At 38.0% G+C, this 144,179-nt stretch overlaps 3 protein-coding genes, 2 long non-coding RNA genes and 1 pseudogene across 14 annotated transcripts; 2 read left to right on the forward strand and 4 right to left on the reverse strand.

The window, feature by feature from the left end:
• Positions 1 to 6,585: 6,585 nt before the first annotated feature.
• Positions 6,586 to 9,079, forward strand: LOC310726910. The gene is made up of 5 exons (XR_014533858.1): positions 6,586 to 6,792; positions 6,934 to 7,215; positions 7,875 to 8,132; positions 8,260 to 8,396; positions 8,509 to 9,079. It is a non-coding gene; the product is annotated as an uncharacterized lncRNA (long non-coding RNA).
• Positions 9,080 to 16,056: 6,977 nt separating this feature from the next.
• Positions 16,057 to 58,799, reverse strand: LOC310726813 (Fc receptor-like protein 5). Its single transcript, XM_083542758.1, has 15 exons — positions 58,697 to 58,799; positions 57,693 to 57,770; positions 42,895 to 42,984; positions 41,456 to 41,491; positions 41,091 to 41,339; positions 40,676 to 40,948; positions 40,230 to 40,502; positions 20,739 to 20,999; positions 20,261 to 20,521; positions 19,944 to 20,054; positions 19,338 to 19,433; positions 19,191 to 19,232; positions 18,307 to 18,399; positions 18,095 to 18,156; positions 16,057 to 16,857 (listed from the first exon to the last, which is right to left on the reverse strand). The coding sequence occupies exons 3-14, from the start codon at positions 42,923 to 42,925 to the stop codon at positions 18,095 to 18,097; spliced, it is 1,788 nt and encodes a 595-aa protein (XP_083398884.1). The 5' UTR covers positions 42,926 to 42,984; positions 57,693 to 57,770; positions 58,697 to 58,799; the 3' UTR covers positions 16,057 to 16,857.
• LOC310726610 (low affinity immunoglobulin gamma Fc region receptor II-like) lies at positions 22,000 to 30,597 on the reverse strand (the record flags this gene model as incomplete). Its single annotated transcript, XM_083542360.1, has 7 exons — positions 30,044 to 30,597; positions 26,638 to 26,769; positions 24,083 to 24,118; positions 23,705 to 23,953; positions 23,300 to 23,584; positions 22,618 to 22,761; positions 22,000 to 22,346 (listed from the first exon to the last, which is right to left on the reverse strand). Exons 2-7 carry the CDS (start codon positions 26,666 to 26,668, stop codon positions 22,000 to 22,002), a joined length of 1,092 nt encoding a protein of 363 aa, XP_083398486.1. The 5' UTR covers positions 26,669 to 26,769; positions 30,044 to 30,597.
• On the reverse strand, positions 31,594 to 31,880 carry LOC310726935. The gene is made up of 3 exons (XR_014533885.1): positions 31,867 to 31,880; positions 31,717 to 31,758; positions 31,594 to 31,613 (listed from the first exon to the last, which is right to left on the reverse strand). It is a non-coding gene; the product is annotated as an uncharacterized lncRNA (long non-coding RNA).
• LOC310726834 lies at positions 45,634 to 56,742 on the forward strand (annotated as a pseudogene). Its single transcript, XR_014538360.1, has 7 exons — positions 45,634 to 45,653; positions 49,956 to 50,154; positions 51,536 to 52,294; positions 53,231 to 53,467; positions 53,959 to 54,028; positions 54,534 to 54,699; positions 56,381 to 56,742. The product of XR_014538360.1 is annotated as an uncharacterized misc_RNA (transcript).
• A 7,176-nt stretch (positions 58,800 to 65,975) lies between the features above and the next one.
• Positions 65,976 to 76,522, reverse strand: LOC310726790 (Fc receptor-like protein 5). 9 transcript variants are annotated; one of them, XM_083542698.1, is made up of 16 exons: positions 76,324 to 76,511; positions 74,947 to 75,036; positions 74,608 to 74,856; positions 74,073 to 74,345; positions 73,571 to 73,843; positions 73,006 to 73,275; positions 72,596 to 72,913; positions 70,462 to 70,722; positions 69,959 to 70,213; positions 69,029 to 69,148; positions 68,460 to 68,516; positions 68,271 to 68,312; positions 68,075 to 68,149; positions 67,899 to 67,979; positions 67,707 to 67,762; positions 65,976 to 66,146 (listed from the first exon to the last, which is right to left on the reverse strand). In XM_083542698.1, the coding sequence occupies exons 1-15, from the start codon at positions 76,400 to 76,402 to the stop codon at positions 67,707 to 67,709; spliced, it is 2,499 nt and encodes an 832-aa protein (XP_083398824.1). In that variant the 5' UTR covers positions 76,403 to 76,511; the 3' UTR covers positions 65,976 to 66,146. The 9 variants fall into 9 exon arrangements, with proteins under 9 accessions (XP_083398824.1, XP_083398825.1, XP_083398826.1 ...); XM_083542699.1 differs by having other exon boundaries at positions 65,976 to 66,496; XM_083542700.1 differs by having other exon boundaries at positions 75,001 to 75,036; positions 76,324 to 76,508.
• Between the last annotated feature and the right edge of the window lie 67,657 nt (positions 76,523 to 144,179).

Consider the following 144,179-nt stretch of genomic DNA (forward strand, 5'->3'; position numbering starts at 1 on the left):
AAGCTAGCTAGCTTCGGGATTGGTTGATCTCTTCTCACGATGTCTAGCATTTCTTGAAATTAGATTTTTTTAAATGTCTGGGACCAAATCAATTTCACTTCCTCCGTCAGCCATTGTGGGCATAAAAATGTCTAACTTAGTTGTATTACAGTTTTTCTCAGTTGCTTTAGAGCATTTCTTGAATTATCCTTAAGATTTGCAAATCAGTAAGTGCATTCTCAAAACAATGTGTACAAACAGCACAATACATTGGATTTCTTGCAAAAGCCTGTTTTTTGCTCAAAATCCTTAGTACTTCTCTTAAAAGTAAGTATTTGTGTCAATGAACATATCATTGCTATCAAAATAACAAGTCCTTTTATCATTGTTTACGAATAGTCAAAATGTTTAGTCATTTTTTCAATATGACAATGCTTTATTTTAGTATTTCCTGATGTAAGCTATGTTTTGCATTACAAGTATTGAAAATACACGAGGCTGAATTGACAACTATGAATTTCAACAGCACAAATTTACACATTACTGTATGTGGGATCTTGACTGTAAGAGACTGGACAGGATTCACACTTTTTTATTTTTATTTACTAGTAGACTGACTAAAAATGCACAATTCATTAATTCAAGACACATTTACCAAAAAGTGTAATAGAACTGTGAAGAAGAAAAGCTTGACACATTTTGACAACTGGTTTAAACATTTGGCACTTAATGACTTATGCAATGAACTGATGCCTAAATGTTTTGGGGGTTAAAACCATTTAGGTGAAACCAGTATAATACATTTTGATCAACATGACATAAACAACTGAAAATGTAGGAAAAAGCAGACACTTGTACACAATCAATTAAATGATGTACCAAAGCATTCGCAATTTGATCAAAGCAACGAGAAATGTTCTTATGTTGAGCACAAATGACTAAATGATGTGGAGTTTAAACAAGTAGTTTTGAGAATTTCATTTCTGATCTGAGAAACTCTCCAAAGCGACTGACAAAAACTGTAATATGTGCAGATCGCTACATGTGTGTTTTGCTAGTTGAATTTGGCTGTAACAGTTTTCCTCTGAATCAGAACCAACCAATCAGAAGAAGGAAAAATGCTGACGCTATTCTGGGCCAGCTGGATGACCCTGTGAGGTAAATTTGCAATCTGATTGGTTAAAGAAACAGACTCATCGCTAATATAGTCTAAGGTACAACAGCCACCACTACTGATTTTGGAAGGCCCTGGGAAGATTAGATTGACATGGCAACACATAGAGGCTGAAATCTCATTGAACAAAAAAATCTAACGTCTACATACATGTACTGGAATAACTTTTGGCAATAAATTAATACAATTTCATGGAACAAATATTAGAAATTAGGTTGTAAATGTAGATGCTTCTGATAGTGTTAAGCCCATCAGAGAAGTGCCCACCACTGCATTAAGCATACTTAAAAAAAAATCTCCAATAAACTGTGTAACTTTGTCAATGTCCAGAAATTTATTTTATATTTGTTATTGCTTCTTTGTTTTACTTCTTTGTACCGTATTTTCCGGACCATAAGCTGCTAGTTTTTTCCCACTCTTTGAACCCCGTGGCTTGAACAATGAAGCGGCTAATTTATGAATTTTTCCTGGGTTTTTCCCGGTTTCACAAGCTTCAAGCCAAAAAACTGAGCCCCATAACATAAGACCAATGAAATTGCCGAACGGGTTCAGGTGAACCAATTAAATTCTTTATATTAAATAGGATGCGTTCCCACTAAATCGGGCCGCACCACATCATTTGACCTGCCGCTCACTCGGACTGTCTACAGGAAATGCGAATCATTTATCATGCTGAAAACAACCGGGCATGAAAAAACGCACTTCACTTGTGTTCTGAGCTGCACGGCATCGGGAGAAAATTGTTGTGAAAGGAAGGAGGAAGACAGTGAACAATGACTTTCTTGGTAGGCTACTGTTTTGATACAAGCCGTGTAACAGACACTGTCTTTCGTTAAAGCCTGGGTAAAGTTTATTAGTTTCAGTGTAGACTTATAGACAGGTGCGGCTTATTTATGTTCAAAATAAAAATCTTTTGTCCAATACAGTCGGTACGCTTATATTTGGGTGCTCTTAATAGTCCGGAAATTACGGTAGTCATTATCATTTTGACTGGACACTTAATTAGGTTTAAACAAAGCTTGATAACAACATTTATAAAAAATAATAATTGAATCTTATGCAATAGGACTCCTTCTGCTGGTGTGAGACTAAATTGCAGCTGAGCTCGACTCAACTTTTACTCTCTATAAATACAATAGGTGAGACTCTCATCCCTGAGCACATACACTTCCAATATTCAATAAACAACTACCGCATAACTAACTATTGCAGTTTACTGATTAAGCATCCTGTAATACAATATGTATTAATGCGAGTTGGATATTGAATGTAAATCAAATTGTTGCCTTAGTCATAATTTATAGGAGGAACAACAATAGTTTTTGTAATGCACAGATTATAAAGGATATCTCAACATAATTCATAGAAAAGGCCAGTGTTAATAAAGCAAAAGATCAATAAATAAATGTAGTAATATTCAACAAACAAAATAAATTATATAAAAAGATTTAGATTAATACACAATTTTAAAAAGTGTATGCAGCTAAAAAGCACTCTGACATATTCTTGGAAGATCTTCATAAATGAATTTCATAAGATATACTGCACTGTACAGAGCATTAACCTGGTGCTGCTTTTTATACAATATACAGTGACAATAAAAAGTCAGCATAACCTGTAAAAATCTTTAGTGAGGGAAATAATTATTTGAACCCCTGTTGATTTTGAAAGTGTACCCTCTTACAAAGAAATGAACAGTCTAGAATGTTTATGGTAGGTTTCTTTTAACAGTATAAAAAGAATAGTTATAAATTATTTTGTATTGATCAAGTGAAATAAGTATTTGATCCCGTACCAAATTAGCAAGAATTCTGACTCCCCCAGACCCACATTAGTCCTGTCCTTTTAGAAAAGTACTTCTAATACCAACTTACTGTATTATGTCAATAAAAGACACCTGTCACAAAATCGACCTCTTCCATTCAAACCTCTCCACCACCATTGGAAAGACCAAAGAGCCATTAAAGGACATCAAGGAAAAGATTGTAGACCTGCACAAGGTTGGAATGGGCTACAATACCATTAGTTAAGTTGAAATGAGTTGGAAGTGCAAAACCTTGCCAGGTGTGTGTTATTTCCCTATTGTATTTTGTACAAGTAAAAAAAGTCTACAGTTAATTTCAAGAGAATTTGGGAACCTTGTGTTAATAACTTTGAATATTATGTCAAAAACAGGTGTCAAATTGAGTCATTATGAAGCTGAAAACCCCCAATAACCCACCAGATAGGCAGCAAAAACATTAGGTCTGAGAGTAAAACTGCTAAAATTAGTTCCCAGTTCACTTATTATATCATGAATCAGGATGTATAATTGTATTTGACGTCTTTGTTTATATGTTATTAACATAGGTGTGATCCAGAATGGACATTTGGGGAGATGTGGAGTGGTTCATTAGGAAAAAAGTTTGTTTGGCTGATACATCGACCTGCAGAAGCATATAGGTACAAAGTGGTCTATCTATCTATCTATCTATCTATCTATCTATCTATCTATCTATCTATCTATCTATCTATCTATCTATCTATCTATCTATCTATCTATCTATCTATCTATCTGTCTATCTGTCTGTCTGTCTGTCTGTCTGTCTGTCTGTCTGTCTGTAAATATATACTGTATATATGTGACAGCTGTTATGATGTAATATTTAAAGTTGGCAGAAAAAGATTTCCGAAATGCTTTTGAAATAAATGTATGCTTTCTTGCGGCTAACATGGGGGGCCCACATAATGCTGTGGTTTCTACACAGGTCTTATATTATAGCTGCAAATCTGTGTGTGTATGTGTAAGTGAGTGCAACAATTAAAATGCAAAAATTAAGAATCCATTGGTGACATTTATAAGTGACCTGTCAGGAAACCAAAGTAAAAAAAGAAAGTGAAAGTAAAAAATTGTTTGGGGGCTGGAAATGTTGCAGGCTATTACGATAAAACAGAGATATAGCAGAGGCAAGATGTTTTTTTTAAGGCTACAATGTGTATTAGGGGCATTTGACACAGGGACCCATTAGTAAATCTGTCACTGTATGTGGTTTTGCTGTGAGTTAAAGCCAAGGTGAATGTGTGATTTATTTTATTTTGAACCTTTGTTTATTTGAAGTATTTTGACTTTTCTTAAATTTCATTTTAATCAAACCAGTTTTTTGTTACTCATTCAAGAGTTTAATTTTTTATTTGTATCATTGCATTTGTCCAGAAAAGTCTTGTGTTTGGTTAATTAAGCACTTGTGAGTATAGCATGTAGTTCCAGCTCTCCTGTTGTGTTCCAGAATTTTCTCTCTAAAAATAAAGTGCAAGAAATTTCATACATTTTTCATGAGGTCCATGTGTTTTTTATGGAACGTATATACCCCAGTTGTGTTCTCTGTTAAAAATAAAGTCATAGGATAATAGTCTGTAATATAATTACATTTCTACACTCCTTTACCTCACCTCAATATGCAGTTGTCTTTGATCAGACGCACACACATACACACATCTTAGACTCCTTTTTGGTTTCCTTAGCAACCCCCACAGAAACCTTTTAACAGTATAATGTTTACCCCACAGGAACTACACCTGTTGAAACACAAAATGAAGAAATCATACAACTTTCCCACAGCTCTGTTATATAATGTTTTAAAGGCCTTGCTCACAGTTCAGTCTGTGGCAGCGCAATGGCCAAGCGATATGCTGCACGTGAAGCTCTGGATTCATATTTGGCCATGACGGTAATCAGGAAGAGAGAAACCAGGTTGACAGTGGGGAGGTTTTAGTGGAGGAAGTGTCAGGTGTTGAGGGTGACACAAAGTACAACCCAGAGGAAGAAGAAGACTCTGACACTAATGAGGAAGAAGCTGAACCCAGCCGAAGTTTAATTAAATGCAATTAAACAATATCTTTTTATTTGTATGGCAAATTTAACAATGGATATTGCCTAAAAGCAGCTTCACACAGATAATGTGGTATGAAAGAATAAATAAGATTGTCCTTTATAAGTGTAATTTTGTCCCTAAAAATTCAAAGAAAAACTCCCTGAGATGGCATAAGGAAGAAACCTTGAAAAAAAACAGACTCAAAAGGGGAACCCATCCTCATCTGGGTGGCACCAAATGTACATTTATTAAAGCTAAATGATGTTGAGGGGTGCAGTGATGGTGATCAGATACAAACTGTAATTCTAAGTCAGTGTAGCAGACTGTTGACATTAAGTACATTTACATTTACATTTGCTGCATTTAGCAGACACCCTTGTCCACAGTGACATACAAAAGTGTTTTGAGGTAGGTCTTCACCCTTCGCATAAAGATAGCCAGGGACTCTGCTGTTAAGACATCTAGGGGAAGTTCATTCCACCACCTAGTGCCAGAACAGAAAAGAGCCTTGACGTATACATACCTTTCATTTTGAGAGAAGGTGGTACCAGTCGAGCAGTGCTGAAGGATCTCAGACAGCGTGGTGCAGTGCGAGATGTGATGAGGTCTCTGAGGTAGGAAAGTGCTGGTCCATTTTTGGCTTTGTAGGCGAGCATCAGTGTTTTTAATCTGCAGTGAGGTGGTGTGGGAGAACTTGGGCAGATTGAACGCAAGCCGTGCCTGGGTTTTGGATCATTTGTGGTGGACAAATAGCGTTCAGAGGAAGACCTGCCAGCAATGTTGCTGTCCAGTCTTGAAATGACAAGAGACTGAACAAGCACCTGGGCAGTCTGTGTGGACAAAAGACAGTTGATTGTCCACAGTTACCCCAAGGTTGTGAGCAGTGGCTGAAGGGGAGAGCAAAGAGTTATGAAGACTTATTCAGAGATTTTGACCTAAAGATGAATCACCTTGGATAACCAGCAGTTTTGTTTGCTTGGAAGGAGGTAGACCTGGTGAATATTAAAGCCTAGGTGGGTGTGTTGATTTTGAGTGGTGTCTGCAGATCCTGGAACTAATCAAATGTTCAAATGTTTTCCCAGAGCTGAATTTGAAAAAGAGATCTAATACAACATTGGGCGGTATGTATTATTATAAATTTATAATGGAATAAAATGATCAGAAGGACTAAATAATGTTGTGACTTGAACATTTTCTTAGGTATTCATTGACCATCCATTTAAAGCATGTGAAAATGCATGTTTGGATGGCTGCTAGGGGCCTTCACAATCTGGCAAATTGGTTTAGGCAACAGCTTCATGCAACATAGAGTTTATGCAAAAAAAGTCTGCAGGTGCTGACAGTGTAGCCTAATGGTGTATACCTTTGACCGCTGCAACACTTTGTTACAGATTCAAATAAATTCAAAAGAAAGTGAAATAAAGTATAAATCCTAATAATTAATGTCAACTAATATCATACTGAAATCTTGTTTGACTTGTTCACAATCTTTGAAGATATTTATTAGGTTTATCAGAGGCCTCAAATGCTTTCATGAGATACTTAGTTCATGCCACCAGAGGGCATGCGCTCATGAAATCTAAGGGACTTATATCCTGTCTATAGACAACACTGGGCCAACTCGCTTACAGTCTGACATTAGCACATTCTCTGTCTGTTGCATGTTTTTTTTTGTCCTGAGTTATGATTCATAAATCAATTTTGCAGGACACTTTTTTGATTTCTGCTTCTTTGTCATGATGTGGAGCTATCTACACATCACCTTCATCATCCTGAGTTTCCCTGCAGGTTTGTAGTTCATTAATAATTAAATAAATGTTAATGATTTTGATATGAGTCGGACCCTCTGCAAGATAAACTATTTTAACAAAACATTCATTGAACCTTTGTGTTACATACATTAATATTGTCTGTCATTCCCACCCGCAGGCAGTGCTCGGGTCCATGTGGTTTACAAACTAATAGGAGATAAAGCTCATCTCACGCTAAAAGAACACTGGAATATAACAGTCAAATGGAGGAAGGATTATAGTCTGATTGCAGTTGTAGAAAACAGAAAGCCATCTATAAAGCAACCAGAAAAATTTCATTTACGTGTTTCTGACAACTCCTTGTTTATCCACAATTTGACGGTGAGCGACTCTGGAGATTATCAAGCTCAGATTGGACAATGGGAAGAAGAAAAAATCCGATATAAACTGATAGTACAGGGTAAGATCTGATCGTCACATTGATGTATATGCTGTTTGACATGGTGGTCTGTTTAAGCATGGCAGGAAGTGGAGTTACTGTTACCACTCATTAAGCAATTTGCAAACTTCTTGAACTTAATGTAGTTACACTGAACGCTGTGGAACGATTGTAATATGTTCATCACATTACCGCAGGTATGACAGTTGATTCTTTACCAGGCTTTGTCTACTTTACTATTAATATTTATAAGTATCTTCACATCTGCTGCAGAGAAATTCTTCAGTTGTTATTGAGTCATTTTCTGCTCTCGGCTATGTGAGTTTTGTGGTTGTAACTAAATTTAAATCAGTTGTAATTCTTGTAAACGTTTGCTCACACATTTTATTTAGACCTGTGTATAGGTTTGGTTGTGCTAGTTACAGTCATGTGGCAAAGAAAGTACCCTCTCTTAATTCTAGGTTTAATGTATCGGGATGTAATAAGAAACATCTGGTGCTTATCAGGCCTTACAATGAGGTAAATACTACCTCGGATAAACAACATAGCACCAAGATATTATTTCTTTTTCATAAAACAAAAAAATCCATCAGGTGTTAATTTATGTTGGTTTATGAGACTGTTCATACAGCACCAGATTATTGACTGAAGTTGAGAAATTATTTTTGTTGTTGTCCCAGAGGCTGTCTCCAAACCAGTGATCAATACCAGTCTTGATCGCCAGTCAAACTCTTCATCTGTTTGCCAGATCTTGGTAAAATGTTCAACTGATGAAGACTCAGTGACTTACAACTGTGATCACCAGCACTGCATTCGGACAAATGCCACATTTACCAGGGAGAACATTACTGTCAACTATAGAGACACTGGGGTGTTGGAATGCACAGCCAGCAACCATGTGAGCATGAAACGGACATCAATATCCATGAGTAATCCATGTAAGTACATATGAAACAGACATTGTTTATAAAAATAGACAGGACATAATGGCTTGTGTTTCATATGTACTTACATGTATTACTACCTGTTTATTTCATGAATATTTATCATTTCTTTGTCTCACAGGTTCACAGAAAGAACTAGGACTCGCCATAACAATTGATTATATTATGCTTTTAATCATAATGTTTTGCACAATGGTGCTTGTTGTCTTAGTGATCTGTACAATTAAACATTTTTGCAGAAAGAGAAAGAAAAAACAGGTAAATTCTGCAGTACTAGCACATGTACAAGCCAAACTACACTAAAGAGCATTATTTTCCATGATCAAATCTGTTTCCTTTATGTATCTCTCTCTGTTTTTTCTGTGGTTAGACTGAAGGAAAATATCAAGAAAATAAAGGTGTGAACTCTGTCTACGCTGAGGTGGGGAAACCGCTGAGAGCTGAGACTTTAGCAAATAGGAGCACTGCACAAAATGCAACAACAATTTACACATTTCCTTTAAATTGCAAGATGTAATTGTATTTCTTTTTCAAAAAGATATACAACATTATATTTATGCATCATATTTTCCTTGAGTTCATTTTTAGGACATATTGCCCTATACAAGAAAAGAGACTGGTAAGAGACTGAACTTCAGCTGAGCTCCACTTACTGCCTCTCTGCCCTGAGTGCTAATTCTAATGCAATCTAAATACACACACATACTGAATGTCACCCCCATAATACATACCGAGATTCATGTTACATTAAATGTCCAACCTCTTAAATGTTTGCCAGTTGCCAGATTGTGAAAGAATACATTGTGTATTGTATGTATTGTATTGTGTGTATTAATGTAAGTCAGGACAATGAAGGTTCATTTTAATTGAACAGTCTCAAATTCACTTTCGATAATGTGCAGATTTTAAGTAAAGCATAAAAGAAAAAAAAGGGAAAAAAAGTATAATATCCATATAATGTTGAAAAAAAAAAGTTTAATGTACATCTTAAAATGAAGGAAATTGAATATTTAGTTTAAACTGAATAAAGATTTGTACTTTTTTTTAAATATATAAACATGCATTATACCCAGGAGATTGCTGTTGTAAGCTTTTTTTTAACTGCACTGAAACTGAGCAGTAAAGTTTAAAAAATAAAAATAACATTTGTAATTTTAAGCATGTTAGCATCATCATCGTGGAACAATATTAGTATGATTATGATTGGACATTCAGTGCCACCCAGATGAGGATGGGTTCACATACCATCTCAGGTAATTAGCGCTTAATCTTAACTGTGTGTTTTGATTGAGCTCTGAGTAAACGGTATCAGATTCTACACTGACCTTACATGGAAGCAAGAAACCCTGCTTTAATGTCAATCATCTACAACCCATCCAAATAGACAAACCAGAGAATTAATTATAATAATAACAATAATAATAACAACAACAACAACTTAATGATTGGGAAAACATTAAATGGTATTGGTGATGGCAGAAGTTAGGGGATTTCAGTTAGTTTTTTTTTTTTTCCATTTTCCCCCACCAGCTGTCACCATTTACTTTTAGCATCTTTAATCAGATTTTATTGTTTCCACCAGAGTCTTGTTAGATTGGGTGTATTTTAAGTTCCTCTTTTGTGCTTAAATTGGCTAGATGCTGGTGTTCTAGCAGTCTGCGACAGGAGGGTGTGGGAGCCATCTGCAGTGACAGTAAACAGAACAAACAAGCAGACTTTGTTAAATCTATCTATCTATCTATCTATCTATCTATCTATCTATCTATCTATCTATCTATCTATCTATCTATCTATCTATCTATCTATCTATCTATCTATCTATCTCTGTCTGTCTGTCTGTCTGTCTGTCTGTCTGTCTGTCTGTCTGTCTGTCTGTCTGTCTGTCTGTCTGTCTGTCTGTATTTATGTAAGTATCCTACAAGAGTGAACCACCACTGCATCCCATTCTAATGGAGGAAATGGTATTGTGTATCATGTAATTTAATGTATGGGAGAATGTAGATTAAAAACAAATGCAGATAAAATCCAAATCGCAATCCAAACTCTTGAACAAAATACAGGTGTGTGTGTGTCTGCCCAATAAAATTAGTGCAAAACAAGATAAAGAAGTCAGACTTGAGGCTCTGTACAAACAACAACACTTATGACACTGGGAATATGGTTGTATTTAAATACAAACTAATCATAGGTAAAACCCAAAACGTTTACATCTGATTTTCAGCATGTATGTGTGAGTGTTAAGAAAATCAGTGACGATAAAATTCTCTTTATACTGTAGAAGTACTGCTTATATTCGAAGCAATTTAGTGAAAATGTCAGCCAGTCGCACGAACACTTCCGCGGTTGCTACGTCCGCTTCCAGGTCGGCGCCATCTTGCGCTTGCCACCAGATTGTCTCATTTAGCTCCGTGCTTTGTTTGAGACCTTCCAGCCTTTCTTTTTGTTTCATTTTTTCCGTTTTTTTGGACTTTCGCCTTCCCTCGACCTCGGCTTGTCTTTTGCTTTAAACCAATCGTTCATAAGTATTCGGACAGATTATCTTACTGAACTAGTGTTGTGCTAACAGCACCAGAGCAGGATCAGTATAAGGACAATACAATACAGCCACAACTACATTATTATTATTATTATTATTATTATTTAAAAAAAAATAATAATAATTATTCGATCCAGAACCTGAAATACAAAAAGAAAGGGAAAAAACACACACAAATAAAAGAGCTGCTCTCAATAAACTTCACAAAGTTCACATTTGTATTGTTATTTTTTAACACATTCATAGACAGTTTGGTAATAGTAGCGATCAATACAAAATATGTTTTTGTTTTAAAAGCAATCAGATGTATGTGTGTGTGTATGTGTGTGTGATGTACTTGTTCCTTTTTTAAGGGGCCTGGGAAGTGTGTGTGTGTGTGTGTGTGTGTGTGTGTGTGTGTGTGTGTGTGTGTGTGTGTGTGTGTGTGTTATTTAAGATTAACTTTTCATTTTCAGATAAGTGCCAGTTTACACATACACAAATATTCTGCAAAAATTTAGTAAAAAAAATAAATTACATTATTGGGTTTAAATTGAGGCTTACAAATAGAATGGAAATGTCTGTTACAAAATATTATTTCAGCATGAACCTTGAACTAAATACCATACACTTAATGTTGCACGGCTCATAATATACTTTATACACATTGTAATACTAAAGATTGTACTATGAAAACCATTGCATATGTTCCACACACTGTATATAATTAATTAAATTTTTCAATGTATAATTGTATATTAACAAATTAACTGCATATATTTACTGAGACGTATAGTCAATCAAATGTTTGGAGATAAATTCACTCAGTTCATATACTGGTATGTCTATTTATTACACTGTTGTTACCTCCATACAAAACCTGTTCTATATTGCATTGACTGCTGATATTTATTTACAGACTTTCTATACAATGCATGAAAAGAGCTGACTACAGACCAGTAAATTCTACTGTTTTTTGAACATATTCAGAACTTGACTTGACTTGATTTGAAATATACTGGCCGGAAATGTCAAATTCCACATGTTGTGGTAATACTGATGTATTACTGATGTAAGCGTCCAGGCTATGACCATTAGTTTCCATAGTAGATAATCTCCCAGGGTAATTTTTCACACCCCAAGAGATATTTGCATTTTGCACCTATTGCCTAAACTTTTTTTATAAACTTGACTTGACTATATTGGTTCCACCTCTTTTAGACCCTCCCAAAATCTTAACAGCTATTGGGCCAGGATGTGCATTTGCTTTTATTTTATTGGGTGCGCTTTAAGTTAAACCCACCCACAGAAATGTAGACCTGCTCATATAGCTTACAGGACTTAAATATTGCTTGCAATATAAATGCTTAGACTTTAGATATCTTCTATTAATAAAATAAAATACATGAAAAAAGTAAAAAGTGAAATATACAAATTCTAAATATAAAAAATATAAAAATAATACCAAAAATTAAAACATCAGACATCAGAACTTAGAACAATATAGGTATACGAAATTACAGTTAAATAAATAAACGCTTGTCTGACTCTGTCAGCCATGTCACCCTGTGCCATCACACGGAAGTGATGGGTTGCAACATAGTGTAGGTCCGGTTCCAGGCTGTAGATCCTGGCACAGAGCTGACAGTTGTGGGCTTCTGTGCAGTGGCAGTTTAACCACCCATAATGGCCTCCCTTCAATAATGCCATCTTCTTTATCAAACATTAAATCAAGAGTTGCTGAGTTCCTACGTTTGGTTGATATTGTGAAAGTTCCAGAGAGAGGTCTTTTTACATCAGTCTGGAGGACCTTACACCTGGACTCTAGCAACTGCAAGACATAACAGAAACTGCCAACCACTAAAAATAACTAATAGCATTTTGAAATATTAATAGCATTTGGAAAATTGTAAAAAGCAACAGCTGTTAGGCTTCAGCACAGATTTTGGCACTCACAGCTGAAATGCTCTACCTAACTTTAAATGTTAACAGCTCCTGCTAAAAGTGGGCTACATACACAATATATTTGGAAAGAAGACACTGAGCTTTACTGTCAATCATCAAAGTTGATATTGCTCAAAAAGATATTAAGTTATAGATGATGAAGTGCCATAGATATACATTTCCTGCTTTGAACATTATTTTTATTTCATTTATAAATACTTAAAATCAGTCCTGGAGCAATCCAGAAAAGTATTGGGTTGAAAGCCTCATGTTTAATTCTCCTTCTTAGTCCCTGCCACAGGCTCCTAAAGCCTCCATGTGTAAACTGTGACTCTAGTTTCTAGTTTGAGCGGATCACTTATGTTTACATTTTTAATACTTTATTAGATTAAATTTTTATGCACCAAAAGGTCATCCATCCATCCATCCATCCATCCATCCATCCATCCATCCATCCATCCATCCATCCATCCATCCATCCATCCATCCATCCACTTCCCTAGCACCGTTTGGCTTTCTTCAACGCTCTATGCACACTTTAAGATACAGCCTTGTACTTGTCCATGTTCCCAGTGGCGCCTCGCTTTATAGGCCTGAACAAATAGGCGCCAGACAATATCCCAGTCTGCGTCATCTAAAGCGTCCAGCAGAGCGGCCACTGATTAACTTTCTGTTGCAATCTTTGTATACGTGAGGAAGATGGCGATGTGATCCATCATTTTCATCATTTTTTTCATCTTCTCCCGCTTATCCGTAATTCGGGTCGCGGGGGCAGCAGTCTAAGCAGATTTCCCAGACACTTCTCTGTGTCCAGGGATCGGGCTGTCAAGGCCTTCGACTGCTGCCCGATCCTCTCAGCACCGGTCCCTTACGGTCCCTCCTGCAGGTGGTGAGCCCACGGGAAGGCGGCCCCACGTCGCTCCGACGTCACAATCCTTGATTTATTTTTCTCTTAAGGGTCTGGCGACGTGATCCGATTTCCCAAATGGTCAACGTTAATGTGCCTTGTAGCTCTTCTTGAACGTTGTGCAGCAGTGTACAAGCTCTGTCCCTCTGTTTGTTGTTTTTCAAGTGTTCTGATCCAGAAACCTATATTGTAGTACAGCTGTTTGATACCTCAACCAGTTTTTCTCTTACAATGAGAAGTTATCTACCCATTGACAGCTTCTTCATCCTGAGATTCACTGCAGGTCTGTAGGTTAATGATAATTCATTTTATGTTTAATAGTTGTGCTATTACTAGACCATATCTCCCAGTGAAACTTTAATGGTTTTAAAAAAATGTGTTGCTGAACATTAATAACATCTATAATTCTCAGCTATGTGAGTTTTGTGGTCATATATAAATTCAAAAAATTTTGTACACGTTTGCTCACAGGCACTTTATTTAGTCGGTTTGTTTTCTTGTAATTACATTCATGTGAAAAAGAAATTACCCCCTCTTTGAATTCTATGGTTTTTATGTATCAGGACGTAATAAAATGCATTCGCTGCATATCAGGTCTTAGAATGAGGTAAATACAGCCTCAGAGGAACAGCACCACATTACATATTACACAATGTCATTATTTATTTTTCCAAAAGAAAAAAAAGGCATGTTTTGTAGTTTTCTCCAATAGGTGTTAATTTATGTTTTAAGAAGGACCTCAGACCCTGAGGGAATGTTGTTACATTTTGTTACAGTGTGTTCAGTGTATTTTGTGAAATGACATTAAACATCAGAAACGCTCATTTTGGCATACACAGACATTTACACACAACTAAATTATTGATAAATCAGGGCCCATTGTAAGCTAGTAAATGTGAAAATGGGGGACATGTCAAGTCAAGTCAAGTCAAGAGGCTTTAATTGTCTTTTCTACTATACACAGTGGTACACAGTACACAGTAAAAACGAAACAACGTTCCTCTGGAACCCTGGTGCTACACTAAACAACAACAAACAAAACAACATAGAGCTACAACACAAGCTACATAAAGTGCATCGAGTGCAACCTAGTGCAAACAGATAGTGCAGACAAACGACAAGACACAAAACCCAATATAGTGCCGACCAGTAAACCTACTGTATCTTTCTTTCGGCTTCTCCCGTTAGGGGGCGCCACAGCGGATCCTTAGCATGTTTGATTTGGCACATGTTTTTATGCTGGATGCCCTTCCTAACGCAACCCTCCCCAATTTATCCGGGCTTGGGACCGGCACTAAGAGTGGCTGGGGGTTGGTTCCCTGACCGGGAATCGAACCCGGGCCGCAGCGGTGAGAGCGCCGCATCCTAACCACTAGACCACCAGGGAACCTAGTAAACCTACTCAACACGGGAACAATGGTCGTTGTTTTGAGGCACGTGGGAACAGCGTTGCTGCTAAGGGAGATGTTGATGTCACCAAATTATAAAGGAGACATACAAAGCAAGATACTGTAGTAGATAAATTCTTTACATTTTAATATGTTGTCTTTATGGTGTTGTCCCAGAGGACGTCTTAAAACCAGTGATCAATACCAGATTTTTTCACCAGTCAAACTCCTAATCTGTTTGCAAGATCTTGGTAAAATGTTTAGCTGATGGAGACTCAGTGACTTATGACTGTGATCACCAGCACTGTGATCAGACAAATGCCACAATTACCAGGGTGAACATTACTGTCAACTATAGAGACAACCGGGTGTTGAAATGCACAGCCAGCAACCATGTGAGCATGAAACAGACATCAATATCCATGAGTAATCCATGTAAGTACATGACAGAGAGATGTTGTTAAAAAAAAATTACATGATTGCATTTGCCTAATTTACATGTTTTTTTAACAAATATTTATAATTTCTTTGTTTAACAGGTTCAGAAAAAGAACCCGTACTGACCTCAACAATTGATTATATTATGTTTTTGATCATAATGTTTTGCACAGTGGTGCTTGTTAAAGGTATTTGGTATTTTATTTTAAAATACATTTAGATTTATCTTCACCCAACCCTAGTATATTGTATGTATTGTATTGTGTATATTAATGAGTTGATTCACAGGAATGTCAACAGTAATCAGGACAATAAAGGTAAATATATGAGAATATTTTATTTAAGCAACAGGTCTAGATGCACTTTGATAATGTGTAGAATTTAAGTGAAGCATAACAATAAATGAAACAGCATAATATGCATATAGAATAAAAGTGAACATACAGAAAAACACTGAATTGAATATTTAGATAACAGAACTGAATAGAATAGATTTTTTAGTAAACATGAATTTACTCATGAAATACTCAGAAGATGGCGCTATTGTAAGCTTGATTTGTGTATAAAATAAATTTTTTTCTAAATTTCTATATTTTACAGTAGCTAAACTGATCTCGGCACACTGTTATAAAATGTGGGCATCTGCTGCAGATGCAAGAACGATGCATAATGAAATATTGTAATATAAGTTACGAGTTACAAATTACAGCTGCAGTGAATATATACATTTTTAATGCAGGGTATTATTTGTGTATGTAAAAATATAGTATATTAGTATATAGTGCGTATATACACAAGTACTGCTTATGTCTACAGGAGTGGAGATGAGTTCAGACATTTGATGCAGATAAAACTGTACACTGTATGCACAGGACTCACACAGGCTTTTTACAGAACAATAAAATGCATTAAAATTATTATTGATGTCAAACAATTACAGACGTAAAATTAAAGTCATTTAATTCAGTTGTGTGGAAATATTTAGGATATTTTAAATATGTGACTGCAAAACTATAATACTTTTCCCCAGCAGCATTGTACTATCTGAACTTTTCACCATCTGGTTTGTTGTGGAATAGAAAATGTCCACAGACTAACATTTCTGTATTACAAACTTAAAAAATAAATATATAAATATATTTTGCTTTGCAATGCAATTAAATTGTATAATCCATCCTGTTGTGATCTTTGATGTGTTTATAAAATAATTTCTCAATAAAGTTATACAGTGAAATTATATTTGTAATGATGAAATTGTCTGTATTATTGTAACCAGGCTGGAGATTTGGAAGATGCAACACTATTTTTTTTCTCTGTATGTGGTCTACTGCAGGAAGCTGTGAAATCAGCTGTGAAATCAGCTAGTGAAGCCCCATGTGTGTGCTTTAAATAAACGTTATTGGTATCTTAGTCCACACATATGATTAAGTGCAAAGACCGTGTATTCTATCACACATAAACTGATGAACTGCATTGATCTCTTCAGCTCACATTTTTCATTTCGCTTCCAGATTCAGATGTTGTTATCTGAAATATTTAAACGTTGGTATAAGTGAGGAACATAAAAGAAAAGGCTTTGCAGATGTTATTCTTTAATGCATTCATTCTTATATATAAAGCATTAAATAATGATGGATCATATAAAGGAAAATTATCTGGGTTTTTACACTGCAATATACAGTATATTGCACTTTATTGTGACCTTTCTCTTAACTGCACTCAGACTATAGGACTCAGCAATGAACATGCAAGAATGTCATTATAAACTACTTTAAAGCAATGTAACTTGGGTGTACTAGTATACTTCTATGGCAAGCTAGTGGTAGGAGGCATTATGTACAAACATTACATTCTTCTTTCTTCTTTTGGCTGCTCCCATTAGGGGTCGTCACAGCGGATTATCCGTCTCCATACTCCCCCTGTCCTCTACATCTGCCTCTTTCAAACCAACTACCTGCATGTCTTCCTTCACCACATCCATAATCCTCCTCCTTGGCCTTCCTCTTTTCCTCCTTTCTGGTGGCTCCTCAGCATTCTCCCACCGATATACCCCATGTCCTTCCTCTGCACATGTCCAATTCATCTGAATCGAGCTTCTCTCACTTTGTCTGTTTGTGCTGCCCCTCTAATAAACTAATTTCTAATCCTGCCATCCTCATCACTCCCAATGAAAATCTCAATGTAAAAACATTACATATTAAAACAAAAAAAAAAAGTGTATTAAATTATTTAAATGTATTTATTATATTGAATGTTATAGATTTAGCAGTGGGTTCTGGTTGAATGTTTTTCTTAGACCTGGTTTTATTAGTTTTTTGTGAATTGGTTCAGAATTTGAGCAATGAGCTATAAAAATAAAGCGTTTAAGATGTGTTAATTGAAAACACCAGAATGCTATCTCTATTTTCTGCGAATGATTGCTACAGAGGATCACTGCAGTGTGATTACATAATGACACCCAGCAGCTATGAGGCTTGCAGCAACAGGAAGTTTTGTCACTCGACCTGCTTTTCTATATAGACCCTATTTATATTTATACCTCTGACTAAAATTTGATGCAGCAAAATATTCACTTTTTAAGCTGCTTCATGTGTAGTGATAGAGAAAAGTTCTTACACTAATAATTAGAAACAGCTCCTACTCCTCTCTTTTGTAGCAAGACACAACCCTTGAACTACTGTTTCTATACAATTCTACAAAAAAGATTTCTTTATTTATTATTCACTCAATGTTTTTGTGATATGTAAATAGAGTGTTATATTACCTATGTGTTATGCTTCAGCTCTGAGTAAACAGTATCAGATTCTATATTGGCATTGGTCTTCACTAGGTGGAAACAAAAACAAAAAACATGCATTAATCTCTGAAATAAGCTGCAACCCATACAATAAAGAATAAATCATTAATAATAATAATAGCATAAATAATAGCAGCTTAATGATTCAGAAAGCTTTGTTTACAGATTTTTCTTTATACTTTTTTGTGCTGAACCTTGATTTTTCTTTGCTTTTGTCTGTGGCTTGTGTTGAAGCTCAATGTAAGTCACATCATTAGGTCCCGCATCATCATCTGCAGAAACAGTCAACAAAATAAACAAAGTTAGGGGTTGTCGAATAAAAACTAAATAATTAACTACCCAACCAACTAACTAACCAAATAAATACATTAATTAATGAATTAATGAATTAATAAAAATAACAAAATAAATCAATAAGTGAATAAATAAATAAAACTTGTGAATAATTACACATGCATGATATCTTTTAAAAATGGTGCTGATGGTCAGTTTAAATTATAATGGTTTTAAACGGTTTAGCATTTTTCTCCATAAGGCACACATCAGATTTGTTTCTGATGTGCACATTAACCAAAGCATTAATTAAAACCTTTATGTAGTGCACTGCTCTACATGAGGTCTCTCTCTGTCTCTGAACTGACAGAAAGGGTGAAAATAGCAGGAAAACACATGTTAGTTGGTTTATATACCAGCAGTTATATCTAGAATCTTCTAATCTTTTGGCTCATTATTCATATTGACATGTACAGCATATCATTTAAATGGGATGGATGGTTATAATAGTATTGTACAGTATAAGGCATTTAACTAATTTATAATAGTATATATATATATATATATATATATATATAAATACACACACTTCGCCTTCATTTTTGCATAGCTTGTTTTTCTTTATGACCTGTGAATTAACAGCCCCACTGGATTTAGTTGCAGCATCATCTAATCACATAGTACAATGTTTTTTAGACAGGGTTTGTTCTGTATTTACTGTATAGTGTTTATTCGAAATGTATTCCTTCAAGTGTAAATCTAATATCTTAAATGTAAAATAAATTCTCACTTTTATCTGTATTCTCCACAGAGGCATAAATTTGTACATTTCCTACAAACACAAGAAAGATAAAGAATAAAGCAAGAACATACAACAATTACTGTAAACATGAGGAAAGGAAAGTATTTATTTATTTATTTATTTATTTAGTCTAACCAAACTGAAGTGGTGTGTATCCTGACTGAGAGGCCTCGGCTCCTGGGTTCTGGCCTGGTGTCAGATTGCTGTTCTGCTGTATGTCTCCATCCTTTCCTGTACGTAAAGATAGAAGGATCATTTATACACCAGATCTCAGAGCTCTTATATACATTAATGCATACATAATTAAAATGTACCAGATAGTAAAAGGAGCTCATTGATTAAACCGGAAGCCTTTAAACAAATTAAAAAAATAATCTTTTTTGTATTAATATACAAGAGTGAATTAGCGAGATGAATGTGAACCACTGCATACTATTAAAGAAGGTCAAGTTAGTGTGTCATACAAAATGCAAATAAAGTCCTAATCATAATCCAAAATAGTGAACAAAATAAAGCTGTGGTTCTACCAACTGGCAAACAATGTAATTAGGGCATAAGAAGGACATGATGACAAGATGAAATAAAGAAATTAAACTTGTCACATGACTCGTTATAAACAGACCATTAAAAACACTGAACAATACTTTTGGGTGGATTAAAAGACAAACTAATAAAAGGTTAAACCCAAACAGTTTATTTAAAATTAAAACAATTTAGTAAAAATAATGATAATGATCAGACCTTTGCTGGATTTGTGCCAACAGCACCAGAGCAGGATCAGTAAAAGGATAATGAACAGCAAAGCTGAACTCACTCCTACAGCCACAACTACTCTATTATTGTATCCAGATCCTGCGAGAGAAAAGAAAGAAATAAGACACAAAGCTGCTATCAGAACAGTTCTCAAACCTATTAGTACTCTAAGACTTTTAAGTTATTTTTCTTATTACATTTATAGCCAGTGTGAGTGTTAGATTTATTATTATTATCAGTAATAGTAGTAGCAGCAACAATCACTACACAATTTACAAGTTATTGATATAAAGGGTATCAGATACTTTGATAGCTGACGGAAATCCAGCTTTTCGGTGACTCTTCTCTCTCTGGGTGTTTACAGTAGTAGAAACCTTCATCTGACTTTGAGACACTGCTGATGGTCATCTCTCCTGTAGTTTTGCTCTGAACGATCAAATTATCCTTATAGAAATTAACACCAGTGTCTGATATCTTTGTATTGCGATATTTATATAAACAGCGTAAAGTCAGAGGATGTCCCTCAATCACAGGTTGGACAGGACTGTCTAGGATCACACCACCAACTGTAGGAAAGAGAAAGAAGACATTGAAAACAGAAAGACAATACTGAAAACATATCAATGCTAGATATTGGCGAAGGGCAGCACAATGAGTTACATGTAAAATATACTCAAATATCATGTATGATTGTTTCTTTACAGCAAATTAAATAGCGTTCAAAAGTATCATCTCTAGTTCTGTATATTGTGTCTATTACTGATGATAACATTTAAGACTCACGGTGTACTGTGATGTTGACAGGATTACTGCGTCCTCCAGATTCAGACTGACACCAGTAAACTCCAGTGTGTGTGGTATAAAGTGAGCTGATGTTACATCCTGAAACTGATGAACAATCAAACCATGTCATATAGTAATTGTATTTTTCCACTCTCCATCCAGTAGAGTCTCTCTGGTTCTCACAGCTCAGTGACAGAGAGTCAATAGTAAAATGTTGGGTTCTGCTGGGATTAATGATCAGAGACATTGGAGGAGATTCACCTGAAATGCACATAATTTAGATTTTATTATGATTCAAAGGTTTATTTTGTTATAATGATCTTTTCTATGTAAAGTTTATTAATACAGGTAGCTCAGTGGTTAAGGCATTGGGCTTTGGATCAGAAGATCACAGGTTCAAATCCTGCTGCCACTGCTGGGCCCTTGAGCAAAAAGCCCTAAAACCCGCCCCTGCTCAGTTGTAAGTCGCTCTGGATAAGACTGATTTACGTCTGCCAAATGCAAACGTAAATAAACATATAATATTTTACAATTATATTGTATAATTGATCAATTTGAGAAGACATGCATTATGTTCACATTCACTTATACAGTTCTGGCTGGGACTCGTACAGCAGATGATCCAAATAATTTAAGATGATAATACACAAAAGTGTGTTGTTTAACGGCGTAATAAATTGAATAAAGAGAGAGAGAGAGATCAGATCATGAGTGTGTGTCTCAGACATTTACAGCATTAAATCTGTCCAGGTTTGTTACTGAAAATTTTATGGCCTTAAAAGCTGCTGCTTCTTAGTTTTAGTTATGTAATGTGAGATATGTTGGCATAATCATTGGGCAGTAGTGTAAGGAGTCATATTAGTTTGATTTTAACACGTGGAACAAATAAAGCATTTGAGCTTTATATACATCAATATACTGAAATAAATCACATGACCTTACTAAACCTGATTAATTAGCATTTATTTCATTATATTCTTTTTCAGTTTTTCAGTGTTTCTTTTTTTTTTACCACTTAATTATAATAATTATAATAATAATTATAAATATTTATTGATCAAGTATTTGTGATTTGATCTCAGTTAGCTATTCTTTTTCGACTACAAGGGTGACTGGATGCTACATGCTTCATTTCAAATATGGTTATACAGTATTAAATAATATAGCCCATGAATACCCCTAAATGTGTTATTCTTTATATAATTTTTTTTTTTTTTTTTATTAATACATCCATTTACACATTTATTTACTTCAATACAACTCAACACTGCTGATTTATTTTCTCACCAGTAATCCACAGTGGCTGTTGTTTGCTGTACTGGGAGTAAAAGTCTTGTTCTCCTCTCACTGCTCTGCACATATAAACTCCTGTGTGGTTCAGAGTAACAGGACTGAGTGTGTAGGAGCCTCCAGATCCTCTGCTGCTGTCTGAGAGAAGCTCTGGTCTGTACATGTAGGAACCCTGACTGTCTCTGTAGAGAACATCTGTGTACCAGCTGAATGTCCAGCCTGTAGAGGAGGATTTATTAATCTCACATCTTAGGGTCACTGAGTCTCCTTCATTCAGCCAGATCTGTGGAGACACACTCACGACTGCCTCTGCTGTTTCTGATGGACAACAAAAAGGAAAAAAAATAGATTCATACAGGGAGCTAATCTTGTTCCAGTGGAACCCGGTTATGTCGCCGGCCTAAGGGACGCCAAAAAGTGTCGAGATAACCGATGATCGGGATAAACTGTCAGGAATCCACCTGCCACGCCCCCTTTCAGTGGCTGTCATTGCTTCCGCGTGCTCCCAAGCGCTCAGCTCAAATCACGCACACCGCGAGCTTGTTATTCATTCTCCCCAAGCTCCTATATAAACTGCTCACTCACCCACGCGCCCCGTCCGTTATTGCATGTTCATCCCCGTCCGCGTGTGTGCCGGTGTGTTCGCGGATGAGCAGTTTCGCTACGTGCCGTTTGACTCGGACTCTGTTTTCCGGATTATCCCTGCTCACGCAGGTATTTGTGTTGGCACTGCCTTTTGGTTTAAATAAACAAAACTTTCTTTGCTTTCACTTTGGCTTCCGCCTCCGTTCCCGCCTGACATAAACGAAAACCAATATGGCGGCAATATATTAACGTGCTTGAAATTTCTTTATGTACATGATGTGCGTTATTAAATGAGAATGTGCATGCACGTGTTTTTGGAGGGTTTTTTTTTACACAACAGCGTTTGTTTGATTGGTCATGCGGAAGATGATTTTTGGGGATAAACTCATTAAAGTCACATTAAATAGCATGTATGTGAAATATCAGAAGTGTCATTGAAAACAATAGCAAAAATAAAGCAGTTCATCCTTCCCGTGGGCTCACCACCTGCAGGAGGGACCGTAAGGGACGGTGCTGTGAGGATTGGGCAGCAGTCGAAGGCGGGGGCCTGCTTAGACTGCTGCCCCCCGCGACCCGAATTACGGATAAGCGGGAGAAAATGAAATGAAAATTAAAAAAAAGCAGTTCATACACATTTATACACTCAGACAATCCTATATACCACACACACACACACACACACACACACACACACACACCTGACACAGTGAGTGTAACTGCATCGCTGGTCTCTGAGGTCTGAGAGTCACGTTGCGTCTGTCCGCTGCAGTTATATTGACCGATATCAGACTCTCTAGCAGTAAATGAATATTCCCTGTTTTCAATGTAAGACAGAATCTGGACATCATCTTTATACCAGTTGTATGTCCACTCAGTGTCTACATGTTCTCGTATTTCACATGTGAAAACGATTTTCTCTCCACTGAATATTTGTCCATCAGGCTGCAGAGTCACAACAGCTTTTGGTCTCTCTGTACAGTTACAACAAAAACACCACATCAGTCACACCCTTCTCTGTACATCTGATATTGAATCAGTGTGATTTGTAATGATTATGTGCATGTTAAAGGAGTGTAAGATCAGACAGATACCTATCACTGAAAGAGTCACTTCATTACTCACTGGTGATGACAGTCCAGTATTAGACCCATAACATTTGTATTTTTGACTCTGATCTATGTTTATAATGTAGACATAATGATCAGATGTGTGAACATAAACATTATCGCTGTACCAGTGGTACAGTTCACTTCCTCCTGGAATAGTACATGTGAGTGTAACTGTCTCTCCTCTGAATATTTGGGGTGAATTCGGCTGCACAGACAGAACAGGTTTATTGGCTGTAAAAGTAAAAAAACAAAAACACAATGTAAATATCTGAAATTCTGCAGGGAAATCTACAAACACAACCTTCTCCACCTTAATACAAATCCAACATGTACACAACATAGGTAACATAAATACATCACCTTGAGCTTGTCCAACTCGGATCAGTAAAATAAGCACTAAAAGGGAAGAGGAACAGGGAATATGATTTAACACACATTATTTTGTATGACAAAAAACAGCTATAAAAACTGTATTATAGCTACCTGTTTTATTAATGAATTGTGTTTAGGGAAATATATTTTGATGTAAAGACGTCAAGAGTGAATGCAGGGGCAGTTTGTTTAAAGTGAAGCCATACAAACATAAAGAAAAGCCCAAACGCAAAACACAAATATCAGGACACTAAAACAAGATAATCATAACCCAGAGAATAAACAGCAACAGATAACAAAAATCCTGGAAAAACAAACACAAAACAATGAGTAAGCTGTAAGGTAAGATTTATATACTGGTGCTCATTAACAGCAGAAATTATGATACAGGTGTAAAGCAGTCATGTGATATAATCCAGTAAAGTGCAGTGGCTTATCCGAAATGTAGTCAGATTTTTTAATAATCATAAAATATAAGCATCTATTCTGCTTATTACTCTTTGCTTCAGTTCATAGTGAAAATGATCTATTTCTTTACATGTAGAGGTGAATTAACAAATAAGGTCTGTGCAATGTGTTGAAATATGTCTGTTACAGAAATGTCTTTAAAATGACTGTCAAGTGTTTCATGGAAAATATACTGTATATTACTTTCTGGAAAAAAAACCCCCACAAAACCACTTGTTTGATTTGCTCTCAGGAAACGGCTGTGTATAAGGATATTAAATACCTGGGGGATCAGCAAAAACCGACCATGATTCTAAATAAAATAGTACTTTCAGTATAATCTGTGTAGTTAGTGACAGTTCAGCTTAAACAAACTAGTTGCAGCTCAAACAAAACACATTTTAATAATAATTTGGGATTAGATACACTGAAGCAGCCTTTTTATTTTGGGATAAAGACATTACAATCACATTGTGGCAGCGGGGGCGTGGCCGAGCGCCGGGTTGTAAATGGAGGGCGAGGCGGGGAGCAGGTAGACACAGGAATGCCTCACCTGAAGGGAATAATGACTAATGAGTGCTCGCTCTCTTTCAGTGATAGAAGGGGGCATATAAGGAGGAGCGCGCGCGCGTGTGTGTGTCAGTGTCAGTCAGTCAGTCAGTGTGTCAGAGAAGTGTGACTGAGGCACTGAGCACCAGAAAATAAAGGAAAAATTCTCAATAAAGAAACTTTATTGACTCAGACACTGTCCTGTCATGGCGTTCCTTTTCATCGAGCCATACGCTCTCCCACACACATTAAATAGCATGTATGTTAAATAGTAGAAGTGCCACTGAGAACAATAGCAAAAATAAAGCAGTTCATGCACTCATTCATACACTCCAACAATCATATAATTAATCATTATTAATTAATGCCATCATGTTGATTCACATTTGGATTTGTCATGGAAACAACTGATTTTACATTAGAATAAAGCTAAAGTATGGACTGTTTTGCATCATCCTGACCAGATATTAAGAAATAATTAATAACGTTACCATTTAATACATACTAACACACAAAAATACACCTGACATAGTGAGTGTAACAGCATTGCTGGTTTCTAAGGTCTGAGAGTCGCCTTTAAACTGAATTCTATTAAATTGTAGGTAGTGAAATTTAACAGTGATTTGAAATCGCGGGAAATAAGAGTCTGTGTGGGAGTTGTAAGAGTATAGAGCGAGAGATGATATTTGCCTGTTTAATTCGCTATGGCTAATGTTCTAGTTTCATCTCTCAATGTTTATCAGTAAAATAAGTGTTGTGATCTCGAGAGCTTCTTGTCGGTGTCCTAACTGCACTAGTGATAAACCTATTAGTAGAACAAAACTAACTCGCGTACGGTAGGAAGAGTGAAGCTAGCGTGTAACACCACACACTTTACAAAATTACAAAAGTATTTCATATGTTTTGAAATGTGTGCGGTAGCTAACCGGAAACGTCCAAGTACCAAAGACAACACTTTCTTTAGTGAATGAATGGCCATTGAAATTGTTTATATGGTAGTTAGCATAATGTTAGCTATCTTACTAATTAAACACTGCTAGTTTGCTCAATACGATAGATAAAGTCAGAGATTAAATTCTATTTATTATTTGTTTATTTATATATTTCATTATATATTTGTGTGTTTAAGGAAAATTAGCTTGTTGTGTTTTGCTATCTTTTGGGTATGAAAATAATAAAAGACATAAATAAATAATGAAATAAAACACAATAAAATATCCATAATTGTAATGTCTAATTTCACACACACACACACACACACACACACACACACACACACACACACACACACACACACACACACACACACACACACACACACACACAATTTCTTGTAAGGGTCTTTTACTGATAGAATTAATAATGCAGGAAATTAACACTATTCGAGATATAACTCTTATTTGTCATATAACCCTTACAGTTAACCTTAGTAACCAAAATAAAATAAATTTGTGACACAGTTGAATGTAAATGAAATTAGACTTCATTTAATCCTTTGCCTGTCCCACCATTACTCTAATACAAACATAAAGAAAACATTTACTCACAGATCATTACACCAAGTGGATGATGCTCCATCCTTCCACACTGATGAACGACTGACTGATCAGTGGCCTGTGTTTAAACCACTTCACTTCCTGTGTTCACGTTTGTTGCAAGTAGATGTGCTATTTCACAAACTATACTCCTTAGAAATGAACAACAACAAAAAGTAATTTACAGAACATAACTTTATTCTATCACGGACCTTTTACATTTTCTCTGTTACTTCACTCAGTATCATACCTGCTCTCAATAAGACATCCAGTGAACCTTTCTAGAAAGTTTTGTAAACGTAGTTTAATTTAATATGATGCAGTTTGATCTAGTTTATAAAATATAAATATATACAAATTTGAACCTCCTGTAAAGGTGCGACATCACAAAATGGGGTATTTATATAGTGGTTTCTATTAATATAGAGGCCACTGGAATAAAAATGAAACAACTCAATGAACAGATTATTTGTAAAATCTTAGAAAAGACCCAATGTGTGTGTGTGTGTGTGTGTCTGTGTGTGTGGGTGTGTGTGTGTGTTATATGAAGTTTGTATTAGCAGGTAAGTGCAGCAAGTTTAATGTTCATGATAACTCTTTCCTGCAAAGACCACAATAGTCACAAAAAGAGAACTATGGATGTGGAGTATAATTTAAGCTTCCAGGAAAAAACAAAAACTAAAATTTGTATTTATTTATATTTTATAAACTATATCAAACTGCATCATATTAAATTAAACTTTGTTTACAAAACTTTAGACACACTTTTTTTCTGGTCTCTTCATGCCTGATATATGATTGTAGTAACTGCTCAACAGTTTCATTGTGAAAATGAATTATGAATTTTTTTTTTTTTTTTTAACATACAAAATTAAAAATAAATTTACACACTAGATCTTATTTAAAAAAAAAAAAAAAAAAAAAAAAAAAAAAAAAAAAAGATCAACTTGAGAATGATGGGAAAAGATTATAGAGAATAACAAGAAGTGCTCATTATTTGAAGCATGTTATCGTACAATGTAGTTGTTTATAGCTGTTAGAATTGGGTCTTTCAACTAAAATGTAAAAGTAAATACTATTAAATGAACCATTAAATAAAATTATAAATCGGCTTCGCAGTTTATCGGGTATAAACAAAGCTCAATGACAACAAATTCTTTTGTAGCAGGACTGACTCCTCCTGCTGGTCAGAGACTGAACTGCACCTGAGCAGTCTTACAGCTGCTTCACAGATAGAGACATTCAATTCTTAGTGTATTGCTTGATTTTTTAGAATCAAGCAAACAAACAAACTGACAACAACAACAACAATTCTACTACTTATACTACTACCATTACAGTGGAACCCATTTATGTCGCCGACCTAAAAATCGTCAAGAAAATCGATAATCGAGACAAACGAAAACCAATATGGCGGCAATATATTAACGTGCTTGAAATTTCTTTATGTACATGATGTGCGTTATTAAATGAGAATGTGCATGCACGTGTTTTTGGAGGGTTTTTACACAACAGCATTGCCGCGATTTGTTTGATTAGTCATGCGGATCGAGATAACCTGTAATGCGGATAAGGAGGTGGAAGCCAAAGTAAATGCAAACAAAGTTTATTGAGAATACTCAGGATATAATCCACCAATACTTGTAGCGAAGCAGTAATATTCAGTGGTGCGCTCCGGGAGCGCGGTCCACGAAGTTCTGTGAAAGCAGAGACAGTTCGTGTAAAGAATCCACGGATCCGTGCTATGGAGACCGCAGCGCTGGGCAGCAACGGATAAACGTGGTACAGACAGCGTGAATAGGGAAAACAGCAGGATCGGGGGAATCCGGGGTGCCGTTGAGAGAATGCGGAGTCGGAGAAGAAGGGTACTTAGCGGGATACGTATACGATATTACACAGACCGCCATGAACCAACACATACGATCATGCACAAACAATAACGGACCGTGAGTGTGTGGAGGTGAGGGGCTTAAATAGAAGATGGGATGAGTGAGTGAATGAGAGTCAGGTGTGTGTGATCAGCATGACTGCGAGGAGCTCCGTGCGGGAGAAGAAGCAGGGTGCTTCGGGAAATGCCGCCGCCGAAGGGGGCGTGTCAGGGGGATTCCTGACATAACTGACGTTAAGTGGCAAATTTGCCCCCCCTTGTGCTCGAGATATTAGGGTTCGGCAACATAAAAAATCGACATAACCGATTAAAAAATGCTATGACAAAGTGAGAATTTGGCGGTTCCACTTCAAAAACGTCGACTTAATAGGGTTGGCGAGTTAACCGAGGTCGAGATAAGTGGGTTCGACTGCACTACTAATAATAACTATAATTATTAACTGCAAAAACATCCTGTAATTTAGAATGTATTAATGTGAGCTGGTTCACAGGATTTTAAATTGATGACATAGTCAAATTTGGGAACAGTTCCAGGTATAAAATTTGTAATGCACAGATTTATTTACATCAAGTGAATTCTGAGCCAACATTTAATTCAGGTTTATTATTATTTATTATAATGTAGAATCTTAGGGTGAAGGGGATAACCCCTGGTGGTCTAGTAGTTAAGATGCAGCGCTCTCACCGCTGTGACCCGGGTTCGATCCCCGGTCAGGGAACCATCCCCAGCCACTCTCAGTGCCGGTCCCAAGCCCGGATAAATTGGGGAGGGTTGCGTTAGGAAGGGCATCCAGTGTAAAACGTGCCAAATCAAACGTGCGGAGGATCCGCTGTGGCGACCCCTAACGGGAGAAGCCGAAAGAAAGTTTTAGGGTGAAGGGGATAAAGTTTTGTAACTATTGGCCAGATGGGAACAAGTAGTATATAACAGCTTTTGAAAGGGATATTTGTTATGTTAGAGACCTATAAATATATTAATCATTAAGGATCATCTTTTTAAAAAATAATAACTATATAAAAAAAAAAGTATTGATCCTCAGTAAAATCACTGTTTGACCTGGTATTATGGGATTAGAGCCTAGTGATGCTAACGATGCTGTAGAAATATATGCCTGGGAAACAAAGGAAAAAAATGGTCTGTCTTCTCTTGGTAGGTTAGATGGCAAACACTCTTGCTACCCTTTCAGTCTTGAGATGAGTGTCTTTAATATTTTTTTTCCTTTATATTAAACTGTTTTACCTTATTTAACAATCACACAACCTTGTATATTGGATATCGTGTGTTTGACTGTTGTGGCTGATCGAGATCAGTGTCTCTGCAGCAAAAGCGAAGGTGAAGTTTCCTGCAATGTAGTTTGGTACAATTCTCTCTAATACAGCGGAGCTCTACTCATAGTCGCTCAGCCCCAGGACCAGCTAATTACCTCAGGCTTGGATGAGGGCCTCCATAACCCTAACAAGCCTATACACTAGTTCACCAATCAAGATGGGAAGCATAAGACAAGGCTTTTGTTCATGAATATAAACAACTGTCACTCACCTGAAGTGGAACCAGTTAATATCATCAATTTATTCACCATTCATGTGAGTTCCAACCATCTAAATGCATTTAAGTGGCCCCAAAACACATGCATCCCTCAGAGGTTGCTAAACAGAACACAAAGATATGCAATGCAGCTATGTGAGCTGTCATCATGTATTTTTGATTATGAATTATTATTATAATAGTCTTATTCTGCTGATTCGCATCTGCACCATTTCAAGATGGATTATTATTTGCAGCTGGTTTATTCTGAGTTACAAACAGCGTGAACTCCATGACGACGTACAAAAATGCTAAGAAAAAGTATACATTTGTAAATAAAAACATCAGTCGGTGATGCTCAATAAAAATGGCATTATACCCTAATTTTTACTGTACAGAGCAGGCAAAAATTTCCTTATTTCAAATAGTGAGTCATTGTGTTACTGTAAATAAATTACTAAGCAAATTAATAATTGTCCTGGGTGATTTATTCAGTGTGTCTATTTAAGTTATTTATGATGAAATTATAATCTTAAACCTACTCGATTTAGTATTTTAAAGTAATAAGAACAATCAGAACAAATTATTATGTCATGGCCAAGAAAGAAGCAGAAGCTGGTTCAGATGACCTTTCATACATTTTTTTTTTTTATAAAAGTACTGATAAGTTATTTTTGTTTTGTTTTTTTTATGAATAAAAAAGGTTAGAGATTATATTTGTTTCAAGTGCTTTTTATTGATTCTGGAAGGTAGAAGGATGGAGGTCAGGGGTCTCCAATTCAAAGTTTGCCTAGGGCCTCCAAATGTCCAGAAACAGCCCTGTTCAGCCCCAAGCACCTTCTGTTCTCTGATGGAATCTAAATACAAACACAACAAACTTAAAATCACCTACAAAATACATATGTATAGTTAAACATAAGTCTGGTAAATTAAATTTCTATTGTTAAAATCTATAAGTGAAACTGATTTCCATAATACATGCTATACATTCAGCTGTGGGTTCTGGTTGCCTGTGAAAGTAACCAGAACGTATGATAGGTAACTTTATCTTACCTATGAGTTTTCCTTCAGCTCTGAGTAAACAGTATCAGATTCTACATTGGTCTTCACTGGATACAAACAAGAAACACTGAATTAATGTCCACAGTCAACTGAAACTCATCCAAATAGACATATATTAAATATATAAAATGTATAAGATCTTAATATATTAATGTATAAGAAAATATTATTGGCTATGTGCATCAAAATGTTTCACTATTGTACCTTGATTTTCCCTCGCTTTATTCTGCGGCTTGTGTTCAAGCTCAATGTAAGTGACATCACCGGGTCCAGCATCTTCATCTGCAGAGAGACAGAACAGAACAAAATGATCACAGCTAAAGATTTGACAAAAAAAATAAAATAAATGGGAATTATAGCCATTTAAATGTTAATTGTCAAATGTAACGAGTGTTATTCATACATACATATTTGATGTAAAGTTTTAACATACTCCACCTTTATTGTTGTATGGCTTATTTTTCTTCAAGACCTGTGCATAAACGGCCCCACTGGGTTCAGCTATGGCATTACCTAATCACACAGAACAATATGTTAATAAATATACGAAATCTACTATTTCTTCTATTGCTTGTGAAAATACTTCCAACAAAATGAAAAAAAAAAAAAATCTCACTTTTAACTGCATTCTCCACAGTGGCATAAATGTGTAAATTTTCTGTAGAAACAGGAATGAAAAATTATGAAAACAACAGAGATTTACTGTTAATAAGAAAATACTCTTATATTGAATTACTGTACACATAGGGAAAGTTCATTCTCTGACCAGACTGAAGTGATTTTTGTGACCTTTTGCCACATTTCAGGCTTCAAACATAAAGATATAAAACTGTAATTTTTTGTGAAGAATCAACAACAAGTGGGACACAATCATGAAGTGGAACGAAATTTATTGGATATTTCAAACTTTTTTAACAAATAAAAAAACTGAAAAATTGGGCGTGCAAAATTATTCAGCACCCTTAAGTTAATACTTTGTAGCGCCACCTTTTGCTGCGATTACAGCTGTAAGTCACTTGGGGTATGTCTCTATCAGTTTTTCACATCGAGAGACTGAAATCTTTGCCTATTCCTCCTTGCAAAACAGCTCGAGCTCAGTGAGGTTGGATGGAGAGCATTTGTGAACAGCAGTTTTCAGTTCTTTCCACAGATTCTCGATTGGATTCAGGTCTGGACTTTGACTTGGCCATTCTAACACCTGGATATGTTTATTTGTGAACCATTCCATTGTAGATTTTGCTTTATGTTTTGGATCTTTGTCTTGTTGGAAGACAAATCTCCATCCCAGTCTCAGGTCTTTTGCAGACTCCATCAGGTTTTCTTCCAGAATGGTTCTGTTTTTGGCTCCATCCATCTTCCCATCAATTTGAACCATCTTCCCTGTCCCTGCTGAAGAAAAGCAGGCCCAAACCATGATGCTGCCACCACCATGTTTGACAGTGGGGATGGTGTGTTCAGGGTGATGAGCTGTGTTGCTTTTACGCCAAACATAACGTTTTGCATTGTTGCCAAAAAGTTCCATTTTGGTTTCATCTGACCAGAGCACCTTCTTCCAAATGTTAGGTGTGTCTCCCAGGTGGCTTGTGGCAAACTTTAAACGACACTTTTTATGGAGATCTTTAAGTAATGGCTTTCTTCTTGCCACTCTTCCATAAAGGCCAGATTTGTGCAGTATACGACTGATTGTTGTCCTATGGACAGAGTCTCCCACCTCAGCTGTAGATCTCTGCAGTTAATCCAGAGTGATCATGGGCCTCTTGGCTGCATCTCTGATCAGTCTTCTCCTTGTATGAGCTGAAAGTTTAGAGGGACGGCCAGGTCTTGGTAGATTTGCAGTGGTCTGATACTCCTTCCATTTCAATATTATCGCTTGCACAGTGCTCCTTGGGATGTGTAAAGCTTGGAAAATCTTTTTGTATCCAAATCTGGCTTTAAACTTCTCCACAACAGTATCTCGGACCTGCCTGGTGTGTTCCTTGTTCTTCATGATGCTCTCTGCGCTTTAAACGGACCTCTGAGACTATCACAGTGCAGGTGCATTTATACGGAGACTTGATTACATACAGGTGGATTCTATTTATCATCTTTAGTCATTTAGGTCAACATTGGATCATTCAGAGATCCTCACTGAACTTCTGGAGAGAGTTTGCTGCACTGAAAGTAAAGGGGCTGAATAATTTTGCATGCCCAATTTTTCAGTTTTTTATATGTTAAAGTTTGAAATATACAATAAATTTCGTTCCACTTCATGATTGTGTCCCACTTGTTGTTGATTCTTCACAAAAAATTACAGTTTTATATTTTTATGTTTGAAGCCTGAAATGTGGCAAAAGGTCGCAAAGTTCAAGGGGGCCGAAGACTTTCACAAGGCACTGTATCTCTCTCTCTCTCTCTCTCTCTCTCTCTCTCTCTCTCTCTATATATATATATATATATATATATATATATGAAATGTGTATTACACTTCTCTCAAAAGTCTATACTCTTTATCTCATAATCACATGTTGCTGGGGTCAAAGGAATTTGCATTTAGCAATTTACCTTGAATTTTGAGGGCACCCTGTATCTTACAATCCATTTTGCTCAAAACTGTTGCTTTTCCCAACTACATTGTGAGTTGATGGCACTGGGACCAGCTAGCAGGCGCACAGTATTGTCTGTATTTTCACATCCTTTGATTCGATGTTCACAGAGTGCACTAGTCAGAGCTGACTGTATGTATCAAACTGTACAAGCTCAAATATATTCATGTGGATTTAATAGCTGTTTTTTAATCCTCAATGACTGAAAGAGAAGTTGATTTGGTCGCTATATTTACAAGAACAATTATAACACGGATTTTAAAAAAAAACCTGGACATTGTGAGGAAAGGTCGGCCACAACAGTTCAATAGAGTTGTTAAGATTTTTGTTTTAATTTCAAATCCCAGTAAATTTGGAATGCACAGAGGGTATTTTATTTTCTAGAGATGATGTATGCGGGCAGCTCAGCTGTGGTTGCAGTGAAAGTAGAATTGTTGAATTGTGGTCATTGAATTTCTTGGTTTAATAATGCCATTTATTCTCATTATATGAGAAAACTGTTTATGATGAAGCACTCTGTTATACTGGGTTTCTGTTTAATATTGATGATTTTTATAGATGTTACATAAAAATGATGGTATTAAGAGTTGAATTGATTCAGGTAGGACACCACTGAAGGCCTAGGTGTAAATTGCATGGCCCACCATTGATTTACACAATACACCTTCTACACCAGTCTAAACTTTATCAAACTGGATATGAACAAATGTCTTTGTAAATCATTTTCTGGAGACTTTACTCACATTATTTGTACCTCATGAAAGTCAAGTTAGTAATAAAATCTGAATAACATTCATAAAATTTGCACAATTACAATCATTTGGGTATTGAAAATAATGGTATTAGTTTTGTGTTTGCTATTGAATATAAGTCTGCTCTTTCAGGAATGCACTTGATGAAGTTAACAGCTGATTAGAAGCATGTGGATGAAGATCAGCAGTTTCGAAACTTGTATATTGGTGCTTATTGAGTATAATTAAGCCTACAATCTTGAATTTGATAAAGATTAATAAATGAATTGTGTAACAGTAATTAGAGTGTCTTAAATATTGCAAAATAATTGAGCTGCAAAGTAATTGACCTGCAATTGCTGCAATTGATCACCAATGACTGAATATTTTATACAAGCTCTGATTATAGCAAAAAACAAAAGGCTCAGACCTTTCCTGGATTTGTGCCAACACCACCACAGCAGGATCAGTAAGAGGATGATGAACAGCAAGGCCGAACTCACTCCTACAGCCACAACTACTTTATCAATTTTGGGTTCAGGAACTATGAGTGAGGAAAGAAAAAGACACAAATGAACAAAAAAAGCTGCTGTCAGGTAGTTCATATGTGCTTTAGATCATAACTTGCTGCCACACAAGTCCCTCAAATGTCAGGCTCTAAACCCCTACTTTTCAATAGGTGTATATGCAGCCAATAACCCAAAACATTCAAAAACATATTAGCTCCAGTCTTAAGCAGAAAACACTCAGATTTATCACATCATGAGGATGATATTAATATTGCTTTTAAAGCTTCTGTTTAAAAAACTGTTTATAATCTAGTTATAATTTTTAGATTTGAAACTCTGTGTTAGGACACTGACAACAACTCTGATTTTAAAAACTTTGCATGCTTAAGTTGAAAGATAGTGAAATACTGCTTCTTGATTTCATCATTTAAGTAAAAATTCAAGAAGCTTTTATTGTCATTTCAACCCTATATAGGGGATTTAGTTCACAGTGAAATGAGACAACGTTCCTCCAAAACCCTTGTGCTCCTTAAACAACATAAAACAACATAAAGCTACATAACAGAAAAACAAAGTGCTAAGGACTAGTAAGTGTCCTCGAAAAATAAAGTGCATCGTGTGCAAGCTGGTGCAAACAGTGCAAGACAAGACAGTGCAGTTCTCTGATGGAATCTAAATACAAGCACAACAAACTGAAAACCACCTACAAAATACATATTTCAATGTATAGTTAAACATAAGTCCACAACACAAGACAGTGTAGGACAAATACACAAAACACAAAATAGCACTGTCAGTAAACCTACTGTATATTATACAGTACAGTGTGAAAGAGAGAACTGAGCACAGGAGTGTACTTGTAAATAAACACAAAATGTAATGACAAAAGGTGTGCAAAACAGCAATAGTAGCAGTGAAATGGATGTGCAAAAAACAGCATGTAAACATTTATTTCATAATAAAATAATATAATATGGGTGGTGTTGAAGACCTGGATGTGTGAAATGAGTATGAGTGTGTGTTTGAGCTCAGATTTGTAGCAGCTCAGTACACACACTGTAGTGAGTGTATGCGAGTTTCAGTTTAGTTCTGTATGTTGAGGAGCCTGATGGCTTAATTTGCATTAAGTTCTTTTCATTTCTGGTAAAACACATCATAGCATCTACATGTTAAAAAATACATTCGCTGTAGCTTTACTTACACCAGGCACGCATTAAATCTGTACTTAATTTTTTCTACCATTAACACCGGTTCCCATATTATAAATATATTTAAAAAAAAAAAATAAAAAAAAAAGAAAACTCTTACTTCTAACATATGAAGCAATGCATGGTCACACTCTAAAACTACATCATGGCTTGTTTTAGGACCACCAAATCTAATCTGCTAATGGTTAAATGCTGACAAAAATAAGCTGGAGATGTTGTGCCACAAATACCAAATACATTTAACTGCATTTACTTCAACTTAAAACCATCTGTTATACACATTTTAATTTTTCGCTTCCTGCAACTCTTTTTTGTAGTATTAGGCACTGCATGCTAATTGGAAAATTTTCTACATGTACATCTCCTTTTTCTTCTTCTTAGTAGTACTGCAACTCTCTTCAATCTTTGTGTTTACAGAGGCAGATTTTAACTGACTAAAATAGTACGTATTCGACATTCTTCTTCTAGTCTTGTTCTGGATCATCCAACCATTTTAAGTAAAAATCATTACCATGGCTGTTTCTGAACATGTGGGGTCCTATGCTACTACCTCAATGAATAGTTTCATAAACAATAATATAAAAGCAAATAAACAATATGCTAAGTTTAGATAATATGTTTCAGGCTTTATTTCGGCCAACTCAGCAATTTCTAAAAGAAGAGCTAAAATAAAAAACTACAATAACTATGATTATTATTATTTATACCTATTAGATCATTAAATCATATAGTGTATATTGTAATACATGTTCAGAGATTAAAAATTTCATTGTATACTGTAGATTTTTAAAAACCCAGCCATTTGGGGGGCACAAGCCAGTGTACTCTTAGTGCCGGTCCCAAGCCCGGGTAAATGGGGAGGGTTGCGTTAGGAAGGGCATCCAGCGTAAAACATGTGCCAAATCAAATATGCGGATCACAAATGAGAATTTCATACCGGATCGGTCGAGGCCCGGGTTAACAACGACCGCCACAGGTATCGTTAGCCGACAGGGTACCGGTGGAAATTGGGCTACTGTTGGCCGAAGGAGGAGAAGGAGAGGAGGAAGGCGTCTACAGAGACGGCAGGAAAAGGAGCAGTGTAGGAGAGTAGAGGTTCGGGTTGGTACTTTAAATGTTGGTACTATGACGGGTAAAGGGAGAGAGATAGCTGATATGATGGAGAGGAGAAAGGTAGATGTGTTGTGTGTTCAGGAGACCAAGTGGAAAGGGAGTAAGGCCAGGAACATTGGAGGTGGGTTTAAACTGTTTTATCATGGTGTGGATGGGAAGAGAAATGGTGTAGGGGTGATTCTGAAGGAAGCGTACAGTAAGAGTGTAGTGGAGGTGAAGAGAGTTTCTGATAGGGTGATGATCGTGAAGGTGGAAGTTGAAGGGATGATGATAAATGTCATCAGTGCCTATGCTCCACAAGTTGGCTGTGAGATGGAGGAGAAAGAAAGATTCTGGAGTGAATTAGATGAAGTGGTAGATGGTGTACCTAGGAAAGAACGATTGGTGATTGGGGCAGACTTTAATGGGCATGTAGGTGAAGGGAACAGAGGTGATGAGGAGGTGATGGGTAGGTATGGTTTTAAGGAGAGGAATGTGGAAGGGCAGATGGTGGTAGATTTTGCTAAAAGGATGGAAATGGCAGTGGTGAACACGTATTTTAAGAAGAAGGAGGATCATAGGGTGACGTATAAGAGTGGAGGAAGGTGCACACAGGTGGATTATCTTCTGTGTAGGAGATGCAACCTGAAGGAGATTGGAGACTGTAAGGTGTTGGCGAGGGACAGTGTAGCTAGACAGCATCGGATGGTGGTCTGTAGGATGGTTTTGGAGGCGAAGAAGAAGAGGAGGAAAGTAAGGTTTGAAAGAAGAATAAGATGGTGGAAACTGAAGGAGGAAGAGTGTAGTGTGAGGTTCAGGGAAGAGGTCAGACAGGGGCTTGGTGGTGGTGAAGAGGTGCCGGATGATTGGGCAACTACTGCAGGAGTGATGAGGGAGGCAGCTAGAAAAGTACTTGGTGTGACATCTGGAAATAGAAAGCAAGACAAGGAGACGTGGTGGTGGAATGAGGAAGTGCAGGAGAGCATTAGGGTAAAGAGATTGGCAAAACAGAAGTGGGATCGACAGAGTGATGAGAAGAGTAGGCAGGAGTACAAGGAGATGCGGCAGCAGGTTAAAAGGGATGTGGCGAAAGCCAAGGAAAAGGCATATGAGGAACTGTATAAGAGGTTGGACACTAAGGAAGGAGAAAAGGATTTATACCGATTGACCAAGCAGAGGGACCGAGCTGGGAAGGATGTACTGCAAGTTAGAGCAATAAAGGATGGAGAGGGAAATGTGTTGACTAGTGAGGAGAGTGTGTTGAGAAGATGGAGGGAATATTTTGAGCAGCTGATGAATGAGGAAAATCAGAGAGAGAGAAGGTTGGAGGTTGTGGAGTTGGTGAAGCAGGATGTAGATAGGATTAGTAAGGAGGAAGTGAGAGCAGCGATTAAGAGGATGAAGAATGGAAAGTCGGTTGGACCAGATGACATACCGGTAGAAGCGTGGAGATGTTTAGGAGAGATGGCAGTGGAGTTTTTAACCAGATTGTTTAACAGGATTCTGGAAGGGGAGAGGATGCCTGAGGAATGGAGAAGGAGTGTGCTGGTACCGATCTTTAAGCATAAGGGAGATGTGCAGACCTGCAGTAACTACAGGGGAATTAAGTTGATCAGTCACAGCATGAAGTTATGGGAAAGAGTAGTGGAAGCCAGGCTGAGAGAAGAGGTGACCATCTGTGAGCAACAGTATGGTTTCATGCCGAGGAAGAGCACCACAGATGCCTTATTTGCTTTGAGGATGTTGATGGAGAAGTATAGAGAAGGACAGAAGGAGCTGCATTGTGTATTTGTGGATTTAGAGAAAGCGTACGACAGGGTGCCGAGAGAGGAGTTGTGGTATTGTATGAGGAAGTCAGGTGTGTCAGAGAAGTATGTGAGGGTGGTGCAGGACATGTATGAGGACAGTGTGACGGCAGTAAAGTGTGCAGTAGGTACGACAGACTGGTTCAGGGTGAAGGTTGGACTGCATCAAGGATCGGCCCTGAGCCCTTTCCTGTTTGCAGTGGTGATGGACAGGTTGACGGACGAGGTCAGACAGGAGTCTCCCTGGACTATGATGTTTGCAGATGATATTGTGATTTGTGGTGAGAGTAGAGAGCAGGTTGAGAAGAGCCTGGAGAGGTGGAGATATGCGCTGGAGAGAAGGGGAATGAAAGTCAGTAGGAGTAAGACAGAGTACATGTGTGTGAATGAGAGGGAGGGCAGTGGAGTGATGCGGTTGCAGGGAGAAGAGGTGGAGAAGGTAGAGGAGTTCAGGTACCTGGGGTCAACAGTGCAAAGTAATGGAGAGTGTGTTAGGGAAGTAAAGAAAAGAGTGCAGGCAGGGTGGAGTGGGTGGAGAAGAGTGACAGGAGTGATTTGTGATAGAAGAGTATCTGCAAGAATGAAAGGGAAAGTTTATAGGACTGTGGTGAGACCTGCGATGTTGTATGGATTAGAGACAGTGGCATTGAGTAAAAGACAGGAGGTGGAGCTGGAGGTAGCAGAGCTGAAGATGTTGAGGTTTTCGTTGGGAGTGACGAGGATGGACAAGATTAGAAATGAGTTTATTAGAGGGACAGCACATGTAGGATGTTTTGGTGACAAGGTGAGGGAGGCGAGATTGAGATGGTTTGGACATGTGCAGAGAAGGGACATGAATTATATTGGTAGAAAAATGCTGAAGATGGAGCCACCAGGTAGGAGGAAAAGAGGAAGGCCAAGGAGGAGGTTCATGGATGTGGTGAGGGAAGACATGCAGGTAGTTGGTGTAAAAGAGGCAGATATAGAGGACAGGGTGGTATGGAGACGGATGATCCGCTGTGGCGACCCCTAATGGGAGCAACCGAAAGAAGAAGAAGAAGAAGAAGAAGAAGAAGAAGACTGTAGATTTTTAAACACAAAATATATTATATTTCTTTGCTTTACACGATCTCTTTGCTTGTTTCCTAGATTTTTGTATACATTTTAACTTTTTTATAATTTATTTTAACACTTTTTTTTTAACTGAGGACTTTCTGACTCACCAGTAACATTTACCCAGAGTGCATCACTGTAGTGTGTGTAGTAGACTGGGTCTCCTCTTCCAGCTCTGCATCTGTACTGACCTCCATCAGAGACATTAACTGATCTGATGGTGTAGGAGTGTGTTTCAGTCTCGGTATCACGTCTCTGTGTGTCTTTTATCCAGTAAAACTTCCATCCAGCAGACTGCAGCTTCAGTGTACAGTACAGAGTCACTGAGTTTCCCGTCAGTGCAGCTCCTTTAAGGTCTGATGTGAGTTCAGGTTCAGGTTTTTCTGTAGTTGGAGATAAAAAACACAGTTACTGTGCTGCTTTTAGAATGTTCAGAATCACAATCACTACTACACTACTAATCCAGGCAGAGACATGATACATCGCAAAAGCATTTGTCATGACAAACACACACACAAACACTCACACACACACACACACACACACACACACACACCTGACACAGTGAGTGTAACAGCATCGCTGGTTTCTGAGGTCTGGAAGTCGCTTTTTCTCTGTCCTCTGCAGCTATATTTACCACTGTCAGACTCTAAAGCATTAAAAGAATTTTGACATTTCCCACTGCAGCTGAGAATCTGTTCATCATTGTGACACAAGTTGTACATCCACTCAGTGTCTGCATGTCCTTGTATGTCACATGTGAAAATGACTTCTTCTCCATTGAATATTTGTCCATCAGGCTGCAGAGTCAGAAAAGCTTTTGGTCTCTCTGTACAGTTACAATAATGATAAAAAAAAAAAAAAAACATATCAGTCAAACACACTCTTCTCTGTTAATGTGAAATTGCAGTGGATTTGTAATGATTATGTGTATTATTGCATGTTACAGGAGTGTAAGGTCAGACAGGTACCTATCACTGAGAGAGTCACTTCATCACTTAATGTTGTTGACTGTCCACCATAAGACCCGAAACAACTGTATTTGTGACTTTGATCTATGTTTATAGTGAACACATAATGATCAGAACTGTGAACATGAGCATCATCTATGTACCACTGGTACGGTCCACTTCCTCCCGCAATAGTACATGTGAGTGTAACTTCCTCTCCTCTGAATATTTGGGGTGAATTCGGCTGCACAGACAAAACTGGTTTAACTGCTGCAAAAGTTAAAAAGCAAACACAGTGTCAATTGCTAGACAACCTACAAACACAACCTTCTCAACCTTAATACAAATCCAGCATGTACACAACATAGGTAACATAAATAAATCACCTTGAGCTTGTCCAACTCGAATCAGTAAAATAAGCACTAAAAGGGAAGTTGAACAGAGAATAAGATGTCATGCCCACTTCATTTAGAACACTAAATAGAACAATATCAAATATTGTAAAATTCATGAAATGCATTATATTAACACAGTTTCACAGCGTTTCGTGATATAGTAACAAAATGTTATCTATTTATCCATGTTCATAGACATGAATCTCCCTCTTTTTTTGTGTTACTCACAAAAAATACGATAAAAGAAAAAAAAGAAAAAAAGAAAAGATCTTTTTCAGTAATGAATGGTGTTTAGAAGAATCTTTTTATTACTAGGTCACAGTGCTGCTCTTTAATGTGTCATGTATAAATGGATCTGCGAATCTGAGGTTTAAAATTGCAACACTTTTTTTTCTCCTAGTCTCACATGATAAGTGTGCTGATGTGCCCTAAAGCTATAATGCAATACTGGTTGTGGTGTCATAAATTGGGGAAACAAAACTCTATAATGACATGCTAGGGCTCTGCAATGTGCCTAAAAATGTCAGAAATGTTTTTTTTTTACAATGTCTTTCAAGTGTTTCAGGGGAAATATATTGTATTTAAACTATAATTTAATTTTCACCAGAAGTAACCACAAACCCAGGTTTCATTTGCCCCAAGCAAATAGCTTTGTCTAAAATATTTACACATTTGGTGGCATTAGAAAAGCAACCTTGGCAATAAAAAAGTATGTTCAGTATATACTTGGTAGTTAGTGGCAGCTTAGCTAAACAAGCTAACAGCTCTAAAAATAAAAATAAAAGAATAGTTTAAATGATTGGATAAATTGGTGCAACCACATTGTTGGAGACTAAAGAAACTAAAGACATTTAGGTTGCATTAAAGAGCATATCTATAAATAGCAGCACTGTCACTGAGAACATACACACAGACAATTCAAAAATTCCTTAAATAAAAACTGAGATATTTACTAGCTAGTTTCTATCCCCCCTCCAAAAAAACTTACGTTACCTTTTTCCTTTTTCATCATAATTTCAACAGTAATCATTCTGATAAAGTAATCTTAATTACATACTTAGTAAGAAGAAAATAACATTCAAGCTAGAACCTGATCCATGCTCACCAGAGTACATAACTCATCACTGTGATTAGATAGACATAACACTTCCAAATCACATTTCCTAGTTAATCACACATACATTTGCTTCAATATCTTTGTAATGGCCTCCTACTGACATAATTATTATTTGAGCTTATTAACACTACTCTACATATTAATCTAACACTTACACAAATACGTTTATTTCACTGATAAAACTAAAATGTGTAAAATTTTGAAATTGTTCTAATTCTATATTAATCTCAACACACATGACAATAGACCCCATTTGAACAATATTTTAATCCACCATTTACTCAAATTAAGACAAAAAGAAATGTATACTCACAAATCATAGAGTAGAGTAGATGGAGCTCCATTCTGTTACACTGATGTATGCCTGACTGATCAGTGGCCTGTGTTACAGCCCATTAACTTCCTGTGTTCACAGAGGAAAGAGAGAAAGAATTCAGTTCTGGTGCAAGTAGACGTGTTACATTTATATAGACACCAAATATAGGCATTCAGAAAATCACAACAAGAAATATCAATTTGCAAATCCTAACTTTATTCAGTTCCTGGGTGCCGTGATAGTTTTCAAGATTAATCTTATTCAGAAATGTAAAAAAAATTGTCTGTCATAATGTCTGTCAGCATGTAAGATGCTACACAATTTGCAGTATTTATGACTTATTTATGTATTCTTACAAAAATTTACAAAATACATTTGATTATTAAAAAAAAAAGAAAAAGAAAAAACAATTCCAGGATATACAAAATAAATAAATAAATAATAGTTACTTTATTAAAGTATAAAACTGTCTCAGAATTTGTTTTGAAATCCTAACAGCATTTATACTGCTCTTAATCTCTAAAATAATATGATAATTTAATTGGATATTTTTTCCTTGATTTAAATGTCCATTAAAATACACACTAATGTGTGACGCTATAGAAAATTCCTTTGTAATTGGCTTTTAAGTATCTTCAAATAAAGATGTTCTTATTCGACATACAGTGTAAATGATCATATTAACTTTTTATTTATTATTATTTTTATTTCTTTTTCTTTTTCTTCTTTCTGCTTCTCCTATTAGGGGTCTCCACAGCGATTCATCCATCTCCATACCACCTTGTCCTGTACATCTGCTTCTTTCAACCCAACCACCTGCATGTCTTCCCTCACCACATCCATAAACCTCCTCCTTGGTCTTCTTCTTTTCCTCCTTCCTGGTGGCTCCATCCTCAGCATTCTCCTACCGATATACCCCATGTCCCTCCTCTGCACATGTCCAAACCATCTCAATCCAAATGTTGTGATATTCATCTTGTGATTTGTGATATGAGTTTGATTTCTTATACAGTTATGCCATGAAATGATCATTTTAACCAGGCTGGATAATGTGGCTGCACTTTCTACACCAAAAATTCTACACCAATTCAATGCTGTCCTACAAAATGTATCTACCTCTTAATACCATCATTATGCAATATAATGTTTTGGTTATAGATACCATCAATATTAAACAGAAACACAGTTTCTAAGTATCTCATACAGTAATGCCATTACAAAAGCAATTCAACAAGTTTGCTTTACTTGATGTACATCATCCGCATACATTTTCTCTAGCAGGAGAATCAACATTATACTCATAAAAAAGACCCCAGGATTTCCGTGAATTACAATTCTCCTGTAGATTCAAAATTAAGGCATATTTTGTGTTTTTGTGCAAATTCTACTGGAACGGAAATGCAAAAGTATAAATGCTTCATGTAAAACCTTGACAACTGTTTTGAACTGTTTTGGCTGAACTTCCTTCACAATGTACAATTTATTTTTTTTTTTTTTAAATCCTATAGTAAATATTCTTGGAAGTATATTTGCAACCAAATAGATTCTTCTGTCAGCCATTGTGGAATGAAAAAGACAGTAAATACACAATAATATATTTAAGTTTGTGCAGTTTGCAACAGATGTTGCAGTTATTAGCCCTCTGTCCATCTATTCAAAAAACGTGGAAATGTAAAAAAAAAAATTCCCAGCCTGTGTGGTTAAAGCAACAGTTTCTGATGGCCTTACTCCAATGTGTGACGTGACAGCTGAAATCTGAATGGAGTTTATGTCAGCAGAGAAGGTCTTGCTGGTCCTGATAGCCCATTGCTGGTATACTGTGTTTATACAATATACTATGTATAATATACACATTCATTTTTGTTTTCCCCTTATTTTAAGCATATATGCAATTACCACGTATAATCCAATCTCATTATTATTGTGAAAGCATGACGAACTGTGCTGATCTCTTCAGCTCACTTTTATTTTTCTCTCACTCCTCCAGCACCTATAATATGGAGCTGTTTTAGAATTCAATATCTGAAATGTTTGAATTTTGGTCAAGCCAACATTTGTAAAAAGCATTGCAAATATTTATTGCAGTAATTATTATAATTTTAAAATATAAATCATTCAATATTGCTGGGTTTTATAAAGATAACACTGTTATTTTGGTGACATTTATCAGACTAAAGGACTGAGAAAAGAAGTTCCTGACAATGTAACAAAAAACAAATTTTTCAATGTCATTTTAATACCAACACATAATTATGTAATAAATATATATTAATTGAGTGCTACTGAGCAAATCTGTGGGTTAGTTCCTTTCTGCAATGATTACATCATGACACCCAGTAGCTAATAAGGCTTGAGGTCACTCAAACTGATTTTCACTGTAAAGCCTACACTGTAAAAAAATGTCCGCGATTTCACAAGATGTAACAGTAATATTTTACAGTAGCTTACATTATTAGCATTTCACAGGCATGTGAAAGTGCATGAAGTATCAGCCAAATTTCGTTTGTTGTAGGTTTTGTTGTCGTGCTGTTAGTGATTAACACACTCGTGTAGGACCGCGGAATGTAAAAAAGAAAGAAATGAACAGACGTTGGTAGTGTTAAGTGTACTGTGTTAAGTGTACTGTACTGTCAGACCATATTTTAAGCCTTATTTAATAAAAAAATAATAACATTATCTGTTAACTGAAGTTTTTCTTGGTGCTTAAACGTTCTCTCTTTCTTTACTGTAGGCTCTTCCCACAGCATCTCACAGCGGTAAGTTAACCACTGGGGAATAAAGTTGTGAGGTAACATTATCCTGTGGCCTGAATGTATATAAATTAGACATTATGGCTGTTATTATCAGCTAGAAAAATGAACGTTATATGCCCGGTTTCAGTAAAACCAGGTTGTAGTGTTGTGGATTAGGACAAAAGTAAATTCATTTCAAACTTGTGCCTTTAGCTGTGTGTGAGAGAGGTACAGAGCAGCCGCGATCTGTCTCGTCAAATGAAAAATGAAGTGCGCATGTCAATTTGAACGTTTAAAAAAATATATAATAAAAAGAAAGAATAATAATTCGATTGTCTTGTCTCAGAAAAAGTCCACTGCCAAATACTTTTTTTTTTTTTTTTTTTTTTTTTTTTTTTTTATTCCACTGCCACATGTGCGCCTGCGCGACAGTTTTGTCACTGATAGACTAAGCTAAACTTTTGTGTTTGCAAGTACACGAACGTTAGCCTACTGTGATTTTTAGCTGAACGTAATTTATATGTTTATAATAATTGGCTTTTAATCATCTTGTTTGTATTTATGAGCAGTAGTGGGGGTGGTGAGCTTTCTAACTAAGTTACACACATCGTTCATTTTAGGGTCGACACCCTAGTTATCTTGTCCCTTAGTTTTATACTTTAACTAATGTGTTTAAGATGTTTTTTTTAGGTTGTTCAGTTTAGTAACTTTCATGTGTGTGAACCAAATATATTCACTTTGAGTTACTAGAGCAATCTGCTATCTATATCCTAAGTAACAAGATCAGTTTTAAATCTGGTTGGCCCTGTATTTTTTTTCTTCTCCCAACTGAATCAAACACAATGTTCAACTGTAAATTTAGTTTGTGTGAACATGTGTCTCAGACAGTTATTGAGTTTATTCAACATTCAAAACTGCATAGTAATGCTCCCGACTTTATGTACCATTGCGGTGTCCCTGAATGTTCTCGGATATGTCGCAAATCAAATGCTTTGAAATCTCATATGTATAGAGAGCATACAGGGCGTGGATCATCTGTGCAATGTTGTAAGCGGTTTGAAACTCCCTTAAAATGTGTGGCTCGGTTTTGTACATTTACATGTGACACCTTAAGCTCCCTCATTAAACATTTAAAGTCACACATACAGGAAGGTTTAGAAATAAAATGCCCAGTCAGAGGTTGTGATTGCAGCTTTACCGTCGCATCCTCTTTAGCCTCGCATTTTTCAAGGAAACATAGAGATCTAGATCACGCCTTGTTGTGTGCGTCTGATCCTACTCAGCCTAGTAGTCTGTGTAGTCAGCCATGTTCTGATACTTTCCTTGTGGAAGATACTGAGCCAGAAAGGGAATTTGCTGTGGATGAAACTCTCTATTTACAAAACCTTGCCCTTCTGTATCTTAAATTACAAGGCAAGTTGTTGCTACCATCCAGTACAATACAGACAATCATTGAGGACTTTCAAAATGCCCATGAAATTGGCCTGTCTCATTCCTATATGATTTTAAGTCAGAAACTAAAAGAACTTGGAACCCAAGAGGCCACCATAAGCAACATCATTGATGAAATTAGCAGGGCAGATCTTCTTAAGATGTGTAACAAGGACATTTTGAGCACAGACCAAAAAAGGAAGAGTTTTTTCAAAAACAATTTCAACTATGTTGAGCCTGTGCCTTTTCTTCTGGGCAGTGATGAAAATGGTAAGGAGTGCTTTGCCCAGTATATTTTATATTATATCAATGAGACGTTGGCCACACTGTTCAAAAGCGAGTCTGTAAGAGAACAACATGTTGCCACACGTTTGCAACCAGCTACTGAAAATCTCATTCAGGATGTGAGAGATGGAGAGGGATTTAAGGGAAATCCATTGTTAAAAACAGAACCTTCTCTGTTGGTGTGATCCTATATCAAGATGCCTTTGAGGTTGTGAACCCACTTGGTTCAGGAAAAAAAAAACACAAAATTGTAGCAGTTTACATGACCCTGACTTACATTTTACCTCACAGTAGATCCACAATCGATCATATGCAACTTGTCCTACTATGTAGGGAGAAAGATTTTAAATATTTTGGCATGAACAAAGCTTTTAAACCATTAATCAGTGATCTCAAGCTTCTAGCTTCAAGGAGCAAGGTATTTTGACTGATGATGGCATTGTAAAAGGAGCTTTAGTTGCCATTTCAGGAGACAACCTGGGATCACACTGCATTGGAGGTTTTGTAGAAAACTTTAGTCGAACCAGCCATTTCTGCCGCTACTGTGAGATTGACAGAAATACATTTATGAATGAACCATACACGTGTGGGACTCCAAGAACTGCACAATCCTATCACAGTCATTTGGAAGTTTTAGCCACCAGCGATACTGTCTCAGCTTGTGGCATTATGACAGACTCTCATTTTAACCAGCTCAATTATTTTCATGTTTGCCAGCCAGGGCTCCCGCCATGTCTGGGACATGATTTGTTTGAGGGTATTGTGTCTTATGACCTTGCCTTGTTTGTTGGTCATTTGGTTCAGGAGAAGCACTTTACCTACTTACAATTAAACAGATGTAAAAACCAGTTCAAATATCAAGGAAATGATGCCAACAGCAAACCAGCAGACATGTCTCCAGGTAGCGAACGCTTAAGTGGGCATGCTGTTCAAAACTGGTGTTTTCTGAGGTTGCTACCTCTTTTTGTGGGGGACAGAATTAAAGATCCTTCTGAAAATGAAGTTTGGCAAATTATACTGCAGCTGAGAGAGATCGTAGAGCTTGTTTGTGCACCAGCTATTACAACCGGCCAGGTGGCATATCTGAAATCCTCATTGAAGAATATGTCTGTAGTCGTCAAAGGCTTTTCCCTTCCAGTCTGGTAAAGCCCAAGCATCACTATTTGTGCCATTATCCACAGCTTATTCTTCAGTTTGGCCCACTTATAAGTCTGTGGACATTACGCTTTGAGAGCAAACACACCTTCTTCAAGCAGTGTGCCCGGAAATTGCACAACTTCAAGAATCTTTGCAAAACATTTGCAGAGAGACACCAACTACTTCAAGCCTACTTGAGTGCAGGCAGTCTGTTCCCTTTGGTTGTGCATGTTGAAAAGGGTACAGAGTTTTATGTAAGTGATTATAATGACAGGATCAGGGCATCAGTTGCTGGTCAAAATTTTGAGTCCCAATCTGCAGTAGCTTGCAATGAAGTGACAGTGAAAGGCACAGTATACCGAAAGGGGATGTATGTTTTGCTTGAGAGTAATGATGTAGAACTTTATGTTGGAAAGATTCATCTTATCATTGTCCTTAATAAGTCTGTGCAGTTTGTGACTCAAAAATATACTTTTGTGAAGCTAAGTGACATTGGTGTCTATTGCAAATTAGGAGTAGCCCAAGAGGATTATGTTTGCATCAAACAAGAAGATTTGCTGGACTACTATCCTCTTCCATCATACAAAATGTTTGATGTATCACTCATTGCTCTCCACCATTCTTTTCCAGAGGCAGTTTAAGCTAAATGTGACAGAGGTAGCGGGAAAAGGCAGGACAAGTGGAGCAAGCTGCTTTCGTAAAAAGGCATACACAAGATATTGTACATTTATTGGGTGTACTTTATAATAACATGTTTTAAACAGTAACAGATAAACAAACTACATCCATTGTTCCCATAATGCTGGGTTTTTTGAAAAGCTGATTTTTTTTTTCCTTACATACAAAAACACACCTTTTTGGTGACACTTATTTTGTGTCTGCTCTTGGTTGGGGTGTGCGTGCCCTATTTCCGGTAAAGTGTACATATGAGGACTTTCACTGTACTTCCAGTGATTCTGTTATGTAACAGAAACAGCAGTCGAAAAAAACTTTCAGAAACTTGTATGAACCCCAACAAAGTGCATTCGGCACAGAAATACTCACACGTCACACATGTCCAAATGGTTCTTAGAAACTTTGCCCATAAGGAATCCAATTCTATAACTGTGTTAAGTCAAAATACATGAAATAAAATTAGACTCCAACCCCTTTAACGTATGTACTAAACAAATTTCCAAGTTCAGGTAATGTCAGCAGTCTCCAGTCCCAATATATGAATATTCTGCCTTTACGTGATTCTTGATTGCAGTTGAATCGAAACTGTCAGCCGATTTAACATTTGAAAATGAATATGTAAAAAACAATATAAATATAGAGTATGTTATTACCAGTACAGTGTGTGTAAACATAATTTCTTTGTAATCGACATGGACAGTGCGAGCCTGTTGTAGTAATAAAACTAAAACATGCGGTATAAAACCATACAAAATTGAGAAATGTTATTGATTGCATGTCTGCCCAAACTCTTTACAGAAAATGGATGAAGTAATGCTGAAGGAATTGGTGTTGTCATTCTTACTGGGTCTCTCTGATGAAACTCTGACTTCACTACTGAATGGGTTGCAAGAACTTGGTGTGGAAAACAAGGAAGACCTTCTTTTGGTACAAGAGAAAGATATAGAGAAATACATTCGACCTATTCAGTGTCGAAAGATACTCCATGGCTTTAAAGGTAACTATATTTTGATATTAGCCTATATAAAAAGTTGAGTTGACTGAAGCTGAATCGAATATTAATAAAATAGAATTAAAATGAAGTTACAAATAACAAAAGTTACAAAAGTACTTTATTACTTCCACTTAAGACGAATTGTGCACTTTTTATTTTAATATATCTCTTTACATAAATACTATTTTCTACTTAAAAGCTATAATTTCGTTATTTTACTATAATTTATAATTTATTTTACTATAATTTTAGTTATTTTTATGTCTCGCCATCGGTCAGATATCGTCTATCGACACAACCCTAGCCAGGGCCATCTGGGCTAACCCCCGGCACATAGACTGAAGGTCTCGCTCTGCTCTGCACCAGTGTACCCGCTATGCTGGTGCGTGTGCACTGATGCAAAGCGAATAATGTGTTTCCATTAATTAGGCTTTACGCTCGTGCATGCGGGGCACCCACGTCAAAACGGATTGCGTGACTGGGGTTTTACCGCTCATTTGCACGACGCGTCAATCGTTTGCTCAGTTAATCTACATTGGTACGCTTTGATTTTGTCCCTGAATGGCCCTGCTAATCAGTACGTTGTGATTGGCCTGAATACCTCTGATGTCAGCCGGAAATGTAATGCTCCTTACCATGTTTGAAAGATTCGCTCACAAAGCAATACTAACAGGAGTTAACTTACAGGTTGTGAGTCCAAGCGAGAAGAATTATGATGATGTCGGTCTTTACTACATCACCAATCCCAGGAAGTAAACTGTTGCCTACAATCCGTGTGTTTGTTGTAGTCCAAGAAAAGAGATTTACGTTGGAGACGATAACTCGCGCCATCGTTTACTTTGGGGTTTGTACCTTTTGCATATCGTTAACATGTACTAATACACACTTACACACCAAAGGAAATGTAAAAACGGACAATAGGGGGTCTTTAAAGGGAAAGTATTAACAAAGTTAAAAACCAAAAAAGATCGACATGATAAAATGAATTTATGAATTTCGGTTTCGATTACTTTTCAATTAATCGTCCAGCTCTAATATTACCCTATATTGTATTGTATTAAATGTAATTATGAGATCAAAATAAAGTTTTATAGGGCCATGCTCAACCCAAAAAAAAGTGAAACAAAAATTAATGCTGTGCAGATTTACAGATACATAACTTAAAGAAAAACATTTAACATGACAATATTTTCTTTAACATAAACTCATAAAGACTATTTGAGAAATCTAGAGTTGTTTTAAAGATAAAGCCGTTTTATGCTTTCCAAATTTGTCTGCCTGTCCTTATATGGCATTCACCAGCAAATTATAGTTGTTATTTTTTTCCCAGGTAAGATAGGTTCTTTCCCTCTTCATGTAATAATCTGGTCTGGTTTATTTTTAGGACTTGAAATAGTTCAGTCGGAACTATTTCCTGTTACCTCTGCAACTTTTGCAGCCAGCACCTTGAACACTCCTTGCACCATACCTGTCAGAACTCAAGACACCATTTCATCTTCATCTTCACAACTTGGCAAACCATGGCATGCAGACTTCCAGGTTAACTGGGATAGGATGCCAGCAGCAATTGGAAGAGCATTAGCAAATAAAACAAGACCATCCCCCAGCGATAGAAAAGATATGGTGAAGGCAGTGGTTGATCAGATGCTGGAACATGACTCTAACCCATCCAGAGCAATCTGTCACAATATTGTTCGAAGCATTGTAAGGAGCCATGCAAATTGTTTTGCAGATGTTGCAAAAAATGGAGACATTCTTGGAGATGGTTGTTACTCTCTTTTGCAACAAATTAAAACTCGGGTGGAATACAAAAACAGGAACAATACTCTTGTGAGACGACGCAGAGAGAGAAGGCCACAAAGTGAGGGAGCAGATAAAGGCATGATAAGAGGCCCTGTAGATCAGTATGGCTGTGTAAGGTGGAGTCCTGTAGAATTTCCTCCTGGTGAAACTGAGGCATCATTACATGCCATGAAAAGTTATCTCCTTGACATCTACTCGGAGGAAGGCATAGTTGGTGCAGAGAGAGCTGAACCTCTGATGGAGAAGACCTACGTCATCCAGCAAAGCTATCTTAATAGTATGCCGGCACCAGCCATTGCAGTGGTTATGGAGGAATGGCCTTTTCTCTTCTCACTAAAAGGTACTTTATTCCTTTTCTATCTGACTTGAATGACTTAAAATCTCCATAACATCAATAGTTTCATATATCAAAATACACATTTAAAATTTTTCCTGAGGTAACTATTACTTACTTTATGTAATTCTAAAGTGCACTTATTTCATTGCTAAACAACAATGTTTTTTGTGTATTTGGTATAATAACAAAAATGTGTAAAAAATGTGTTTGCGTGGTTTATGGTTAAAAACACATTATTTTCCACATACAATAAAATTTTGTAGCTCCAGATATCCCTGCCCCCTCTCGAACGCTCTGATTTTGTACAAAGCTCATCGATCTGAAAACCGCTGTGTCATCCGATTGGTCAGCTAACCGGTACGTTGTGATTGGTCTGAATACCTCTGACGTCAGCCGGAAATGTGATGCTCCTTACCATGTTTGAAAGATTCGCTCACAATGTAATGCTAACAAGAGTTAACTTACAGGCTGTGAGTAAAAGCAGGAGGAATTATGATGATGTCGGTCTTTACTACTTCACTACATCCCAGGAAGTAAACTGTTGCCTACAATCTTTGTTTGTTGTAGTTCAAGAAAAGAGATTTACGTTGGAGACAATAACTTGCGTGATCGTTCACTTTTGGGATGTACCTTTTGCATATCGTTAACATGTACTAATACACACTTACACACCAAAGGAAATGTAAAATTGTGAATCAGACCATAGTTGCTCTTTACATGGTTTAAATGAGGCTTTGATTTTTAGTAATCAAATGTGAAAGTTACTCAAGGAATCTTTTCATCTGTACTTCCTAGTTTCTTGATCAATAGGCTTGCGCATACCATCCTCTCACTGTAACGCAACATTAAGATACTGCAATATCACTGATGAAGTCCAACTATAGACTGCTTCAACGTGAACAACATGAGAAGTGAAGGTTTCTTCTTCAATGTTTACAGGTATATTTTCACACTTCACTCTTCTAACGGATGTCCCCATCCTTATGAAGTTGCGAGAGGCCCTGGATAAGAACTACAACACCATCCTGAAGTTGTTCCAAGGAGTCAACTACCATGGAGTGAAAGATGTTTTGGCTAATTTTGAACCAGAGGCATCAGATAAGACTGCAATCGTTCTACTTCTTCTGATGGCTTACTTCAAAGAGCCAAAAGGATTCCATTGTGCTTGATGTTGATGTAAGTATATTTTTTATTGTATTATTTTTGGATAAATGCACTGTGCTTGTATATTGCCTTTCTAGTCTTCTGAACACACTACACTTTACCCCATTTACACAATCATCAAAACTTTTTGGTTTTTGTTTCACTTTGAGGAACTGCTATTTTGTCCATCTTTATATACATGTTCCTGACCTGCATGTGCATGATTTACATTGCACTGCTGCCCCATAATTGGCTGATTTGATAATTGCATTAATAAAATGATGAACAGGTGTTCCTGATAGTTACAGCTGAAGTGCTTGGTGAGTGTACACTGTACACACTGAGTATCTTATATCATATGTAACCCAAAGTCATGATCGCAGTCTAAATTTTACCAATTGTTTACTGCCTTATCTAAGAGAAATCGATGGGGGCAATTGATGATTTTAATTGAGTACTGCCATAGGTTCAGATTATTAACACTTAGGTCTTATTTAACTATTATTCTATTGATTTATTTGCAGCCTTGTGCCACAGCCACTGATATTAAAAGGACTGCGACGCTACCAAGCACCCCTTGCTTGATTGTCCAAGGTGATTTTTATGTTTTCTTTGTGTTTACAGTCCATGTAAAGTCCAATATTAAATATGTTCAGTTTGTGACACCAGAAAAATGTTATTAAACACTAGACAAATTTAAGTGATTAAAAACAGCCAAATTAATAAAATTATTTATCAAATTCTTGGATAAATATGCAGGATTCTCTGCTCTCAAACCCTGGAGAGTCTCTCTCTCAACTATCAAATACCGCTACAACCTGAATAGATGATCGCAAATGTTACAGGCGGGGCCATGCTCGATGGCTCCAGTGCGTCAAAGAGCTACCGTTTTAGCCCTACCCAAAAAATCCTGAACACAGAAATGTGGAAAAACTGTTTAACGGTGTAACACCACAATTCAGTAATGCATAGTTCAGTCTTTGTAACGTGTTTCAGCAATTAATTTAAAATATGTTTAGAAACAATTCTCTAAATTGAAATGATTTTTTATCCTTTTCTCAAGAGAATGGCATTATGAGTATATATGGTTTTGTTTCAGGTGACACATTGAAGCCGAGGGCATGGATGCTGTCGCTGGAGGGTCAAGTGGTCATGGGACCTCACCCTGACTTTACAACTGGTCTGGCGGCCACTTTTGCCAGCTACTATAATTTTAATTTAAAGTATGCTGACAGCGGTTCTTGCACTCTGGAATTCATTCAAAGGTAATGTCTACATTAATCCTCTGGGGCCAGTTGCACCAGCTGTGCGTAAGTTACAACTAAACCTAGTTGCGATGTAAAGGGACACTTATTTAGAACTTAAGCACTACTAATTTTGGTGTTGCACCATTAAATTTCATTAGAGCGTAACATACAAACTAAATATTTACAAAAGAACGGTTGGAATTAAATGGCAGACTGACTTAACTAAAGCAATAAGCACTTGTTTTGCTCCACAGACTTAAATCCTTTATACATATAACATATATGTGACCGATCACGGAAAGTAGGGACACAAGTCCGATCTGGGGCAATTTGAGTTATTCACAGATTCTGCTGGGAGTGACAATAGAGCTCATTTATATCTCATTTAGATAAGCTATACCCCCTGTAAAGCTGTTTTAAGATACAGATGCTCTAGCATCTTAAATGTATTTTGTGACAGAAGTCTGGGTGACAACATGCAAAAAATAAACAGGACTTCTTACCTTTGTGTTGATATAACGATTGCAAGTCGAATCCAGTCTCAGTTTCAGATGTGTGAATAACCCATGAAAACCGTCTAATAGAATACATTCAATGACCATTTTTGTCCACAAATGCGTGTGTAATCCGTGAAATATATAGTCTAGTGTTTACATCAGATTTCGCATGAAAGTCTTGTAATAGAATATAATATAGTTAAATCACTCCTCATCTTTGTTTTCACCGTTACAAACGGAAATACCTATGACGCAGTTTTTTTAAATCACAGCGCTTGTGGTCCGCGTAGATTTGACGTGCTGTAAAAAATCTGGCAAGGACCTGACACACGACTATAAATCGAGCTTAAGGGTGTTTTGGGGCCCTGGAAAGGTTTTGACATGCTGCAATAAGCTGATCCATACACTTTATGTGCATCATGTTACTTTATAACTTTTTGTAAAAGCAGTAGTGGCAGCAGTGTCCAAATGATATGAACATGTCTTTTCACTTCATTGTTTTGTTTGTTTGTGCAATGTGGTACTGTAACAGCTGTAAGAAAGGTTATAAAAAAAACTGTTAGCATATAAGGATGTAAATGGAGGTGGTAGCTCAGTGGTTAAGGCATTGGGCTTCGGATCAGAAGATCACAGGTTCAAATCCCACCACCACCAAGCTGCCACTGCTGGGCCCTTGAGCAAAAGCCCTAAAACCCTCCCCTGCTCAGTTGTAAGTCGCTCTGGATAAGGGGGTCTGCCAAATGCCGCAAATGTAAACAGTCTTCCTTCCTGTAAATGGTCCAATAAATACCGTACCGAGGTCATCATACTGAAATACTATTGTACCGTGTATTTTTGATACTGTTACATCCCATATTACGATGCAACTTGACACGTTGCAAATTATGAAAGTCAGAATGTAAAAATGCTGAAACTTAAGCATACATTTGGAGGCACTCTGTGATCCATGTCATTGGCACATTATTCCTGTTGGGTGGAGCAAATTCAAGCAAATTGATAACATTTTATTAAAGAGAAAATCCATACCAAAATTATTTATTTAAATGTTTGGGGTTTAACTGGACCAAAGTAATGTTGCCTTGTTCGAACTGAGCTAACTTTAGTTTTGCTCTGTACTGCAAAAGCATTGACCAACTGAAGGCTACTTTTTCATCCCACTTGGAAGAAACTAACAGTTTTTCTCTCTGCCTTTTTGTTTATAGGTGCTTTTTGGGCATTAATCCGGAGACAGGCACAAAGTCAAAGAAGCAGAAAGGACTCATCAACCAGCAAGTCTGTACACTCATAAGAAAACTTATTGATTTTGAATGGATGTCAGTCTAATGTGATCCAAAATATTTGTTCTCTGTTTAGCTAGAGGCAGTTATGCACTTTATAAACTTACTATGTTCTATATTGTCTCTTTGTTTAATAAAGAAACACAAAGAATGAGTTAATGTCAGTCTACGCTGTAAAAAGCTTGCTGCAATTACATTTTAATGAAGTTGAATCAACTTGAAATTACAATTCATTTAAACTTTCTTGACAGGTGAGGAGTTGCTAATAATTATAAAAATAAACATAAAATAACTTACCGTAAGCTAATTAAAATTCATTTTTAAAATTTATAGCAACTCCTCATTGGTCAAGAAGGTGAAGTTTAATAGTAAATTTAAAAATGTAAGTGCAGGTTTTTACAGTGTAAAGTATAAGCAGTTCTGGAAAATCTATTTTGAGATATACATTAAATAATAAATAAATGTATGTATGTAATAAATGAATGAAATAAATGTATGAAATTTTTGATTGTGTTTATTTGAATTTAACATTGTTTTAATGTTAAGTTATTGATATAGCCAGTACTATTACAGTGTACACTGTAAATCTACAGCAGACTAATGCTAAATTGCATTACATTAACTGTAACTTAACAGCTAAATGCAATTATTATATGGAATAATGCTGCTATATCACAGTAATCTAAAAGACATTACTTGTAATTTCACAGTAAAATAACATATTACTACAGGAGCATACTGCTAAATCACAGTAATACGAAGGCCTAACTACTGTGAGGTTACAGTAAGCAGCTGTCATTTCACAAGTCTTTACTGTAAAAATGACACTGTAACATACTGTGAAAGTACAGTAACAACATGACAGTAATTTACTGTGAAGTTACATACAGTACCTTCCTGTGAAAGTAATGCACCTAGTTGCCAGTAATTTACTGTGAATTTACATTCAAATAATTTACAGTGTATTTATACATGTACATGTGCATGTGGTTAGTGACCTATGATTTGATGCAGTGTACAGTGTGCTAGTTGAAGTATAGATGAGCACTTCTTCTATTTCTCTATGTATGTAGAGCTTTATCTCTCTGTTCTGCTTCAGCTCTGAGTAAACAGTATCAGATTCTACATAGTTAAAAACAAGAAACCCTGAATTGTCCACAATCTGCAGCAACCCATACAAATAAACATAAACTAAACCAGATGGGTAATGAATAGAATTAACTGACATGTACAGTACCTTGTTCATTATTTGCTTGTTTCTGTGTCTTGTGTTCAAGCTCAATGTAATTCACATCACTGAGCCCAGCACCCTCATCTGTAATGACAGTAAACAACAAACAAGAAAATTGTTTTTAAAATATGATTGTGAGGAATTACAAATGTATGATGGGATGTAACTGAGCATCTGATACCTTTTAAATGTAGAGGTTATAGTAATTTTATTGTACTTATTGAACCCCTAAAAGAAAAAGAAAAAAAAAAAAACGCTTACTTTGTTCACTTACATATTTTGTTTACATTTTTTTTTTATATTTGCATTTCTCTTTTTATTGAATATTCTATCTTGTTAGTTCACTGCAATTCTATTCTATTTTTATTTGATTAAACAGTTTATTAAGTTCCTTTATTTAATTTTGTATTCTTTTATGTTTTCTATATTTTATTTCTGTATACTTTTTCTTGCAACAGAACAGTCGTATTGAGGATTTCACTGCATGTCAGACTGGGATGGTTCAAATCATTTAATTTTTAAACAGAAATGAAGAGCATTAACAATCATGCAATGTATACTTAGCTGTGAACTAGCGAGGTTTCATACACGTATATGTAAATAAAATGTACCAAGATATGAACTGATTTATATGTAAATCATTTTAGGAGCCATTACACACACACACACACACACACACACACACACACACACACACACACATACACACACATTTTTATTTATGATAATCAAATATTTACAAAAAGGTTGTATCCAGCAATTCTTCAATATGACCATTGTAAGCAATAATTGATTGGATTTTAAATCATATCAGTCATATTTTACTGTTATTATATTTGTTTGTGTATGTGTGTAAGAGTGTGTCCATTGTGTAATATTGTGTATAGCTAAACTGCATTTTTGGAGAAAAAAAAAAAGTGTGTTATTTCATTATTTATTTTATTTAAGTTGTTTATTTATTTAAGTTCTAATTGTATATTGTATTATAAGCAAAAAACTAATGATCATACCTTTAATGGATTTGTGCAGAGAGAACCACACCAGGATCAGTAAACAAATGAGGAAGGGGAACGCAGAATTTAGACCCACAACCACAGCTATTATATAAATATTTCAGGGGTGGCCAACCCGTGGCTCGCGGCTCTTTGCCTGGTTTCATGCGGCTCTTACGTTCATATCATAGTTTGTGTTTGTGTTTTTTTAATGTGCGTGTTCGCTTCGCTTGAGTTCAATACGGTATTTTTAAGACTTAAATGATCTTGCCCCTACTGGGAAACTTTGCGATATTTTCATCTCACGCACATGCGCATTTGAAGAAAATACCGTAATGAACTCAAGCGAAGTGAACACGCACAATAAAAAAAAAACGCAAACAAAGTCTGTGTTTTCTACCCTGAAACATGTAAAATCAAAGCATCGATCTGTTCTGACTGACACCCATGTAAAAGAATTGCTTCGAGTGGCAACAACGGAATACGAGCCAGATTTGAAGGGGATTGTTCAAGGCAAGGATGCCAATAGTCCCACTAAGTAACATGCATAGTAAAAGAAAAACGCTATTGTAAATTATTATATTTTTGTTTGTGGACTTTGGTAAACTAAGAGTTTGTGTGTGTGAGACAGTGCACACAATGTTCAATGTTGAAAATGACTGTCCTGTGGTCTTAGAACTGTAGGAGTGACATTTACAATAAATCTGGCTGAGCAGAGGTGTGTGTGTGTGTGTGTGTGTGTGTGTGTGTGTGTGTGTGTGTGTGTGTGTGTGTGTGTGTGTGTGTGTGTGTGTGTTAGAGGAAGGGATGGGTGATGTTCATGTGTGCCCATGTGTATGATGTGGCTCTTTGCGGTAACACAGTAAAAAATGTGGCTTTCGGTCTCTGACTGGTTGGCCACCCCTGAAATATTTGATTCAGATCCTGCGATAGAAAAAAAAAGACAAATGAAAAAGCTGCTGTCGGTACAGTTTCTATTATTATTATTATTATTATTATTATTATTATTATTATTATTATTCGTAGTAGTAGTAGAACAATTAATCAATACCTCATAGTGTGTGTATCCTCTCACTGTCCATCTAATAGAGTCTCTGTGATTGTCACAGCTCAGTGAGAGAGAGTCAGCAGTAAAGTGTTGACTTCTGCTGGGATTGTTGATCAGAGACACTGGAGGAGATTGACTTGAAAAACACATAATTGAGATTTCATTATGATTCAAAAGTTTCATCATTTTATTATATTGCTCTTTTTATGTACAGTTTATTAAAAAAAATGTTGTTTAACAAATTAATTTGTATAATAAAGAAAGAGATCAGATCAGTAATTTGCCTTTTAGATATTTCACAGCATTGTTCTGAACAGGATTCAAAAAATAGGAGCTGCTGCTTGTCAATTTTAGTTGTGAGATGGCAGTTTTTATTGTAAAGATCTACTGTAGATTTTGTTGTAAATGTTGTGCAGTTATGTAATAAATCAAAATTCAGGTTAGCAAAACCTTAGCTAGCAAAATTAGTTCTATGTTTCAAGTTTTAAATCACAAGCGGGAGAAAATGAATGAATGAATGACTGGTATTTTAAGATAAGGTGCAATGCAGGATGATGTGTCACAGAAAAAAAAATAATAATAAAAAATTAATACTATTCTATATATAAATCTAACACTTACCTTAAACCTAGTAATCGAAATTAAAGCATTTTTGTGACACAGCTGATATGGATAAACTGTAGACAATTTCCACAGTACATAACACTATGTATAACATTATATCAACAAAAATTAATTCTACCTTTCTATCTAATGAACACCCAAAGAAAACATTTACTCACAGATGATCAAACAGAGTAAACTGAACTTTACCACACTGATGAACGAGTGAGTGACCTATTTTACAGTAAGTCCCTACACTTCCTGTGTTCACAGAGGAAAGAGAGAAAGACCTACAGTATGTTTTGGTTGTAGTAGAGTAGATGAACCATTTTATGCAACCCCTAACTCTACTGTACATAAGGTCTTCAAAAATAAATAACAAACAAAGCTTTATTTAATTCCAGAGCTACATAAAAGAAATGTATTTAGTAATTTCTGTGCACATGTTTTAGGTTAAGTTGTGTATAAAAGTCCTTGAAGAAAAAAATGCTTACAGAAATGTTTTTTTTTTTTTTTTTTTGCAACAAACAAAATGTAAATTAAATGAATTCAAGGTATACTTGCACTTTTTTCCTCAGATCCTTCTCTTTTTATGCAATCCCATATAGAGTCAATGATGTGATCAGGGCTTTGCAGGGGTTTAATCTTTTCCAGGATTTTTATTTATTTATTTAATTGTTTTTTGCTGAAGACAGTTCTTAATGACATTGGCTGTATGTTTCGGGTTGTTTTCCTGCTGGAGAATACATTTAGGGACAATCAGACACTTCCCTGGTTATATTGCATTATGGAAAAGTATCCACCTGTATTACTCAGCATTGAGAATACCAATAATCCTGACCAAATCCTGTTCCTCCGCGAGACGGAACGCGACACTGTTATTCTCGGAGATTCCATCGTCCGGCATGTCCGCGCTACCCGAGCTAAAGGTAAGGTGCACACTCGCTGTTTTCCTGGTGCTCGTGTTCTGGATGTCGCTGCGCAGGTACCCGCGATCCTGAACGAGAACTTCGGAGTGGTTGTTCTCCATGCCGGATCAAACGACACCAGGCTGCGGCAAACGGAGATCTTAAAGAGGGACTTCAGGATCCTGGTGGAGACGGTACGCAGCACATCACCCACAACGAGGATCATTGTGTCAGGACCTCTTCCCACTTACCAGCGAGGGGCTGAGAAGTTTAGTAGACTTTTAGCTCTAAATGAATGGTTACAGTCATGGTGTCGAGAACATAAACTTCTCTTTGTTAATAACTGGAACTGTTTCTGGGAGCGTCCTAGGTTCTTCCGCCCTGATGGCCTGCACCCCAGCAGAGTTGGAGCAGCAGTGCTATCAGATAACATCTCTAGGATACTACACACCATCTGACTGGTAAGACATCAAGAAATCTTCAACTATAAGAACACGCATACTACAGACCAAATAGTTACAAGTTCACACACAGCTCAGTTTATAGAAACCGTATCTATTCCTCGTGTAGTAAAACCAAGAATTACATACACAAGATCCAGAAATAATCTTATTGCAGTTAAAACTGAAAAATGCCAGATAAACAAACACAACAAAGTTCTAAAGTTCGGTCTTTTAAACATTAGATCACTTGCACCCAAAGCACTGATTGTAAATGAGATGATCACAGAGAATAATCTCGATGCACTCTGTCTCACTGAGACCTGGATTAAACCAGGTGATTATATGGGTCTAAACGAGTCGACACCGTCAGGATATGTTTATAAGCATGAGCCCCGTCAGACTGGTCGTGGGGGGGGTGTAGGAACCATTTATAGTGCTTATCTTAATGTTAGTCAGAGATTAGGATTCAGCTTTAAATCATTTGAAGTGCTCGTTCTGAAAATTGCACTTTCAGAGATGCATAGAAAACTCGCTCTGGTCACCGTGTACAGACCCCCAGGACCCTACGCTGATTTTCTTCATGAGTTTGCTTGTTTTCTCTCAGACCTCCTGATCAGCTTTGATAAAGTGCTGCTTGTAGGAGATTTTAATATTCTTGTAGATGATGAAAACGATGCCCTAGGATTATCATTTGTCGATTTACTAAACTCTTTTGGAGTTAAACAAAACGTCACCAGACCAACCCACCGTTTTAACCACACACTAGACTTAATAATATCCCACGGAGCAGACGTCACTGATATAGATATTTTACCCCAGAGTGATGACATCACAGACCATTATCTCCTACTGTACACACTACCGGTAGAGCAGATTAACCGTGTTTCACCACGTTATCGACCTGGTAGGACTATTATTCCAACCACTAAGGACAGATTCATAAATAACCTGCCTGATTTATTTCAGTTTCACATTAAACCCATAAATGCTGATCATCTTGATGAGATGGCGAACAACATAGACCTTATCCTCACTAGCACTTTAGACACTGTTGCCCCCATCCGGTTAAAAAAGGTTCGAGAACAAGCACCTGCACCTTGGTATAATAGTCATACACATGCCCTAAAGAGAACAACACGTAATCTGGAGAGAAAATGGAGGAAAACTAAATTGGAGGTATTTAGAATTGCGTATAAAGACAGTATGCTTAGCTACAGACAGGCGCTAAAAGCTGCTAGAGCTAAACACCTGAGCAAACTCATAGAAAATAACAAAAACAATCCCAGGTTCCTTTTCAGTACAGTCGCTAAATTAACAACAAATCAGGGATCTGAAAAATGTGTTCCATCACAGTTTAGTAGTGAAGACTTTATGAATTTCTTCACTGAAAAAATAGATAACATTCGAAAAACAATTGTGGCAGTTCAACCTCTGACAGCATCTCCCGACACAATCGTACTTACAACCCCACAACTACACTGTTTTACATGTATAGGACAGGAAGAGCTGTATGATGCTATTATGAAAGCTAAATCAACAACATGTCAGTTAGATCCAATTCCCACTAAACTACTGAAGGAAGTGTTATATACAGCTGGTGAGCCTCTTTTAAATATTATTAACTCCTCACTATCGTTAGGTCATGTCCCTAAATCCCTCAAGTTAGCAGTTATTAAGCCCCTCATTAAAAAACCTAATCTGGATCCAAACACGCTATCGAATTACAGACCAATTTCAAATCTCCCATTTATGTCTAAGATTTTAGAAAAGATTGTCGCTGCCCAGCTATGTAACCACTTGCAGGAGAACAATATCTTTGAAGAGTTTCAGTCAGGTTTTAGGCCCCATCATAGCACAGAAACTGCTCTAGTTAAAATCACTAACGACCTGTTTTTAGCTTCAGACCAAGGCTACATCTCCCTATTAGTTTTACTAGATCTTAGTGCTGCGTTCGACACTATAGATCATGATCTTCTCCTCGATCGCTTACAGAATTACATCGGTATTCAGGGACAGGCATTAAGCTGGTTTAAATCCTACCTGTCCAATCGTTACCATTTCGTAGATTTAAATGGAGAGCTATCCAGGATAATGCTAGTAAATTATGGCGTGCCACAAGGGTCAGTTCTAGGACCCCTGCTTTTTACAATATACATGCTTCCATTAGGAAATATTATTAGAAGGCATGGAATTAGCTTCCATTGTTATGCTGATGATACCCAGCTATATATTTCATCCAAACCAGGCGATACAGCTCAATTAGCTCGCATAACTGAGTGTGTTGAAGAAATAAGAGATTGGATGACCCATAACTTTCTGCTATTAAATCCTGATAAAACTGAGATTTTGCTCATCGGCCCAAAAAATAGTACACAGAAGCTCCAGCATCTCAGCCTGCATTTAGACGGTTGTTCTGTAACTACTAGTTCAACGGTAAAAGACCTGGGAGTTATTTTAGACAGCAACTTATCTTTTAAAAATCACATCAATCAAGTTACAAAAACAGCCTTCTTTCACCTTAGAAATATTTCTAAGATAAGAAATATGTTATCTATATCTGATGCAGAGAAGCTCGTCCATGCGTTTATGACCTCTAGAATAGACTACTGTAATGCATTACTAGGTGGATGTCCTGCATCATTAATAAACAAGCTTCAGTTAGTTCAGAATGCCGCAGCAAGAGTTCTTACTAGGTCAAGAAAATACGATCATATAACCCCAATCTTATCGTCCCTACATTGGCTTCCTATTAAGTTTCGAATAGACTACAAACTACTGCTACTCACTTATAAAGCACTAAATGGTTTGGCTCCCATGTATCTATCCAGTCTCTTAACACGCTACAATCCGTCACGCTCCCTGAGATCTCAAAACTCTGGGCTTCTAGTAGTTCCTAGAATAGCAAAGTCCACTAAAGGCGGTAGAGCATTTTCACATTTAGCTCCTAAACTCTGGAATAGTCTTCCTGACAGTGTTCGGGGTTCAGATACACTCTCCCAGTTTAAGTGTAGATTAAAAACATATCTTTTTAGCAAAGCCTACACATAACACACATCACACACATCACATCATAACCTTGTGCTCCAGAACATCTGATCACATGCACATTATCAACTTGTGCTGTTAATATCATGAACAGCAGCTACGCTAATTCCTCTCCACTGCTTCTCTTTCTCTCCCCATCCCGAGGCTTCCTGAGGTTTGGCCAGCTCCAGTCACGTCCCACCTCGTGAAGATTATGGACCTATGGATGATCATGGAGAAGTAGATGCCGAGTGTTTAAAGGCCCTGGCATGGAGAAGCTGATGCTGGATCTATGATGATCACAAATTGTTCTGTATTGTTGAAAGATTTATGACCAAACTTTTGATGTCACCCATATGAGGATGGGTTCCCCTTTGAGTCTGGTTCCTCTCAAGGTTTCTTCCTCATATCATCTAAGGGAGTTTTTCCTTGCCACTGTCGCCACGGCTGCTCATCAGGGACAAACGCACACCATTCACCTTCACTGTTGTTTTCTGTAAAGCTGCTTTGAGACAATGTCTGTTGTGAAAAGCGCTATACAAATAAACTTGACTTGACTTGACTTGACCAAATCTCCGTTTGCGAAAATGCCACCGCGAACATGCAGGAAATATTTAGAGTATTTTAGCAGACACCATTATCCAGAGTGACTTACAACTGATCAGTTGAGGATTAAGGGCCTTGCTCAAGGGCCCTGCAGTAGCTGCTTGGTGGGGCTGGGATTTGAACATTTGACCTTCCAATCCAGAGGCCAATGCCTTAACCATTGAGCTACAACCTTTCCCTAACATATTTTACTGTTGCCTACAGGCACTCAGAATTGCCTGTTACTGCTACTATACATCTTAATGGAAATAAGAATTACTGGTTTAAAGATTTTTATTTTTTTTTTTACCTCAGATTTAACTGGACTTAAATGCTTGTTAAATAAATACCAATGTGTGACACTTTTTGGAAAATTCCTGTGTAACAGCTTTTAGGCACTTACAAATTAAGGCTTATGCTCTTGCATTAGTCCTAAATTAAGCAACTATGTGGTAATACGTACTTTTATTTATGGCCACATATTTAAGACCACACACAAACTACACACACACATGCACCGCATTAGCTAAGAAGTGGAAATGATGCATGATTCAGCAAGAAAATAAGCACTATGTACATATTTATAGACACACAATTGTGTCATATCATAGCAGTTGATACTAAGTGATGTCATATTCAACTAACATGGATAGTGATTTGTGCAGAAATGCAGAAACAGGCTTGGAAATGATGAAACATTTATATTTTATTTTAAAGTCCAAAAGGCATATACCAGGAAAACAGCAAAAATAGAAATGCAAAATGTCCAACAAGACAGCGGAGCAACAAAAAGTCCACAATGCAAAAGCTAAAAACAATAGGAGCTAACCAGGGACTTGGGAACACTCTGGTGACATCTGGTGGTTAGAACTAGAAAAAACATTCAAGAAAAAAATATTTATTGCAGACAAAGCTGCACCACCTGCATAAATCATCTCTAGCAGAAGCATTAATCTTAACAATATCATTTTTTTCCTGTGCATTTGGATTTTCCTGGGGATTTAAACTCAAGGCAAAATGTATGCTTTTTGTGCAAAATTGACAGGACAAAAAACACAAATGTATAAGTATTTAATGAAAATGTTTTGAACTGTTTAGCCGAACTTTGTTCACTGCTGTATGTCTAACTTTTCTTGAAAAGTCCATCTTGTAAATGTCCTTGTAAGTTTAAATGCAACCAAATCATTGTCTTGAACTCTGTCAGCCACTGTGGAATGAAATAAAGATTTTAAATACACATGAATATATTTGAGTTTGTGCACTTTTCTACAGCTTTAGCAATATATAACATAGAGCAACATAGAGTTAATGTAAAAAAATAAAGGGTGCAGGTGCTAATCCTGCAGGTCTAATGTGATGCTCCAACATATACAGACACATGGTGGTGCTGCTCCTTGAAGCAATGCACCCAAGAGAAATACATATTCATGAACAAAAATATATTAAAACATAATTCAGTGATTCAGAATGCCTCGCTTAAGATTATATATTATAGGGCTTATGTTATGTAATGCAAGCAAAGACATACAAGTCCTATTAAGAGTTAAAAAATGAATCACTGTTATAAAGGAACTAATATAATCATAAAGTAACAAACCATAACCTGAGCATGAGGAGAACCACCATTAAACTCTTATGCAAAATAATCACATGACATGGAAGGTGCAGTGACCACTACCACTAACATGGAAGGTGCATTAACCCCAACCCTAACCCTAACTCCTCACACATAGGAATGCAAAGTGCTATAGAACATTTTTTTGTGAGGTGATTCCCTTCCACAATGATTACTTAATGACCCATGTAGCTAACGAGGCTTGCAGTAACAGAAAGAGGGATTGTTGGATATGATTTTTAACATAAAACCTATTTCTATATTCATACATGCATATTACAAATGATCTCTCTGAATATCTCTAACCAATAAGTTTTCAAGAGGCTGATTCATTCAGCTGTGTTGCCATCTGCACTAAGCTCCCTGACCTGCAGTAAACCTACAGCAAGTGCTGCTGAACCAAGGACCTCAGCCATCCAAACATGCAAACTGCTGTGGTCTGGGTAGTGCTTTCACTCAAACCAACACAAAGAGAATGAGAAGATGTCTTTTCAGCAGGCAATACAGGCCTTCATCCAGAAGAACACCAAGAACTAGGACAAGAACCTGGACTCATGTGTACAACACCCATGACTGCAACCAGCTTTTTTTCCACACACACATATACTGTAAAAATCATTTCATCTTATACAGCTGCACTCTGTTAGATTAGGTATACTCATAACAAATATTTTATTTATATTTTATATATATATATATATATAAATAGCAAGACACACAAGCAATGTTTCTATACAATTCTAAGATTTCTTTATATTTCTTCAATTAATATTTTGTGATTTGTAAATAAACGTTATCTTACCTATGTGTTCTGCTTCAGCTCCGAGTAAACAGTATCAGATTCTACAATGGGCTTCACTAAGTGGAAACAAGAAACCGTGAATTAATGTCCACAATCAGCTGCAACCCATCCGAATAGACATGAATTAAATTCATTGGTCAATGAGTCAGAAGTCATTAAAAAAAACGAATGGATATGATTTTATTGCTGTACCTTGATTTTTACTTGCTTCATTCTGTGGCTTATGCTCAAGCTCAATATAGGTCACATCACCGGGTTCAGCATCTTCATCATCTGCAGTGACAGAGAACAGAACTTAATAACCACATGTAAAGCGCTGTACAAATCTTTGTAAAATATTTTTTTAAATACAATAAAAAATAAAATACCTTTATTTTTGTATGGCTTGTCTTTCTTCATGACCTGTGCGTAAACAGCCCCATTGGGCTCAGCTGCAGCATCGCCTAATCACACAGAACTGTGTTATTCACTACAGGAGATGTACTGCATTGACCACATAGCGTTAATCATGTTTCTTCTAGTGAAAGTGGAATACGTGATGTGAACTGAAAAGATTTTACTCACTTTTACTGATATTTTCCACAGTGGCATAAATGTGCACATTTTCTACAGGAAAAAATTCAAAATTATAAAGTAAGCAAGAAAAATTATTCATTTATTAGAACATATATTTATATTGAAATACCATTTATTTATTTAAGATTATTGTCTAAACAGATTTAAATTGCGTGTAACCTGACTAAGAGTTCTCACCTTCTGGGTTTTGATCTGGGGTCAGATTGCTGCTCTGCTGCATTTCTCTGTTCTTTTCTATATTACAAGACAAATGTTACTTTATTTCCTAAATTATAAAACATATTTACTTTATCTGAGATATTTTTTTTTGTACAGGAGTGTGTCTATAGCTGAAATGTATGAATAATTATTTGAATATACACAATTCATGTATTTATTGAACATTTAAATGTACTTAGCTTTACTAGACTAGCTTTTCAACTAGGACAAAGACAATGGTTCTTAATTAATGGAGGTTAGTATGCATTACTGAATATCACTTTATATGCTAACATTTACAGCTTATTTATCAACATACATTCATGAGTAAAAAGAAAATAATAAGACTTGGCAAGTTTAGACATGAATCCGCCATAATGCACACATCTGGCAATTGAAACCGTCCGTGTGGAAACTGTGATTTGTCCATGTGTCCTCATGATTTACATAACTCGATTACCCACAAGTCAACTCATGACAATCATCCGATTATTCACAATTAAATAGTTATTCGAATGACAGCCCTAGTGAAAATTAATGATGATTACCTTTGCTGGATTTGTGCCAACAGTACCACAGCAGGATCATTAAGAGGATGATGAACAGCAAAGCTGAACTCACTCCAACAGCAACAGCTACTTTATCAATACCAAACTCAGAACCTGAGACTATAGAAAGAAAAAGTCCAAAATGCTGCAGCCAGTACAATTAACAAAAACCTGAATTTGACATTAATGCACATAGTAATAGACGCAATTTTTTTTTATATTCTATTGACATCCACAGGATTGTTTACTATTAATCTATTACAGCATTCATATTTTCTTTCTTAACTGACAATGCTTTTCGAAGAGTCAGTAATAATCTGCTACATTCTGCTAATGCAGATGCCTATTTCTTTATTTTAACTCTGTATTTGGAAACTGTCAACAAGTGACATTTTTTTTAGCAGCTCTGCGTTCAACACTCTTTGCATTCAACACGTCTTACTTTGTCTAGAAGATGCTGTGATATGGTTTCATGATTTAATAATTTCCCTTTAATTTAACCCTTTAGTTTCCTAAACCTTTCTGGTAGAATTTTTTATAGACATCAGCATGTTTGAAAATAGATTTGCTGTATTTTTTAGTCACACCAAGCACACATTAAATGTGTACTTTATCATTAACACTGGTTACCATCTCATAGAGCATCACACGACTGAAACTACTTGCACACATAAAGCAATAAATGTCCTCACCCTTACACTTTATATAATATTAGAGTGTGATATATCACATTGTTAGTCGTTCTCAAGACCAGATTTACTGAAAAAAGATTGAGCAGATTTATAATTATTAATATTATTATTATTATTATTATTATTATTATTATTATTATTATTAGTAGTAGTAGTAGTAGTAGTAGTAGTAATAGTAGACAAAGTAGAACTAGTAGGACACAATTAAAATATTATTGTTATAAAAGGAATTAAATACTTTGATAGTTGACTGAAATCCAGCTTTTTGGTGACTCTCTTCTCTCGGGGTGTTTACAGTGGTAGAAACCTTCATCTGACTTTGAGACACTATGAATAAACATCTCCCCTGCAGTCTTGCTCTGGACCACCAAATCATTTTTAAAGAAATCTACACCAGAAGCTGGATTTGTTGTTTTGCGATATAAACAGTGTAAAGTCAGGGGACGCCCAACAGTCACGGGATGGACGGGACTGTCCAGGATCACATCACCATCTGTTGTAAACAGAAGGAGGAAACTGAATACAGATATTGTGTAAAACACAGAGCTGATTTTAAGACAGGGAACTCTAAAACGTATACAATTCAAAGGGAGTGGAGCACAATGGGCAGAATTGTGTCAAAGGTAGAATTTGCTCATATGCATTGTAAGTATGATGTTTTGGTTCCAGCAAAATTTGGAAAGACTTCAAGGCCATTATCTTTAGTCCAGTTCATTAACGATGAGAGCATTAAAGACTTACTGTGCACTGTGATGTTGACAGGATTACTGCGTTCTCCAGATTCAGACTGACACCAGTAAACTCCAGTGTGTGATATATCGAGAGGGCTGATGTTACATCCTGAAACTGATGAACAATTACCCCATGTCTCATTTTGTGTGTATCGTCTCACTCTCCATCCAGTAGAGTTTCTCTGGTCCTCACAGCTCAGTGAGAGAGAAGCAGAAGTAAAGTGTTGAGATCTGCTGGGATTGATGATCAGAGACACTGGCGAAGATTCACCTAAAACTCAGATATAATTTATGTTTCTTTAAGATTAAAAAGTATATAGATTTTATTATAATGCTCTTGTCTCTGTACAGTTCATTAATATACGTAGAATCAAAAACGTAACTTTTGATTGCCTTGATTAGACAGTGTATAAAAATATACTATTTTGTGCTAATTCGCCTGATTTACACATCCTCACTTAAGAGCTAAAATATTAACACATTAATATAGACTTTACATCATATTATATGGCAGCAAATTAGATTTTTCCATCGGATTGAGTTGTGTGGGTGCATGCTCTAGTTTCCCACACATATCTCACAGAATTCAATCTGACCAGGATTGTTACTCAGTACTTGTCGGTTTTATTGGTGAGATGCGAGTTGTGCAGTGACAGGTATTAAACCACAGAGCCGCTGTGAATTTTGGATATTGTGAAAATGTTGGCAAACATCCGGACATCATCATTACACCAGTTGTATGTCCACTCACTGTCTGCATGTCTTGTATCTGTGCAAAGTGTGAAAGACTTTCCACTGAATATATGTCCATCAGTCTGCAGAGTTAAAATGGCATTTTGGTCTCTCTGTACAGTTACAACAAATACATCTGTACATTTAACAAATGCTAAAAATGTTGGGTAGTAGTGTTGCATTGCACTCTTATTTTTGTATGTATATCCTGTTATTGAACACGTTATCTCCTTGACGTTATCCGTTGCACATCTTGCAAAGTTATATTGTATATTACTATATATACCATATCTTATTACCTACTGCACCTTTTTTACATTAATCACTCTCACCCCTGTACATATGCACCATACCCTCATTTAACATAGTGTTATATTTTGGCTCTGTACATGTACCTTGCACAAATACAATAAAGTTGTATCTAATCGATTTAAATCTAATATTTTTTTACTTGAGTCAGAAGAATAATTAAGGCCCCATACAGACTGACTGATTTTCCTCCTCTTGTGCTTTTTTAATATCTCACCTAATATATCATATATGGAAATTTCAGGGTCACGGCTTCATTATAAAAATATTTAGCCCTGACTACTACTAAATTAGTTTTATTCTTTTAACATTTAATATTTCAAAAAATATGTGTGAAATCTTGTAACTCACTTAATTGTACAGTGGAACCTCGGGTTAAGAACGCCCCGGCATACGTATAATTCAGGTTACGAATCGCCGCTCGTCAAAATTTTTGCCCCTGGTTACAAACAAAATTTCGGGATACGAACATACGAACATCGCACGCCTAAAAATCGCAGGCAAGTTGGTTCTTATCATATCGCCACCCAGCAGAGTGAATCTAAAAAGAGAAGTGATGACAATGATTCAGGTAACGAATCTAAAAAAAGAAAATTAAGTGATGACAATGATTCGGGTGACAGACTGCCCAATATCATAATGGAAGGAGATTCTCCTTCCAAACAATAACTCTCCCTCCTCCCCCTTCTACGAACATCGTCACCATCATGCCAGCAGCGAGTCTTCTCAAAGGTAAAGTACCCAGTAAAGATAATGTTTTTCTCTCTTATATGTTTTTACATGTTTTTAAATGGTATAATTTCAATATAACATGTTAAAAGTAAATAATATTAGTGAATATTGGCTTTATTTTCATTTTTAAAGTAATATTTTTGGTTGTCCAGAACGAATTACCGAAGTTTTTGTTAATTCAATGGGCAAATTCGTATCGGGATACAAACTTTTCTGGTTACGAGTAAAGTATCGGAACAAATTAAATTTGTAATCCGAGGTTCCACCTTATATTAAATAATGTAATAATTTCACTGTATATTTATTGATTCTTTCATTCATACATTCATCCATTGTTCAAATTAAACTCAATACTGCTGCTATTTTCTCACCAGTAATCCACAGTGGCTGTTGTTTGCTGTACTGGGAGTAAAAGTCTTGTTCTCCTCTCACTGCTCTGCACATATAAACTCCTGTGTGGTTCAGAGTAACAGGACTGAGTGTGTAGGAGCCTCCAGATCCTCTGCTGCTGTCTGAGAGAAGCTCTGGTCTGTACATGTAGGAACCCTGACTGTCTCTGTAGAGAACATCTGTGTACCAGCTGAATATCCAGCCTGTAGAGGAGGATTTAATCTCACAGTTTAGAGTCACTGAGTCTACTTCAGTCAGCCAACTCTGTGGAGACGCACTCACTATTGCCTCTGCTGCATCTGATGGACAACAAATGCGGAAAAAAATAAATTAATACAGGGAGATCTTGTTACATATAATTGATAACAAAATAAATAAATAAAAAACACACCTGATACAGTGAGAGTACCAGCATCACTGATCTCTGATATCTGAGTGTCACTGCTTCTCAATCCTCTACAGGTGTATTTACCGCTGTCTTCATGTCTAACTGTGTTGAGGCTGAACTCCTGTGTATTGTGGTATAATTGGTTATTATTCTTATACCAGCTGGACTGCCACTCAGTGTCTCCTCCTATCTCTATTTCACATCTGAAAGTCACAGTCTCTCCTCTGAACACATGATTATCAGGTTTTATGATAACCACAGGCTTAAGATTCTCTGCAGAAACATAATCTTGTTATTAACAGCCCACAAATACACACTGTGGTTAACACAGTTCTGATACTCCTGTAATTAGTAATAATACAGTTATACTCAAAGTCCATTAAGAAGTGAAAATATTTTGCAATATTTTTCAACATTGTTTTATTTATTTGGTTTTGTTATTGGTTAAAAAGGATGCATTATTAAGTCACTATAAGACTTTAGTATTTTCGAAAAACTTCAGTTATTTGAATGTGCTTAAAACTATTTCAAATATATATTTTTAAACATTGCAAACTTTGTGACTCACCAGTAACATTTACCCAGAGTGCATCACTGTAGTGTGTGTAGTAGACTGCGATTCCTCTTCCAGCTCTGCACCAGTACTGACCTCCATCAGAGACATTAACTGATCTGATGGTGTAGGAGTGTGTTTCAGTCTCAGTCTCAGGCCACTGTGTGTCTTTGCTCCAGTAAAACTTCCATCCAGCAGACTGCAGCTTCAGTGTACAGTACAGAGTCACTGAGTTTCCTGTCAGTGCAGCTCCTTTAAGGTCTGATGTGAGTTCAGGTTTAGGTTTTTCTGTTAGAAATTAATAAACCTCATAATTCATACTCTTTGCTCGAGATGCTTACCACAATAATCCCTACTACACTTTTACAGTGATACCCTGCAAAACATTTTCTCATACCTAAATATTGACACAACCAACCACCCGCAAACCCACACACACACACACACACACGCACACACACACACACACACACACACACACACACACACACACACACACACACACACGCACACTCACCTGACACAGTGAGTGTAACAGCGTTGCTGGTTTCTGAGATCTGAAAGTCACTTTTTCTCTGTCCTCTGCAGGTGTATTTTTCATTGTAAAAGTCTTTAGCATTAAACGAATATTCCCCAATTCCACTGAAGGAGAAAAGATGGACATCATTTTTATACCAGTTGTATGTCCACTCAGTGTCTTTATGTCCTTGTATTTCACATGTGAAAGTGACTTTCTCTCCACTGAATATCTGTCCATCAGGCTGCAGAGTCACAACAGCTTTTGGTCTCTCTGTACAGTTACAACAAATACATATATACAGTTACAAAAATGACTAATTTTGAGCAGTAGTATAGTATAGGCTATTTCACTTTTATTTTATTTAACATGGTCCAAAAAAAAAAGGATTAAGGCCTTATAAACAACAACAAAAAAACACAGACACACCACATCAGTCAAACACACCCTCTGACCATCTGATATTGAATCAATGTTATTTGTAATGATTATGTGTATTAGTGCTTGTTACAGGAGCATAAGATAAGACATGTACCTATTACTGTGAGAGTCACTTTATTACTCCATGGTGTCGTTAACCATTGACTATTAGACCCATAACATTTGTATTTGTAACTGTGATACATTTTTATTGTGAAGACATTTTCAACAGAGTAATGAACATGAATATCATCTCTGTACCAGTGGTACAGTCTCATTCCTCCTGGAATAGTACATGTGAGTGTAACTTCCTCTCCTCTGAATATTTGGGGTGAATTCGGCTGCACAGACAAAACTGGTTTAACTGCAGGAAAAGTTAAAAAGCAAACACATACACTGTTAATGTAAATATCTTAAATTCTGCAGAACCACCGACAAACACAACCTTCTTCACCATAATATATATATTTAACATGTACACCACACAGGTAACATATAATTAAAGCACCTTGAGCTTGTCCAACTCGGATCAGTGAAAAAAGCACTAAAAGGGAAAAGGAACAAATATTATGATGTAACACTGATTTATTTTATTAGTATAAGAAGACAAACATAAACAGTGCCATATAATCTATATCAGTTAAACCTTAGCTCAACTATTTAATGTCTCATATATAATTTGACCTGCTAATCCGAATCTTAAAATTATATCACTTGCTTCTCTTTCACAAGATAAAAGAACATGTTGGCACAAAATCTATGGTGCAATACAGGATGATGTGTCATATAAGGATTAAAAAACTTATACACACAAGTTAGGAATGTTTAATGTGCTGGAAAATATGTCACAATGACTACTGAGTGCTAGGGTAAATATACTAGAGTATATATACCACCTTATGATCAAAAGGTCATGAGTTGAAATACTACCAACTCCCTCAAGTGCTCGGTTGTATCAATAAGATAATTGTTATTTTGCCCTGTATAGGGACAACTTACTAGTGTTGAAATGTTTATTTCCTAAAATAAATATAGGTTTATATATATATATATATATATATATATATATATATATATATATATATATATATATATATATATATATATATATATATATTCAGAGCAACTTTCAATTATCTTATTGATACAGCCAAGCACTTGAGGGCCTTGTTAGTTTCATGACCTCATGACCTTTTGATCAGAAGGCCAACATTCTTAACCATTGAGCTACCCCATCCCTATCTGAATTGACTCTCAAACCTATCCCTACACTTTCCTTAACCGAAAAAAAAAAAAACATTTGTTTAAAATGTCTGTATCTACAGAAGGCAAAAAATGACAAAACTAATACTAATACTGAAAACAAACAAAAAAAATAAACATTTTATTAATAATTAGGCAGTCCATATCTATACACCAAGACAATCCTATATACCTGCACCAGCATCACAATGAATTAATACCATCACATGTTTCACATTTAATCTCTGCCACCAAAACCTATGATTAGTATTAAACTTAACTATAGGCAATAACTCATTACACTGATTAGATATTAAATAAAAAATAAATTCAGTCTAACAAACTCTATTCAGTACATGTGCATTCCTCACAAATGCACACACTAAAACATACATTTATCTTTATTCCACACAAAACTCTAACCCTTAGAGTAACCTAACATATTAACCAAAATGAAACAAATTATATAGAAATACACTGATAGTACTAAGACATCTACCTGAATTCTAGACAATGTCCTAATCTTAGATTATCCTAATCACTTTAGGCTCCATTCAAACAATTTCAAATATTTAAACAATTTACTTACAGATTATCACAAGTGAATGGAGTGCCATCCTGTCACACTGAGAAACGACTGACAGATCAGTTATCTGTGTTAAAACCATTCCTCTTCCTGTGTTCTTACACACACAAATACACTTCCTTCCTGTTGTAAGTGGTTATGCTTTTGTTGCGTGAAGCCCACCGCTATGCCACTAGAATTTGATTGATCAAAAATGAATATTTTATTCAACACCTGAATCAAGAGAAGTTTGTTTTCTATTAGATTTACTAATTGATTAAAGGTTGTCAGGATATGCTGCCAGAATGTCGTATAAAGCTGAAAGGCAATGCTATTTTATTATATCAGAAATGTGGGACAATTACGAAAATAATAAATAAATAATATCCAGTAAAAAAAATAAATAAATAAAAAAATAATAATAATAATAATAAAAAATAACAAAACATTATTTTTGGGCACCAAGATATGCTGCAACTTGACTTAAATGTATGTGCATGGTGACCTGCATTGGACAGACATTCTGTTATTGGTGTATTCCTGGATCATATCCAGTGTTCCTAGGATAGGCTCGTGATACAATGTTTTTTGAGGAATAATGAATGAACAAGTTATGTCAATTGGAAAGAGAGAGAGAGAGAGAGAGAGAGAGAGAGAGAGAGAGAGAGAGAGAGAGAGAGAGAGAGAGAGAGAGAGTGAGAGAGAGAGAGAGAGAGAGAGAGAGAGAGAGAGAGAGAGAGAGAGAGAGAAAGAAAGAGAGAAAGGGTGGGAGTGTGTGTGTGTTGGGGGGCATGGTAAGTGTGGGAAAAGAGTGACTGTGTATATAAAAGGCTGGCAGAATAGGAAATAAAAATTTTGATGCGCACAGTGTCCAAAATTAAACCTGGAATACTAGAAAAGAGAAGGATTAAAAAAAAGCAGACAGAATCAGGATTGCTGGCACTAGCAGTTAATATGTGGTCTAACATGCTGGTGATGTGTTGTGTAAATATATGTTTGCTGTGTATAAGTTAACTTAATTTCCCTACGTATAAGAAACTTGTTTCTAATCCAGTGATAAATGTTCTATCACTTTAAACACCTTTTCAAGTAACACAATACATGTGGAATGGAAAACATTTTGTAAATACAGTCAGACTTAATGGCTCCTTCATCAAAATATACGCAGAATAAGCCTTTAATATTATAAATACACAACAAGGAACTGATAAAGATAATACATATGCAAAAATGATAAAAAAAATAATAATTAAAGACCTGCTGCATTGGCATGTACATTTTGTTGTTGTTGCTTCTACCCTCTCTCTCTCCCTTCTCTCTTGACTTTCTCCAATTGTCAGTGCCGTTTCTATTCATTAGTCCGTTTCAGAGAATTGCTGCAACAATCTGGGATGTGGACATCACCAGAAATGTGGGACTTCAATGATTAAAGCGTCATCGTGGGCGCAGAAAAAAAGAGGTGAAGGGCATTGTGGGAGTGAAAAAAAAAAGGTGAATAGGTGGTGACGTGGATACGGGTTGTGGGAATGGGTGTGATTGAAAACCCTGTTTGTACTAAATGTACACTTCTATTTTATATATTACATCTCACAAATGCTTTCTGTAAATCAGTTTTGGCTACTGTAAATGCAAAATACGTGATTATTGATCATCCAGCTACGACACAAAACAGAGCACTACTTGGGGGAAAAAATGCTATCTACCTGAGTGAATATCATTACAGTATCAAGAAGGAAAGTCGTTACTATTGTAAGTTAGTATTGTTAAGGGAAAAACAGCATTTTACATGTAAGTAAGTTATAGGGTATTCTTAACCTTGTTAACCATGTGGCTATTTCTATTTCTGTATGTACAACATAATGTGCTTTACATAACATCCGGTCAAAAACACAGAAAATATTTAATCATGTTGAATTATCAGCAAATGTCTAGTATTTCAGGAGCTTAGCTTTTTTAGCATGGCTCTTCTTAGCAACATTTAACTAGTTAAATGTAATTTAGCATTATTATTTTGCTTTGAATTTAATTCAGCGAATATTCTCATTTTTTGTATGTAATATTTATGTTGTGTTTTCAACAATTAATGTCAATTAATTTGGAATGTTACTCTGCACATGTCAAACTGTTTTTGTTTTTATAGTTTTGGAATGCTGTGTAAGCTTTGCAGATTTGCCCACAGTAGCAGAGAGCTCCTCTTGAAACACTACAGGCTTCAGCACTATCAAAGTTGATCATGGCAGCATCCTTGCTTGTATGCTGACTGCCCTTTTAAAACTTTAGGTGCGTTAATAACACATTTGACAAGATCACACGAACACACTGCTGCAGTTACTGACAACTTTCATTTTTCATGCGAGTTATGCGATTTCATGACATAGTCAATTGTCCTTTTATAGATTGTGAGCTGACAACCAATGTACTTTTAACTTTTAGTAGCCACATATCTCAGAAGCATAAATCTGAACGTTTTAACTTTTTCTGTGTCTTTCAGGCTTCTGATGTGCTGCTCGAAGAAAAGCTACAGCTCTCAAATGTCAATCTTTGTTTATGAGGGAAAAGTCTGGAAACTTCCTGAAGTCTTGCCTGGTAAGTATGCTATCAATCTGTTATATAGGCATATTCTCTCATACCTAAGGTACTATCCAGATCCTGTAAAGAAAAAACAGTTAACTGTTAATCTGCTAACTGTTCTATAAGCCAAATGGCAGGCGAATGAGTAAAATTGAGGAGGCAAAGTGTTGGCAAAATTGTATTTATTGAATAATCCTAGTTGAATATTTATCAGTAATGAGTCTGACAGCACAAATTAAGTGTTACACTATATTGCCAAAAGTATTGGGACACTCCCTTTTAATGAACAGGTTTAATTACTTTAGTAATTTCCATGAGTACAAATCTTAATGTATAAGCATATAATGATATCCTATGGAATTGTGTGCTTCTAATTTTTTACCAACAGTTCAGACAGGCGTCTTTTCTATTCTGGAAGAACTTGTCTGGTCTACATGAAGCCAAGTCCTAAACCCAGCTGAACAACTTCAAATACAGACCTTGAGCCAAAAACTCAAACCAAACACCAATGACTTGTACATATGGGTAGTCAATTTAGACACTTCCAAAACTGTTGCAACAGAGATGGAAATACAATTTGTAAATACATGAATTATGTTTTCATCTTTGTTGCCACAGTTTTGGAAGTGCCTTTTTTTCTGTTCTAATGAAGAGTGTGTCACAATACTTTTGTCCATTTAGTGTAAGTAGAAGTCATTGGTGTTTGGTGATTAGTTTTTGGCTCAAGGTCTGCATATAAATCCCAGCAGAGATGTTCATCTGAGATTAAGCCTTTGCTTTCTGCAGACCAGTCAAGTTCTTCCACTCTGACTGAATCAGTAATTTATTTTTTCAACCTTTCTATACACAGCGGCATTGCTATTTTAGAATAGAAAAGGGTCCTGTCCAAACTGTTGCTATAAAATTAGAAACACAAAATTCCATCGAATCTCATTATTATGCTTAAACATTAAGATTTGTACTGATGGAAATTACTAAAGTAGTCAAACCTGTTCATTAGAAGGGGGTGTCCCAATACTTTTCACAACATAGTGTATATCTAAGCAAACACAATGGAAAATTGCAGCATGTGTGATTTTTTTCGGGGACCTATCTCAAACAATATAACAATCTCTTTGTGGTCCAGCAGAACTCTATCAATTAAAAATTGGTTTTGATTCTGTCTTTATGCTTCTTTTTACTGCAGGTCACAGAACCAGAAGACACTCACACAAAGGGATGAAGATGGGGGTCTTAACTGTTGTTGAAGATGATGTTGCCATCCATTCAAACCCAAATGTGAGGTGCCTGTCTGTAGTTTTAGAGGAGCAAGTTGTGCTGGATAATGTGCAAGACTTCCCTACAACTGTTGCTCTCCTATTTGGCTTTTATTTATGCCATCAAAATTAGCTATCCTAAAGAACTAAAATACACTTTTAAACTATTCAGAAAGTGTTTATTGGCCTTGACCCCCAGTGCTCTTCGAGAGTTAAAGTAGCTGCAGTTCATATGGCTAATTAAAAGTGCAAGTACTGATTTCTTCCTGTTTGTTCAGTAGCTGTATAACAGTACAACATATGCCAAAGTCAGTTTTGAGTTTTAATGTATGGTTTTATGACTTTCAAGTTTTGTTTTTAACAGTTGTAATACTTGATTGCTCTAGCGAATGTGTTGAAACTGCTTGTTTCTTGCTGCAGCATTTTAAGATTGTTATTCTGCCAATTTAAGAAAAAGTGTGCATTATTTTAAAAGCATTTGTGTTGTTTTACTCCAGCGCTTTAAAGGTATTACAAGCTTGCCTCTCTTTTGGCCTTTTAATTTGTCAATTTTATATATATTTTATTTTGAATTATTTATTTTATTTTGATGCCCAGAGTCGAACTATATCTGAGTAAAATTTTTGCAGTTTATGTTGACAGAAAATGTGTCGCTTGTCAGAATTGTCAAATAAATATTTTTCTGTAAAAATGACAGTCTTTTTTTTATTGTATTTACAGTATGCTTTGCAATCTCTGTGGTTGATTTTTAATGTGAAGGCCATACAGGAATTTGTGAAAGAAGTTTGAATGCAAGCTTTAAAGCTGTAAATTAAAAGAAGAAAATTAAGTTGAACCAACTTAAATAATTAAGGTCATTTGCTGCAAAGCTTTTTTGAGTTTACTGAACTTCAGGTCTGTAGTTCTCCCTACTTATTTCTTAAAGTTCACTCAACCCCCTTTTTAACTTTAAACAAACTCATGATGACTAGTTAGATGTACTTACTTAGGAAGGTTAGATGTACATACTGAGGAAGGTATACCTCACTTAAACTAGCATTTTCGATCAACTTTCTACAATGATTTGGCATAACTTTAACCACGGAAGTTGAGTAAACTCAAAATTGCTGCAAAGTATACATTGTGTATACACATGTAAAAATTAGATGTGAGAAGTGAATGGGATTCCATTTTAGGGATTTTATTTTTCTCAGTAGCAGAAATGAATGCAAGCACTGTTTACAGAACAAACAACATTTCTTGTTATAAACAGGCAAAAAATCCAAATCAGCAGGCAGAATCAGAATGTGAAATGTTAAAATTGGCAAAGAACACTACAAGTGCAAAACATAAATTAGTGAATCAAAGGCTCACTAAGCAATAATTATGATTTATTTTAGTCTGTTTATTAATCTAACAACTTGTTTTTAAAGATTGTTAAAATAAACAAGATCATGTGACACTTTCAGATTACAGATTCCTCTCTGCCTTTATCTGCAAAATGGGTTCAATGTTCTAAGAGAACTGGCTTCAGCATTCATTTCTAACCTTCAAAGTGACAACATAATACAAATGTGAAATTTTAGAAAGCTGCGGTGAGTTTGTAAAAGGAAACACATTACCTAACCACCAAATTATGCTTGTTAGCACAAAAATTGCCAATTTTATAGAAACTTAATTGCGGAACCAGAAACATATTGCTCTTTCTGATGAATAAATGAAAGACCAAGTAAATGAAGTGGTCATTTTAAAAATCTGAGATTTAAGTGATTCTTGTGTTACATTTTCATTAAACAGACATGCTGTAAGTGGAAAAAAGTCAGAATAAATTAGTTGTGAAAAAAAAGAGTTACAGAAATGGAACTGTAAAGATAACAGCAATATATTATAAAGAAAAAGCAAGAGAAAGTTGAATTACATCAACTCCAATATGTGGTTTTGCTTTTTCCTTTTTTTTATATTAGTTAAATTAAATAGTGTCTCTCAGCTTGCATTTACAGTATATAGAAATCTTTGAATCTTATAACTATACACAGTCTAATTTTTATTTTATTTTTTTACTTGGAGAGTGTTTGTTGTTTATTTGCTTCTACATAATCTAAATAAGGAAAAGAAGTGCTTTCTTAGTTGAACTCAACCAAAAAAACCATTTATCAAACATTGAAGCTGATGAGAAAAAAAAATCCTCTTTAAAGACATCATTTGCTGCTGGATAATCCTGCTTTTAGACATTTAAAAAATCACTCTGACCATGATTCCTGCACTGGTTCATAAGAAGTAGAAAACACTTATGAAAGATTAAAGCCAAGAACAAATCTTTAGATAAATCTGATTCTACACAAAATGGTGGTATGTTCTAAACATATAAATAAAAAAACTATCCTAAGAACCAAAACTTTAATCAATACACTTAACTGCATGGTAAGTGCATGTTGTTCCTGTATATTCACCTTTTTCCCTGCCATCTGTCCACCACCATCATTTTCATAATGTATCGTTTGATTTATTTTTTACACAAAACTTTGATGTAAATGTGATTTTGTCTCAGGACAAATATATATTTTACATATGCCATTTGCAACACTATAGATCATTTCTATATGAGCTCTTTATCCCAGATCATTTATGTTCACAAATTAATTTGAAACGTGCCTCGGGATGTGGTTTTAATTCTAACATTTAATTCTACAAGATGAAATCTTTTTTACATGATCACACTCACATACTGACAGATAAAGACTTCATCATTTTTACAAATGTCAGAAGATAACCCCCTCATTCAACTCAGTTAGTGCATTATTTTTCTTTGCACTTAAAAAAATTAATAACTCTAATCACATGCTCTTCCTCACATACTTCATAAGAAGTACAGCACATTCATCAATGACTAAAACTCATTAACCAATCATTAGCTAAAATCTGACATATGTTCAGAAGAGTACATCCAACTCATCATCGTGATTAGGGAGCCGTGACACTTTCATATCACAGTTCCTTTACTTTAGTTTATTTTAAACTCATTATATTTGACAAAATTCATTTATTGCAGTAACATGGGCATTATTTCAATATGCAAACACTACATAAGGCCAGAGTCACTTTTTAAAGTGATGCTTGTAAAAGCTTTACCATTGATCCAGAAAAAAAACATAAATCCCTTGGTAAAGAGGTTCAATGTATGTAGTTTGGGCTCTGTGGAAGAGTGTCATCTTGTCAGAGATGCTGTAGTAGGATAAGGATCCTGCCCTATAGTCCACATACACTCTTATTTTAGAGGCGTTTTCTTTTGGAGATTTTAGTTTGTTTCTCATTGTGCCAAAATGAACATCTTAAAGGAGAACAATATAAACTCCAAGACTGATCATTGTTCCCGAACGCACACTCTTTACCTGCTCTCTTTCTGATAATGCTTTTATATGACAACGTTATTTAACGCCACCAAATCAGCTCCACGCAATCTCCCAGTGTGTTGGGCTCCAGCATGAGCTGACAGGCATCTGATTGAGAAAAAATAATATTCTCTCTCTCTCTCTCTCTCTCTCTCTCTGTCTCTCTGAGAGAGAGAGAGAGAGAGAGAGAGAGAGAGAGAGAGAGAGAGAGAGAGAGAGAGAGAGAGAACCTTATACGTTGCAAATAAAATCATAAAAAATACTGGTTCAGATAAAACAAACAAGTATCCACAAAAATATCTGGAAATGTTCAGAATTCTTGTTCAAAACTCTGGATTTTTATAGTGATTGTATTTCTTTGGAACCAGGATTAGACTATAAGGATCATTTCTGTGAAAAAACCTAAACATCTAAACATCTTAGATCAGCAAAATCTGAAAGAAAGTGTCTGTGTATGATTCTCAATGTGTATGTCTTATAGTTTGCATCTTGAATCAACCAATGCCTTTGTTTTTTTTTTCACTGTACTTTAATAGTAAAATAAAATAAAATTCTTACATTGCAAGAAATCCTCTCTGGTTTTGGGGACATGATCTGGTCTTCTGATCAGTATAAATTTAAAATATAATATTACAGATTCATATTACAGCACAGGTTAAAGAAAGCATATTTATGAAAGTACATACATGACACATACACAGTTTATTAAGATAATGTCTTTAAGAGTGCACCCGCATTTTTTATGTCTACAAATCTAACTATCAAAAAAGATTATTAGAACAAAAGTGCTAAATAAAAACTATTGTAAACATCTACTGTTACTGTTAACCAACAGCAAAATGCATTATTTAAGGAAATCTGTCCACATCACAATGTTTTGAACTGTGACAGTCATAAAATCAGTTAATGTGAGATGTATTTAGGTACTGGAGCAGAGCTATATCACACACAACAGAAACTCCTGTACCACAGACTGAACTTCCTGTTCCTGGTCTAAACAATGGCCTTGTGAAATAAAGGGGTGTGTCTGAACTGAATGATTTACTGTGAACAATTTGACAGGAAGTTTACTCTGTGGTGCTGGAGTTTCTCATTTGGGAACCGCAGTGCTACACTCAGCTTCACATGAATATGGGTCAGCATTTCAATAATGAGAAACTCCTAAGGACAAAATACGAAAGAAACAGGAATGAAACACAATTTTCTTATAGATCACATCCGCTAGTTGAATTTTTATAATTACTGTAAATTAAAAGTTTAAATATGCCAGTTTATGCAATATGATAAGAAATACTTCTCTCCTAACTCTTCACTTGACTTGAAATACATAATGTAGTGTTAAGACAGGGCATGTTATGTGCCCAGATAAATGGATTCATGTGCTCCAAGTTTAAATGTGCTTTAATTGACCAAACATATAATGACATAATGCACACAGTGGTGTGTGTGTGTGTGTGTGTGTGTGTGGCCTTCTGCAAGGGTATATATAGTGCATTTGAAAAGTATTCAGAGCCTCTTTACATTTTTTTTTATTTTTTTATGCTGCAGCGTGATACTACAATCATTGGAAATTATTTTTTTCTCATTAATATACACTCAGTCCTTCATAATAACAAAGTGAAAACAGAAGTCTTAAAAATGTGTATTTTTTTTTTTTTTTTTTTCAGTCCCCATCCAACCTTTAAAACAGGTTACAGACACGGATTTAAAAATAAAATAAAAAAATTTAACGATTGGAGTAAACTGTATATGTGTCAGTTCCAGTAGGAGGTGCTCACGCCACACAATAAGTAGTGAACCGCTTTTATAGTAAAAGCAGTGATCACGTGGTCGGGGGGCGGGAATAAAACATGGTGGAACCCATGAACAGTTCAGGCATGAGAGATTTATGTTGTGCAGGCAAGAAACCGTGCTGCACTTCCAAACGACAGCTCAGTAAAACAAGAATTACCATCGGAAGCGCTTTCCCATGATGGAGGGAATTATTATTGAGGAAGAGGATGACATTGAACATTGAACTGACCCTGGTCATTTGTGGAAACATCTACCTGTATGACCATTACAAATTTCAATTCAATTCATTTTTAATTGTATAGCGCTTTTAACAATGAACATTGTCTCAAAGCAGCTTTACACAGATAGTGAGGTGATTAAAAGTGAATATGTTCCTTTATAAATAAGTTTTTCCCTGATGAGCAAGCCAGTGGCGACTGTGGTAAAGAAAAACTCCCCAGGATGGCATAAGGAAGAAACCTTGAGAGGAACCAGACTTAAGAGGGAACCCATCCTCATCTGGGTTGCACTGAATGTCCATTTATTGCAGATATACAATGTTGCGGGGTACAGTGATGATGATCAGAAGCGAACTGTAGTCCTGAGTCAATGTAGCAGTCTGGTGACATTAACTACAGCTCCCGTTCTTACTCCGGAATTTCATGGAACCACCCAAGGCGTTGATGAGAAACCATCTCAAGCTGCACAGAGTGGCCTCCAATTGAAGAGAGCACTATCCAGAGGCAGGCCTGAAACTACAGAGCAGGAAAAACTGCAAAAAGAAATTGACATGTTACAGTTAGCTCTGCAAAAGTTAATTGAGCAAAAACAAGGTGCAGCAAATCGCACATACCAAAACACTAGCACACTACAACACACAAACATACCACAAAGCCCTAACACATTACAAAGCTCAAACATACAGCAAGACACAAGCACATACCTGCATCCAGTGCCATCTCGACCAGTCATGCTTCCCTGGAACAAAGAGTTTAAAATATCAGGACAATTTGGTGAGCATGGACAAAAAGACAAACTCACCTTTTCAAGTTTGGCGCATCAAATTGAGCATGGACTGAGCAGGGGGTTTTCAGAGCTTGAAATTGTGAATGCAGTAATAAGAGCAATAGCACCAGGCATGCAGCTGCGTAGCTACCTAGAAGGAAAACCAAACCTAACCCTGCCCAATCTTAGATGCATTCTACGAGCACATTATCAAGAAAAAGGGGCAACTGAATTGTACAAGCAGCTTACCTCAGATGTACAGAATAGCAAGGACACAAAGCTTCCTCGTTCGTTGTCTTGATTTGAGGCAAAAGATCCTGTTTGCATCTCAGGAAGCAGAATCCAGTTTGAAATATGACCCGATCCTGGTTCAGAGCAAGTTTCTCCACACTGTCCTGACTGGTCTGCAAAATGAATGTATTAGACGTGACCTGCAACCTTAATTGACAAGAACTGATGTGAGTGATGAACTTCTCTCCGACAAGGTCAATGTTGCATGCGCAAGTAAATAAGTAGAGAGCAGAGAGGAATAAGAAGAATTATGATGGGAAGGTGAGAAGTTCCATTTTGTGCCCTGAAGATCGTGTCCTCGTGCAAAACTTGACACCAAGAGGTGGGACCGGGAAGCTCCGCAATCACTGGGAAGATGTTGTGCACACAGTAGTACGTCAAGTAGGAGAAGGGAGTCCGATTTATGAAGTGAGCCTGGAACAAGGAAAGGGAAGATCTCGTGTTCTTCACCATAACCTCTTACTGTCTTGCGATTACCTATAAGACAAAAAAGATGGTGAACAAACAAAGGTTAGCCGAAGAAGATGAGTCTAGTCCAAAAGAAGAGGAGGATGGAGACTATTACTATTACTTACCTGCTGTGCAGCATCAGCAACCTGTGGAAAAAAACAGCGAATCAGATAACACATACTTACCTGTTGTCCAGCCCAGTAAACCTGAAAAGGAAAGAAGAGAAGTTAACCCAGAGATAACGAATGCTGATGAAACAGCTCAAACAATGAATGAATGCTCACCTCAACAGGAATGCGATGCAATGGATGAGGAGCAACCTGTAGGACAACCTGATGATGTAGCAGATGCTCATGCAGCCTCAGACGAAAGTAACAGTGAAGGAGAAAAGGGGTACAGATGGCCTAGGAGAAAAAGGAGACCACCGAAAACATTCACCTATGATTACCTGGGAACCCCTGCATGCTATAGTGTACAGCATCCAAACATAATGTAATTTCACCTCACACCATATGAAATGCAGAACTTTACACCATGGACATACCAAGTGTCACAGTATCAGCCAGTATATTTATGTGCATACTAAAAAGAACTGAAGTAGACTGGAAAAAGAGGTCATAGTTAAAGAGGACAACAGACCGTAATGTCCAGTATAGTACTTAATTGAAGAATTGTACATACAGTTAACCTTCAGTGCTTACATGCATAAGATTTTGAATTTGCATGTAATACAGCTCCACCCTAAGAAGAAAAAGAAAAAAAAAAGAGTAATGTCGGGACGACATTTATTTTTCGAAGGGGAGAGTGTGGTAGCTAAAAGAAATAATAAAGAAATAAATTAATAGTGGATGAATAATGAATAATAATAAATAATTGTATTAATGTTGCCTGATTGATCATTCGATTGCTTTTGTCTTGGCTGAAGCGCTCACCTGAGTGGGGAGGGGGCACACTGCTAAAACAATACACTGACAGTGAAGCAGCAGCAGCATCTCCATGTCACTTGTTTTTATTAACATTTATCTCCCCTCATCAGGCGGTGAGGGTACTACACATGGACGAAGTGGGAAGATCCACGGAGGGAAGAGGGGCAAGAACACTGGTCACTGGAACCTCAGGAGCAATGGTAAACACTCTATATCCATGATCCCTCCAGATCTGCTCCTTTACCTAAGAAAAATCTACTGATAAAATGCTTGACTAAATAAATGTGTTTTTAAGTCAAGTCAAGTCAAGTCAAGTTTATTTGTATAGCGCTTTTCACAACAGACATTGTCTCAAAGCAGCTTTACAGAAAACAACAGTGAAGGTGAATGGTGTGCGTTTGTCCCTGATGAGCAAGCCGTGGCGACAGTGGCAAGGAAAAACTCCCTTAGATGATATGAGGAAGAAACCTTGAGAGGAACCAGACTCAAAGGGGAACCCATCCTCATATGGGTGACATCAAAAGTTTGATCATAAATCTTTCAACAATACAGAACAATTTGTGATCATCATAGATCCAGCATCAGCTTCTCCATGCCAGGGCCTTTAAACACTCGGCATCTACTTCTCCATGATCATCCATAGGTCCATAATCTTCACGAGGTGGGACGTGACTGGAGCGGGCCAAACCTCAGGATGCCTCGGGATGGGGAGAGAAAGAGAAGCAGTGGAGAGGAATTAGCGTAGCTGCTGTTCATGATATTAACAGCACAAGTTGATAATGTGCATGTGATCAGATGTTCTGGAGCACAAGGTTATGATGTGATGTGTGTGATGTGTGTTATGTGTAGGCTTTGCTAAAAAGATATGTTTTTAATCTACACTTAAACTGGGAGAGTGTATCTGAACCCCGAACACTGTCAGGAAGACTATTCCAGAGTTTAGGAGCTAAATGTGAAAATGCTCTACCGCCTTTAGTGGACTTTGCTATTCTAGGAACTACTAGAAGCCCAGAGTTTTGAGATCTCAGGGAGCGTGGCGGATTGTAGCGTGTTAAAAGACTGGATAGATACATGGGAGCCAAACCATTTAGTGCTTTATAAGTGAGTAGCAGTAGTTTGTAGTCTATTCGAAACTTAATAGGAAGCCAATGTAGGGACGATAAGATTGGGGTTATATGATCGTATTTTCTTGACCTAGTAAGAACTCTTGCTGCGGCATTCTGAACTAACTGAAGCTTGTTTATTAATGATGCAGGACATCCACCTAGTAATGCATTACAGTAGTCTATTCTAGAGGTCATAAACGCATGGATGAGCTTCTCTGCATCAGATATAGATAACATATTTCTTAGCTTAGAAATATTTCTAAGGTGAAAGAAGGCTGTTTTTGTAACTTGATTGATGTGATTTTTAAAAGATATGTTGCTGTCTAAAATAACTCCCAGGTCTTTTACCGTTGAACTAGTAGTTACAGAACAACCGTCTAAATGCAGGCTGAGATGCCGGAGCTTCTGTGTACTATTTTTTGGGCCGATGAGCAAAATCTCCGTTTTATCAGAATTTAATAGCAGAAAGTTATGGGTCATCCAATCTCTTATTTCTTCAACACACTCATTTATGCGAGCTAATTGAGCTGTATCGCCTGGTTTGGATGAAATATATAGCTGGGTATCATCAGCATAACAATGGAAGCTAATTCCATGCCTTCTAATAATATTTCCTAATGGAAGCATGTATATTGTAAAAAGCAGGGGTCCCAGAACTGACCCTTGTGGCACGCCATAATTTACTAGCATTATCCTGGATAGCTCTCCATTTAAATCTACGAAATGGTAACGATTGGACAGGTAGGATTTAAACCAGCTTAATGCCTGTCCCTGAATACCGATGTAATTCTGTAAGCGATCGAGGAGAAGATCATGATCTATAGTGTCGAACGCAGCACTAAGATCTAGTAAAACTAATAGGGAGATGTAGCCTTGGTCTGAAGCTAAAAACAGGTCGTTAGTGATTTTAACTAGAGCAGTTTCTGTGCTATGATGGGGCCTAAAACCTGACTGAAACTCTTCAAAAATATTGTTCTCCTGCAAGTGGTTACATAGCTGGGCAGCGACAATCTTTTCTAAAATCTTAGACATAAATGGGAGATTTGAAATTGGTCTGTAATTCGATAGCGTGCTTGGATCCAGATTAGGTTTTTTAATGATTTAATGACAAGGTTTTTAACCTTGACTTGAACACTGAAACTGAAGTCCCAAACACTGATTGGAAGGTTGTTCCATAAATGTGGGGCTTTATAAGAGAAAGATCTGCCCCCTGCTGTAGTCTGCATTATTTGAGGTACCAACAAATAGCCTGCACCTTTTGATCTAAGTAGGCATGGAGGATCATACTTTTACAGAAGTTCACTCTGAAACCAAACTCTGAAAATCAAAATCCAAAAAATATTTGTTGGGACCTGCAAACCAGGATCAATTCTTCTTGCACATAGTTTAAAATAAAACTCTGCAGGTAGGTTGTTCCAAACATCTTGGAGAACTAAACACTGGTCCTCTGTAGGTTGCCTCGAATCCTTCTGTCTCATGTAATCCCAGACAGACTCTCATTAAGATCAAGTCCAAAACCATGTCTTCCAGGACTCTTCGTTCTTCTCAATGTACAATATACAGCAACTGTCATTAAAATTCTATATTGGAGAGAAAAACAAAGAGTCCTGGAAGTTATGGTTTGGTCCCCACAGAGCTCTGATCACAACATCATTGAGTCAGTCTTGGATTACACTAAGAGACAAAAGGATTTCAGGCAGCGTATAGAAGATTTTTGGTTAGTTCTCCAAGATGTTGGGAACAACCTACCTGATGAGTTTTTGCAAATACTGTACCTTGAATTGCAAGTATACCTAAAATAATTTATGCTGTTTTGTAAGCCAAGGGTGGTTCCACCAAATATTGATTTGATTTGGGGTTTCTCTCTAGTACATTCACTTTCCATTTTGTTTATTGCTAATAATAAACTATTAATTCAATTTAATGATATACGAGGACAAGATCAGGAAATGACTAGTTTAAAACGTGTTTGAGCACTTTATCAGTTTATTTGCTAATTAATACAACTTTGTGTTTTTATCATCTCCATATACACTTTTTTTTTTTTACACACACACACACACACACACACACACACACACACACACACACACACACACACACACACACACACACACACATTAAATGGATCTCTGACATTTGCAAACAGCTCCAGTGAAAATCATTTCATGTTGCTTTATTGTCAAGTGTAACATCTATACGGACTCCAACAATAGCGGATCAGACTTTAACGGATGAAGCTCCAGGAAGGTACTCCTAAACCGCTGTCTTACATTTAGTTTTGGTGAAAAGAGTGATCTATGATAACAGCTTCAGTGGTGGGTTTCAGTGGAGATTTAACAGAAGCAGATTTGTTAACAGTATGAACTATGGTGACCTGTTTTTTTGCACATACAGGTCGCCATAGTTCATACTCTTAAAAAAAGATAGTGTGAATGTAACCTGAATGTCTGTATAAACAAATTCAGTACACACCTCAATAATAAAACTTAACTATTTGTATTAGTAATAGTAATATTGTTATTAACTATTAAGGAACTATTGTGTTATCCATTACCATGGTTAATGTTTAAAAATATTGCTACAATTCGAATTGAAAAGTGACCTTATTGAAAACAATTTCTGGTAAATATTGTAGATATTTCTACAAAATAATCTATGAAAATTAGCGCATATTTAATAAAATAAATCTATGTGTATTAGGTAGTGCAACAACCTCTATAGACTTTATAAGCTCCACTTAACTTCTGCTCTCAATCTGCTGGCCTGGCATGACTATCCTGACACTGCTGCTTCTGTAGTTCTGCAATTTGTTCTGCAATTTCATAGATTTTATCCCGGGTACGTTGCTTCTATGAGCAGTGCACCCGAGTGCAAGTTTCGTTATGAGTTTCTATCCCATTTTATTTTATTAGTAATATCACGTTTTTCCAGGTTCAAAATTCTCTGTCTGCCTTGAGCCATCACTGTGAACACTGCAGATGTTCCATCGCTTACAATCCATGTTGCCTGAAGCTGTTGCTTTAAACAGTCAGTTTTACGATTTGGCTATTTCAATGCCCTCTAGAAGGCGTGCAAGAAGACTTGTTGAATTATGTGGATTAAGTTTCTTGTTTTAGTAAAGGCGTTCATTCTCGCTGTCTAAGATACCTGTCTGGGATGCAGTGCTCTGTTATACTGTGTTTCTGTATAATGTTGATGGTTTCTATAGCCATGGTGTCATAATGATGGTATTAAGAGTTTGGTAGGTCTAGGTGTGAAATGCATGCCCTGCCACTGGTAAAATTACATCATATCTATTTTATTAATAAAAAACATGAAAACATTTGTTATTTAGGATCATATTTTGTCATCCTCAAACTGACATGCCCAATAAGCAACTAGCACTCGATGTTGAGTAACAACCTACTTATCGTTGCGAGATAATGTTAAAAATTGTAGGATTGTGTGTTGCTTTTTGTTATGATTTTATATTTTCAGATGCTTTGGTTTTGCAGTCAGATTATTGCAGTTGTGGTGTGCCACCATGGTTTTGGTTTGCACCCCTCCCCCCTGTTGTTTTTTTTTTTTTCTGCCATGGTTTGGTTTTTGCTGTGTGGTTTTTAGTTGCCTACTGGGTTGTTTTGTACAAATTACAGTATTGGGTACTTGCATGCCACTGTTCAACTGTTCATGATGCACTGATACCGTTGGTTAGCATATAAACTAAATATAGTAATATTTGGGCAAATCATTTGTGTGAAAAAGAAGACAAATTTAGAGACATTTGTAGCCAGTGAGTAATTGCATCAATTAATGAATGGAAAAGCAGCAAAAAATATTTCCCTTTATACAGGGTGGCACTGGGAAACGGTGACCCTGTGGTGTTTACAATTGTTTGGAACCAGTTTGACCTTGTTTTGAGCCCCTTGCCATTAGTTATAATGGAGCAGTGGCATCAGTGTGAGTGCTGTGCAAAGGGAATTTAGGCATCATTACAAGTTAGGTAATTACCAGTGTGTAATTTCGAAGAAATGGTTTCAGCCTTTTAAAAGAAGTCCCAAGGGTGGTGTTTGAGTGGTTCGCACACCACAGAATATGGAGGCTGTTCGAGCTTCCATCGTGAGGCACCCCTCGCCGCTCCATTCGACAACACGTGTAGTACCCCCTTTAAGTTAGTCAACACCTCGTGGCTTATTTAAATTCCCAAGTGAATTGGACAGAGGGTAACATGGACCAGTATACTAGATTCCGAGGGAGCAGCAGTGAGAGGCTTAATAAACAGACATACAAGGAAGATGTGGTTGAATTCCAATAGAGATTTTATATTGTAACAGGAAAATTAATAAAAAAAAAAACACCAATGGTTTTCTTTTAGCAGAAACACAAAATAAAGAAAATGAATTCTATGAACTCAAATTGCTTATTCTCTAAAGCAGGGGTGGCCAACCAGTCAGAGACCAAGAGCCACATTTTTTACTGTGTTAACGCAAAGAGCCACATCATACACATGGGCACATATGAACATCACCCAACATGATAATGACAGAAATTGACTCCTACAGTACTAAGACCACAGGCCAGTTATTTTCAACAATGAACATTGTGTGCACTGTCTCACTCACACAAACTCTCACAAACTTGCAGTTATTTTCGGTATGGCCAGATTTGCTTCTTCTTTGATCACACAATCTTTTGACACAATATTGCCAACAGAGGCTTGTCTTGTATGATACAACTCTCATCCAATGCGACACTAAAATACTCACATGTTTTAAAGTCAGAGTGCAACTGTGATTCAATAACACTTTCTTTCGGCTTCTCCCATTAGGGGTTGCCATGGCGGATCATCCGTATTCGTTATCCACATGTTTGATTTGGCACACGTTTAACGCTGGATGCCCTTCCTAACGCAACCCTCCCCATTTAATATTTATAGAGGAAATATTTCTAAGCTAAGAAATATGTTATCTATATCTGATGCAGAGAAGCTCGTCCATGCGTTTATGACCTCTAGAATAGACTACTGTAATGCATTACTAGGTGGATGTCCTGCATCATTAATAAACAAGCTTCAGTTAGTTCAGAATGCCGCAGCAAGAGTTCTTACTAGGTCAAGAAAATACGATCATATAACCCCAATCTTATCGTCCCTACATTGGCTTCCTATTAAGTTTCGAATAGACTACAAACTACTGCTACTCACTTATAAAGCACTAAATGGTTTGGCTCCCATTTATCTATCCAGTCTCTTAACACGCTACAATCCGTCACGCTCCCTGAGATCTCAAAACTCTGGGCTTCTAGTAGTTCCTAGAATAGCAAAGTCCACTAAAGGCGGTAGAGCATTTTCACATTTAGCTCCTAAACTCTGGAATAGTCTTCCTGACAGTGTTCGGGGTTCAGATACACTCTCCCAGTTTAAGTGCAGATTAAAAACATATCTTTTTAGCAAAGCCTACACATAACACACATCACACACATCACATCACAACCTTGTGCTCCAGAACATCTGATCACATGCACATTATCAACTTGTGCTGTTAATATCATGAACAGCAGCTACGCTAATTCCTCTCCACTGCTTCTCTTTCTCTCCCCATCCCGAGGCTTCCTGAGGTTTGGCCAGCTCCAGTCACGTCCCACCTCGTGAAGATTATGGACCTATGGATGATCATGGAGAAGTAAATGCCGAGTGTTTAAAGGCCCTGGCATGGAGAAGCTGATGCTGGATCTATGATGATCACAAATTGTTCTGTATTGTTGAAAGATTTATGACCAAACTTTTGATGTCATCCATATGAGGATGGGTTCCCCTTTGAGTCTGGTTCCTCTCAAGGTTTCTTCCTCATATCATCTAAGGGAGTTTTTCCTTGCCACTGTCGCCACGGCTGCTCATCAGGGACAAACGCACACCATTCACCTTCACTGTTGTTTTCTGTAAAGCTGCTTTGAGACAATGTCTGTTGTGAAAAGCGCTATACAAATAAACTTGACTTGACTTGACTTGACTTATCTGGGCTTGGGACCGGCACTAAGAGTGCACTGGCTTGTGCAACCCTAATGGCTGGGTTTGGTTCCCTGACTGGGGATCGAACCAGGGCCGCAATAAGTTTCAATGTAGGCACCTGCGGCTTATAGACAGGTGCGGCGTATGTTCAAAATAAACATCTTTGTCAAATTCAGCGGCTTATATTTGGGTGCGTTTAATAGTCCAGAAATTATGGTAAACTCTTTGTGTTCATCTTTATATTTCGTTTTGCTGTGCATTTTTTTCCTGCCATTTTGAGAGCGAACTTGACACAAAATTGGTTACTTAAATGATCTCGCCCCTACTGGGAAACTTTTTGGTATTTTCATCTCACGCACATGCGCATTTGACGAAAATACCGTAATAAACTCAAGCGAAGCGAACACGCACATAAAAAAAAACCACAAACACAAACTTCGATATGAACGTAAGAGCGGTATGAAACCAGTCAAAGAGCCGCATGCGGCTCGAGAGCCGCAGGTTGGCCACCCCTGCTCTAAAGAATGCAAATAGGATCAAATTAGTTTCTATATTTATTTATTTTTTATATATTTATGTTAAGATTTATTCTTTCTTTTTAATCTATTTAAGTTAATCTAATTTAGGATACTTTTCACTTTTTTGGTTTTAATTGAGCTTAAGCTGGACTTTAAACCTATATAATTTCAACTGTTTTAACTTGAACTAAGTTTAGAGTTTGAGAAATCCTTCCTAGTTTAAATCACACCTTTTATAATCCCAATAACTCTAAACTTGGATTGAACAAAACAATTCTCGTAAGGTATAGGACTCAATTTACCAATTAATGCAAAAAAAAAAAAAAGAAAACATTGAACAACAAATGAAAAACCATCAATAATCACAATGACCCTTAACCTTGACCTTCACAGAGCAATCAAGTGGAATGAACAATAATGCCACACAATTAAAAAATCAATAAATTAAACAATTGTAATGCGTAAATTCGATAGATTTTAAATACCAGTCTCTCGATTCAAAGCGAACAGTTCGTCCTTACCGGAATGATGTTAGATGCAACAGTTCAGGCCTACCGTTATGCTGACCAGAAAAAATAGTCCACAAACGATTGAGGAAAAACAACCAAAGAGTTCGATGAAGGGTCAATCTGTCGTCCTTTTTTCCAATCCAGAAAAAAAAGCAGTGAATCCACTAAAGTCCTCAGATATCCTCGTTTCAATCAAGGTCTGTTGGGTGGCTCACCATCTTGTTCATGTGGTAGCAACTTAGTCCGTGTTGTTGCCAAATCCATAATCAAAAACTCTCAAAACTGGCTTAAAAATCAAAACTCCTTCCTGTTTATTAAGTATCCCCCTTGATTAACTATTTATTTATTTATTTATTTATTTATAAATCACTCTGGGTTGCACATGCATAATCACTGTGTTGTGCTGTTTCTTTGAAATTACCCACCCATGTTGTAATTGCATGAGCAGACTGAACACAATCATAACATTCAAACTGGTAATGGAACCAAAATTCCCTTTGCGCAGTTATCACACTGTCACCATATGATCACATGCACATTATCAACTTGTGCTGTTAATATCATGAACAGCAGCTACGCTAATTTCTCTCCACTGCTTCTCTTTCTCTCCCCATCCCAAGGCTTCCTGAGGTTTGGCTAGCTCCAGTCACGTCCCACCTCAAGAAGATTATGGACCATTGAAGAAGTAGATGCCGAACTTGCAAACATCTCGTACTATCTAGGGACGTACCAGTGCCAATTGGATCCCACTACATGTGTGGAGTTTTTACATTGGACCTCCTGGAGTGTTTAAAGGCTCTGGCATGGAGAAGCTGGTGCTGGATCTGTGATGATCACAGTTAGAGCTCCTAGTTTTTTAACCATAAAGACTGTATAAGACTGTAGAAAGAACATTACTTATAATCTTATACTCCAGTACTCATGTTAGTTCTCACTTTTCAGTGTGCTGTATTGTTGAAAGAATTATGATCAAACTCTTGATGTCACCCAAATGAGGATGGGTTCCCCTTTTGGGTCTGGTTCCTCTCAAGGTTTCTTCCTCATAACATCTAAGGGAGTTTTTACTTGCCACAGTCCACAGTTTTTCCTTGCCACAGCCACGGCTTGCTCATCAGGGATAAATGCACACCATTCACCTTAACTGTTGATTTCTGTAAAGCTGCTTTGAGACAATGTCTGTTGTGAAAAGCGCTATAGAAATAAACTTGACTTGACCATTCTTATAAAAGGTTTTGCAGCGAACGATCATTGTACACCACTCCACTCTCCATCATAACTAATAGCAAGGGGTTCTGAACAAGGTCGCACTGGTTTCATACAATTGCTGAAGCCCCAGAGTTGACAATTCCTAGTTCAAAATATACAAGCATAGTATTACATCAATTTGTCATTTGCTTCCTAAACTTCACTCATTTTGAAAATGTTTATCTCTCTCCTTTTACAGTGCTTGGGACGACACAGTTACCACAAGATGATGGAACCTTGGCCCCAGTCGAAATAGAGTTGGTACATGCTGTTATATGTGACAGGGTAGACAAATTGTAGATAAATATTGTAATATGTTGTGTTACTGGATTTGTCTGTCATGTGAACCAGGTTGTTCAGCACATCTTTATTATATTAGCAGTTTTCTTTTTTATCTAAGCAGAACAGGTAAGCACTGTGGTGAAACAAATTACTAAATGAACATGACAGAGAGATCAGGCTGGGAAAAATTGACAAAATTTAATACAATGTTCACTGCTTAGAGAAAAAATTAAGCACACACTTTACTTTCAGAGTCAGTGATTGCTACGCGCTTGTGTTACTGACAGGTTTTTGTTCCGTTTGGTTCGCGCCGGCATGACATTCGGTATTGTTTTATTATTATTATTATTATTATTATTATTATTATTATTATTATTATTATTATTATTATTGTATTATTGGTTGTAGCCCATCTTTTTCCACCAATCCTCATCCACCAATCCTTAGAAATGTATTGTTTTGAAGGCAGTTTCTCCTTCTACAGTGGTGATTTCAGTCCTGATTTCTTTTTTTTTTTTTGCATGTGTCACATTTTAATGTTTCAGATCATCAAACTATTAAATATTAGTAAAAGATGACACAAGCGAACACAACATGCAATTTTTTAAATGAAGGTTTTTATTATTTAGGGAAAACAAAATCCAAAACTACATGGCCCTGTGTGAAAGTATTTACCCCTAAATCTAATAACTGATTGGGCCACTCTTATCATAAACAACTGCAATCAAGCGTTTGTAATAACTTGCAATGAGTCTGTTGCAGCGCTGTGGAGGAATTTTGGTCACTCATCTTTGCAGAATTGTTGTAATTCAGCCACATTGGAGGTTTTTCAAGCATTAACTAACTTTTTAAGGTCATGCCACAGCATCTCAATAGGATTTAGGCCAGGATTTTGACCAGGCCACTCCAAAGTCTTCATTTTGTTTGTGGACTTGCTGGTGTGTTTTGGATCATTGTCCTGCTGCAGAACCAAAGTTCGCTTCAGCTTCAGGTAATTAACAGATGGCCGGACATTCTCCTTCAGGATTTATTGGTAAACATTAGAATTCATAGTTCCATTTACCACAGTTTTTAAGGTCCTGAAGCAGCAAAACAGCCCCAGACCATCACACTACCACCACCATATTTTACTGTTGGTGTGATGTTCTTTTTCTAATATGTGGTGTTACTTTTACACCAGATGTAATGGGACACACACCTTCCAAAAAGTTCAGCTTTAGTCTCGTCAGTCCACAGAGTATTTTCCCAAAAGTCTTGGGGATCATGAAGATGTTTTCTGAAAAAACTCAGACGAGCCTTAATGTTATTTTTGCTCAGCAGCGTTTTTTGTCTTGGAACACTTCCATGCAGACCATTTTTGCCCAGTCTCTTTTTTATGGTGGAGTCATGAACACTGATCTTAACTGAGGCAAGTGAGGCCTGTAGTTCTTTGGATGTTGTTGTGGGGTCTTTTGTGACCACTTGGATGAATCGTCGCTGTGCTCTTGGGGTAATTTTGGTCCGCTGGCCACTCCTGGGAAGGTTCTTCACTGTTCCATGTTTGACATTTGTGAATAATGGCTCTCACTGTGGTTCGCTGGAGTCCCAAAGCTTTAGAAATGGCTTTATAACCTTTTCCAGACTGATAGATCTCAGTTACTTTCTTTCTCATTTGTTTCTGAATTTCTTTGGACCTCAGCATGATGTCTATCTTTTGAGGATCTTTTGGTCTACTTTACTTTGTCAGGCAGGTCCTATTTAAGAGATTTCTTGATTGGAAACAGGTGTGGCAGTAATCAGGCCTGGGTGTGGCTAGAGAAATTGAACTCAGGTGTGATAAACACCATTTTAACGGGGGGGGGGGGGGGGGGGGGGGGCAAACACATTGTCACACAGGCCCATGTAGTTTTAGATTTTGTGGTCCCTCAGTAATGAAAATCTTCCTTTAAAAACTGCTGTTTTTGTGTTGATGTGTTCACTTGTGTTATTTTTTACTAAGTGTGACAAACATATATATATATATATATATATATATATATATATATATATATATATATATATATATATATATATATATATATATATAAAAATTATAATAAAATCAGGAAGGGGCAAACACTTTTCACACCACTGTATGTGGAGATGTAGCTCTGAACTGCCTCAAAGACTAGCTGTGTTAAAGTTAACTATTATACATTTTTTTTTTTTTCAAAATAATGCAGGGGCACAATGTGGATATAAATTGTTTATTAGAAATGTCTTACTTTCTACAATGAGTGATTGATGGTCTTTTCCCTTTGAGTGCAGTTTCTAATAATTTTGATACTCCAATTTCCACTATTCAGCTGTTAACAAAAAACAGTATAAATCAATGGCAGGTTCACAGCAAGTTAGCAGTCAGAACCAAAAAGTTAAGGTGTTTGTATTTGTAGTTTTATATTTTTTCTTCGGGAAAGTTGTTTCTTCAGAATGTCTATTAGGCTGAGGATAAAAATTCTCAACATAACGCTTTGCTGTGACCTACACCCTTTATAGGTAGCTGTCATATGATGGAGGAGAGCTGCCAAGTGGGTGGGAATTAGCAAGTTCAAATGGGGCAGAAAATGCTTGAAATAAACTTGTGTGACAAAATCTTGTAAGGTAACGCATTGTAAGGTAACTCTGTTCTTTTTCATGTATGCAAAAGAGGCCATTCACTGCAGGTCCAAAAATACATTGGATTATGAACTTTTGGTTTACACAATCTATAAAATAGTGTTTTGGGGTTTATGGGGTTAAGGGCCTTGCTCAAGGTCCTAGGAGTGGTAGCTTGGTGTGGTTGGGATTTGAACTCACAAGCTTTATAAGTTCAATGCCTTCACCACTCGGTCACCACCTCCTGTATGTACATTTTCACTAGTCAATACATGGTGTATATCTTATTCACTTATTTGATTTGAATATTAATCGATCTCATCCCAACTGAACACCTTTGGGATGAATTTGAACGCTGACTGCACCCCAGGTCTTCTCACCTACATCAGAACCTGCCTTTCATAATGCACTTGTGGCTGATGAACTCAAATATCCATAAGTACACTCCAAAATCTAGTGGAACATCTTTCCAGAAGAGTGGAGGGAATTAGAAGAGCAAATTGGCATTAAATGTTGAATGCAATGTTAAAAATCACATACCAAACTTATGACCAGGTGACCCAATATTTTTGGCAATATAGTGTATTTCAGGACAGCATGTTAATGCTCAGAAAAAGACACTTTAAATTTTTCTTGTAATTGTTCTGGTAAATGAGTAGAGAGCAAATACTTTTTTGTTTAATCAGGAAATAGATTAATGTATTGAAGTAAATCCTTTTTTTGTTTTTTGTTTAAATTCTGCTAAGGTGATTGTCTACCATTTGTCAATGCTTGTGGGTTCTCATTCGCAATAAACATAAAGAGCCACCGAGTTAAGAAGAAATGCACATGCGACAAATTTAACAGAAAATGTACCGCCCTTCACAGATATGAAAGACACTTGCACATACAATCAGGGGCGAAACCTTATAAGTGTGAGGGGTATGATCATTCATTTAGCTAGGACAGACACTTTCTTCACACAGGGGACAAACCCTTCCTGTTTGAGCTTTGTGAAGAGTCTTTTAATCACATCAGCCTGATGAACCACCACCAGAGACAACATGGCAGATTGGTAGACATATAAGGCCTGTAGTTCTTTGGATGTTGTTGTGGGGTCTTTTGTGACCTCTTGGATGAATCGTCGCTGTGCTCTTGGGGTAATTTTGGTCCGCTGGCCACTCCTGGGAAAGTTCTTCACTGTTCCATGTTTGACATTTGTGAATAATGGCTCTCACTGTGGTTCGCTGGAGTCCCAAAGCTTTAGAAATGGCTTTATAACCTTTTCCAGACTGATAGATCTCAATTACTTTCTTTCTCATTTGTTTCTGAATTTCTTTAGACCTCAGCATGATGTCTATCTTTTGAGGATCTTTTGGTCTACTTTACTTTGTCAGGCAGGTCCTATTTAAGAGATTTCTTGATTGAAAACAGGTGTGGCAGTAATCAGGCCTGGGTGTGGCTAGAGAAGTTGAACTCAGGTGTGATAAACACCATTTTAACGGGGGGGCAAACACATTGTCACACAGGCCCATGTAGTTTTAGATTTTGTTTTTCCTCAATAATAAAAATCTTCCTTTAAAAACTGCTGTTTTTGTGTTGATGTTGTGTTCACTTGTGTTATTTTTTACTAAGTGTGACAAACATACATATATATATAACATTGAATGCAATGTTAAAAATCACATACCAAACTTATGACTAGGTGACCCAATATTTTTGGCAATATAGTGTATTTCAGGACAGCATGTTAATGCTCAGAAAAACACACTTCAAATTTTTCTTGTAATTGTTCTGGTAAAAGAGTAGAGAGCAAATACTTGTTTGTGTAATTAGGAAATAGATTGATGTATTGAAGTAAAACCTTTTTTTGTTTTTTGTTTTTTGTTTAAATTCTTCTCAGGTGATTGTCTACCATTTGTCAATGCTTGTGGGTTCTCATTCGCAATAAACATAAAGAGCCACCGAGTGAAGAAGAAATGCACATGCGACAAATTTACCAGGAAATTTACCGCCCTTCACAGATATGAAAGACACTTGCACATACAGTCAGGGGCGAAACCTTATAAGTGTGAGGGGTATGATCATTTAGCTAGGACAGACACTTTCTTCACACAGGGGACAAACCCTTCCTGTTCGAGCTTTGTGAAGAGTCTTTTAATCACATCAGCCTGATGAACCACCACCAGAGACAACATGGCAGATTGGTAGACATATAAGGAACAAAGATTAGACTGAAAGGCAAAACAATATACATTTTGCTGAGATAGAAATTTGTGAATCTGACTCTGATGATGAGCAGCTGAAAACTGGTCAGAAGAAGAAAGCCAGGAAAAGATTGAGGGAAAATTATGTGCAACCAGAAAGACAAACTGTAGCTGAGCTCTTTATAACCACAAAGAGAAACGTCATTTTTACACAGGATCGATCTGTTCATTTAATTGTATCAGAGATCACATTATTTTGTCAGTTGTACTTTTAAATAAAAACCAACAGAATTACCCAAAATAAAAACAGTTATTAGCAGTGTTGGGGGTAACACGTTACAAGTAACGTGTGTTACGTAATAATATTACTTTTCTGGAGTAACGAGTAAAGTAGCGCGTTACTTTTTAAATGTACCTATTAATATCTGAGTTACTTTTTAAAAAAAGTAATGCGAGTTACTTTTCAGTTCAATTATTTTGCATTAAAATGAACGTAATCTCGTAGAATCGCGCACCCCTACGTGCGAGCCGTGGGAACAGAAGCTGGTCAGAAGCGGAGATGGCAGGACAGAGCATTACATTACTGCGATGGAAATATTCACATTATTTTGAAATAGTGGAGGAAATGGGGAAGGGAATAATCATTAAGTGTAAATTATGTGTTGGTGAAAAGCTCTTGCCAACGGCGAAAAATACCACTTCAAATTTAAAAAAACATCTGCAAGCAAAGCCCAGCACTACGGATGTGGAAGAGAGAGAGCCAAATGAAACCTGCACCCCGCCTCAAGATAAACAAGAAAGGCTTGATTTCAGTAAATTAATATTTAGTAAATAGATTTTCAGTAGATTTTCAGATACTAACCCTAACCCGAGCCACATCATACACATGGGCACACATGAACATCACCCATCCCTCTCTCTCTCTCTCTCTCACACACACACACACACACACACACACACACACACACACACACACACACACACACACACACACACACACACACACACACACAACTCTGCTCAGCCAGATTTATTGTAAATGTCACACACCAACATAATGACAGAAAACACAGACTTTGTTTGTGTTGTTTTTTTTATGTGCGTGTTCGCTTGAGTTTAATATGGTATTTTCGTCAAATGCGCATGTGCGTGAGATGAATATACCGCAAAGTTTCCCAGTAGGGGCGAGATCATTTAAGTCTTAAAAAATACCGTATTGAACTCAAGCGAAGCGAACACGCACATAAAAACAAACAAACACAAACTTCGATATGAACATAAGAATTATGGCCGCATGAAACCAGCCATAAAACACTGCATGCGGCTCGCGAGCCGCAGGTTGGCCACCCGTGCATTACTGCATTAAACACTAGTACAAGAACTTCTCACCTGTTACACCTGTAAGGCCTGAAAGAGATCAAGCCTTAGCAAGGTAAGAAAAAGTAACGCAAAAGTAACGCAAAAGTAATATAACGCATTACTTTCCATAAAAAGTAACTAAGTAACGCAATTAGTTACTTTTTTGGGGAGTAACTCAATATTGTAATGCGTTACTTTTAAAAGTAACGTTCCCCAACACTGGTTATTAGATAAATATTTGCTTACACAGTGTTTTCCATACAGGTCAGTGTTCATTTAATATAAATGATTTTTAGCAACCACTCTCTGGTACACTGTTAACAAAGCTATTGGCATGCTGTTTAATCATGTATAAACCTGACACACCCAGTCTCCATCATTACCGTCTTTCCAAAAGGCAATGTACCTTCTGTAAATGTAAATAGAAATGTTAATTTTAAAAGTTAAATAAATAAACAAACAAGTCAATATTAGTAATATTGGAGTCAATTTTAAATAAAAGAGCCTTGAAGAACCAAATAAAAAAAAAAGAAGATGAAAATTAGCTTTAAAAATGGCAGCTTCAACTTTAAATAAAAACTGCCCCCCAAAAATGTAATAAAAATAACTGTATTTTTTTGGTGTATGTTGCAGGCTAAATGCAAAATTTATTTTAGGGATGAGGAGGATAAATAGCAAATATCAGCAACAAACCTGTCTGCCATAAGCAATTGACCTAGCATGGGCTCGACAGTGAAATATATATATATATATATATATATATATATATATATATATATATATATATATATATATATATATATATATATATATATATATATATATATATATATATATATAATTTTCACTAAATGTGCTGAATATGATGCATAGTAATGCAGTGGTGTGTCCTACATGCATCAATCCACCTTTAGTGCCATCATCATGATGCCACGGGTATAGAATACATATTATACAGAAACGCCGTATAACAGAGCACTGCGTCACAGACAGGTATCTCATAGAGCAACAATAAATGCCATTACTTAAGCAATACTTGACTTATCCCTGTACTCTTTCCTTAACAATTACATACACACTGACTTCATATCACACACCATGAAGGTTTTAGTGCTGCTTCATTTCAAACCGTCAAACTGCTTACTAAAAAAACAATTTTTTTTGCAGTCATATATCAACTGCAAAATACTACTTCCCATATGTACTCCAACACTAGCACTCTGTGCAGCATGGGGCCATTAGAGTTAAATACTTCAATCAGTTTTAAATACTTAAAATGATATACATATGATATGATATATATGATATATGATATACATATGAATATATACCCTGATTTAGTCACATTATTTGAAACAGATTTGGGCTATTGAAACACAGGTGTAAGTTCTAACAGTGTGTGTGTGTGTGTGTGTGTGTGTGTGTGTGTGTGTGTGTGTGTGTGTGTGTGTGTGTGTGTGTGTGTGTGTGTGTGTCTATGATATGCAAGGCCAAAAGCTACTGACAATTTCACTGTACTTACATTGTCTGTACTCTATCCGATTGGTTCTTTAGATGCCCAAACTACAGGAACAACAACATTTACATTTAAGTTCTGTATGGCTGATACAGTAGCAACAGCTTTATTAGTCACATCTGAACCTATGCAAAAATTTCAAAATGCATTTCTCTCTCTAACTATATTCACTCTCTCCAATAACACATCAAATACATTGTACACTGTCACTGGTTTGACTGCTGGAGTGAACTACACATTCATTGTTTCTGCATTTGCTGCAGATGGACAAATTACAGAAACACCAACTCATAGCTCAGCATTCAGAGATGTCGTATACTGCAGGTACATTTTTTTTTCATATCGAAGTAAATCTCATTTTATGAGTAGCACCTGTCTATTACCAGTACCACCTATTATTGAAAACTGAATAAAATTTATTCCAGACAACAACTTCTTTTATATTTTTTTATAAAAATGAAGCTGCTCATTGTTTAATTATTAGAAATGATTAGAATCCTAGCATGTGTTGTTAAATTAAGTGTGTGTGTGTGTGTGTGTGTGTGTTTGTGTGTGTATGTGTGTGTGTGTGTGTGTGTGTGTGCGCACGTGCGTGCCTGTGTGTCTGTATTTGTGTTTTTATAATTTGCAGAGACACATGCTGTGAGCAATCCTATAACCTGGAACGAGCCAAATGAGAACAGGTCCCCAATTTCCTGCGAGCCAGTCCTTTATAAGGTTATGTGAATCTCTTGCTCTGCTGTCCCACTGACAAAGAAAACAACAGTACTTAGTGTATACAAGTGTTATTGTACATTTCCTTCATATTTCCTTCTGTTCACATCCGTTTTGAAACAGGAAGACTTTCTTCATGTAACTCTGGTCTCATTGCACAGGCAGGGTTTGGATAACCAATAAACTTCTTGTTCTTTTTTAGGAAAATTCTGAAAGGGCGAAATATCAGAAATGATATGTAATTAAATTCACAGCCTTTGAACTTAATGAGGATAGAATAACTGCAGCTTATAATAAAATGTCATGATTTGTGTACCACTACTGTGACCTTAAGCAGCAACAGCAATCTGTGAAACTGTCACAAATTCTACAGTGTGTCTTACAGTCCCCTCCCACCATGTTTTTCAAGTTATGAATGTGATCAGAATAAAAAATGGATGAGGTGCTTCAGTATTGCTTTGGATAAACACACAATTATTTCTCTCACCTGGAAAAGTAAATGTAAAATAACTATTATCATAAAAGGTCAACAAAAACATTTTCATCCTTGGTGTACAACCCAGTGGTGGGCTGTCAGGTCCCATGGCTGACAGAGGAAGAGAAATTGATTTGGTCTCAGACTTACTTACAAAAAAAATTTACAAGGCAGAATTTTTTTCCAGAAAAGCTAGACATCGTGAGGAGAGGTCGGCCAGCCCCGAACCTAGCTAACTTGAAAGGGTTTGTTTGCCACTTTCAGACCAGTGCCTAAGAGTGGTACCACTGGCTTTAATCCTCTGAGGAGTGGTGCAAATTATATGTGTATACATTATGAGTATGCATCTATGGTGAGTAGTTTGTATTTTATTAACATTTTTTATGTTTTTGTAATGGTATTAGACAAATATTGATTCTGAACTGCTCCAGATGATGTAGGTGGCACAGTTGCAGTTGTAGTGTAGAGGTTTGGAGCTTGCTTTATTAAAAAATTTATTCACCCTCCATATTTGAAATGCCTCTCTTTCTGTAATGCTACGCATTGTTATATTGCATTTTTGTATAGTATTGATGGTTCCCATAATTGCGACGTGGTAGTGGTGGTATTAAGAGGTGGATTAAGTCGGGTCAGTCTTCATTGAAGGCCCAGGTACCAAATGCACGGCCTGCTACTGGTACAACCCACCTTCTGAAACTGTGTTGTGGACAAACAGACACAAGTCTGGTAGAATTGGGAACAAGTAATCTACAGGGCTGCATGCTGAGTCCTATTATCTACACACTCTAATTACTTACAAATGTGTAGTCTCCTTGAACAATTCCTGTATCATCAAATTCACTGATGAAGTAACACTTACTGAACCAATAGTCAGCATACAGGATCGAAGTGACAGACCAAGTGAGAAGTCAGAGACTTCATCACTGCAACACTACTAGACACACTGGATCCTCTACAGTTCACCTCCTGCCAGGACCGCTCTACTGAGGACGCCATCGCAAATCTTCTACACACAGCGATGAGCCACCTGGACTACAGAAAAGGAAATTATGCAAAGATGCTGTTTGTGGACTACAGTTCAGCTTTCAACACCATAATTCCCTCCATGCTCACCTCAGCCTGCCGCTGTGTCAATGGATCTCAAACTTGATGACAGACAGACCACAAGCAGTATGGGTGTGCACACACCGTCACCCTCAGCACTGGAGCTCCCCACGGTTGTGTTCTGAGCCCCCTGCTGTACTCACTGTACACATATGACTGTGTGGCCACTTCCAACTCCACCACCATCAAGTTTGCTGATGACACTGTTGTGGTGGGCCTAATCTTCAACAACGACGAGACTGCCTACCTACAGGAGGTTAAAAACCTGGAGCGATGGTACCAGGAGAATAACCTTCTCCTGAACATCAGCATAACTACGATGTTGATAGTGGACTTCAGCACGAAGCAGGAGCGGTCATACCACCTGCTTAACCGGATTATTTGTTTTCGTGGGGGGGGTTGTCAGTGTGTACCATTAAAACGGGAGAGTAAGCGTTGTTTTGGGGCTGGTTAAACCGGCCACGGAAATTATACCGAAGTGGAGCTAACGCCATAGCCATGTACGAACTGCTACCCTATAGCCATGTGCAAAATGCTACTACATAGTTAGAAAATTCAGGACGGGTTTCTTCATTGCGTATTTTACCACGGGACAGAATGGTTTGGATAGACGGTCACTATAATCTTTCTGTTACCAAGGTATGATTGTATGAAGGTAACATGAGTACAGACAAAATTATCTGGAAAGATTTCAACTGAGCTCCAACAAGCGCGCCAATGTTGTGGTACCATAAAACTGAAACTTATAAGTAGACAAAAACCCCGGGGTATGGTTCAGTCATTTCATGTAAATTACGATGACATGTTGAAAAGGTAACTCATCTAGTTCTGAAAATTAATACAAATACATTTTGAGTTTAACATTAAATATTTGTGGTCTGATATTTAAGTGTGTGATTTTTTCTTATTTCATTTGTTTCCAAATAAGGGTTATAGTGTCTAAGTACATGTGCATAGGAGTTTTATGCTCACAAGAAAAAAATAATTAAAATAAATGCAGTATAGCTATATTCAAGCTAACCAAGCCTCTCCACACTCTAGCCAGAGTTGCATGTCTGAAGTTTAGTTTTGTGTATGCATCCTGATTTTAAATTTTAGTAACCTCTCACCAATGAATTTCCAAGTCATCAAATTGCACATGTTGATCTTTAAGCATATTTAATCTTTCTAGTTTGAGTTAATAGTTTGTTATTTGTATGATTTACAAAGATTGATTTGAGACTGGTGTAGCACAGTGGCAGGCTGTGCATTTGGTACCTGTGCCTTCAGTGGGGATTTACCAGACTTAATCCACCTCTTATTACCACCACTATCATGTCACAATTATAGAAACCATCAATACTATACAAAAACGCAATATAACAAAATTAATACAATTTCATGGAACAATAATTAGAATTTAGGTTGTAAATGTAGGTAAGTGCTTGTAATAGTGTTTAGGCCAGCAGAAAAAGCTTTGCTGGCTCTGACCGCCCACCACTTGTGTAGTATATAGTTCGAAGTATATCCATACTTTGTATGACTAAATAATGAAGACAAGGAATCAGAGAATGCTACAAGCATGCTTTGCAAGTGTAAATAATCCTTTCCAAATTAGTCCCCACTCTAAACATCCCTCCACAAACAACAGTTGTCCTCCACTTGACTTATTAAGATCATGCCAATCCAAAATGTGAAGTGAAACCAAGGTAAAAAAAAAAAAAAAAAAGAAAAAAAAAGTCAAATCAAGTCCAGGGACTGTGAAAGTGGTAACTTGTGTGTCAGTTGGTGGCATCCACGTTTAGGCTACAGTGTTCTGGCAAAGGAGTGTTATGCCAAATATGAAGCTAACATAAAAGAGAGCTTTTTTTGCTCACATTTCAACAACCCAAACACAAATATACATACAGTGCAAACACACACTGTACTTCTCTTGTTGGCCTTTATGCATCTCTGCACGTCAGCGACCACTCTCTAAAACACTGTTAATAAGGCTAGTGGCATGCTGTATAGTCATGTATAAACCTGAAACACCCAGTCCCCATCATGACCACATCTTTAACAGGCAATATACCTTTTGTAAATGTAAATGGCAATGTAAATTTTTAAAGTTAAAATAAATAAACAAGTGAATATTAGTAATATTGGAGTCGATTTTAAATAAGAAAAAAGAGCTTTAAAGAACTTAAATGGCAAAATCAACTTTAAATAAATACAGCCCCAAAAACTAAAAGTTATATTAATAATAACTGTAATTTTCTGGTGTATGGTGCAAGCTAAATGCAAAATGTATTGTAGGACTGAGAATGAAAAATGGCAAATACCCGCAGCAAACCTGATTGCCATAAGCCATTGGATTGAATACAGATATAATTTTTACTAAATGTGCTGAATGATACTGTCATGGATAGACCAGGCGTCAGGAACATGGAAGCCTGGAAGCATAGAAGCACAGGGAACCAGAGAGGTAGGAAGTCTAGGTGATCTATGGTCTTAACTGTCAGTATCTTCCGGGCACACAGCGCACACTTCCGGTTTCGCTGGGCGCACTTCTGGTTCTGTGGGGCGCACTTCCGGGTCGGCGGCCATCTTGCCGTTTTTTGCCGTGCCTCCTGGTATTTAAGGAGGTCAAAGACTTTAGCTCGCCATAGATTATCTTACCGGCTCCCTAGCCCCCAAGAAAGGTCTGAGGCGGAGCAGCACTCCAGGCGGGACTCTGGAGCGCGGCGGGGCCTTCGGCGGGATTCTGAAACGTGGCGGCGCCCTCAGCGGGACGCCGGACCGTGGCAGTGCCCTCGGCGGGACTCTGGAGCAGACTCCGAGGCTGAGCGGCACCCTCGACGGAGGTCTAAGGCGGAGCGTTGCACAAACTGTGCCCCCTCAGGGGCCACAGCCATAGCCTCTATAACTGTAGGCGAGGGTGAACCAGGGTTCCCCCTGCCTGGGAGGAATTCCCAAGGAGGTACCTCGAGGGGAGACACTAGGCCCATGAACCATAATCTGCCCAGCCAACGAGGTGCCACCAGGAGGAGAAGGGCTCCTTCCTGGCGAACTCTCTCCAAAACTCCCAGGAGCATCGTGATAGGGGGAATGGTGTACAGGCATAGCCTCGGTCAGTTCTGCACCATGGCGTCCAGCCCCAGTGGGGCTGGGTGAGAGATAGAGAATCAAAGGGGAAAATGCCAAGTCTCCTGTGAGTGGGAAGGATAGCTATGTGGAAGTATGCGTCCTTGAGATCTATCGTGACAAACCAGTGCTGGCTGTAAGACTCTCTGACTAAGGAGGGGACCACCTCGATGGCCCTTTTCTTTAGGAGAGTGCGCACTTCCTGTTCCAGGACCAGAGCCTGAACAGGTCCCACCATAGTGTGACATACTCTGTTAAAATAGGGAGGGGGCGGGGACTAAAACTGAATCAGGAAGCAATTCCCTACCGTGCGCAGGACCCACTGAGACATGTCCAGCAGCCAGGCTGCCAGGAAGTCTCTTAAGGGAACCAGCCTCTCGAGGCTTGTCTCTGACCATTCCAGAATGGCTTGAGCAATGCCGTGCAGCCATTGAGGCCTCCTGAGAGGCAGCGAATCTCCTCCATCTGGTACGATCTTTCAGGCGGAGGTGGAAGGAGACACACGCTGGAGGGGGGCTGTGCCCTGAAGCACATCTTTTTGCAGGGCTACCAGTCTGGACTCCTGGTGGTGACGAGGAGGAATGAGCACCATGCTATGAGGTGCCGACCTACTAGGTTGAGGTGTCTGATTGTCAGGGCCTATGCACCACGGCCCATTTGTTGGAGGAGAGGATGACCCTCAGAGTATCTCCTAGGGCCCTTGGGCCCTCTTGGTGGGGTCCGGGTGGCAACTCTCTGTTTTTATGCTTTGCAATGCCTGGCAATGCCAGGCTGGGGCTGCGCGCGCTGAGCACCCCCATGAGAGAGGTGCGGAAGGTACCTCTGACACAGATTGCTTTTTGGTCTCCTAATATAGCCATCCTTCCCACTCACAGGAGACTCACAGGAGACTTTGCATTTTCCCCTCTGATAACTTGTTGACGACTGCCCTTACCTACAGCATCCCCGAACAGGCCAGGAGGAGCCACTGGGGCGTTTAGAAGGAAAGCCCTTTCCCTGTCAGGAATCTCCGACAGGGTGAGCCCATGTGCGTAAATTTCATTTAACAGTAGGGGGGGGACAATAAATATAACATTTCTCATGTGCAATTTTTGTAGGGGACACAAATAATACAGTCAAATTGTACTTATAAAGATATGTCCCCACAGTGAAAAACTTTTATAATTTTATCACTTTTAAACTGTTTTTTATCATTATTATTGTAGCATGGAGACTACCTCATTATGGTTATTTTTAAAGTTTTTCTCAGGTTCAATGACAAAGCAAAACAAGGAATTAAAAAAGGTTAAACATTTTATTTAAAATTAATTAAAACACTTAAGAACAGAAATTGATTATACAAAAAAATACAGTGGGGTCAGTTCGGACGTAGCACAGTGCTCATTTAGTAAATGCACAGCTAAACAATATGCTAATTGTGGCCGTTAAGTTAACATTATGCCAAGTCATCCCAAATAAAACAATTCATGGGAAACGGCTTTGGAGTGTTAGTTGCAGTGCACTATGCAACAAGCTATTTTAAACAAGCTAACATTAACTAGATAAGTAATATTTTAATCGCTAATATAGCAGATTCATGGAAAATTTTATCAGTAATCTGCATTTTTGCCGCAACTAATTTATGAATGAGTCTGCATCAACTACATTAAAGAGAATCGCTTCATTTAAAGTGAATAAAATACCCTACTTAATGGAGTGCAACTTCAATTGAGGGGCAGCCACACACCTGACTTGTGTGTGCAGAGTTCCTTGGTGGCCCTAAGGGTTAGGTCAGCAGCGCGACGTAACTCCTTAAATTGTCAGCCCCTGAGCTTATTCCCTTGTCCATCTCTCGCAGCAGGTCAATCTGGTATGCCTGCAACACACACCCCATAGCCTTACCCATTTTGTAGCTTCCTGGTAGCGACGTCATGCCGTTGTGATGCAGCTCGAGTTCCCGAAAGGGGAACCGATTTCCTGCGAGCCAGTCCTTTATCAGGTAACATGAATCACTAGCTCTGCCGTCGCACTCACAAAAAAACAACAGTACTTGGTGTTTCCAAGTGTTCTCATACATTTTCCTTATATGAACTGTATGTTCAACAGCTATAGAAGGGTAGATATTACCATTGTGGAGCAAAATGGCCTTCAAACTTTACAATGATGTCAATAAACAGTCGCAATGCTGATGGATCTTGTACTTGGAGGAAACTCCAGGGACATTCGTCATGCAGAAGTAAGAATTGGTCATATGGTCCTTCTGCTCAATTTATATCAAGGGATGGCAAACAGCATGGATGGATGCATACCTTCCAACCAAGCTCGCAAACTTGTAGCTCAAGATACACAACATATACATTATAAGGAGCCCATACTTTGTCTTGGTCACCAATTTTGCACCCAAAATATAACTCTTATATGCCTTCTTTATGAGTGCTATCATAAAGCAATCATTTTCTTCTTTTAAAAAGAACTCGTCACAAATGTAACAAAACATGTCATGGCAATTTTGCCATAAGTTTTAAATTTCAGAAATTATATGCAATTATATTTAAAGCTTTTGAACTCAATAAAAGTTTAGAATGACTGCAGCTTACAATGAAAAGTCCTGAAATTTGTACCACTACTGTGACCTTCAGCAGCAACAGCAATCTGTGAAACTGTCACAAATTCTACAGTGTGTCTTACAGTCCCCTCCCCCCATGTTTTTCATGTTATGAGTGTGATCTTAAAAAAATGTATGAGGTGCTTCAGTATTGCTTTGGATGAACTGCTTTGCAATACAAATGCCTTCGCTCAGCTGGAAAAGTAAAGGTAAATTAGCTATTACCATAAAGGCTCAACAAAGACCATTTCATCCTTGGTGTACAACCCACCTTCTGAAACTGTGTTGTGGACAGACAGACCCCAGTCTGGTAGAATTAGGAACAAGTAGTCCACAGGGCTGCATGCTGAGCCCTATTATGTACACACTCTATTCACTTACAAATGTGTAGTCTCCTTGAACAATTCCTGTATCAATTAATTAACTGATGACAAAACACTTTTTGAACCAATAGTCAGCATACATGATGAAAGTGGCTGACCTAGTGATATGGTACAGAAATAAAGGAGAGGAGAAAGAAGTGAGACTAAGGTTAAGAGAGTGAGCAGCTTCAGTTTTCGGGTATCAGCATCTGTACTTTTTGCAGGGGCTGAGGAAATTTAACATGCCAAGCCAAATCCTCAGAGGCTTCTATAGGTGTGAAATCAAGAGCGGGTGGTGAGTGCTGCTCAAACCTTTGCTGGAATAGCCTTACCAACACTGGAGATCCTTAATTAAGCCAGTGTCAACAGGAAAGCCGTTAACATCATTAAGGACAAGTGTCAGCCCGCACAGCCTCCTATCATAAAAAAGATGCTACAGGAGTGTTTAAGCCAGAACATCAAGGCTGATATACAGATTTTATCCATAGGCCATCAGTCTTTTTTCTCACTGCAGACAAGATGTTTTCTGACACTAATCCTTCCTACACAAAACACATTAACAATGCAAATAACATTATACCTCTCGATGCTCTGCACAGACACATACATAAATATATCCCTTTACACTGTAAATAATAACATAAATTACCACTGAAACTATCTCTGCAGAACTATGTACATGCATGTCTTCCATGTTTACATTGTACACTTTATATATGTTTACAATGTACATTGCACATTTTATATTGTATTTGCACATACCTTTTTATCCTCTCTTCTTTATGCATTTACACAACTGTAATTTTGTACAATTGTAATTGACTTCTTTCCTTATATCTTTTATCATTTAAGTTATAGGTTGCTGGAGGATATTCAGCATAAGAATTTGCATTGCGTAAAAAATATTTGTTTTATACATATGACAATTTGCTCTTGAAACTTGAGAAGTTTACTATTCAACCAAAAACCAAGAAGTTTTTATATGACAATTTACTGTATAACTAGTACAGAAAACCACCACATATCTCTCTCTCTCTCTCTCTCTCTCTCTCTCTGTCTCTCTCTCTCTCTCTCTCTCTCTCTCTCTCTCTCTCTCTCTCTCTCTCTCTATATATATATATATATATATATATATATATATATATATATATATATATATATATATATATATATACTTCCTGTTAAAACATTGTTAAACAGTTAAACATTCAGCAACTTAGAAGATTTGGGAATTTCTCAACGTTTAATTTGAATGCTGAAAACTTTGTATACTGCTTTTATTACTAATAGTGTTAAATATAAATCTTCAAATTCAACATTTTCTCTCTCTCTCTCTCTCTCTCTCTCTCTCTCTCTCTCTCTCTCTCTCTCTCTCTCTCTTTCTCACAATCTAAAGTGTGATCTTTCTTTAGAAACACAGGTCACAGAGGAAGTGTTGAGGCTTCAACAAAGACTTGGCTCATAAAGTCAATCATCAGTAGGACATGATGGCTCTCATGCCACTCCGTGTGATTCTCTGTGAGTAAATTTTCTTTGTCTTTCTAATGATTAAATTATTACCAATTAATAGTATAGAAGACCTGATATCAGGTTCTGTGGGACTATTTTCTTGCTGAAATATTATACATTCAGCATATTGAATCAGTAGGTGCATGTTGGTTCATCGCATAATTAAATAATTAAAGCAGACTTCACGATTTTAAACTGCAGCTATCCATTGGTCGACAGTATCTATTTATACTTAATTTAATATTTGTATGGTGATATCTTCTGTATTTCATAATATTACAAGTCTTGAAATTTTGTAATATATAAAAGTGGAGAGCATTACTATTATTATACTATTATATACTATAATTTTTGAAAGTCCTGAGGGTCAGTGCTTGTAATGATTGGTATTTGTTTGATCGTTTGTCTTTATTCCACTACATTTGTTAAGAGTGTAAAGAAAGGCAGACTGTCCTTTGCAGTTTCTCTCCTGTATGTTTTTTGACCCATCAAGTGTGAAAAAGCAGATGCTGATAAAGGCGAAACACTACGTTTAACTATTATAATGTTTGTGACAAGAAAAATATCTTGTGGTTTGTATCTTGTGGCAGTCATATCACATTGCACATGACAATAATTCAAAAAGTTAAAAAAGTATGACATGCTCAATAATCAACCAAAACATTGTAATTGTTAGCTCTCTGCTGTGGTATTAGGATAATAAAACACTCTGAGACACTCTGAGCTACTATTGTAAAATAATTAATTCTGTAATAATAACAATAACACCAATTCACACCAGACCACCCTGCTGTAGATTTATTGTATCACAACAGAAAACCACTGAAGCTTTTACTGTGTTCTTCATCTTCCTTTTTTCTGATTCTCTACTCTTTTTAGTGCTGATGGGACTCCACTGCATACCAATGGGTGATTCTTTGCCTTCAATATATACTTTAACCAATTACTAGAAAAAGACAAGTTGATCAAATGATAAAAAAATACCATGTAATTTGATATACAGTGGAACCTCGGATTACGAACGCCCCGGCATACGTATAATTCAGGTTACGAATCGCAATTCATCCAAATTTTTGCCCCTGGTTACGAAAAAAATTTCGAAATACGAACGTCACGCACCAAAAAATCGCAGGCAAGTTGGTTCTTTTCGTATCGCCACTCACGCTCTCCCACGCAGCTCGTCGCATCAGTTAGCTTCCTGTGTACCTAGCGAGAGCATTGTCTCAGCGTTCGTGTTAACACTGTGTCTTTATTTCGTTAATATTCATTAATATTCTATTTTATTAATATATATTATATATTCTATTATATAATATATAATAATATATAAATAATATAATATTATAAGATTCTCCTTCCAAACAATATCTCTCCCTTCTCCCCCTTCTACGAACGTTGTCTCCATCATGCCAGTGCCAGGGATCACCCTGCTTCTTCTCTCGTGCGCGCCCCGCCCATCCGGAGCTCCTCGCCATCATACTAATTCCACACACCTGTCCCTCATTACACCCACACCACATATAAACACTGCACACGCTCCACTCCAGCGTCCGTTATTGTTTGTGTTTGGACTCTGTGTGTTTGCCTTGCTTCGGCTTCTTTATTTTCATTAAAACCTGTTCGCTGTGATTCGGCTTCCACCTCATTCACTTGTGCCTGACAGCCAGCAGCGAGTCTTCTCAGAGATAAAGTACCCAGTAAAGATAATGTTTTCCTCTTTTATTTGTTTTTATATGGTATGATTTCAATATAACATGTTAAAAGTAAATAATATTAGTGAATATTGCCTTTATTTTTATTTTTAAAGTAATATTTTTGGTTGTCCAGAACGAATTACCGAAGTTTATGTTCATTCTTATGGGGAAATTCGTATCGGGATACGAACTTTTCATGTTACGAATAAAGTACCGGAACGAATTAAATTTGTAACCCGAGGTTCCACTGTAATTGATTAATCTTTCTACTTTAAGAACATTACATTTTACCCAATGGTTAATCATCTTATGTTATGAGCTTATAGTGTAAATGCATATTCACACAAGCAGCCATCTATCTGTAACCCATTTTATATCTCTTGTGCTGCTTCATCTCAAGCATTTTGCACAGTTACATATGGTTAAAAACAGCTACTGTAATTGAGTTGGGTCTTTTTTATATTTTATGGCAGAGAATACAGATTTCTGTTTAATTTGTGCATACTTGTATGTATTTTTTGTGTGTACTTCTTTTTGTTATCTGATGGGGACCAGAAACTGACTGCATATCAACCTGGACCAGCTCTTTGGTCCCCACAAGCCCTTACCTTGCACCAATTGCAACCACAAATGTTTAAAGAAGCAATTGAAGTTTCCTTGTGTGTGTGCGTGTGTGTGTGTGTGTGTGTGCGTCTGAATATGAGAGAGAGAGAGAGAGAGAGAGAGAGAGAGAGAGAGAGAGAGTTTAGGATTTGCGTGCAATGCATTTTTTGTGTGCCGCCTGCAGTCAAACGTGGAAAAGACAAAAAGTGAAACTCGTTATTTAGATTGATTACACACAGACTGATATATTTCAAGTATTTATTTTTTTGCATTTTGATGATGGCTTACAACTAATCAAAAACTGAAAATGTACATTTTTGTCACATACACATTCAAACAACATGTAGTGAACTGTCCAACATATAAATATGATAATAAAGTAGTACACATAGTAGAGTTACCTGCATATGTAAAAGCAAATAAGGGCACAAATAAGCATAAATTCTAAGAGTAGTGACAGGCGACTTACTCAAATAGTGTTGCAAATGTCTTGGAGAGATACCCCCGAGGACAAGGCCTTAGAGGCCTGTACCTTAGTCAGAGGATATAAAGGTAAACTAATGTTCTTTAAGTAGGCTGCTGTCAGGAATCCCCCTGCCACGCCCCCTTCGGAGGCTGTCATACCCCGGGATTCCCCGACGCACCTCGCTCCTGCTCTCGTGCGTGCCCCGCCCGCACGAGGCTCATTGCAATCGGGCTCATCCCGATCACCTGGGACAAATCATCACACCACCTATATAAACCCCACACTCACATACTCATGCTGTCCGTTTTTGCATGTACGTGTGTGTATGCTCGTGTGTGTCTGTGCAGGTTCACGGTGGTGCATTTCTCCGCTTTTGCTTCTCCTGCTACGCTCCGTCTCTTCCCAGACTCCGCGCTCTCTACACGGTAGCGTGCATCTTCCCCAGTGCACCTCGGACTACCGTGCTTCCTCTCTCATGCACCGTGGATATTGTTATTAAGGACTGCTGTTTACCGGATTATCCCGCGCTGCGGGTGTTTTGTGTTGGCTCTGCCTTTTTGTTTCAATAAACTCGCTGGCTTCTATTTCTGCCTCCGCCTCCATATTTCCCACGTGACAGCTGCTCAGTGCTTGCTTATGCATAAAGAATAGTGTATTTAGCCACTTAGTTATAACTTGCTAAGTCAGTGATAGTCAGAAATAAGAAGGTCCCAGACGTTGTGCTCTATGCTCCATCCTTTCAGGAGCCTTCAGTTTGTACTATACTGGTCATAGACTTGTGGTAACACCAGACTACATAATCAGTTAAATATAAATGATTTCAGGAAATTAAGAATTTACATTTATTTGCCTGGCAAAAATGAATAAACAAATGTCACATCTAAAACAAATAATAAAATAAAGTTACATAACATGATCAGCATAAAACCAAATGTATTAACAATGCAGTTTACTAAAGAATTGTTAAAGAATCACTATACCTGGCAATAGAGACACACAGAGACTGTGTGGGAAGTTCTGACTACCGAATGCTTCCCTGAGTGTTTCGCTAAATTTCCTTAAATACCCAAACCATCTTAAACACTTGTAAATTCAAAGTGATAAAGCTTTGCAAACCCTTTTTTTGGACAGGATGCGACCTAAAACCCAAATGTCACCTAGACCTCCTGGTAAGGACCTTCTCTGGGGCAACCCTTATGACAGTAGGACAGAATTTCACCTGTCTGTTCTACTGATATGGGACTAAGATCATATTTCTCAGTCCCATATCAGTATCGTATTTTATATCGCACTGAGACCTTTAAAATGATACCAAACACGTGAAGGTAAAATTTATACATTCCATTAAATGTAATTATTACATTATGCAAGTAAAGTAGCTTGAATTCCGTGACCTTCTAAGTCACCTTTCCATGACCCGCCCATCTCCCCAGGAGGGAAAGAGGGGGCTCAAGAATGGGTGACTGGGCAGCTGAACAGATGGCTTTCTCTCCTCTTCTCAAAGAGACCCTCTTCTCAGATTAGAAGGTTTATGTTTTTTTTGCATGGTAGTTCTCAGGCTCTGGAATCATGAAGTTGCATGGCAGTTCTCGGGGTCTGGGATCATGAAAAGATCTGACCATCCTTACAAACATATGTGACCAGTGCTCGCACCGGGCACACCAAGTTAAGATTCTCTTGGTCAGGAGCCTGAAAAGGAGGAGGATAGAATGCCTGGAACACAACCTGTCATTAGACAGCTGAGGGCTCCTTGGGGACATCCCCCGGTCTGGGATACAGAAAGACACTGGCCATGCCTGGGGTATACTTCAGACAGAAGAGGCTTGTTCTCGTGGAGGTATGAAGGTCCCCAACCCTCTTTAGTGAGGAGATTGTCAGTAAAAATAACAGTCTTGACTGTCAAAATTCTCTTAGACACTTCAGACAGGGGAAACAAGGGAGGCTTAGATAAAGCTTCCAGAAGAACAGCCAGGTCCCATACAGCCACTCTGGGTCGCACCTCAGGGTACTGCAGAGGAAAAGTGTCACTAACAGGTTTTTCCCTGGTGACTGCTCAACAAGCGGAGCATGATAAGCCACAAGAGCAGACACGGAAACCTTTAGGGTGGAAGGAGACTAAACTTTGGCGAACTGTTATTGAAGAAATTCCAGCACTGGACCAACCAGGCAGTTAACTGCATCTAAGTGATTAATTCAATCCTTGATTCAACTGCCCTGGGATGTATAGTGCTCTCACCTGGTGATTAATGTAGGAGACCACTGATGTGTTGTCTGTATGGACAAGCACATAATGGTCCCTTCAATCTGAGAGGAAATGCTTCAATGCTAGAAGCATGGCCAGAATCTCCAGCCAGTTGATGTGCCACGAGAGATGTGGCCCTTTTCATAGACCTTGGACGGAGGTCAACCTGTGAGGAAAGCGTCTGTCGTTAACAGTGTTGGGGGTAACGCGTTACAAGTAACGTGCGTTACGTAATAATATGACTTTTCTGGAGTAACGAGTAAAGTAGCGCGTTACTTTATAAATTTACACACTAATATCTGAGTTACTTTTTTTTTAAAGTAATGCGAGTTACTTTTCAGTTAAATTATTTTGCATAAAAAAAAATAATTAATACTGAATTAAAATGAACGCAGTCACGTAGAATCGCGCACTATTACGTGCGAGCAGTGGGAACAGAAGCTGGTCAGAAGCGGAGATGGCAACCAGAGCATTACATTACTGTGATGGAAGTATTCCTATTATTTTGAAATAGTCGAGGAAAAGGAGAAGGGAATAATGGTTAAGTGTAGATTATGTGTTGGTGAAAAGCTCTTGTCAACTGCCAAAAATACCACTTCAAAAAAAGACAAACAAAAAAAAAACATCTACATGCAAAGCACAAAAACTTTTGCCGACATGGAATATGTTTCCACCTCTACAGATCTATGGACTGCTCAGAATAAAAGTTTTTCATGGGAGACACATGTATGATTCCATCGCAGCGGAGAGAGAGAGAGAGAGAGAGAGAGAGAGAGAGAGAGAGAGAGAGCAAATTCACAGCTCGTTTGCTCTTTGTGGGAAGATAAACTGCCACAGTCACTGATAATAGCGCAAACTTTGTAAAATCGTTCAGAATGTTTCAAGCTGATGATGAAGCAGAGAGTGATGTAGACGAGTTGCACGTTACATTCCTGACGGCAAAGGCAGATTAAAAAGCAGTGCACAGAAGTGCGACTGGAAAGTGTTCAGCCTTGTGGTCAAAATTTAGTAGATCATCTTATTGTTCTCTAAGAAGTTATTAAACATTTTAAATGTTTGACATACTTTTGCCCTAATATAACTTATTTCTTAATGGCAATTATCTATATTACACCTGTTACACCTGTAAGGCGTGAAAGAGATACAGGTAACGCAAAAGTAACGCAAAAGTAATATAACGCATTACTTTCCCTAAAAAGTAACTAAGTAACGTAATTAGTTACTTTTTTGGGGAGTAACTCAATATTGTAATGCGTTACTTTTAAAAGTAACGTTGCCCAACACTGGTCTTTAACATTATGCGATGACAAGTAGCCCCCAACATGGGGTCCTGTAACAGAAACCCTGGATCTCTCCACGTGTCTAAGGCCCGTAAGGCTCGCTGCACGATCTTGATAGTGCAGAGTCGGTTGACCTTTTGGGAAAACCTTCTGTTCCTGAGCCACCACTGTAGGGGTCACATGTATATGACGCCAAGTGGCATTTACTTTCAGACCCAGGAGTCTTTAACCTCTTAGTCGTCAGCGCCGCACCCGCACTTCCGATAGCTTATTGTTTTCAGGTGCTAATGTAAGATTAAATAGATTAAATAAAAAGGGAGATAATGTGTAACAAATGTATTTGCTGAATGTGTGTAAGCAGTACACAACAAGATGCATTAAAAAAAGCACTACTTACATTATTATTGTAATAACAAGTCACACATCCACTGCTGCTAATCCTGGTTTATTAGGAAAGATGAGGGTCCAGTGAACAACATGCCGTAAAGCATTTCTGCTTCAACCAAACAATAGTGTTGTCATTTAGATGGTTATTCTTTTGTTTATTTCACAGAACTTTGGCTGGTGTTTGTGTGTATATTTTTTGGAATAACTTATGCATTGAAAACGACATCTTGCTGGTAAAAAACCCAAATATGGCTGGTAGACTATAGTGTTACAAAAAGCTTGAGACCACAAAATAAAAAATAAAAAAAAAATTAAAAAGGTAAAAGAGGCGGAATCTTTGGTTGAGTTTCTACTATAGACAAGTGCCATGATGTTTTAATTATGCACCACCGATCATTTCAAACCTTTATTTCCAGCCTGTAGCATTATGGAAACAAAATGATTGATGGAAAATGTAGCCAATAAGTGCAGGATTCTAACGATATATTGGAGGATTTTATTCCCCACGTGTGTGAGTCTTAGTTTTATTACTCTTTACAAACTCTTACTGGTCGAAGCAGCACGTGGTGTGATGAACCAGGAAGTGGATGCACCTCTCAGGTCGACACAAAGAGCTTGTTTATAGCTCATGCTAACTGGACTTTGTTTTAAAAAAAAAGAAAACAAGGGAAAAAAATGGACAATCAAAAAAGTTGTTTTATTGGAGATTTGCAAAAAAAAAAAAAACAGCGATGTGGAAAATATTTTGGGGGGCGTAGTAACAACAGAGACTTGGAGATGCTATTTCACATCTGTGTGTTACAATATATCTTCCTTTACAGTTTTATACGATTTTATTGTTTTTATTGCCCATTTGTTTTTAAAAAATAAAATGCTTGAAAAGTAAGTGTGTGTGTGTGTGTGTGTGTGTGTGTATTGTTGAGATTGAAATGAAAGCACATCAATATGAATGGCCATGACTGTAAAACAATAGCTTGTCTGGCTACCTGGCCATCAATATGAATGCCAAATCAATATCAATAGCCAAACATGTATTACAGTAGCCTTAAATGGTCAGCCATTCATTTCTATGCAGACTGTATGAATAGAGTATGAATGGCCACCTGAGTTTAGCAGTTGGCTCTCAAACAGGGGGAGGGAGAAAAGGATCCAGGTGCTCTGAATTAGCAGTTGTCGATATAGTCTAGTATGCGGGTGCAGGAGTCTCAGAGGAGACAGAGCCAAATCCACACACTTTGTGAAGGTGCAGGGTAAGAGTAAAAGGATAAAACTAAAGTACCCGATATTGGTAAGCTTTGACCCGAAAGCAAACCTTAGGAACTTTCTGTGTGAAGGAAGAATGGATACATGAAAATAAGCATCCTTCAGATCTATCCTGGCAAACCAGTCCTCAGAACTGATTAGGGACACAACCTGTTTCAGGGTGAGCATCTTAAGCCTGAGTCTCAATAGAGAGCAGTTTAGCTGATGTAGATCTAAAATGAGATGCAGCCCCCATCCGTTTTGGAAACTATAAAGTACCGGCTGTAGAACCCGGACTCTCTGTCTAGTGGAGGGACCACGTTGATGGCCTTCTTCCCTAAAAGAGTGTTTACTTCCTGTTCTATGACCAGAGCCTGCTCGGGTCCCACCAGAGTGGGACACACCCTGTTGAACCGGGGCAGACGAGACCCAAACTGAATCATTTAGCATCTCTCTACAGTGTACAGAACCCACTGAGACACGTCCGGCAAGTGTTTCCAGGCAGAGGGACTTGGAGGCGAGACGTTGCCTTCTGAGGAGCTTGGAGGCGAGACGTCGCCTTCTGAGGAGCTTGGAGGAGAGGCGTCACCTACTGGAGAACTTGAACCTTGGCAGAACACTGGAACGGAACGGCGCACTCGGCGGGATGCTGGAACAGAGCGGCATGCTCGGCGGGATGCTGGAATGGAGCGGCATGCTCGGCGGTACTAAAGGGGCAGAAGTGGAGCTCTGCCGTTGGCATCCTAAACATCCCCAGGATTTGCCTGATAAAATCGGCGTATGAACAATAATCGCCTCCCTTCGTGCTCCACAGCCTACAGGCTCTAGAGAGAGCGTCTCCAGACAGGAGGGAAATACAAATGGCGATCTTGGCCCGCTTGGTGGGGAACTGGAATAACTGCACTTCCACGTACCCGCTGACGCTCCGTAGGAATCCGCTTCACTCGGCCGTTCACCGGCTGCTTGCATGATCCGGCGCCGGCGCGTATGATCTGCGAGGATCGGCAGCGAGCTTCCGGGTAAATTTGAAGCGGAGTTTGGGGTGTTGGGGGTGGCAGGTGGATCCCTGACAACATTAACTACTGTGACCGTATATTAGTGATTGTATTAAGCATAAATTTCTTAGTAATTCAGTTTTGTTGTTTTGGCTACTTATTGAGACCAGTGCTTCTTGTTCGGAGTCATATTGTTCCAGTTGGTTAATATTCGTGCTAACATGTCATGTTAGGGTGTTATTGTGTAATAGCAGTTTTTATGTTCATTCCTAGAAACTACCTCACGCACATGACCCTGTGTGTAGTGTTATTCTTGTGCAATAAACAGCTAAATCCTTTGTAATGACTCCAACTCCCTGGCCAGAGTTCTGCGGCAGGCAATAACATAATCACCAGTAACAAAGGGCAATATACAACAGTGGTCCTTCAAGCCGGATTCATTGACTACCACAGTGATGTCGTCAAAGGAGCAAACAGCCTCTGTCTCTCATGCTAAAGCATCAGATAGGCCCTCCAGGCAGCAACGCACACCCAAGCATCGTGAAAATTATCTTATTGACTGTAGCCACCGACCAGGCCCTTCCACCCTGCCTGCAGTGGAGGCGTCTGAGGATCAGCGAGGAGCTGCAGCAACAGTGAGCATGACTAGTCAAATGCAAACATCTTACACACAGGGTGGGCATCCTACTACAAGCCCCCCTGAGGGAATTACTGAAGTCTATGTCGGACAGGGACGAGGCTGCTGACATGGCTGAAACTGCAGAAAAAGCTTAAGCAGTACGAACAACAGAATGAGCTAATGAAGCATATCACATAATTTCTGTGGGATGAAGGTGAGGAGGATCAAGGTGTAAATCTTGCCATATCACCTACCCGATCACCTCCAAAAAGTTACCATTCTCGCCTTCATCATCAAGTCATTCTTATCTCTCATAGTCACCAGGCATTGAGCTGCATGCCAAGGGAAATGCATGTGCCAACCCAGTAAGTGCCAGAACGCCTTTGGTGGAGGACTCAAATCCTGATTTTGTACCGATACAGATACAGCCAGTACCTACCTAGACATTACCTAGATATACACTGGTTTCATCAGGTAGTCTGCATTCTTTATGGCTTAAACAGCAGCATGATACAGGAGGAGGGACTGTATCACTAATGTGTACCAAGCAACATGATAATCCTGGAGGGGTTTTGCAGCACGAAGTTCAGCAACTGCTTAAGGCTTCAATACCAGCCTATCAGCACCTCAACGTGCCTTACGTCCATTCGCCAGTTGCACTCTCTTTGAGTTGCAAGGGCATGTCACAGCTCCAGCCCTAGCCACCCTTTGCCTACAGCCATTCTTCCAGACTCTGAAGGACCCAGAATATTTGTTGCCTCTCAGCCCTTTGCATGCTGCACCCCAGCCAAAGATTCCAGACTTTGTTAACAACAGTGAGATGAGTTTTCTAACTTTAAACTAGCACTTGAGAACCTACTTGAACGTTATTCAGAGCTGGACAAGAATTATAAGTACCACATTTTGCACAACTCAAACTACCTGAAGCCCAGATGATTGGCCAATCCTGTTGTCATCATCCATATCCCTACTCAGCAGTTATGCAGGCTTTCCAACTGCAATATGGCCAGCCTCATCAGTTGGCCCAGAGTGAGATCGCAGCGATTCTTTACACACAGCTGAGGCTTGCAATCTAAAGAAGCCCTGCAGTGACTGTGGTGGGATTCACCTCCAAGTACTTCATGGTGTGGCTGAATGTCACACAACCCATACATAATCAGTTACTTCTGAGAGCCGCGTCAACATTTTACCCTTTATTTTGTCAGGGAGAGTGTTTTGAAAGTGGTACCAGTGCTGCTGCACCACAAATGTCACAAAAAAGACAGTGGAGACTATATTATATAGACTATATGCTATGTTGGATGACGGAGCACAGCACACCATGATCCTACCTGTGCAGCAGCTTCAGTTGCATGACGAACACGAGACTCTTGCCCTCCGCACTGTGCAACCCAACACAGTTTTAAGGCATTTGTGATATAGTTACAAAATGTAATCCTTTACTTTTTCATAATTATAATAAACAATATAACATTTATTTTTTTAAAATGTAATTATGCAAAGGATTTTTGGAAAGAAATGAATTTGATTGTTTTTTCTGTTTACAACAAATTTGAAAGATAGATAGAAATATAATTTGTGAGATAGATAGACAGTGGTTGCGAAAATGATAAAGATAGAGAGAAAGAGAGAGAGAGAGAGAGAGAGAGAGAGAGAGAGAGAGAGAGAGAGAGAGAGAGAGAGAGAGAGAGATTGTGGCTCTTAAAAGTGCTTTGGGTTCTATAAATCAGGAGTAGTTGGATTTGGACAGGTCACTCATTTGACAGGATCTGCGGGTATTGTTAGCCAACAGGGTACCAGTGGAAATTGGGCTACTGTTGGCTGAAGGAGGTGAAGGAGAGGAGAAAGCCGTCTACAGAGACAGCAGGAAAAGGAGAAGTGTAGGAGAGTGTAGGTTTGGGTGGGTTCTTTAAATGTTTGTACTATGACTGATAAAGGGAAAGGGGTAGCTGATATGATGGAGAGGGGAATGGTAGATATGTTGTGTGTTCAGAAGACCAAGTGGAAAAGGAGTAAGGCCAGGAACATTGGAGGTGGGTTTAAACTGTTCTTTTTATGGTGTGGATGGAAAGAGAAATGGTGTAGGGATGATACTGATGGAATAGTACAGTAAAAGTGTAATGAAGGTGAAGAGTGTTCCTTATAGTGTGATGAACATGAAACTGGAATTTAAAGGGGTGATGATAAATGTCATCAGTGCTTATGCTCCTCAAGTGGGTTGTGAGAATGGAGGAGAAGAAAAAATTCTGAAATGAGTAAGATGAAGTGGTAGAAGGTGAACCTAGGAATGAAAGATTGGTGATTGGGGCAGACTTTAATGGGCATGTAGGTGAAGGAAACAGAGGTGATGAGGTAGGTATGGGCTTTAGGAGAGGAATGTGGAAGGGCAGATTGTGGTAGATTTTGCTAAAAGGTAAAATATGTTCTATGTAGGAGATGCAACCTGAAGGAGATTGGAGGCTGTAAGGTGTTAGCAGGGGAAAGTGTAGCTAGACAGTATCAGATGGTGGTCTGTAGGATGGTTTTGGAGGTGACGATTAAGAGGAGGAGAGTAAGGAATGAAAGATGAATATGATGGTGGAAACTAAAGGAGGAAGACTGTAGGATGCGATTCAGGGAAGAGGTCAGGCAGGGGCTCAGTGGTGAAGTGGTGCTGGATGACTGGGCAACTAAAGCAGAAGTGATAAGGGTAAGAACTATAAATATACTTTGTGTAACATCTGGAAAGAGAAACAAAGAAAAGAGACACAAAGGAAAGAAATGTGGTGGTGGAATGAGGAAGTGCAAAAAATCAAAAAGAGAAAGAAGTTGGAGAAACAGGATTTGGATCGACAGAGAGATGAGAAAAGTAGGCAGGGGTACCAGAAGATAAAGCAGCAGGTGGAGAGAGATGTGGCAAAAGCCAAGGAAAAGGCATATGAGGAGCTTTATAAGAGGTTGGACACTAAGGAAGGAGAAAAGGATTTATACTGATTGGCCAGGCAGAGGGACCGAGCTGGGAAGGATGTACTGCAAGTTAGAGCAATAAAGGATGGAGATGGAAATGTGCTGACTAGTGAGGAGAGTGTGTTGAGAAGATGGAGGGAGTATTTTGAACAGCTGATGAACAAGGAAAATGAGAGAGAGAGAAGGTTGGATGGTGTGGAGTTGGTGAATCAGGATGTGGATAGGATTAGTAAGGAGGAAGTGAGAGCAGCGATTATGAGGATAAAGAGTGGAAAGTGGTTTGGACCGGATGACATAACAGTAGAAGCATGGAAATGTTTAGGAGAGATGGCAGTGGACTTTTTAACCAGATTGTTTAATAAGATTTTGGAAGTTGAGAGGATGCATGAGGAATGAAGAAGGAGTGTGCTGGTACTGATCTTTAAGAATAAGGGAGATGTGCAGACCTGTAGTAACTACAGGGAATAAAATTAATCAGTCACACCATGAAGTTATGGGAAAGCATTGTGAAAGTCAAGCTGAGAGAAGAGATGACCATCTGTGAACAACAGAATAGTTTTATGACAAGAAAGAGCACCACAGATGCAATATTTGCTTTGAGAATGTTGATGGAGAAGTATAGAGAAGGTCAGAAGCAGTTTCATTGTGTGTTTGTGGATTGTAGAGGACAGAGTAGTATGGAGACGGATGATCCCCTAATGGGAGCAGTTGAAAGAAGAAGAAGAAGAAGAAGAAGAAGAAGAAGAAGAAGAAGAAGAAGAAGAAGAAGTGGTTATGTGTAGTAATTTTAGGCCAAGTTGTATTGTTATTACTGATACATTCAGGGGTGTAGCCATCATTTCAAAAGTGAAAGGAACAGAAGTCTCAAATGTAATAATAATGAAATAAAATTGTTATAATTGACAGGGTTTATTTTCTCTTACTCCTTTTAGACTGGGCCTTGAAAATGTGAACACAGGCATTTACAATGTAGTATATACACAACCAGAATACAAAACACAGTCATAGCCTACTAAAATAGTTTGGCATTAACAAATGATTAAAAAGAAATCTGAAAACTGAGCCAAAAATATATGCAGGCACAATGGGTGTTCACTGTGTAACAAAACGTTAAGAACTCAGCTGGCAGCTGGCAGAATCCGCAACACTGAGCTTTCAGGCAAGACGAAGGGTGGAGGAAATGGTTTCTACGTAAACAGTTTTTGGTGCATCGCTCTTGAGTCTTTTTTTTTATAACCTATAGCTCTTCTACTCGCCATGCGAATTCATTCATTCATTCTGGACGGTGATTACATTCCACCACAAGCCAACATGCAAGAGGCACAGCATGTGTTAGCGCGACCAGATCCAGTGTGTGGAGTGCACACAACCAGACTCATGTATTATTGTCCTTGGCAAATTGATAGATTTACCAGCGTGGGACTGGGGAGCAACTCTCACCTTAAGAAAATGCCAAAAAAATTTATATACCCGTAAATAATGGCAAGAAATCTCGTCTTTCTATTAAAGCGTAGTCCAAACAAAAAGTCTTATGTACTGCTTTGTTTTGGTGAATCAAACATGCTCAATGCAACCACCCTGATCAGCAATCACAAACAAATAATTTAATCCTGATCTTTGACCATGTCATGGTCCATCTAACTCCTGCATACAGGCAGAAATCAAAGCTCTCCAAACATTAGCAGAGCTTTTAAGAGACAGAACCCCCACAAAGCAGCCAGACCAGATTCTGTTTTCCCATCCAACCCGAAGTACTGTTCTAAACAGATATCTCCAGTGTTATCTTTAACACCACACTGAGAATATGCCACATGCCAGCCTCAAAAACTACAATTCAAAACTGTAAATACAGGAATGTCTACAGACCCATTGCTCTGACATCTATAATAATGACATTTTTAAATACCGTCTGTAACTGTAAAATTCAAGTCTTTATAGTTCTTTGTTAATTTATTTACTTAAGTCTGTTTTAAAGTTTTTATGTTTTTCAGAACATTTTTTGTTCATTCACCACTTAAAAGGAAAAGAAAATTAAATTAGTTCACTCGATGAATCAGTATATGAAATTTCCTTCTGTATTATTAACATTTTGAAACTGTTTTGATTAGAAAAATACCAGTTAATATAATTTTTTTTTTATGTAGCCTAGTTTATAATAATAATAATAATAATAATACAACTTTTTCTTTCTTCTTTCAAGTCTTGTACTTGCCATCAAGTCTCAGTCATTACACCACAATCATCTTTTATTATAAGATTCTGTCTAAATATTGGCTATATTAAACCAAAGGAAAATAAAAATTGGTTTAAACAAATTGAATAATTTTTTTTTAAGATATTTAAAATGTTTGCTGCATGGAGGCCTACAAAGGCCTATGCTACTTTTAAGAGGAAAAAAGATAGTCTAAGTCAAAAGGGGCAGTTTTACAATGTGTTTAAGTCAATCTCTTTCACATTTCATTCATGACTAGGTGTGAACCGTTTTTGCTGGTGGCAAATTAGGAGGTATAAGAGCTATCATTACAGCACACACTTTTGTAAAAGTAGCAATTAAGTAATTTAGTCAGACCTGTTCAGATGTGTTATGCTGTATTTTCCAAAACCACTAGCTTAATTCACATTTTTCTATATAGTACAGTATGTTATTTTTCCCAGCAAAACATAAAATAAATAAATATAAAAAAGGTTTTAGTTTAATTCACTGAATACACAAATACAATAAAATTGTCTTGTCAAATCTTAATTTTTTTTAAAGTGGTCAGACATGTACACCTCAGATTTGTTTCTTTTGTGGCATTAGGCTACAGCTTTTAGCTACTATATTCCATTGTGTCCATTTTTGTCAATTGTTTTAGAAGTGGTTACAACAGTTAGTGTAATATGGCACATTGGTTGCCTGTGGGAAATAGACGCTGCGTCGAAACGCTTTTCACACTCTGAAATAATGTATGTAATCAGTCAAAAATTTGACACTAGCCATCACCGGCGGGGTGATGTCATGGAGGACTAAGCCTTGGATGGGTACTACAGAGCAACAAGGCTTTGAGGCAGCCACACTCTGGGTGGAGTGGGCTCTGACCCCGAATGGAGTGGGGAGACCAGAGAACTCATATGATGATGCGATGGCATCAATGATCCATGTGCTAAGGGTCTGCTTTTTGGCAGGGAGGCCTATCCTTGGAGGGCCATAGCAAACAAGCAGTTGGTCGAACTTTTTCCAGGAACACGTCCAATGGACTTAGGTGTCCAGTGCGTATACCAGGCACAGACGGTTCAATTTCTCCTGGACTGGGCCCTAAAATGGAGGAGGATAGAATACCTGTAACCTTACATGTTATGGGCAGATAAGGCCACCTTGGGGATGTTAACCGTCCTGGGCACTGACCATACCTGGAGTAAACTCCAGGAAGGATCTCCTACTCTGTTAAGAGACATATGGCCAACAAGAATGCAGTCTTGATAGGGAGATGCCTCCAAGATGCCTCAGCCAGAGGTGCAAAGGGGGGCTCAGAGAGAGCCCCCTAAATAAAGGCCAGGCCCTCAGGGACCACAGTCACCTTGGTGCCACAAGGAGGAGACGAACTCCATCCTGGTGAACTTTCTCCAGAACTCCTGGAAGCAGCTCAAAGGGGGGGAAGGCCTACAGATGCAGCCTTAACAATGCCTGAGCCATGGTGTCCAGTCCCATTGAGGCTGGAGGAGTAAGAAAAACACAAAGGGGACAGTGCGACGTCTCTTGAGACGTAAACAAATCCCCCTTGGCTTTGCCAAATCTCTCTCAAATCTGCTCCACCACGAGAGGGTGGAGCTGCCATTCCCTGGGTCTCAACCCCTGCCTCGACAGGGTGTCTGCTGCTTCATTCAACCAACCTGGGACGTAAGCTTACTCTCACTGAGAGGAGCTTCTCCTGGACCCACAGGAGGATCTAGTGCACCATCCAGTACAGGGGGCATGAGCGCAGACCTCCTTGATGGTTGATGTAAGAAACCGTACAGATCAGCACATAGTGATCGCTGATGTCCGGAAGAAAATGCCTCATCACTAGAAGTACAGCCAGCATCGCTAGGTAATTGATGTGCCAAAGTATATAGGGCCCTTTCCATAGACCTTGGGCAGAGTGACCACTCATTACCACTCCCCACCCCGTGAGGGACGCATCTGTCGTTAGCGTTCGCGATGACCGAGAACGCCCAACACCGGGCCCTGAGACAGGAACCTGGGATCTCAACAAACATCTAAGGCGTAGGCATCGTTGCGTGACCTTGATTGTATGGAGGGCATTGTCCTTCTGTAAGGATTGCCACAGTGTGGGCAGGGGAAATCTATGCGTGCATAGTCGCCAAATCCCAAATGACGCTGAGATAGTTGGTTCTCTGTGACAGAGAAAGCACACTCTTCCTGGTATTCAGCCGAAACCCCGGGTCCTTCATGTGAGCAAGAACGTTGCATCTACACTCTAAGTGACGGTGTGGGTGACAGGGCAAGGCCGAATGGAAGGACCCGATATTGGAATGCTTTGACCACGAAAACAAACATCAGGAATTTCCTGTGAAAAGGGAGGATGGGTACATGGAACTATGCATCCTTTAGATCTACTGTGACAAACCAATCATCGGATCTGATCTGAGACATGGCCGGCTTGATGGTCAGCATACCAAACTCATACCAAACTGGAGCCTCTTCAAAGAGCGGTTCAGCTGATGTAGATCTAAAATAGGACGCTACCTACCATCCTTTTTGGGAACTATGAAGCACCAGATGTAGAGCCCAGACTCTCTTTCTGACGGAGGGACCACCTCACTGGAGAGGACCAGAGCCTGCTTGCTTCTAACCAGAGTGTAAGAGCGCTTGTTGAACCGGGGTGAGACCCAAACTGAATCGGGTAGCCTCGCTCTACAGTATGCAGGACGCACAGGGACATGTCTGGCAAAGCCCTCCAGCTGCTAGGTTCTCCCTTAAGGGTATTAGTCTCTCGAGACTGACCTCTGGTGTGTCCAGAGCCGGGGCAGTGCCCAAACGCAGCTCTGGAAACGAGACCTCCTGGTCCGCAACAATGTCGGGCGGAACCGAAAAAGGGAGCTTGGTGGAGATGGCCGTGCCCTAAAGCACATTTTGCGGCAGGGTTAATGAACCCGGTCCCTGAAGGGGTCATCCCTCAACAGGTCAGTTTAGGACCTTTTTGGCCGAAGCACTCTTCCTGGAGATGACAGTCCTCAGATCTGTCACCTCACGTGGCTTTGACCCAGGGCCCCGCATGGGAACCCGCACAGGGGGACAGCGCGTTGCGATGCTCTGCCTCTGCACTTGGCGGTATGAATTATATAATAATAATAATAATACCGTTATAGCTGCGCCATAATGTCAGGAGTTTTAGGGAAAATGCCACACCCAGGGAGAGATAGCGTGCTAGCATCTCTTTAACCCGTGGTATGACAACATAGCCATAATCCCTAAGCCCCAAGACGTTGGAATAAACCGCGGTCTTAGGGCTAAAGGGGCGGGGCAAGCACTGAACGGCACGTGGCAGAACCTCCAGGAGCTCCTTACTTCCGGGGTTGCAAGAAGACTAGTTCCTTGGGAACCAATCTAGCATTCTCCACTCCCAAGCAAGTGACACACGGGCTGTGCTTTGTTAGACTCATTATTTAGAGCATGGACAATGCAGTCGCGTTCCTAAAGTGTTTCGACGCAGCTCGAGTTCCTGAAACGGAACAGCAATTTGTGCAAAGAGGTTTATTTTTTGTTGTTGGTGCACACTCAGTTTTACCTGTTCTCAAAACAAGTAAACTAGTACAGTGGTCCCCCGCTTATCGACCAGCTCGGACATTGACCTTTTCGCTTAGTGAACAGTTTTACGACCGAAATTTGCGCCCGCTGAACGACTAAATGCCCGCTTATCGACCTTTTTTTACCCCGACCCACATGGAGCGAGGGAAAGGATCTTCCCAGTCTCACCTTAGCCTTCGTGGAGAGAGCATCTATCGTAAATTAAACTTCGGTTTGTGAACAATAAAGTGTTATTTAGCGGTCAATTTAATGCTTGTATATTGTATTTTGCGTGTACATTCGCTCTTCGACCTTTTCGCATTTCGACTGGTTTTAAGGAACGGATTAAGGTTGATAAGCGGGGTACCACTGTATATGACAAAAAGGGCAGCAAGAATAAAAATGTCTGACACAATGGCTGCTTTTAATGGTGCTTTTAAACTCTAAGGCCAATCTTTTCTACACGCTTTCTTGCTCTTGACTGGTCCATTTCCGAGCCTCTGTGTCAAACGTTTTTCAGCCTTGCAGTTGTTAGCCTTGCAGATGTTAGCCTTACTATCTTTTTTGTCAATTTATAAAATAGATTTTATTTATTTTTTTTTAATAAACTACATTTTTTTAAATTAGTTACTTATAGGGACCGTGCATGCAGAACAAGGTGATGAAGGATAGATAGAGATGGTTTGGGCATGTGCAGAGAAGGGACATATATCGGTAGAAGAATGCTGAGGATGGAGCCACCATGAGGTAGGTTTGTGGATGTGGTGTGGGAAGACATGCAGAGAGTTGGTCTAAAAGAGGCAGATCTAGAGGACAGGGGGTATGGAGATGGATGATCCACTGTAGTGACAAATAATGGAGCAGCCAAAAGAAAAAGAAAAAAAAAAATAATAATTTCTTAGTCGTCGGGGTTGCGCCAGCGTAACCAATATCCTATTGTTCTCAGGTGTTAATGTTTAGCAATGGATTAAACAACAAGGGAGAAGAGTAACCATGACTAACTATACATCCGTAACCTAAAGACGTTCCCTTTCAGGAACTCGAGCTGCGTCGAAACGCTTCGGTAACAAGTATGCCATCACACCATACTGACCAGTCCCTGCCTAGAGTGTCTGGGCAACACCAGCATGCGGGACAGAGGAGCCAAGACTGGGTCTGATGTTGAGGATGTAGAACCTGACAAAGGTCAAAGGTGTGGACCAACCCGTGGCGTTGCATATGTTCTTCTGGGGCATCCCTGCGGACCACGCCATAGAGGCTGTTTGTGTAAGAACTCCAGAAGTGACCCAACCAGGCAGTTGACTGGGTCTTACTCGTGGTGCTCACACCACGTAGAGAACAGCTGCCATCTAGTGGCGTACGACCTCCTCGTGGTGGAAGCTCTGGAATGGAGGATGGTCTCAACTACCTCAGTAGAGAGACCAGCTGCTAGAAACTGCGCCCAATCAGGGGCCACAGCCAAAGCTTCCATAACTCTGGGTGGGTGTGAACCAGGGTCCCCCCTTGGCCTGCAAGAGGAGATCCCTCCTGGGAGGAATTTCCCAAGGAGGTCCCTCGAGGAGAACCAGCAGTTCCGCAAACCATGGTCTGCCTGGCCACGGGGTGCTACTAGGAGGAGACGTACTCCATCCTGGCGGATTCTCTCCAGAACTCCCGGGAGCAGCGCAACGGGAGGGAAGGCATACAGACAAAGCCCCAGGCAGTTTATTTAACAAATTAAGACAAATTAGAGAGTTTGAATTTGAGAAAATGTGTATTTAAATTTACAGCATCTTCTGCATATTTGACTGCATATATTCTTTATATATCTGCATATATTCTTTATATATAAAGTAGACTCTTCTTATTCAAAGTTGTCTTTATCTTTCTTTATTTTAATTTTAAATAGAGCCCGCCACAACTATTCCTGGTAAGATATTTCTAATTACAAGGAAAGATGATTTGCATCCTTTAATAAAGTTTAATGAAATTTGGTTTCCATACTCTTGATTATTAATACTGTATCCTTTTTCTTCTTCTTCTTCTTCTTCTTCTTCTTCTTCTTCTTCTTCTTCTTCTTCTTCTTTTTCTTCTTCTTCTTTTTCTTCTTTTGGCTACTCCCATTAGGGGTTGCTACAGCAGATCATCTGTCTCCATACTACTCTGTCTACATCTGCCTCTTTCAAACCAACTACCTGCATGTCTTCCTTCACCACATCCATTAACCTCCTTTTTGGCCTTCCTCTTTTCCTACTTTCTTGTGGTTCCATCCTCAGCATTCTTCTACCGATATGCCCTGTGTCTCTTCTCTGCACATGTCCAAACCATCTCAGTCGAGCTTCTCTCATTTTGTCCCCAAAATGTCCGAAATGCTCTGTCCCTTTAATAATCTTGTTTCTTATCCTCGTCACTCCCAATGAAAATCCCAACATTTTTAGCTCTGCTACCTCCAGCTCCACCTCCTGTCTTTAGTCAATGCCACTGTCTCTAAACCATACAACATAGCAGGTCTCACCATAGCCCTATAAACTTTCCCTTACACTATTGCAGATATCCTTCTATCACAAATCACTCCTGCCACTCTACTTTACCCACTCTAACCTTCCTGCACTCTTTTTTTTATTTACTTCTCTATCTCACTCTCCATTACTTTGCACTGTTGACCCCAGGTACCTAAACTCCTCCACCTTCACCACCTCTTCTCAATTCAATTCAATTCAATTCAATTCAATTCAATTCAATTCAATTCATTTTTATTTGTATAGCGCTTTTAACAATTAACATTGTCTCAAAGCAGCTTTTCACAGATAATGTGGTGATTAAAAGTGAATATGTTCTTCATGAGTAAGTTGGTCCCTGATGAGCAAGCCGGTGGTGTCTGTGGCAAGGAAAAACTTACCGAGATGGCATAAGGAAGAAACCTTGAGAGGAACCAGACACAAGAGGGAACCCATCCTCATCTGGGTTGCCCCAAATGTCCATTTGAAGCAGATATACAATGTTGCGGGGTACAGTGTTGATGATCAGAAGCAAACTGTATTCCTGAGTCAGTGTAGGAGACTGTTGACATTAACTACAGTCCAATCAATCCTCAAAGCGCCCGTTCTTACGGGCGAATTTCATGGAACCAGCCAAGGCGTTGATGAGAAACAGTCCCAAGCTGCACAGAGTGGCCTCCAGTCGAAGAGAACACTATCCAGAGGCAGGCCTGGACGAAGTGGGAAGATCCACGGAGGGGAGAGGGGCAGGAACAGTGGTCACTGGAGCCTCATGAGCAAGTTTAACTCGACCGAGAGAGAGAGAGAGAGAGAGAGAGAGAGAGAGAGAGAGAGAGAGAGAGAGAGAGAGAGAGAAGAGAGAGAGAGAGAGAAGAAGGTGACCGGAAGAGAAGGATATGGATTATTAAGTGTCCTTATTGTTGTATGAAAGGTAATATCACTGTGCAGTTTGGACTCCGGCAAGACTCGCTATGGCAGCATAACTAAAAGGGAGAACCAGAAGGTAATACAGACATGAGGGATCTCTGGGATAAGAGACGACCCACCACACCACCGTCAACCTGAGTGAATGTGTGAATGTGAGGGGATGACAGCATACAAATATCCCAGTTTACCAAATACTCTATATCCATGTTTCCTCCAGATCTGAGCCTTTACCTAAGAAAAAATCTACTGATCAAAGGCTTGACTGAATAAATATGTTTTCAACCACGACTTGAAGACTGAGACTGTGTCTGAGTCCCGAACACTTATTGGAAGGTTGTTCCATAACTGTGGGGCTTTATAAGAGAAAGATCTGCCCCTGCTGTCGTCTTCATTATTTGAGGAACCAACAGATAGCCAGCACCTTTTGATCTAAGTAGGTGTGGAGGATCATACTGGCACAGAAGTTTACTCAGATACTGCGGTGCGAGACCGTTAAGTGCTTTATACGTCAGTAGAAGTATTTTATAATCAATGTGAGATTTGTTTGGGAGCCAGTGTAGACTGATTAAAACAGGGGTGATGTGGTCATATTTCCTAGATCATGTGAGGACTCTTGCTGCTGCATTCTGAACTAACTGAAACTTATTTATGCACTTATTTGCACACCCAGACAGTAAAGCGTTACAGTAGTCTAATCTAGAAGTAACAAAAGCATGAACTAGTTTTTCTGCATCCTGTAACGACATCATATTTCTAATTTTAGCAATTAAAAATCTCCCTGCAACCACACCACTCCACTGGCCTCCCTCTCATTCACAAACATGTACTTTGTCTTACTTCTACTGACTTTTATTCCCCTTCTCTCCAGCATGTACCTCCACCTCTCCAGGCTAATTTTTAACCTGCTCCCTACTCGCACCACAAATCACAATATCATCCGCAAACAATATAGTCCACGAAAACTTCTGTCTGACCTCGTCCAGCAACCTGTCCATCACCACTGCAAACAGGAAAGGGCCGTATGCTTTCTTTAAATTCAGAAACACACAATGCAACTCCTTCTGACCTTCTCTATACTTCTCTATCAACATTCTCAAAGGTAATAATGCGTCTGTGGTGCTCTTCCTCGGCATGAAACCATACTGATGCTCACAGATCTCCTCTCTCAGCCTGACTTCCACTACACTTTCCTATAACTTCTGATCAACTTTATAGTGACTGATCAACTTTATTCCCCTGTAATTACTGCAGGTCTGCGCATCTCTCTTATTCTTAAAAACCGTTACCAGAGGTGGTCACGTGACCCTGATCAAGATGGCAGCTTTAAAGTTTTGCTCTGCTTTAGAACTCCCTATTTTTTTAAATTCCGCCCTATTTTCTACATAATTTGTACTATCTCAAAAGCGTGGAAGGAAATAGAAAGTGGTGGGGATAAGGATTTTCCTATTTTTTCATCTACAAGGTCACAGAAAAGTAAAGAGAAAAAGAAAAACACCGCCACATGTGATGGAGAAGGGGAAGAGGCTAGCGCTAGCCCGCAATCGGACACTTCACTTATTTTGAGTAAAATTAGGGCTGTGGGCACGCGGCTAGACGGTATTGAGGGACAGTTAGGAAAAATTGCCTCCTCTGTTGCGGTCCTCGAGAATGCGTTCACTGCTCTCATGGTACGAGTCACTGACACCGAGTCGCGTATAACTACAGCCGAGCAACGGATTTCTGCAGTGGAAGACACGGGGAGTGCCCATAGCAATCAGATGGCTAACTTGCATGCTACCGTGGAGCAACTGCAAGCTAAAGTGGATGATCTGGAAAACCGGGGTCACCGTAAAAACATGAGGATTGTTGGGCTCCCTGAGAAAGCAGAAGGCATTGAATCTCTGACTACTTTTTTGCAGTCTATGTTTCCGGTTTGGCTTCAGCTTCCCACAGGTTTCCCTGCTATCAAGATCGAGAGAGCGCACAGAGCCCCCCTTCCGTCTCAATTAACACCGAACGCGCCGCCGAGGAGTGTTATTGTCCGGTTCCTCCGCTTCCCAGTAAGAGAGGCGGTTTTGAGAGCTGCCAGGAAGACACCGGTAAACCATAGTGGTGCCACGATACGCTTTTTCCCAGATTTATCGGCGGAGATTGTGCGAAAACGGCAGGCGTTTGGAGGCGTGTGTAAGAGAATAGTGGATCGAGGGTTATACCGTGGCTTTGCTTATCCAGCCAGACTCCGCTCTTTACACAATGGAAAGATCATTTTGTTTGACACTGTGGAGGCAGCTGCTAACTTTCTGGACACAGCCGGGTGATCTTTTGATTTTCTGTAGACAATAGGGTTATTCCCGTTTTTTCCCATTCTTCAGTCACTTTGAGGGCATTTCATGTTTCTCCTTACTGAACTTGAACACATTTATATGGCTTTTTCAGTTTGTTGCAGGGCCACTCGGTGGAATTTTGTTTTTTGGGCAAACTTCGGTTCTATATTTAGGACTGTTATGCTGGTCTGCACTAAAGTTTTTTACTTATTTATTTTATTATCTTTTTCCTTTTTAAAAAAGCCAGTTAATTACATGTCCACAACTATTTTATTTTATTTTATTTATTTATTTTTTTTTCTTTATAGGTGGTATTTAATTGATATTTTTTCCTGTTAAGGTAATTTAGGGTGGACTTTATTTGTTTATTTCTAGGAGTTTTTTTTAGGGGGTTCCTTCTGTCTGTCGTGTTTCTGGGTGGTCAATGGAGGTGTTGGTGGATGGTGGGTGTGACGAGTTGATATGTGAGCCCTATCGTTTGGGGATAGGGCAGAGGGGGGAGGGTTGGTGGGGGTTTTTGTTTATGTTTAGGAGAGCCGGTTATATTAGAGTTATGTTGTCTTAATCTTACTTCTCTTAATCAATCCACAGCATTTAAATACTTTAAACAGCACTGATGTATGTCTGATCTGACTAGGGTGGTCACATGGAACATGAAGGGCATGGGTAACATAGTCAAAAGAAAGAAAGTTCTGACATTCTTGAAGCAGGAAAGGATAACTATTGCACTCCTACAGGAGACGCATTTGTCGGACGCAGAACATTTAAAGCTTAAAAGGGACTGGGTTGGGGAAGTATATTTTAGTTCTTTCTCGTCAAATAAACAGGGCGTGGCCATTTTGATACATAAAAATTTTCCTTTCATCTTAGAACAGGTTGAAAAAGATCCTGAAGGCAGATTTGTTCTGATTACTGGTCACATCTTAGGAAAACTTTTTACTGTTTTAAATGTGTATGCCCCAAATGAGGACAGCCCTGACTTTATATCAAAGATGGTCCTATTGTTTAATCACAAGTTTAATGGCCTGGGGATTATGGCTGGGGACTTTAATTGTGTCATGGACGGTGGGTTGGACAGATCATCCTTCACAAGATCTTCTGCCCGTTCTTCAAGAACTCTGCAAAATACGTGTCAAGCTTCAGGCTTAGTGGACATATGGAGAGAGCTACACCCAGGGGTCAAGGATTTTACATTTTATTCCTCTCCCCATAATTCTTATTCCAGGTTAGACTATTTATTCTTGCCTTCCAGATTTGTTAATTGTGTGAGATCCTGTGAAATCGGTCCAGTGGTTCTTTCCGACCATAACCCAGTGTATTTAGATTTAACAGAATTTTCAACCCCAAAATCTTCTTACTGGAAATTTAATAGTTCTCTCCTTAATGACAACGCGTTCTGCCAGTTTCTTGAAGATAAAATATCCCAGTACTGGCAGGATAACGAATTCTGTCCAGTGGACAGCACCACTAAATGGGATGCGGCTAAGGCCACCTTAAGGGGCCACAAACTTTCACCCACGCAAAACAACTGGAATCTTCTAATCGGTGCCAGGTCTAAACTAAACTTTAACTATTCCGAACATGTGAGGAAGTTAGTGATGTTCAGCAGGCAAAGGTTTTATCAGTTTGGAAATAAACCCAGTCATCTCTTGGCATATCAACTTAAATGTCAACAGGCTGAAAGGTCAATTAGGGCCATTGAAACCGCTGAGAGAGTAATTTCATATGATCCTGCTGTAATAAACTCCGGTTTTAAATATTTCTATGAGAATCTGTACACCTCCTCTTGCGCACCCCAAGACCCTGCCACTTTTTTGGATATGATACCCCTACCCTTAATCTGAGACGAGGACCGGGCCTTTCTCAATACCCCTCTGACAAAAGGTGAAATCTTCGCCGCTATTCAGTCTATGCCTAGTGGGAGGGCGCCAGAGTTGGATGGCTTTCCTCCGGAATTTTACAAAAGATTTTGGCATGTGCTGTCCCCTATTTTCATGCTGGTAGTTGATAACCTTTTGGAGGACAGTCTTACTCCAGATTCCTGGAGGACTGCTTCTACTAGCTTGATCCTCAAAAAAGGGAAGGACCCGTTAGACTGTGCCTCGTATCGCCCAATCAGTTTACTTAATGTAGACTTCAAAATTGTGGCAAAAGCTTTAGCTCGTCACCTGGAGAGGATTCTACCTAAAGTTATTAAACCAGACCAGACTGGTTTCATTAAAGCACGTTATGGTTCAGACAATGTTCATCGTCTGTTGAACATAATACAGCATCTGACTTTAGACGGTGACCCGGCTGCTATAATATCTCTGGATGCAGAGAAAGCATTCGACAGGGTTGAGTGGAGGTTTTTATTTCAGGTGTTGGACAAGTTCAGTTTGGGCTCTAACTTTATCAAATTAGTGAGGCTTCTTTACTCTAGCCCGTCAGCCGTGGTTAATACTAACGGTTTACTATCAAGTAAACTTTCGATCCAAAGAGGTTGCCGTCAGGGCTGTCCCCTGTCGCCACTCTTGTTTGCCTTATATATCGAGCCTTTGGCGGAAAGTATTCGCATGCATAGGGGCATCCGGGGGGTGATGGCAGGTGGGATGGTTCACCGTCTTTCATTATATGCAGATGATGTTCTTCTTTACTTAAAACAGCCACAGTTATCCATTCCCAGCCTGTTGGAGACAATTAACCATTTTGGTCAGTTTACTGGATTTAAAATAAATTTTGGGAAATCCCAGGCCATATTTTTAAATACCCCACAACCGGTTAAGTCACATTGTCCCTTTCACGTCACTGACTCTGGGTTTCTTTATTTGGGCATACACATAACCTCCGACTTAAAGGATTTATTCTCTAAGAACTACTCACCCCTAATAGTGAGACTTAAGCAAGACATGAATAGATGGGCCCCTTTAACAATTTCTTTCTTTGGAAGAATTAATACGATCAAAATGAATGTGCTCCCCCGTTTACTCTACTTATTTCAGTGTTTACCCTGTTATTTGGACCAGAATTTTTTTAAGGATCTGAATGCAGCTATTGGTAGGTTTGTATGGAACAATAAAAAACCTAGGATTAAACTTGCTTCTCTTTTGAAGCCGAGGGAGTGTGGGGGTGGCTCTTTGCCCAATGTGCGGCTATTTTATTGGGCTGCTCAGATTAAACAAATGCTTAGGTGGTTTTTGGATGATACAGACTCCTTGTGGGTCAGTATGGAATCTTTTGCATGTGCGCCAAGACTGCTAACGTCCCTTCCGTTTATTAATAACTTTAAGGAGGTCTGCCCAGTAGCTGGGAATTTTTTGCTTTTGAACACACTTTTGGCTTGGGATGATGTCAGGAGATATCTCAATGTCCCCAAGAATTTGTCCATGCAATCCCCGATTGCTTTAAACCCTGACTTCCCTGACTCGTTAGCCGGTATTGGCCTTCTGGCCTGGGCAGAAAAGGGTATATCTACTTTGGCTGATTTATTTACAGGAAAGGTGTTTAAATCTTTTGAGACGCTTAGGATAGATTACCAAATTCCCAAAACAGATTTTTTCAAATTTCTCCAATTGCGGCATTTTATTCAGTCTGGAGTGAGACAGGGGAAAATTCGCTGGGAACTTTCTGATGTTGAAGATAACCTTCTTCTTCCGGGGGCGCTAAAGGGACAGATTTCTTATCTGTATTCTCTGTTATCGTAAACCTCTTCTCCTTTGAACCCTTTGAGGAAGGTTTGGGAAAGGGATATGGGCCAGTCATTTACTGATGATGAATGGCTCTCTATACGAGAGGAGGTTTTTCATAAATCAATCTCAAGCTCTGTGCATGAACAAAACTTCAAATTTATATACAGGATATATCTTACCCCAGTACGCCTCCACAAAATTTACCCAAACGTGTCTCGGATGTGTTTTAAATGCAAATCTGAAATAGGAACGTTGATGCATTTATTTTGGGACTGTAAGAACATTAAACCTTTTTGGCAGGAGGTACATGATTTGGTTCAGAAGACGCTGGGTAGACAATTTATTTTGTCTCCAACTATTTATTTACTGAACTGCAAAACATCACTGGATTTCTCTACTGACTCGCAGTCTTTGTTAAATATAATTATTTATCTGGCGAAGAAATGCATACTTATTCTATGGTCATCACCAAAGGTACCGACTTTAAAGATGTGTTTAGCACAAATGGCTAATCTTCTCCCTTTGGAAAAAATTACGTACGACTTACAGAATAAGTCCGATGTATTCTGGCGGATATGGGCCCCTTTGTGGGATTTACTTACTCTGCAGGCGAGACCTTAGCCCTGATTTATGTTTTTCTTTTTTGTGTTTTGTTTTGTTTACCCATCTGTAGTTGTTTCCATCCTGTTTTGATTTGCCCTTTGCCTTTCCATGGTCACTTTCCCGTATTAGCGTTATGTTGTTGTTATTAATATGCTTGAGTGTATGCTGTGTGTGTTGACTGATCGGCTCTGTTGTTGTTTTGTTTTAACGAAAAAAAAAAAAAAAAAAAAACGCTACCAGCACACTTCTCCATTCCTCATGCATCTTCTTACCTTCCAAAATCTTGTAAAACTTCTTCTTCTTCTTCTTCTTTTGGCTGCTCCCTTTAGGGGTCGCCACAGTGGATCATCCGTCTCCATACCACCCTGTCCTCTACATCTGCCTCTTTCACACCAACTACCTGCATGTCTTACCTCACCACATCCATGAACCTCCTCCTTGGCCTTCCTCTTTTCCTCCTACCTGGTGGCTCCATCCTCAGCATTCTTCTACCAATATAATTCATGTCCCTCCTCTGCACATGTCCAAACCGTCTCAATCTCACCTCCCTTACCCTGTCACCAAAACATCCAACATGGGCTGTCCCTCTAATAAACTCATTTCTAATCTTGTCCATCCTCGTCACTCCCAAAGAAAACCTTAACAACTTCAGTTCTGCTACCTCCAGCTCCACCTCCTGTCTTTTACTCAATGCCACTGTCTCTAATTCATACAACATCGCAGGTCTCACCATAGTCTTATAAACTTTACCTTTTTTTCTTGCAGATACTCTTCTATCACAAATCACTCCTGTCACTCTTCTCCACCCACTCCACCCTGCCTCCTCTTTTTTCTTCACTTCTCTA

This window comes from Silurus aristotelis (assembly GCF_946808225.1).
Source record: "Silurus aristotelis genome assembly, chromosome: 5".
Lineage (NCBI taxonomy): Eukaryota > Metazoa > Chordata > Actinopteri > Siluriformes > Siluridae > Silurus > Silurus aristotelis.

What these genes read in the sequence shown, in the direction of transcription:
- LOC310726790 (XM_083542698.1), bottom strand. Translation starts at nt 76,402, where the DNA reads ATGGTTTTAACACAGATAACTGATCTGTCAGTCGTTTCTCAGTGTGAC. An exon ending in TGTTACACTCACTGTGTCAG is followed by an intron (nt 73,844 to 74,072) that starts GTGAGTGTGCGT and finishes AATTTCTAACAG; the next exon opens with AAAAACCTAAACCTGAACTC. An exon ending in TGTGGAAAATATCAGTAAAA is followed by an intron (nt 68,150 to 68,270) that starts GTGAGTAAAATC and finishes CTGTGTGATTAG; the next exon opens with GCGATGCTGCAGCTGAGCCC.
- LOC310726813 (XM_083542758.1), bottom strand. Translation starts at nt 42,925, where the DNA reads ATGGAGCTCCATCTACTCTACTCTATGATTT. An exon ending in TCTACTCTACTCTATGATTT is followed by an intron (nt 41,492 to 42,894) that starts GTGAGTATACAT and finishes CTTCCCTTTTAG; the next exon opens with TGCTTATTTTACTGATTCGA. An exon ending in ACTCTGGGTAAATGTTACTG is followed by an intron (nt 21,000 to 40,229) that starts GTGAGTCAGAAA and finishes TGTGCATTTCAG; the next exon opens with GTGAATCTCCTCCAATGTCT.